General features: G+C 33.2%; 1 protein-coding gene across 1 annotated transcript; it reads left to right on the top strand.

Moving 5' to 3' along the window:
• The first annotated feature begins 42,387 nt into the window (after positions 1-42,387).
• LOC145291792 (ethanolaminephosphotransferase 1-like) lies at positions 42,388-141,069 on the top strand. The gene is made up of 9 exons (XM_080137718.1): positions 42,388-42,528; positions 98,386-98,454; positions 107,598-107,790; positions 115,575-115,837; positions 119,105-119,216; positions 126,834-126,882; positions 128,772-128,952; positions 130,722-130,904; positions 139,784-141,069. Exons 1-9 carry the CDS (start codon positions 42,472-42,474, stop codon positions 139,844-139,846), a joined length of 1,170 nt encoding a protein of 389 aa, XP_079993844.1. The 5' UTR covers positions 42,388-42,471; the 3' UTR covers positions 139,847-141,069.
• Positions 141,070-144,179: the final 3,110 nt, after the last annotated feature.

Here is a 144,179-nt window from a genome sequence, read left to right as displayed (position 1 = left end):
TTAAACTTAACATGTTATATCAGCACGGTCACCAACACCGTATATGGACAACTAGTTAATCATAATTTAACAAGTGCGAGGGTCGTTCCAAAAGTAAAGCCTCCTACTTTGTTAACTCAAAAAGTTGAAGAGCTACAAAGACGGGAGTGGTGCCATTAAAACAGATGACCTTTTGTGTTCCAGAATTTATTTCTCTACATAGTCGCCACCATGCTCAATGAAATTTTCATTTTTTTCAATGACAAATCTCTGCTTCTGGTGCGCGTTCATGATAGCAGTTGCTTTCTTAGAGTCTCACACCGTCAATATCTGCAAGAGAGAGATAAAACTTTTCGAGTCATGAATGCATAAGTTCAGTCATCATAACAATGCAATTTGCAATCCCCTCTGATCCATTCAGCAGAATAAAAAGATAGGAGACATTGCTTTTGTAACGCTCTTGTATTAAACAAATTTCAGATTTCTTATCCTCGAGTGGCCTTTAGGCTTTGATAAGTGATCTCGCAACTCGCAATTAAACAACAAAAAAAAAATGTCCAACATGGACATTATAGAATTCTTAAAAAAATATTAACTTCATACTTTTAAAATTGTTTCTTTTCAGAGCTCAATTTAATGTCCACTGCAAATAATTCTTTAATCGATTATATAATTTGTAGAAGAATACACGTTTTTTATTTTCAATTTAATCGATATTCAAAAAATATTGATTAATTTATTTTAGTATTTGTTAGAATAAAACTTCTATATAGTCTCTTTTACTTTTTTAAAAATTATTTTATTGCGGTGCAATGTCTCAGAAATCAAGGAGCCTCTTCCTCGAGCTAACACTTGCTCTCCCATGAGATACATATGTATATCCGAGTGTTGAACTAAAGCTCTCCTTTATCTCTCAAATGTTGAGTTAGTAAAGAATTGAAAAACAGTCATTTTCTTCTGCCGAATTAACCATTTAAATATGTTATAAGTATATATTTCTTAGGGTCTCTTGTTCTTACTTATTTTCACATTTTTAGTTACCAGAGAAAGAGAACGGTGGAATCAGAGTGGAAAGGGAGATAATAGGGAATATAGGGGAAGAAATATGTAGGAGAGAGAGAGAGAGAGAGAGAGAGAGAGAGAGAGAGAGAATGAGTGAGTGAGTGAGTGAGAGCGTGAAAGAAAGACAAAGAGAGAGAGAGGGAGAGAGAGAGAGAAGTTTCAAAAGAGAAATGTTCCAGGCACTTTTTAACTCTTCTATACTGTTGTCCATACTCCGGGGCAACACCAAGTAACCATGCGAGATCCAACAAGTAACCATGCGAGATCCAACATGGACAGCAAAGAATTCTTACAAAACTATTGATCTAATATAAAATTGTTTCTTGATATAAATCTCAATTTAGTATCAGTTGAGAAAATTTTTTACCTAATTTTATAATGTGATAATCAGTAATGGTGGAAATGGGGCAGAAAGTAACTATTTAAGAACATGGCTCAACAAGAACTTGTTTACGCTGGACTTGAAAACGACCATGTTATAGTCAACTGGAAAGCAGTCCTGCAGTATTGTATTTGACAAGCGAGCAGTTCTAGGGAAGAGACTTTGCTCATTAAATTTTCATTTAATTTTAGGCATAAATCGAGTGATGGAAAATTGTTGACAGTGTTTGTAATTAGACAATTGTTTGTTGTCAATGTTTTACAGGGGAGAGGGATCAGAAATAAAATCTGTATATAGTCTATTTATATAAATAATAATAATAATAATAATAATAATAATAATAATAATAATAATAATAATAATAATAAACAGGCATGACTGTGTTGGAAATATAGTCTACTGGAATCTCTATGGACATCTTCACTTTGAACATGCAGATAAATGGTACAGGTACAAACCGGAGACAGTATTGGAACATGAAATCATAAACTATTCTAAGAGATGAAGAAACAAACAGATAAACTTATCCAATCAAGGAAACTGGATGTGTTAATAATCAATAAGAAGGAAAAAAATGCAAAATTTTAGATTTTAGATCAAGGAAACAGAAAAAAACAAAGCAAATACACAGAACTTGCCAGAGAATTGAAAAGAACAAGAAGAAAATAATCATAAAACTTATAACTGTAAGAGCACTAAGTAGAGTTCCAAAAACACTGAAAAACAACTAGGAAAAATGAAAGAAAAAATTGAGACCATGTTATGAATGGCAATCATAAGACGAAATCTTAAGGGAAATCATTGAACATGAAAAGTAACTAATGAACACGAATCTAACACAAACAATTTTAAATAGAAAAACAACCAAATATGTAAAAAGAACAACACAGAAGCTGACGGGAAATGAAAATTGCTAGAAATCCATCAAAATACCCACCACCTTCCTCAAAGAAAAATTCATAGACACATAAATATGATGACCACACAAAACTATCAAAAAGGGTCAAGGATGATGAAAAGACCAAGGAGGGAGAGAACTTACTATCTCTCCACAGTCATTGCTAGCGAGAAATCAATGGTAAACGGCTATTACAATAAGAAAGTAGAAAGTAGACGCTGGGTTTACTTTCAGCAACCTCGTAACTCTCGCTTCCCTTATTTTGTCCTTTAGTCCTCACATTCAATGAGCGATATTTCTGACAAAGAGGCAAGAATTGCTGTTTTCTGGATTGGAATTTATCCATCTTGCACTTGGCTGTTTTTTAACCTGGAAGTATTTATTTACTTATTTTTTTATCTTCTTACTTCAAGAGGTTTCATGCTTTGTCTGGAGCGATTTCCATGAAAAAAAAATTGCAAATTGGTTTGAGTTGGATGTTCTAAAGAGGCGAAGAGTGCTGGAAATCTGGGTAAATGTGTTGTCACTCAGATTCCAGAGAACACCATTGGTTATTATTAGTGAACAATCACTAATACTGACTTATATGAAAACTCCGTGTGAGTATAATAATAATGATAATAATAATAATAATGATAATAATATATCAAGAAAGATGGAAAGACTGAGGAGAGGGAGCATCAACCAGACTTTGACTGGATGAGTGTGACTACCAGTGTGGACTGACAACTTGGCTTTTTTTTTAATTTATTTTTTTTTATTACATTTTCACCCCAAACAAGGCAAATTGCCACTTTGGTGTAGGGGGCTACTATTAGGGGCAACAACTACTGGGGTACTATGTAGGGATTTGGGCAGCAAGATGTTGGTTCACGTTACACTTAAGCTTCTGCACGTCAGTACTGTTGGGGAAGCAGGGACCTGGAATGGAATTCCAAAGTCTAGCGGTTCTGGGGAAGAAACTATTGGAGTAGAAAGATCTTTTACATCTAGGGATCTCTACAGTGTGGGGGTGGGATTTAGCAGCCTGTCGGGTTTGTCGAGGGTGCTCACGTCGTGGGGGCACAAGTGATTGCAGTTCGTCAGAGCATTCACCACTAAAATACTTGTAGAAAAGGCAGAGGGATGCAACATTTCGTCGATGGGACAGAGGCTGAAGCCTAGATGCCAGTTCAGGGCCTATCAGATTTGCGACTCTCTTTTAAACCTTGTCAAGGAGCGAGAGACTAGTAGCAGATGCACCAGCCCAAATGTGACAGCAATACTCCATACATGGGCGAATGGTGGCCTTATAGAGGTACAGGATACTTTCGGGTGTTAGTACTTGTCTAGCACAGTAGAGAGAGCCCACCTTTCTTGCAGCGGCCCTGGCAATGCTTTCAATGTAATTGTTCCAACTCATGTTTCCTGTGAACGTTAGGCCAAGCAGTTTAAAAGATGTGCTCTCAGATAAAGAGTCGTTGGCCATTGCTATAGATGGTAGAGAAGGTTTCTTGTAATTATTGAATGAAACTAGTTTAGTCTTGGCGGCATTGAACGTGACCAACCATTTTTGTCCCCATTCCACTACAGATTGGAGGTCTTCCTCTAGTGTTTCTGCCATTTCTTTAGAAATGTGTTCATTCGTCTTCCTGTCGTGCCTGTTATAGAGTGTAGTGTCATCAGCATATATACCCATCTCAGAGGCAATTTTGTCGGGGAGGTCATTTATGAATATCAGGAACAATAGAGGTCCAAGGATAGAACCCTGGGGCACTCCCGCATTTATATCATATTGTTTAGATGTACGACTGTCGAGGACAACCTGGATTTTTCTTTTATCTAAGAAGGATTTAATTATGTTAAGTATTCTACCAGTGATACCGTATGATCTAATTTTCCTGAGGAGACCCTCATGCCATACCCTGTCAAAAGCCTTAGATATATCTAGAGCTACCGCTCTGCCCTCCCCTGCTTTGTCCAGTGAATGGTATATACGTTCAGAGATTACAGTGAGGATGTTTGCTGTGAAACGGGCTTGTCTAAATCCATATTGTTGGTCAGTCAGAAGTTTAGCATCTGTAAGGTGATGGACTAGAGCATGGTTAATTAAGGTCTCAAATATTTTGGCAAAAAGTGGGAGGAGGCTAATGGGGCGATAATTTGATGGGTCAGTCCTTTCGCCAGAATTCTTGAATGCTGGTACAACAGAAGCAGTTTTCCAACAGCCCGGGAAGCAAGCTCATTGAGGCATTTGTTGTAGAGTTTGGAGAGAACTGGAGCTACTTCGGCTGAGCATTTTTTTAATAGCACAGCTGGGATGAGATCAGGTCCACATGCTTTTGAAGTGTCAAGGTTTTTTATGATGGCATGCACCTGAGCAGGGGTGATTTTCAGATCGTCTAGCGTGGTGTCTGTCCACATAGGAAAGTCAGGTAGGGGGTGGTTGGAAGGGTCCAGTGTGGAGTTTGAGGCAAACCGACTGGCAAGCATGTTAGCCTTGTCGGTTGCTGAGGAGACAACCTCGTGATTGTTGGTTAGTGGGGGAATTGTTGATTGCCCATTATTTACTACACTGTTGTAGATTTTCCAGAAGTCTCAAGTTCCTAGTTTTTGTGCTTCGATGCGTTTTTTAGTGGTTTCCGTAAATTCTCTCTTAGCTGTCGCTATTTCTTTCTTAACGTTATTTCTAGCTTCTATATACTTCAGTCTGTTTGAACTGGACTTATGTCGGTTAAATCTGCGGTATGCATGTTGCTTTTGAGCAATGGCAGTTGTGCAAGTCGTCGTAACCCATGGGAACATGCGCTTTGATTGCAGTTTTGAACCAGTCAGTGTTCTCGTTTGCACACTGTTCAGCAGGGAGAGAAAAAATATTTCTCAATGGAGCATCTCTGATTTGTTCCCTGATGGCTTCCCAGTCAGCCTTTTTATAATATCTCGTTGTTTTGAGCACTGGCTCTTCAGTTTTGGTTCTAGAGTTTAGGGCGATTTCAACCATTATCACTGCATGATCAGCGTTCCCGAGTGGGCTGTGGGCCTTCGTTATACAGTCATCGGGAACTGTGGTCAAAAACAGATCTAGAAGTGATGCGTGTTGTTCTTCCTGGTCAGGGAAACGGGTTGGAAATGTAACAATTTGTGATAGGGAGTGAGATATAGTGAAGCTATGAGTTGTGCTGCCCGCTGCATCTGTGTAAGTAGAGAATCCAAGCCAGTTTTTGTGGTGGACATTAAAGTCACCAAATACATGTACTTGGGCGCTAGTGTCGAAGGAGAGTGCTGTGTCTATGCTGTCAGAGACTTTGTTCATTATGGTGCAGTCCTGAGTCGAGGGAGACTGGTAGATAAAATAAAAGTAGCTAATATTGTGTTGCATGTTTAGTCTAAAGCACATAAAGGCTTGATCATCTGTTTCTAGGTTTGTTTCTCTAGTCAGGGGGTGGGTATTACGAATGTAAACTCCAAGTCCGTGCATGTGTCTGTCAGAATCCTTACGACAGAGTGGGAGATATCCAGGCATGTTAAAGTGGTTAGAGGGGATGGAGGAGTGTAGGTTAGTCTCACTTAGTGCTAAGATATCTGGGGTATTTGTTAAGAGAAATGCTTCAACATCAGCTAAATTAGTTCTAAGCCCACGGATATTTGTGAATGCAAGCCTCAAGGAAGGAAGCAAGTTGAATTTGTTTGTCCTTAAGCCTGGTTTAAGCTTATTTTTAGATTGTACTGTCATCATATTTTTTAAAGAGTTTCGGTTTAGGTAAGGGGGAGCTAAACAAGAGGTTATGCAAAGCATCAGACATGCATCACAAGTAGACCATCAGCTGACCTTTCTCCAATTAGGATTGAGGCCTCAGGAAAGCCCACCGGGGATGAGTGCAGGCTCCCTTTCCATGCGCGTCATGGCACTACAAACAACCCGATATTATTCAACTGTTGATGGAGCAGCCGCTCTAAGTGCTAACAAAGAGTTAGGGCTCCTGTACTACCAGTCGGGAACAGTAGCCAGGAACTGTCAATCCGGTACCCTCAACCCATTAGAAGAAGGTCAACCCAATCTAATTGCTCAGGCATATATTGCACTCAAGCACTCCCACATGTCCAGTTTTAGGGGTGGGGTGTGCCGGGAATTGGGAGAACGGCGTTCGTTGCCCTAGCCAAGAAACAAGATCTACCGCTGGGTGTTTCTGTCGAATCACTGAGATAGTGTCTCTGCGCTTGACTAATAGGCAAAGAAGGAGTATGGAAGCCGGGCGATAGACAGAGCCTATCTACTCCTTAAGCAGTTTAGGTTTGCAAACCGGTGAATTTGTTTGAGTCACCAGCTCTAGGAAGGTTGTCATCCAAGACTGAAGAGGCCTCCCTCCCCTTTGGTTTAGTTTCAGAGTTTTCCTTCTCCTAGACGGATGATCTGGGAAGACCTACTGAGTCCGTCAGCACTGAGAGGGCTTGCTCCGTGGCTAGGTTCTAATCCAGGTATTTCTGCGACCCCGCGTGGTTAGTTAGTGTTACTGGGTTAGTTTGTGGAGGTTATATCTCTGCTGATTTGTTACACTCCTCAAAGTGATTTAGGGACATGTTATTTAATTGTTAATGGATAAAGGGGGTGAGTGGAGCTCATGCAGTGTAAGCATCTATGATTGTAAGAAGGCTTGTTAGGGAGGAGATAATGTGGTTTGAGTCTTACCCTTTTTATTTATTTTATTTATGTTAGCTAATGTTACAGTATGAGTAGGTATTAAGAATTGAGCTACGAGTTGTGCCCAAGCTATTTTAGATGATAGGAGGGTTAAGATGTAAGTGCAATATAGTATGGATAAAACAGCAAGTTTTGAGTCATGCTTAATTAGGTGAATAGATATATGGGCAGGTTTTCAGTAGGTGCGAATAGAGTTGAATTTGTAGGTATTTTCAAGTAAGAGTCATTGGGACATTTTGTATAACAAGGAGTGTCGGTTCAATTTCGTATTAATCGTTGCAAAACTCTTGAGGAGACAGTTATGTAATGCAGATCGCTTTGCTTCTGAGTACTTTGGCTGTTAAATACCTGCTTCTGAGTGCTTAGGCTGTTAAATACCTTGCTGGATAGGAATGAGCTCTAATGCATGCCTTAGAGGTAGAAATGTATACATGTTTAGTGATAGTTATTAAAACAGTTTGCATGTGAGGGTTAGGGGCTGGAAGTTAGAGATTCCACTACAAATGCGGTGCAATGTGGGAGTTTAGTGGTGGCTTGGTGGGAAGGAGTAGATTGTTAGCGTTCAAGAGAAAAGGGGTTATTTATTTACAGATAGTAGATCTCCATTAGGATTTTTGAGTTACAGGTAAGGTTTAGTTTGAAGAAAGGAAAAAAAAAAAAAATTTTCTTTTTTTTTTTTTTGTTGGCATGCAGGTAAGACAAACGCAGTCGTCTTGGAGGTAAAATGTACATTAGGATTTCGTAACTAGCTGTTATAAGAGGAACAACTAGTTCACTGGGATTCGGAATTGTAGTCATTAAGGTCAGGCACAGAGTCTTGCATCTACTCAGAAAATTAGCCCTAGTATCACAGCTAAGATTATGTATATTGCAGTTACAAATATAGTGATAGTTAAATTATAAGCTAAGTTCAGTGGTTTGGTATGGATATCATGGAGGCCACTTTATTAATACAAGCAAGCCTATGGTAATTGCAGATAATAAGTATACTACTTAAATAAAGTTCTTCTGTCTTCTATAGTAGAAAAAAAAGATAAATCCTCGCTCCTGTTCGGTATTCTTTGACTAGGCTATTCATTTTTCAAGTCGAGTTCTAACTACAGACGGCTCGCATGGAAGCAAGGAGTTAAAGACAATTTATACGCATATAATTAAAATACATTAAATAAATAAATTTAAGAGAGAAGGTATAAACAACAGTTGGTAAAAAGCTCAAAGAAAAACCTATCAGATCCGTGGTATCACTATGTTGACAACCTGACATGCTACTTCAGTGAGTATCTTATTCTATGAGGTGCTTCCAAAAGTAATGCCTCCTATTTTTTTTTATTCCACTGAATGGATCAGAGGCGATCGCAAATTGCATCATTAGGATGACTGAACTTATGCATTCATGACCTGAATTTTTATCTCTCTCTTTCAGATATTCATGGTGTGAGACTCTAAGAGAGCAACCCTTGTCATGGACGTGTGTCAGAAGCAGAGAGGTACCATTCAATTTTTGGCAAAAGTTCATTGAGAATGCTGGTGACTATGTAGAAAAATAAGTTGTGGAGTACAAAAAATCGCTCATTTTAATAGTAGTAATCTCGTCTTCATAGCGCTGTAACTTTTTGAGTTAAAAAATAAGGAGGCTTTACTTTTGGAACAACCCTTGTATGACAAAACGTGCTCTGAACGCCCATGCACAGCCATTGTTCATTGAAAATGGTGGTGACTATGTAGACAAATAGAGTCTGGACACACAAAAAGTTGCCTGTTTTAATGGTACCACTCCTGTGTTTGTAGCTCTTCAACTTTTTTAAAAATAAATAGGAGTCTTTACTTTTGGAATGACCTTCATAAAGAGGAAACAAGATAATAAAAATTTAAAAAAAATAGAAGATGCTGATTTATATGAAAAGAAGAAGGTTGATCTTATTTTCTAATCATTGGTTAAAAGAGGATAATCCGTTTGTATGCAAGAAGTGTAAGACAATAAAGATCAATGATATGACTACAGTGAAAGAATCGGTGAGAGTTCTTGGGTTAGTAAATGTAGAACAGTTGAGGTAGCAAGGTTAGTTCACAGGGGAAGATTAAAGAAACATAAAAAGTGATAAGAATGGACTTGAAATAAAGAGAAATGAATAAAAGCCTGTCCAGTGAAGGTTGAGGACATGCGTTGCATGGAGGGAACTTGTATGGGAATGATATGATGGATGTGTAATGTGAGTCTTAAAGACCTGCTTAGATTTGATGACTTCAGAGCAGTATAGGGAGATGTGTGAAGAACAGGAAACTTTGTTGGTATTGTAATTTGGATGAGAGTTCTTTGGTTAATAGATGCAGAAAAGGAAGGGTCCTAGAAAAACCCGAGAGAAAATGGTATAACTGTATTTGAAAGGATGAAGGCTAAATAAGGACCTGGCCAGAAATAGGTTAGTTTGAAGTCAATTCCTAAATGTAATCCACCGTATTCCAGCATATAAAATGGATGTTAGCATAATGATGATGAGGATGATGACAATGACAGTGATGATGATGATGATGATGATGATGATGATGATGATGATGATTAACTTTTTATATCTACGCAGCCATGGCAGGTAGCCTAAAATGTCCTTGATTTTGGGAATAAAATAGATGTTCACATGCGTTGGAGAGACAAAGCTTTATGGAAACCAGAAATCATCGTAATCTGTGCCACCCCAGCAAACATACATCTGAAAGTCTGTCCCCACCCCCGTCCCACACTCACCTTGATATTATCACATGGTTTTGTGTTGCAGAAACAATATTTTCTATTGATCCTAAAAAAATCAATAGATTTTATTGATCGCCATTTCGAATTGGCGCATCTTTTAGTGTGTGAGTATTCGGTTTCAGTTAAGCAAATGAAATTAGCAATGTCCCCCTTTTTTCTGTAGACGACAGCTTTATATTCAACTAGCTGTATCTACCCGGCGTTACCCAGGAATTTTTTTTTTCTTTCAATTTTGTTTTGCTCTTTAATCACTTCCTTTCTCCTTATTAGTTTTTTTTTTATAAGAAAATATTTGTATATTTGGAAAGATAATTCGATGAGAGAAGAGAAATGGATTAAGAGATGTAGAGATAGGAAATTTAATATAAAGATAATACACACAGTTTTAGCCTATTTTGTTGAAATCTAATTTATTTTTAAACCTATTTTGGTTTAGATTGGGTAGCTCTGCTATTTTTTGATTAATACAAAAATGAAAATGTAATTATATTAGAAACTACATATATAATTTATACATGAATGTGGAATTTTAGTAATTTATCAAAACACTAATAATAATAAGAGTAATAATACACTTGGACATTGCTACAAAAAGGAAACCTAAACAGAGAAACTGGACCCCTAATAACAGCCGTACAAGACAATGCAATTAGAACTAACCACATCAAAGCAAGGATTGGCAAGACACAAGAAAACAGTAAATTCAGATTCTGTAGACAAAGAGATGAAACAATAAACCACATAATAACTGAATGCAGCAAACTAGCCCAAAAAGGTAACAAAAATAAACATGATTAAGTTGGGAAGGTAGTACACTGGGAATTATGCAGAAAACTGCATCTTGAACATCCAGACAAATGGTACAAGCAAAAACCGGCAGCAGTACTTGAAAACAGAAATCACAGAATCCTATGGGACATGGATATACAAACAGACAAACCCATCTATGGAAGAAGGCCGAGTATTATAATAGTTAACAAGAAGGAAAAATCTTAAAGATAAACTCATCTCAAACTTTCGTTTCTTTTCTAACCTTGATATCCGTGACGTCATGCATTATGCTGACTTGCACTTCTTTTATTCTACCTTGACCTAATTGACCTCATCTAACCTTACATAGCATCTCTTCTTGTTATCTTTTCATGGGAACTGGTTTATTTCCCAAACTTTATGTCACTTCGATCTGTACTTAGTTCAACCCTTGTCAACATTAACACTAGCTGGTGTAATCGTTACCTGGCATAAGTCCATCCATTATGTAACAGATTTGTGAAAAATGTGATGTTTTTCTCCATTATTTTTGGCAGAACAGGCACACTAGCATCTAAATAAATAACTGACCTATTTCAACTTAATTCAATAAGAACAACATCTTTTTATGTATATACAATATCAGTCATAAGGCTAACTAATTTGCATATTCGTTTCCAAGAAGAGTAGTTTATTAATTAACTATTATTTGTTTTGTCTTTTAATTTACTAATTGTCTTGGTTTTAATATAACAAATAGTTCTGGTTTTCAATATTGTTTTATTTCTTGAACTAATGTCTTTAACATTTTTTGAGACAATTCCTGCACTTTTTGACAAATTAAAATCTATTTATAAATTGAAAGTGAAAAGGCAAATTTCTTTTTTCTTTTCTTTTCTTTACGGTCGCATTTGAAAGATAAATTTGTATCAAAATTACTAAAATGTTAATGTTTATCTATGCTTATGGATAAATGATTTTGTTTTGGGTTTACAACAAAGTTATTAATAAAATGTTTATTTTTTAAATGAATGTTTCACATATTTTAAATAGCTAAATATATATAGCAAAAGTAGGTTGGCAAAGCAAGTTAGTATATGTATAAAAAAGACTAAATTCTTTATTTGTTTTTACATAAGTAGTAATATGTTTCTACACAGTCATGAGCATGTTTCAGTCAGCTAGTTACCAGTAACTAGTTACCTCTTTCGCATAAGCCGTATTACCTGAAGAGATCTCTAGTTACTGGTAACTAGCTGACTGAAACATGCTCATGACTGTGTAGCAACATATTACTACTTATGCAAAAACAAATAAAGAGTAAACCCTGCTCTACTTCGGTATTGAGCACTCTTGCATTAACCTGGTTAAACTTCATTGGTTACTTAACCTTTGGAAAACAATAACCTTTGATGATATAAAAAAGAGATATCACGATTTTAAAGAAAGAACTTGACAGTTGCTATTGTCATTAGGTTTGTTCATAATGTCCAGCAGACACATAAAAGTTTTGAAGCATGAAAATTGTCAGTTTTTGTTTCGTTTAGTGCTATTTTTTTCCAATGTAATACATTGTAATTAGAAAAAAATAGATATCGATCTGTCTTATCAACTGCAAATCAATATTATTCATTATTAATGGTATACCCATTATCCACATACCTTTTTACTAGATCATTTTTACTAGATCATTTTTTACTAAATCATTTTTTACTAAATCATTTTTATTAAATCATTTTTACTAGATCATTTTTACTAGATCATTTTTACTAGATCATTTTTTACTAAATCTTTCTTTACTAGATCATTTTTACTAGATCATTTTTACTAGATCATTTTTACTAGATCATTTTTACTAGATCATTTTTTACTAAATCATTTTTATTAAATCATTTTTACTGGATCATTTTTACTAGATCATTTTTTACTAAATCATTCTTTACTAGATCATTTTTACTAAATCATTTTTACTAGATCATTTTTACTAGATCATTTTTTACTAAATCATTTTTTACTAGATCATTTTTACTAAATCATTTTTATTAAATCATTTTTACTAAATCATTTTTACTAGATCATTTTTTACTAAATCATTCTTTACTAGATCATTTTTACTAAATCATTTTTACTAGATCATTTTTACTAGATCATTTTTTACTAGATAATTTTTTACTAGATCATTTTTACTAAATCATTTTTACTAAATCATTTTTTACTAAATAATTTTTACTAGATCATTTTAACTAGATCATTTTTACTAGATCATTTTTTACTAAATCATTTTTACTAGATCATTTTTACTAGATCATTTTTATTAAATCATTTTTACTAGATCATTTTTACTAGATCATTTTTACTAGATCATTTTTACTAGATCATTTTTTACTAAATCATTTTTTACTAAATCATTTTTTACTAAATCATTTTTACTAGATCATTTTTACTAGATCATTTTTACTAGATCATTTTTTACTAAACCATTTTTTACTAAATCATTTTTATTAAATCATTTTTACTAAATCATTTTTACTAGATTATTTTTACTAGATATTTTTTACTAGATAATTTTTTACTAAATCATTTTTTACTAAATCATTTTTATTAAATCATTTTTACTAGATCATTTTTACTTGATCATTTTTTACTAAATCATCGTTACTAAATCATTTTTTACTAAATCATTTTTTACTAAATAATTTCTTAATAAATCATTTTTTACTAAATCATTTTTATTAGATCATTTTTACTAGATCATTTTTACTAGATCATTTTTTACTAAACCATTTTTTACTAGATCATTTTTACTAGATCATTTTTACTAGATCATTTTTTACTAAATCATTTTTACTAAATAATTGGTTACTAAATCATTTTTTACTAAATCATTTTTTACTAAATCATTTTTTACTAAACTATTTTTTACAAAATCATTTTTATTAGATCATTTTTACTAGATCATTTTTACTAGATCATTTTTACTAGATCATTTTTTACTAAACCATTTTTTACTAGATCATTTTTACTAGATCATTTTTACTAGATCATTTTTTACTAAATCATTTTTACTAAATCATTTTTTACTAAATCATTTTTTACTAAATCATTTTTACTAAACCAGTTTTTACTAAATCATTTTTACTAAATCATTTTTTACTAAATCATTATTTATAAACCATTTTTTACTAAATCATTTTTTACTAAATCATTTTTTACTAAACCATTTTTTACTAAATCATTTTTTACTAAATAATTTTTTACTAAACCATTTTTTACTAAATCATTTTTTACTAAATCATTTTTTACTAAACCATTTTTTACTAGATCATTTTTACTTGATCATTTTTACTAGATCATTTTTTACTAAATCATTTTTACTAAACCATTTTTTACTAAATCATTTTTTACTAAATCATTTTTTACTAAACCATTTTTTACTAAATCATTTTTTACTAAATCATTTTTTACTAAACCATTTTTTACTAAATCATTTTTACTAGATCATTTTTACTAGATCATTTTTTACTAAATCATTTTTACTAAACCATTTTTTACTAAATCATTTTTTACTAAATCATTTTTTACTAAATCATTTTTTACTAAACCATTTTTTACTAAATCATTTTTTACTAAATCATTTTTTACTAAACCATTTTTTACTAGATCATTTTTACTAGATCATTTTTACTAGATAATTTTTTACTAAATCATTTTTACTAAACCATTTTTTACTAAATCATTTTTTACTAAATCATTTTTTACTAAACAATTTTTTACTAAATCATTTTTACTAAATCATTTTTTACTAAATCATTTTTATTAGATCATTCTTACTGGATCATTTTTATTAGATCATTTTCACTAGATCATTTTATTAGATCATTTTTATTAGATCATTTTTAATAGATCATTTTACTGGATCGTTTTTACTAGATCATTTTTATTAGATAATTTTTACTAGATCATTCTCACTAGATCATTTTTTACTAGATCATTTTTTACTAAATCATTTTTTACTAGATCATTCTTACTGGATCATTTTTATTAGATCATTTTTACTAAATCATTTTTACTGGATCGTTTTTATTAGATCATTTTTTACTAGATCATTTTTACTGGATCGTTTTTACTAAATCATTTTTATTAGATAATTTTTACTAGATCATTCTTACTGGATTATTTTTATTAGATCATTTTTACTAAATCATTTTTACTGGATCGTTTCTATTAGATAATTTTTATTAGATAATTTTTACTAGATCATATTTACTGGATCATTTTTTACTAGATTATTTTTTGCTGAATCATTTTTACTAGATCATTTTTAGTAGATTATTTTTTACTAAATCATTTTTACTAGACCATTTTAACTAGATCATTTTTTACTAAATCATTTTTTACTAAATCATTATTACTAGATAATTTTTTACTAAATCATTTTTAATAGATCATTTTTTACTAGATCATTTTTTGCTAAATCATTTTTTACTAGATCATTTTTTACTTGATAATTTTTACTAGATCATTTTTTAATAGATCATTTTTTAATAGATTATTTTTTAATAGATCATTTTATTACTAAATCATTTTTTACTAGATCATTTTTTACTAGATCATTTTTTACTAGATCATTTTTAATAAAACATTTTTTACTAAATCAATTTTTACTAAATCATTTTTACTGGATCATTTTTACTAGATTATTTTTACTAAATCATTTTTTACTAGAGCATTTTTACTAGATCATTTTTTACTAAATCATTTTTTACCAAATCATTTTTTATTAGATCGTTTTTTACTACATCACTTTTACTAAATCATTTTTTACTAAATTATTTTTTACTAGAGCATTTTTTACTAAATCATTTTTTACTAGATCATTTTTTACTTGATCATTTTTACGAGATCATTTTTACTAGATCATTTTTACTAGATCATTTTTTACTAAATTATTTTTTACTAGATCATTTTTTACTAGATCATTTTTATTAGATCATTTTTTACTAGATTATTTTTTTACTAAATCATTTTTTACTAAATCATTTTAACTAGATCATTCTTACTGGATCATTTTTATTAGATCATTTTCACTAGATCATTTTATTAGATCGTTTTTACTAGATCATTTGTATTAGATAATTTTTACTAGATCATTCTCACTAGATCATTTTTTACTAGATCATTTTTTACTAAATCATTTTTTACTAGATCATTCTTACTGGATCATTTTTATTAGATCATTTTTACTAAATCATTTTTACTGGATCGTTTTTATTAGATCATTTTTTACTAGATCATTTTTACTGGATCGTTTTTATTAGATAATTTTTATTAGATAATTTTTACTAGATCATATTTACTGGATCATTTTTTACTAGATTATTTTTTACTGAATCATTTTTACGAGATCATTTTTAGTAGATTATTTTTTACTAAATCATTTTTACTAGATGATTTTAACTAGATCATTTTTTACTAAATCATTTTTTACTAAATCATTATTACTAGATAATTTTTTACTAAATCATTTTTTAATAGATCATTTTTTACTAGATCATTTTTTGCTAGATCATTTTTTACTAGATCATTTTTTACTTGATCATTTTTACTAGATCATTTTTTAATAGATCATTTTTTAATAGATCATTTTTTTACAAAATCATTTTTTACTAGATCATTTTTTACTAGATCATTTTTAATAAAACATTTTTTACTAAATCATTTTTTACTAAATCATTTTTTACTAAATCATTTTTACTGGATCATTTTTACTAGATTATTTTTACTAAATCATTTTTTACTAGAGCATTTTTACTAAATCATTTTTTACTAAATCATTTTTTACCAAATCATTTTTTATTAGATCGTTTTTTACTACATCACTTTTACTAAATCATTTTTTACTAAATTATTTTTTACTAGAGCATTTTTTACTAAATCATTTTTTACTAGATCATTTTTACTAAATCATTTTTACTAGATCATTTTTACTAAATCATTTTTTACTAGATCATTTTTACTAGATCATTTTTACTAGATTATTTTTTACTAAATCATTTTTAATAGATAATTTATTACTAAATCATTTTTTACTAGATCATTTTTACTAAATCATTTTTTACTAGATCATTTTTACTAAATCATTTTTACTAAATCATTTTTACTAGTTCATTTTTTACTGAATCATTTTTACTAGATCATTCTTACTAGATCATTTTATTAGATCATTTTTACTAGATCAGTTTGACTAGATCATTTGTTACTAAATCATTTGTTACTATTCATTCTTACTAGATTATTTTTACTTGATCATTTTTTACTAAATCATTTTTTACTAGATCATTTTTACTAGATCAATTTTTACTAAATCATTTTTACTTGATCATTTTTTACTAAATCATTTGTTACTATTCATTCTTACTAGATCATTTTTACTAGATCATTTTTACTAGATCATTTTAGGTGTATTTTTACATCAACTGAGCCTACCAAAAGCTTAACCACAAAAATATATATGTTGCAATATTTTTTATATTTTGAATGCAGATATTTTCTTGCTGCTCACCTCAGCATGATATGACACAAGGTAAGAAAGTGGGGATGTACAGCTAGCACCCCTAATGGGGGGACACTCTGGCCTAGCAAAAATTGCCTATGCATTCCCATCGTCATTCCCCAGCAGGGGTGCCTCAGACAACAAGTAATAAACTTGCCTCACCTGAAAATCGGGTAGCAAAGCATAGAATGGTGGACCTTCGAGGTAATACTTTGGTGGGGTACCTCAGTCCGATAGATACTGGGCCAGTTCCTTGCCCAGCACCCGTCGGGCTGATCGTCAAGAACATATTTTTGACTGGTACTTTCTACCCAAGTCTCCAAGCAACCAAAGCAGCAAGGAGACTCATCCTCATTGATATAATTAAAGAGTATGATTATAGAAAATTGGAAGGTTCTACTTATAGACACTGACGATAGGAACTAACCAATCAAATGGAGCCATATTCTGCTAGCAACCAATCAGAAACCGGCATTGCTCCATAAAAAATATTGGATCTTTTAGAATTTCCGCACATAATTTTTGGTTTTTACACAGAGAAAGATCTTTGCTGTTTTTCTGCAAAATTTTAAAGTGTAAAACTTATATAGATCAACAACCCACCAAAAACTCTTTTTCATCTCCAGGATTTATACAGATCAGTTACTCATCAGAAATTCTTCTGAAATTAAACATGGCTTTCAATGCAAAAATATATTTTGGTCACGTTGTATATAACGTTTCCCAATTAGTGTGGACACTGGGCCATTGATAAATGTCAATGAAGCGTATCATTACAACAGTAGCAAACGAAAATTGGAGAATGCATAGCACGCTTATAGTTTTCTGAGATCAGATCACTTTCTGATACAAGCTATACAGCAATAAATCTCCCTATGGGATATGGATATATCAAGGGTAAAATAAATGAGAAAATGTCTCTCTGCGCAGGTGATCAACACATCTCTTGCAGTCTGCTAATAAGCAGTTACAATAAGTTTAAAGAAGTAATGATCTATGTTCTCTCATGAAAAAGGGATTAGCATAAAAATCACAGAGTGGATCCGATTTTCTGTAATAAAAGAAACTTGCTTCAAACGAAATTCAATTCTCTCCAATTTTGACAAAAAAAAAAAAAAGATGACTACCGACATCAAATTACGATAATAGTGACACAACCCTATTTCATTCAACGAACAAGAAGTTTTCTTTCCCTTTGACTTTATTCTCCTACAAGTAGACGATCCCATTCTGCTAGCTTTCCAATCCCTACTTTCCGCCCTTATGTCACATTTTCTGGCAGTGAGAGGGATATAAATAACCACTTATGTTATTGTATATGGAAAAAAATTGAAACAGTACTAACTCTATGTGGGTTTAACCGGCTTCCTCCAAAGTAGGAAGTTCCATGGGAGTATGAAATTCACAAGCGGTCCCCAGTCGCATGTATGTTATTGTATATATATATATATATATGGGAACTCTTGTGGATTTGATATTCCCTAGAAACTTCCTCATTATGAATAAGCCTGTTAATCCTGCTTAGAGAGAATGCTGCTACTTCAAAAAGCCCCAAATAGGCTGACTAAAATTTGCTGACCATATTATAAAACTGCTGTGTTTGTAAGATTCCTTACTGTGAAAACTTGTGAAATCAACGGTCAAGAATGATTTTTTTCTAAGACATGTATAGTCTTTTCAATCACGTACTATCGAATCTGATAAAGTTCAGCATGCTAGCAAGTAACATATTTACATTGTCCATATTTACTTGCCTCCTCACAGAGGTAAAATTTCAATCTAGGCAAAATTCAGTTTCCAAGAAGAAGAACTTTGAATGATAATAAAAGATAAAAGTATCTGTAATCACGTGAATGAGGCTTTAAAATTACAAAATAAAAAAAAGGACTAAAAATTGTAATATAGCTGACTGGGACTCGGAGCAAAAGTACAGAAGAGCTATTATTCATTCCCAGACAAGGTCTGTTGGTACACGATATAATCTGATGGACACATTGGTTCTCATTAAATCAACAAAGTTAAAGAACATTGAGCCTGGTTAGTACCAGATGGCTGACTATTTGAGAATACCAGGCGCTGTATGTGGGATGAGGTCAACAAGAACAACAAAACGTAGTGTCCTTATCTCCCTTAACTGCGATATACATGTGACTGGGGACTGTTTGTGAATTTGATATTCCCTAGACACTTCCTCCTTCGGGGGAAACCGGTTCAACCCGCTTAGGGTAAATGCCACTAGGTAACGTCAGGTAGCCCTTCTGGTTTACAAATAAAATATAATAAACTGTCATCTTTACTGCATATAATTGACAAATAGTACTGTCAAAACTCTTAATATAAGAGAATTAAACCCGAAAGTTCACCTTTTATTAACTGCTACACCAAGGTATAGCAAAGGGTGCCACTACTTTCCAAAGGATTACTCCACTTACCGTTGATCATCACCTTGTGATGCTGAATATTTAACAAGGAGGCATCAAGTACCATTTTTTTGAGTCTTTGGTATTGTAATGTAGTCGTTGTATCAAAGAAACAGAGAACAGGAACAAACTCGACTCACTTTCTTTTTTTAACAAAGCCTTTATACCTGGTATTTCCAACAACACATTTTTTCTAAATATTTAAACAGTTCATTTCCCTTTCTCTAGCTGCGTGTGACTTCTTATCTCTTCTGTGACGTCACCTATATGTCTCGAATATGTGCTTTTCTGAACACTGTCCCCATCTCGAACAGCACTTCTTCAAACACCTGATTAATTGAACATACTTTTCTGAACACATGTGTCCTTTTAGCTCTGCTGTGACGTAACTCCACACAGCCAGCTTGATCATTTGCATATCTTTATGTGGCTATAATTATAGTCAGCTAACATACTTCTTAACTTCCGGCGTGGCTGCTATTGGAAGTGGTGACAAGGTGAATCAGTTCCTTCATTTTTATTGTTGTCCAATATTTCTTATTGTGAAGCAATTTATTGAAAAAAAAATATATACCTTTTTTTTAGTTTAAAAATAAAAGTTTTTATTTCAGTTTATATACAAATAGACATTTTATACTTTCATAAACATATATTTATTAATATATGTTTATGAAAGTGTAAAAATAAAATTATAAAAATCAAAATAACAAATGTAATTAATAAAATCAAAATAAATTTCAAAACATCATAAAAAACGTATCCACGTTTCTGAATTTTTGAGATGAGGATTGATTATTCGTATTATTTGGATTCATCGGACTACTGTTCTCATCTTGAGTGTGATTTTCACAACGTTTCGGTCGATATAACTTCCGACTTTCTTCAGGTGTATCATGTCGAACTTGGGAATGTTTCTGTCGAACTCGGGAATTGTGATGGAATTTCGAGCGGAACTCTTTATTTACTTAACGGGGTAGCATGCTCTTGTTCCATCAGCCATGACTGGATAGAGGTCCTAAGTAATTCGCAAATGTATATTTCGGTCGCCCACACTGAGGATTCAACCTTCAGGCGAATATCACTTTTTACAATCGATTTTTCCCATACTCTAACCACTGCGCCAGTCTGCAAGGACCCGTGGCGCAATGGTTAGTAGTCCGATGAATCAAAATAATACGAAAACGTATCCAGTACACAATATTCCCAAAATGGTTTTAAAAGATTTTAAAAACTGTTTTCAATAATTCTCTTAAAAAACGCAAAAAGTGCTTTCAATAATTCTTTAAAAAAATAAAACTAATTTCAATAATTCTTAATTAAAATAGGACCGAAAAAAACATTTCAAGTGCTATTAAATTTAAAAAAATAAAAACGATTGTAAAAACGTAATAAAAAAGAGTACACATACAAGGGAGATATGGGCATGAGAGATAAGAGTGAAGGAACTGACTTGCCTTGTCACCGCTTCCAGTACCAGCCATGCAGGAAGTTTGGAAGTATGTTAGCTAACTATAACCGGTGGCTACCAGTGTCAGTGGTTTTGTTACAGTATGATGCAATCAACGAGTAGAACCCAGATCTCCTGGCCCATTAATGAACACTTTAATCGCCATGCCAAATAAGCCAATCAAAACACTTAATACAACATTAATACGAGCATTGGATTCATTGTAAAATTTTACTTGGGAAAAATTTTTTGATCTTGGTATTAAACTTTGTTTTGAATAACGTCCATAGAGAGATATAGAATATTCAAGAACATGATGTATACTTCACTTGTCTATATCTTGGGAGTTTTTACACCTAGTAAAGGTCCTGAAATAATTTGTTGAAACGTCCAACGAATCGCTACTATGATCTCAAGATAGATATAATTGCTTTCATTTTTGTCTGAGCAAGCTTGTTATAGTTATTTCTTTGTTTCTTTGGGTTTTTTTTTTTTGTGTCGATAATAAAATTGTCAATATTACTGGCATCACTTCTTGTTAAATACCAGTTCTAGGGTTCCAGAAATATTACCTAGCTGGAAGAAATAACGACATTAAATTGACACAGACACACACCTGGCTAGAAGAAGAAAAAAAAATGGTTGATTGAAACAGAGACACAGCAAACCAGAAAATAAATATTCAGTGATTTGATGCAAAGGTTGCAACAAGCATAAATAAAGACTTATTTTTCTCTTGTGGAGAAATGTCCCTGCCATCTTGCAGGGCGAGTTGTTTTTATCTGTCCTCTCAAAGAACTACTTTATTCCTTTTGAGAATCACGGTCGCCAGCAGAAAGAATTTGGAAAAAAGACATTTTCCCCTTCCCCGCCCTCCTCCTCTCTCTCTGTCTTGTACCTGTTCACTAAACGCTCAAGCATTAAATATTTTCACCTGAAGATAATTGCTCACAGACCTTTGACAACCCAAACAACTATCGATATTTATTTCTTCACTTGGACAGTGCCCAACTTTCTTCCATTGAATAAACCATTTCATTGTTATAAAAATAGTTTTTGTTTTTCTTTTCGTGTGACGGTTTTCGCTACATACTACTAATATATAGAAGGGCATTTAATGGTGACCCCAACGTGATCTGAACACTCAACCTTAGAAGTGCATTTCATTTCAATAAGGTCATCTGCAGCCATTCGCTGCAGAAAGATCTACATAAATAATAAAATAGATGTAAGTTATGCCCCATAGGTGATGCAGCTACATTGCGTGCATAGGTGTTATAATTGTGGATGGATAGGTGTCCAAAAATATTATATAAACTGGACCAAATTGAGATCAAACAGATTCTGCTTGCTAGCAAATTCAAGGGATTAACTTCCACCAATTCCCGTGCTCCGTCTGCCCCCTTTCTCATGTAACTCGTTTGCAGCAATCAAGCAATAAAAATATACCATTATATTTTTTCTACAAGGGAGTCATCACGTATCAAGACCTGAGGGCCACTTGAGAATAAGGTTTAATGAGCCGTTCCCCTTAATTAATCCAATTTACCAAATTTACACTTCTAAAGATTACTATGATAGTCCCTTTGACTACTGTACACTTTTTAACCCTTATCCTCGAGTGGCCTGTGGGCCTTGATAAGTGGTGATTTCTTTGTAAAAGAAAAAGTAAACGGTTGTCATCGGGACAACAGCATAATAATCATTAGTGGTGGAAATTTGTGCATAATTTGATTATTTAAGGGGATGGCTCAACAGAATTTTTTTTTTTTTACATAGGCATCACCACATTATCAAGGCCAAGAGGCCACTCAAGGATAAGGGTTAAAGAGTGTACAGTAGAAATTGGACAATATAGTAATCATTAGTAATGAAAATTTGGTAAATTTGATAACTTATATGGAATGGCTCATCAAGAGCTTATTTACGTTAGATTTGAAGACAACCATATTGTAGTCAGCCGGAAAGCAGGAAAACGGAAGACAATTCCACAGGCGTGCAGTTCTAAGAAAGAAGCTTTGTTCATGGAATCTACGTTTAGGTTTAGGCACAGATAAAGAGTGGGGGGAATTATTGATAGTGTTTTCAGCTAGACGAGTGTTTCTTGTGAAAGTTTGGCGAGGGGGGACCATAGATTGAAGCTCAGTCGAACACTTTCCATGAAAATAACGATACATCAGAGACAAACTCGCAACATCTCTTCTGTGAGATAGAGGTTGCAAGGAAGAGAAAAGGACATCTCCTACAAGGCTACGAAGTCTATTTTGAACTCTATCAAGGCAGGACAAGTCCTTTCTAGCAGCTCCTGCCCAGATGTGGCAACAGTATTCCATCCTTGGACGTACCTGGCTCTTATATAGATAGAGAATAGCATCAGCAGTGAGATATCTACCGGATCGATAGAAAGATCCCACCATTTTTCCAGCGGCCTTGGCAACAAATTTGATTGATGTACATGTTCCATTTAAGATCAGGAGTAAGGGTCAAGCCAAGAAGCTTGTCAAAACTTGAGGCCTCCTGAAGACGAGAGCCATTCATTTCAATTGATGCCAGATGTGGATCAGAATTTTGATGATGTAAAGAGAGAAGCTTGGTTTTAGATGCATTAAAAGTAACCAGCCACTCCTTACTCCATTGTACTACATGCTCAAGATCAGAGGAGAGAGAATTGGAGAGAACTTGGTCGTTTACTGTCTTAGATGTGCTACCATAAATGGTAGTGTCGTCAGCATAAATGTCTACAAATGATGTAAGGATGTGATTTGGAAGATCATTAATGTAGATCAGAAATTTGTTCATATTGAACTTGAAGACAATCATATTGTAGTCAGCTGGAAATCAAGCTAGTGAAACAGAACTCCACAGGCGGACAATTCTAGGAAAGAAGCTTCGTTCATGGAATCTGTGTTTGGATTTGGGCACAGATAGAGAGTAGGGGAAATTATACATAAGTATTCATCATCATTCTTATAAACACAACAATTATATCTATTATGATATTTCAACCTCAAAGGACACACAGGAGGGTTACATGTAATGGCTGACAAGCAAGTGTATATTAATAATGATGCTCACCGCCTGTTCCCGTTGGCTCACAGATTTGGACAGAAATGTTGTTATTTTTGTCAAACTCCAGAAATCTATTTGCCAAAAATCAGTTTATTTTCAGAATTCGATTTTTTTGTCAGTTAACCTTTTCATATTTGTTGCACACATTTTGCTTTTTAAAGAAAATGTTTCCATACACCTCGTGTTCCTTATTCTTATATATATATATATATATATATATATATATATATATATATATATATATATAAAGGAGTTGGAAAATATTATTTTTGGAGTAATATTTAAGCATATTGAAATGTTTTTTTGATAAATAAAAATGTCATTTTCAAGACAAGACTTTCCATATTTTTCCTTTTCTTTCTGCTAATATAAACCCCAGGAGAGATGTCCTTCTCACAGAGACAGCAAAATATATGTCTGACCAGGAAGCATTGTATAGTATAGTATAGTATAGTATATTATAGCATATATATATACAGGGTGACCCCCCCCCAAAAAAAAACAAAAGCTAAAGCCATCTAGAACATATGCTGTAGAACGGAGAAAAAAAAGGCAAAGACCCTAGTGTTTTGATGTGATGTTTTGAATATAATAAACTAGTTATGACCAAAGTTTCATTTCATTCAGACAAATCACTAGGAAACGGGGCCTAATTAGAGTTGGGGCCCGTTCTTTTTGGGTCGCTCGGTATATATATATATATATATATATATATATATATATATATATATATATATATATATATATATATATATATATATTGATGTATGTATTCCATTTTAGATCATGAGTAAAGGTCAAGCCCAGAAGATTTTCAAAACATAAAGCCTCCCCAAGATGATGCCAGATGGGGATCAGAGCATAAAAGCTTGGTTTTAGTTGCATTAAAAGTAACCAGCCACCTCTTTCTTGTTTCATCAGCCATGACTGAATCGAAGACTTAAGTAATTTGTAATATCGCCTGTACTCTATATTGAATCTTCAAAGCCCATAAGACTGGTCACCTAGAACTGATCATTACTTAGCAATTTATTAATTACGCCACATGCCCTTGCAAAATTATTTTGTTTCTCATATTCTCCAGCTGTTTTTTTTTTTTTTTTTTTTTTACATGGGGGTCACCACTTATCAAGGCCCGAAGGCCACTCAGGGATAAGGGTTATTGCGTGTACAGTAATCAATGAGATAGTATTGTAGTAATCATTAGTAGTGGGTTTTTTTGATAGAGTATCTTACTTAAGGGGGCGGTTTGTCAGGAGTTTGTTTATGTTGGACTTGAAGACGTCCAAGTTGTAGTCAGGTGGGAAACAGGCAAGCGGCAGAGAGTTCCACTGGCGTGCGGGTGCTGTATATATTTTTACTCATTATCTTTGAAATAACAGACAATTATCTGTGTGTATGTATGCTGTATGTATATATATCTGGCTAAAGTAAAAAATGGCAAAACAAACACCCACAAAGTTGGTATTTTCTTGATTGGATGAATAATATTTAAAATTTAGAAAAAAGGTATTATCCATTCCTTGACATTTAACTGAAGCAGATTTGGTTAAACAAAAATAATTTGGATTTTTTAAAGAAGTTATTCTCCTTATGGCAACTCATTCTTTGAGGAATTTATAAAGGTGTGTGCATGTGTGTATATCTAGACAAAGAAATTAGCTGGATGATGAAGAGAGCGAAGGTAGAGAGAGAGGAAGAGGAAAATGGAGGAGAGGGAAAGAGAAAAAGGGATAGAAGTTTTAGTTTTAATAGAAATATGTTACACTTTTCTTCCGGGCAACGCCGAGTAACCCTGGTAGTTTAAATACAAACCAAAATATAAACTTATCTGAAAAAATAATATCATTTTGCATTGTTCTTTTGAGCTTAATTAAATATGACGGTTCAAAAAACAATGTCATCAGATTGCAGCGTTGGGAATGGCTGATAAAAATGTTGGATATTTGTCACATGTTTTCTCTTTTCTTTTCTTCTTTCCTCAACCCCATTTTACATTCTGCCTTGGAAACTTATATGCTGTTTTGTTTCCGACTGACATGTCTCTCTACATATCTCTTCATTTACTGTTAACACTTTGACTGCTAAACTTTTTGTTATAAAATCACTCTTTATGTTTCTGAAATTTTTGAGATGAGGATTAATAATTTGTATTTTTGGGATTATTCGAACTATTGTTCTCATCTTGAGTGTTATTTTCACAACATTTTAATTGATTAAACCTCTCTCCTTTTTCAAGTGCATTTTGTCAAAACTGAAAATCTTTAAGATGATTTCCAGAATCGATACGGAACCTCGAACGAAATCTTTTATTTAATCGTTTAAATAGTTTGCTCTTGTTTCATCAGTCATGACCAATTAATTAATTATTTCGTAACTGTATTCTTAGTATCGCCCATACTAAGGACTGAACCTTCAATCTGGATTAAATAGAAGATTCCATTCTAAATTCAGAAGAATACGTTTCTCTTTCCCCATCTCTCTCTCACTCTCCCCCCTCTCTTTCTCTCTCTCTCTCTCTCTTTGAAGTTAAAACAAATTTACTGACAGCAGAAATAACATAAGTTAAAGCCTTTCAGTATTTACAAACATTAACTTCTCTTCAGCAATTACACAGAACCACGTGAAGATTGCCAACGTTCCTAAGTGAAAATGTTTCTGTGGAACAAATTGGGTTCAAAATTGGAACAGCTAGGTTGTCAGCCCACATCGTTAACCACTGAGCCACCATTCCTTCCATGTTTCTGATGCTCACTTTTAGTTCATTGTGGACGTGTATTATACAACTGTCGGCATTGCGCTACAACAGCATGATAGAAATGGTGAAGATCTTATATGTATTAGTAGTATCTAAGAAAAAACATTTTTATAACAATGAAAAAATTTATTTAATTACCGATACCATTCAGTATGAGTTGAAGAAAACTGAACAGTGTCAAAGTGAAGAAAGGAAAAATAGGAAGATCTTTAGAGCCCAGAAAATCTGTCTGCAGTTATTTTCAGGCTATGATAACTAGGGCTATGACAACAGCATATTCTTTTCATTGTTTTGACTCTCGAGTATATATCCGATACAGTTAGACACAGTTAATTAACCGAGAACCACATCACTCTATATAAAAGCATATAAGATATCAACGGATACACATTCGAGAATCAAAACAATGAAAAGAATATGCTGTTGTCATAGTTCTAGTTATAACCAATGCTTGAGTATCCAACGGACAGAAATGAAACAGAAAAGAGGCGTCTTTTTCATTACTTCCAGTGTTCTTTGTGTGCCTGACCGTGATACCTAAATGGGCTGAAGTCGTTCTTAATGTATGAGTGTTGACATGCGTAAGCAAATGTATGCAAAATAGACATCACCGGTAAAGGAAAAGATTATAAAAAGGAGAAAGAGCACTTTAGAGAAGGCGATCACGTGAGAGACATTGATGACGTTCAAAAAGATGAGCACATTTGGAATCACGATTCATTCAGAAAGTACCAGAAATAAATGTCATTGTTAAAGAAACAAGGAGTTGAGTTATTACTTGTCTTCTGTTCCTTGTGACGTAACCTGCATACAATGTGTGGGTCCCATGTGTATACGTGGGTAACATTACATTAAGAGGACAAATTAAATCAATGCACCCTACAAGCTGAATTGTCAGTGGGACCAAATCACCTAACAGGGAGATTTCTCCATATGAGAAAATAAGTTTTTATTTATAACTGCTACAGCATCATAAGCAATTTACACATATGCATAGATGTGATATAGCACTTTTGTTTATGAACTGCTAACTATTTACCTTGCAGTGGAACACTTTTGCCATGCACTTAACAGATGCGAATTTGCAATATATACTGACCATTGTTCCCTTACGTTTGTACAACATGTTAAATTGAAAAAAAAATGTTCCTGTTACAAAGTTCAACATTTGTACTTCATCTCCCAATTTTCCAGCACCATATGACACATAATTGCTGCACAAATTCTACGGTAGGTGCATGATCTCAACTCTTCAACAGTTCTATTTCTACAACTTGAGCTGAGCATATCGATTTTTAACAAATGGAATCAGTCAATTCTGGATTCTTTGAACCTGTCACTATTGAAATTTTCAGCTGGAAAATTTCAATATTTTACCTGTGTCCTCTTTGCAAGATTTTAATGAGTTCACCCCTCTCTCTCTCTCTCTCTCTCTCTCTCTCTCTCATTTTCATTCCTGAAATTCATTTTAGAATTGTCTTCTCTTTGCATGATCTAACACACCGTGGAATTTTTACCAACTTTTGCAACTTATTTCAGCTAAGTTCTTGTGGCTGAATATGAGACATGACATAACTGCCTGGACCGTTCATTTTAATTTGCTAGAAATCAAAAGTGGCCAGGTATATCCAAATTCCTATTAGAACAGTCAGTACTCCTGATGTATAGTTCAATCATGCCCATGTTGATCTAGTTGGACCATAATCGGTCAGCCAAGGTTTCCCCCATCTTTTAACCTGCATTGAATACTTTACACATTGGTTTGAAGCGATTCCTTTAAGCAACATAAAAGAGAGGAAATAAATAAATACAATCTATAAAGCTTTTAATTAGCGATTAAATTCAGAAAGAGACAAATCAGGTTACTATCACACATTTTGTCCCCCCACCCAATTATGCAAGAATTGAACGATTCAGATTTTTCGAAATGAACTCCTTTTAGATTGATACACCTACATAAATCTGAAAAGAACATTTTTCTCTTTTCTGTTAAGTAACAAACCAAAAATTTTATTTACAAAAATTTTATTTACAAAAGTTTGTGAAAAAGTCATAAATAAATTAGGCACAAGGGCATTCAAAAGTGTGGGGAAGGGGGTCTTAGATTATCCTTGTCACTGTACTTTATGACTGTCTAAGCTATTTCTAGCTAGAGTCTTCAATTACCATAATACCACATTCACTCTAGGGGTCGTCCTACATAAGATTCCCAAATCGATTTTTTTTTTCAATAAACATGTACATAACTAAATCTTTTTTATTAAAAAATAATTTTATTGGCATGGGGAGGACAAAAAAAAAAAATGAAAACAGATGTCAGTAAAACCCTCCCAACCCTTTCCGAATGGTAGACTGCCCACTGTTTTTCGGCTTGTTGGGAACCGAAAACAAGCAGGTTGGTCTCTAAGTGGGGTTGAAATCTAGATGAGAACAGAAAAAATAGGGTGGGGGAGTTGGGGCGTATGTGATATCCTTTCAAGATGAATGCAATTTGAGTAGAGGTCACGGGTGAAAAGAAAAAATGGGGAGTGGATGTCTTGAAGGTTTCTATTGGGAGTGGGGAGGCCATTCATCCGATTAGCTAAAGCACTAAAAAGACTACCTTAAAGGATCTGGGGCCCAACAAGACCAGGAACTGTGCACACTACGTTCAAGCAGGGAACATGTACTCAAATTTGACTCTTTTGCATACACATAAGCTTGCTACTTTAATCCATCTTCTTTCAAAAGTCGCAGATGTAATTTCTCCCTATCACATCTGATCTTGACTTTCAATTGGTAGTTGAAGAACATGATCAGATCCTGATCAGTAAAAGATCAACCTCTCAGTTCTCATTCAGATGCAACATTCAGACTATCATTCTTACGAAGGCCAAGATTACGAGAAACATCATCTGTTTCTCCCTGTCCCACAGTGGCTGAATGTTGTGGATGACATAGGATACATTCAGCGGGCAAGAATGCTTGGCATCAATACAAGGCATCAACTTGTTGACATACTTCCACTACTGATGGAGTTTGCTGCATTCGAAGAAAGCGTGTTCTAGCATTTCTTCTGCTGGAGTCCCGCAAGGAGGACACCTGGACGAATCCACTAATCTGGAATCATGTAGTATGACAATGAGAGGTAACATGTTCTGGGTCAATCGCCAGGTCAAAGAAATCTCAGAATTGTTGAGATGACTCGAACCTGGTGCCCAACTCTACTGGAAGTAGATCTCCTCTTCTGACAACTCCAACTGCTCGACAAGCGGATTGTCATCAGCCTCTCAACTCACTAATGGAGGTTTTTCTCAAAGCCAGAGAAAGGTTGCTGAACCTTGGAAGCTTCTTGAGCATGGCTCTGCACTATCTATGTTTAGCAGTTTAGTTGTTTAGTTCTTTCCCACTAGACCTGTCCCTCTTCCTCAGCAATATGATCACTTTCTTGGGGGCTTGACCTGAGATGGAACCGTCTTCAAATCAATGGTTGAACACATTCAGCAGAATCGATATAAACATGTGTGACAGCCTCAAATACAATTCACAAGGAAGACTATAAAGTCCTGGCTATTTGTTGCAGCTGATATACTTCCATGTAGTAAGGACCTCTCACTCTTGGATCCTGCCTTCGAAACCAGCCGCTCTACGCACATCAAAGCAGCGAGAGTAGACCAAATAGTTGCCAAAGTTTTGTATAGAGAGATTGACCTTGAAATGCTCTCAAGATTCATTCATCCAGGTACTCACGATATACTTATCCAAGCCACAGCAAGAAACCTTCCTATGCCCATCCATGTCAGAATTCACTACTTCATTGGACACTTTTTTAGCCTAGCCCTAACTACTTGGCCTTCGTAACGCTCACTAGCCTCACATCAAAAATCCTACTTAGCTAGTTTGTGACTAACAGTATCCCTCTTACTCACCTGCAGAGCTAGTTTTTCTTTTAGCTGCTTCATTGTCTTGGCCCAATCTAGTGCAAGTATCTCCAGCAAGGAAATATTCAACTTCCAGTACCCGGCTACTTTAGGTGAATTAGGGGCATGATAAACAATCCATGTTATCTTTTCTTACTAGCATCTTACCCTGATAATAAGTATTCGGGTAGGAAGGAACGCTATTGGTACATGTTCACATCTCTCACCCAGAGTGTTCGACACACAACCTGTCGATCAAATCGCATCTAGCCATCAGATTAGCGAGGCTGATCTTACATCGCTCCATCCCTCTAGCTCCCTCTTCTATCTTGAGGTAAAGGATGGTGATCCAATCTCCTATTAAACCTATACACTTTGGACACATGAGATCCCAAAAATAAGACACCCTCTCTTGAGCGGTGCTAGGCACATGAACCGCAATGATTTAAAACACATCCTGTTTGATTGCAATTCACACTATTATTCTATGAAATTGTCATGTTAATTCAAATGTACTATTATGCATAAGCATGTTGACACACTGGTTCTTGCCAGATCACCGAAAATAAGCAACGATGAGCCTGACCAATACCAAATGGGTGAATACTAGATGCTATACAGGGTAGCGGGGTGGAAGCACTTCCACCATCAAGAGCAGTAAGGTGCCTTCTTCCTTCTGTTAGCCAGTAAAAATACCTTGGACAAGTTCGAGTACCCACTTAAACTCCCGATCAGGATACATGAAACACAGTAAGCAGGTGATGGATGAACTGTTGAGCATCCTGATACTTGCTACCGGAATTGGTCAACTCTTCATAGTGTTAGGTAAATGATATTGATTGAGGTACATTGGCTAAAACTACCCACTCTGTATAAGCACTGCTCCTATCACAAGTAATTGCAATCTACTATAAGTACTTTACTGTAAAAAATATCATGATGAAACGGTCCGGGTGTGGATGCAACTGATGAGCCATGATCATTAATGTCTGCAAAACAGATCTGATGCATAAAGAAGATTATTATATACTGTTACAACCAATAAGGTTTGTTTTATTAGTTAAAAATCTAAACAGGGATGGGGGTCATATACCAGTTGCATGATAGATCTATTTTGTTTATATGTACATGCAATATTTTGCATTATGTTGAGTTGCGATTAAGCTTGACACATACACATTGTGCAATAATGTATGGAACTATATAACTGTATAGACATAAGAACACTTCTGTGCTATTTATGTGCAGAGATTTGGTGCAAAAGATGATTCATTTCCCAAGTAGATTTTGCCAGGGTACAATGTCCTATTTTGTTCTCGTTCTTTGCCAGAAACAGCTAAAAGAAATGGAACTCCAAAATACCACATTTTGTTTTCGACAAAAGTCAGCTTACAAAATAACTTTCTTTATATTTCAGTGCTCCCTTTGAATAAAGTAGATTTATACTTTAGTGGAGATGTTAGTGTTTTCTATGGAAGGTGGTGACCCTTTTCTCATTCAATATTCTGTTCTAGTCATGAATGTTCTAACATGACTAACCATACCAAGTGGTTGTCTTCATTCTGACTTTCTTCCAGACCAATTAACCAACACCACTAAAAATAAATTCAGCACTGGATAACACCCAAAATGACTGAGATGACGTAAAACAATCAACCACTATAAACGAAAGATTAAAATCCATTTTTAGAAAAGAATCGCAATCATTATTTGATTATTTTCCTCAACTGAAAAATGCAAACAAATTAATCTTCACCATTGCATTAATGATTTCGTTAGAATAACAATGTGCTCTGACGAACTCGTAGCACCTGAATCGGCTTCGACATGAATACCCTGACTAGTCGGACAAGCAGCAAAATCCCACCCTTTCATTGTAAAGATCCCTAGGTGCCGGAAAGCCTTTTACTCTAATAGCTACTTCCCACGAACTGCTATGCTTTGGAATTCCATTTCCTGCTTCCCTAGCTGTACTGACATGCAGAAGTTTAAATATAATGTGAACAAACATCTCGCTGCTCAATTCCTTACATAGTGTCCTTGTAGGTAAGATCCCAAATAGTAGCCCCTTCAAAGTTGCATTGTGCTTTGTTAAGGGTAAGTAAGAGTTAAAAAAAATGTTGCCACATTCTTTACATTTTGAAAAGTGCTTGAAAGTCTTAGCGCAGGGTTGTTAAACAAAAATAAATGTTTGAAGCTAAATTAAAATAAAAAAGGCCAAATTAAAAACAAAAAATGAATTCACACTTTTAAGAAACAAAAGGCCAGAAAAAGACCAACTGGAAAATTTTCTTTGTTAATGCTATATAAAGAAAAAATGGCTGTATTGAAGATATTAACTCTGGGCTATATTGAAAACGTTAGCTCCAAAATATTTGCATCATTTTTTAAAAATAATTTTGTATTATGTCTCCCTCGATACTAGCGCACAAATAAATGTATTTGGTGACTTCAATGTCCACCACAGTAACTGGCTAGGATTCTCTAATCACACAGACGTAGTTGGTAGCGCAACACATAGCTTCTCTATATCCCATTCCCTATCTCAGTTGGTTACATTTCCGACACGTTTCCTAGACGAGCAAGATCAATATGCCTCCCTTCTAGATCTCTTTCTGACAACAGTTCCCAATGACTGTACAACAAATGCCCACAGCCCACTCGGGAATGCTGATCACGCTGTGATAATGGTAGAAATCAGCCTAAATTCTCGCCCTAAAACTGAAGACCCACTACTCAAAACAACGAGGTATTACAAAAAGGCTGATTGGGAAGCCATCAGGGAGCTCATCAGAGATGCCCCATGGCAAAATATCTTTACTCTTCCAGCGGAACAGTGTGCAAATGAGACCACTGAATGGTTCAAAACTGCTATTGAAGCACATGTTCCCGCACGGAAATTCTATAGCAAGCCCCACTCTCCCCAATGGTTTACTTCTGCTTGTGCAGCTGCCATTTGTCAAAGGCAGCATGCGTTCCGCAGATTCAACCGACATAAGTCCAGCTCAAATAAACAGAAGTTTATAGAAGCTAGAAATAATTGTAAGAGGGTGATAGAGACAGCTAAGACAGATTACTCTGAAACCACCAGAAAACGCATCGAAGCACAGAAGTTAGGAACCCGGGATTTTTGGAAAATCTACAACAGCGTAGTAAATAATGGACAGTCAACTATTCCCCCACTATCAAACAATCATGAGGTTGCTTGCACAGCAACTGACAAGGCTACTCTGCTTGCCAGTCGGTTTGCCTCAAACTCCACACTGAACTCGGTACACCACTCACTCCCTGATTTTCCTCTGCGAACAGACGCCACACTAGACGATTTGAAAATCACCCCTTCTCAGGTACATGCTATTATAAAAAACCTAGACACCTCAAAAGCATGTGGACCAGATCTCATCCCGGCTGTGCTATTAAAAAAAATGCTCTGCTGAGGTTGCTCCAGTTCTATCCAAACTTTACAATAAATGCCTTAACGAATCTTGTTTTCCCGACTGCTGAAAAACCGCCTCTGTGGTACCAGTCTTCAAGAATTCTGGTAAAAGAACTGACCCACTAAATTATCGCCCCATTAGCCTCCTCCCGCTTTTCGTGAAAATATTTGAGTCCTTAGTTAATCAAGCCCTAGTCCAGCACCTAACAGCTGCTAAACTCCTGACTGACAAACAATATGCAGCTATCTTAACTGTAGTTTCTGAACATATATACCGTTCATTGGATAAAAAAGGGGAGAGTAGAGCGGTGGCCCTTGATATATCTAAGGCTTTTGACAGGGTATGGCACGATGGTCTTCTAAGGAAAATTAGATCATATGGAATCACTGGAAGAATTCATAATGTAATTAAATCCTTCTTAAATAATAGAAAAATCAAAGTTGTCCTCGACGGTCGTACATCCAAACAATATGACATAAATGCAGGAGTACCTCAGGGGTCTATCCTTGGACCTCTATTATTCCTGATATTCATAAATGACCTCGGAATTGTTTCGGAGATGGGTATATTTGCCGATGACACCACTCTCTATAACAGATATGAGGGGAAAACAAATGAACACATATCCAAGGAAATGGCAGAAACACTAGAGGGTGACTTCCAATCCGTAGTGGAATGGGGACAAAAATGGTTGGTCACATTCAATGCTTCTAAGACTAAGCTTGTTTCCTTTAATAACTACAAGAAACCTTCTCTACCACCAATAGCAATGGCCAAGAACACATTGCCTGAAAGTACTTCTTTTAAACTCCTCGGCCTAACGTTTACAGGGAATATGAACTGGAATAGATACATTGAGAGCATTGCCAAGGTTGCTGCAAGGAAGGTTGGCTCCCTCTACCGTGCTAGAAAACTACTGACGCCTGACAGTATCCTATACCTCTATAAGGCAACCATTCGCCCATGTATGGAGTACTGTTGTCACATCTGGGCTGGTGCATCTGCTGCTTGTCTCTCGCTCCTGGACAGGGTTCAAAAGAGAGTCGTCAACCTTATAGGTCCTGAACTGTCATCTAGGCTTCAGCCTCTGTCCCATTGACGAGATGTTGCATTCCTCTGCCTGTTCTACAAATACTTTAATGGTGAATGCTCTGACGAACTGCAAACACTTGTACCTCCCCGATGTAACTACCCCCGACAAACCCAACAAGCTACTAAGTCTCATCCCTTTACAGTAGAGATCCCTAGGTGCAAGAAAGCCTTTTACTCCAATAGTTTCTTCCCCAGAACTGCGGGTCTTTGGAACTCCCTTCCGGGATTCTGTTTTCCCAACTGCAATGATATGCAGAAGTTCAAGTGTAATGTTAACAAACATCTTTCTATTCATCTCCCTTCATAATGACCCCCGCTAATTAAGTCCCTAATAGTAGCCCCCTGCTTCAAAGTGGCACTGTGCCTTGTTTGGGGTGAAAATTGAATAAAAAAAAAAAAGTGAAGTAAAGATGCTAACTGTGAAATTGAAATCATGGTATATATACGTTTTTGCGAGAAATTTAACTTATTTTAGATAAATACACTCGCACTAAGGAAAGTTAATAATACATTTTACAGTTTTTTTTTTTTTTTTACACAGTGATCACCACTTATCAAGGCCCGGAAGCCACTCAGGGATAAGGGTTATTACAAGTACATTACGTTAGTGTGGAGATTTGATGAAGTGTTTACTTAAGGGGGCGGTTCATTAGGAATTTGTTAACATTGGACTTGAAGACATCCAAGTTGTAGTCCGGTGGGAAGCAGGCAGACGGAACAGAGTTCCACAGGCGTGCAGTTCTAAGAAAGAAGCTTTGTTCATGGAATCCGCGTTTTGATTTAGGCACAGATATAGAGTGGGGGAAATTTTTCACAGTGGATTCAGCTAGACGGGTGTTTTTCGTGAAAGGTTGGCAAGGGGGGACCAGAGATTGGAGTTCAGATGAGCACCTGCGATGGAAATAACGATAAAACAAGTTTACATATATTTTAAAGCGTATTGGAGGACTTAAAAAATATTTGAAAATGTTATATTTAAATTAATGGTTGAAAAATTTGTAGATGAACACCTTCAGCTAGATCCCACTCCTTCGAAACTGAGATGCTTTACCCGCTGCAAAACAAAATTATTTCAGAATTTAAAGTAGGTAATTACTAGGGGTTGGACAACAGCATATTCTTTTCATTGTTTTTACTCTCGAGTATATATACGACACAGTTAAACACAATTAATTAACCGAGGATCACATCACTACATAAAAACATATAAGATATCAATGGATATCAACCTGAGAATTGCGCGAGCCTTTCTTAGTCTCGCACAAAAACACGCGTTCACATCTCAAACCATATTTCTTGTCATATACATACGCGCACACAAACATACGCACACACGTACACACACGTAGATATATTCACGTTCACGTACATACACCCACATTCACGTGCAAACACACACACGTTAACGTACATACATGTACGCACACATACGTGCACACGTACACATACATGGACAACGTCACTTCCCTTTCAAAGGAAATCCACATATGCGCAAAAGACTACCGGAAACAACTATAAAAGCAAGAGCAATAAGCTGCTTCCTCCCTTTTACGACTCACCTTCCGAGCCGAGTGGTCGGCGGACCGGCTGCCTACCTGGCGGTGCACGCACCCGCGCGCCTCATGCCACCTGCTACTATGTGAGGCAAAAGCTACACTTTATACGCTTTCTCTCTCCATGAACTGGATTGACTTTCTCACTCTTTTTTCCCTTTTGCTTTGGTCAATCAACCAGACAAGTCGTGTCCACAGCTAGTGGCCTGAAGACATTTCCACGTGGACGAGTACCACCATGTGCGCGCAGCTTTACTGATGTTAACCCTCTCTCTTTCTCTTTCTACATGCCGGATTGCCATTTCTCGTTTCTCTACTCCATTTCCCATTCTTTCCACGTGCGAACAAACGATGATGACCCAAACGTGAGATGAACACACATTTCCTTTTCTTTCTATACCACCAGTCCCGCAACAATGATGGTGACACCCGAACGCGGACATGAAAATGTGTTACACCTAAAACATTCATTCTTCAACAGAAAATAAACGACACATTTATTTTATTCAGCAATTGAGTTTTTGTTTCCTTCATTCCATTCGTTTCATTATTTTCTTTTGTAGCCAGTTAGGATATTTATATCCTGGTCCACAACAAACGATGGTGACCCTGCTATTTTAAAATGAAATGTATGCATTTGAATGAAACACTTATACACACACTCACACTCTCTCTCTGCAACAATAGGCTTTCCTTCTCACAAGTTAACAGCGAGAGATGCACGCCAAACTAAACATGCACTGTACCCTTTTATTTCATTTGTTTCTTCACAAAATAAATTCCTCTTCGTTTAATTCAATTTAACACATAGTCCGTCTCTTTCTCAATTCAATTAATTATTCCTAATTTGCACCACCTCAACAAATTGGTGACACCCGAACATGAGAGGAACGCGCATTTCCTTCTATAACCACAAGTCCACAACAAACCGGCGACCATGACAAGACGTGAAACGAACAAGCATGGTGACCCTACCTTTTTGAAATTAATTGTTTTGAGTGAGACGTGCGTTTTATTTGATAAAGAAAAAAAACGAACATTTCAACAAAGGAAAACAAGTGAACTACTATCAACAAGAACCTCAACAAACTACAAACAGCAATGACGAAATCCCTCGTTAGACTTGGCAGAAAAATAAACACGGAGCTGTCGACTTCATACCGAAAATAAATAAAAATTCGAGCTCGACAAACATTTTCCACGGTTTCCTGACATTATCCTGCAACAAACGTGAGGAGCAAAATCACATAGGCCTATACACATTCTCTCCTGCACAGCAGATGCAACAACAAAGAAACAATTACAGGACATCCCTATCAACACATAGGAAGAAGTTGAATCAACAATACGAGTTGAGATGCACCACGCACGCTGATAAACTCACAACTGAAAGTTTCGTTGACAGCCGGCAACCGGACACTACCATTCAACACGAACGAATGTGCAACGAGCGCTCGTCGAAACAATGTACACACACTTCCGCAGACTCACTGAGAAGACACCGTCAACTTGACACACGACGTCAACACGAAACAAAAATTGTTCTTCCTAACGAACAATCCACTTCACTGTTCACACAACTCGTTGCACATGTCAGCACACAAAAAACAAACAAAAAAAAATGTCAGCCTAAAAAAAGAGCAAACGTCTTTTCCACGCGTAAGTAAATACTTTTCTTTGTACAAACACACTCCATTTTTGACGTTTTTTCAAACAACCACACCAATAGCAAAAAAACAGGATGAAAAGTCAATTGCCGAAAACATTACAAAAAAAGAAATACAAAAAAAGATAGATATATATATATATATATATATATATATATACACTGCATATTTTTTTATCCTGGGAAGGAGAGTATTGCGCGAGCCTTTTCTAGTCTTGCACAAAAACACGCGTTCACATCTCAAGCCATATTTCTTATCATATTCATACACGCACACAAACATACGTGCACATGTACACACACATAGATATATTCATGTTCACGTACATACACCCACATTCACGTGCAAACACACACACGTTAACGTACACACATGTACGCACACATACATGCACACGGATAATGTCACTTCCCTTTAAAAGGAAATCCACACATGCGCAAAAGACCACTGGAAACAACTATAAAAGCAAGAGCAATAAGCTGCTTCTTACCTTTTTCGACTCGACTTCCGAGCCGAGCAGTCGGCGGACCAGCCGCCTCCCTTGTGTCCCATGCACACTCGCGCGCCTCAAGCCACCTGCTACTATGTGAGGCAAAAGCTAACAGACAGTACATACACTTTATACGCTTTCTCTCTCCATGAACTGGATTGACTTTCTCACTCTTTTTTCCCTTTTGCTTTGGTCCATCAACCAGACAAGTCGCATCCACAGCTAGTGGCCTGAAGACATTTCCACGTGGACGAGTACCACCATGTGCGTGCAGCTTTACTGATGTTAACCCTCTCTCTTTCTCTTTCTACATGCCGGATTGCCATTTCTCGTTTCTCTACTCCATTTCCCATTCTTTCCACGTGCGAACAAACGATGATGACCCAAACATGAGATGAACACACATTTCCTTTTCTTTCTATACCACCAGTCCCGCAACAATGATGGTGACACCCGAACGCGGACATGAACACGTGTTACACCTAAAACATTCATTCTTCAACAGAAAATAAACAACACGTTTATTTTATCCAGCAATTAAGTTTTGTTTCCTTCTTTCCATTCGTTTCATTATTTTCCTTTGTAGCCAGTTAGGATATTTATATCCTGGTCCACAACAGAATCAAAACAACGAAAAGGATATGCTGTTGTCATGTATGTAAATTTAACGTAAATTTATCACACATTTCGGATTGATAGTCTACCTGAATAGCCTTTTAAGACTATATAACCATATTTTTTTTAGCGTTAGTAAGATAAATAGTGTGTAATTTTTTCGAGGGTGGTGAATAAAAAAAAAATAATAACCCAAAAACCCTAGGCCCAGGTGCAACAGCTCTCCCCCTAAAATCCTTCCCATAATCCTACCTATTTAAAGTTCAAATGCATTACCCCCTAAAAATATAAAGAATACTTTACTTTTTAGATTTAACTAGAATGATTAGATGTCATTTAAGTACTATCTGGCCAGAAATTGAGTCGCCATTTTACATTTTTTTTTTTTACATTTTCACCCAAAACAAGGCACATGAACAGTATTTTCCCATCAGAAAGTTAGGTTGATAGGTTAGTTCATAAGTCAATTTCTAAAAGCCATCAAACACATGTCCGCATGTAAAATGGTTGCTGAACTGATGATGATGATGATGATGATGATGATGATGATGATGATGAAGCAATGCTTTATCAAACACAAATTAAAATTTTTTCATTCTTTTAAAACTTGCATTGTAGCATAAATTAAATAATTTAATTTGTAAAGTATTGGGTTAGTGCAAAAATAATGTCGTTTTTTGACATATATCTTATATAAAAACGACATTATTTTTGCATCAACCAAATAATAGCCTGCTTAGGCTTACATTTTGACATGTGCCGTTTGAAGAAATATAGATTTGTTAGTAGTGGCTCTATTCATATGGTAAGCCCAGAACTAATTGCATGATGTATGACAGCAGACAAAATACTCAGCCTCTAATTTGTGTGCATTCTACAAAACCCCAAACAGCCCTTTTCTTTTTCTTTTATCTGTTTCTTTCAAACAACGTACAGCAAAAACAAATACGAATACTCAATTTCTCCTTATGCTGGCAACACCTTTCTTTCACTAGAACATTCTCAGATTCTTTGAATTCTCATTCTTTATGAAGATTTTATTTCACATTATCTTAACAAAGTTATGATAAAGTTATTTATTTTGTATGCATAAACTTTGTCATTCTTCTTTTCATTTGATAAGGTCCTATTTTCCACAATGTTACTGAGCAATGGAGATAATGTTGCAGGTCCAAATACATAGGTATCAATCATTTCAACTTTTAGCTTTGAAATATGGATAAGCATGCAGCGACATGCCAGAGACATTAGGGCAGCTGGAGAAGGAGTGTTCAGTTGCGCGTACATCTGTTATCTACACTGCAGCACATTTTTTTATCACAAAACTTGAACAGCATCCTTTAATTTGAACAAAGCGGATGTTCAAATTATAGGAGTTATACTTGCGCGAGCCCTTTCTAGTCTCGCACAAAAACACGCGTTCACATCTCAAGCCATATTTCTTGTCATATACATATGTGCACACAAACATATGTACGCACATACACACACGTACATATATTCACGTTCGCGTACATACACTCACATTCATGTGCATACACACACACGCTAACGTACACACACATGTACGCACACATGGACAACGTCACTTCCCTTTCAATGGGAATCCACACATGCACAAAAGACCACCGGAAACAACTATAAAAGCAAGAGATAAGCTGTTTCCTACCCTTTTCAACTCGACTTCCGAGCTGAGTGTCGATGAACCATTCGCCTGTTTCGGCGCGCGGACACGTGCGCGCCTCATGCCACCTACTACTATGTGGGACAAAAGCTAACAGTACGTACACTTTATACGCTTTCTCTCTCCATGAACTGGATTGACTTTCTCACTCTTTTTTCCTCTTTTGCTTTGGTCAATCAACCAGACAACTCGTATCTACAACTTGTGCCTCAGAACACCTCCGCGTAGCTGACTGCTAACATGGCACGCAGCTTAACTGATGTCAACCCTCTCTCTCTTTCTCTTTCTACATGCCGGACTGCCATTTCTCGTTTCTCTACTCCATTTCCTTTTCTTGCCACGCGCGAACAAACATTGGTGACCCGAACGTGAGATGAACACGCATTTCCTTTTCTTTCTATACCTCCAGTCCCGCAACAAACGATGGTGACACCCGCGCGGACATGAACACGTATTGTACCTAAAACATTCATTTTTCAACATAAAATAAACAACACGTTTATTTTATCCAGCAATTAAGTTTTTTTTCCTTCTTTCCATTCGTTTCATTATTTTCTTTTGTAGCAAGTTAGGATATTTATATCCTGGTCCGCAACATACTGCATGTAGTAAATGGAGATTTTGTTTAGTGAAGAGTTGTTCAGCAAATATCAAATTTACTGCGTTGTTCTTCTCAACAGATTAAAAATAATTATAACTTTTTCTTTAATATTTACTACAAAATAAAACTTTATGTGAACCGTTGAAAAAAAAGATTAAAACTTAAAAAGAGCAATAACACTTTTGAAGCCCAAGTTGATTCAAGAATATTTATTATTATTATTTGTAACTTTTGCACTAACAATTGCTTTCAAATAGATATATTTATAAAATAGTAAAGAAAAGACCAAAATACAAAAAAGCTTACACAATATTTGAAGACCAAACTGCTTCAACATTTAATTATATCATTTTCTTTAATAATTATTAACAAATAAATATTTTGGTAAAATGATCAGAGAAAAAGCTAAATTTAAAGCCAAAATTTAAAAAAGGCCAACTTTCGCAAAATTGGCCTTTTTTGAAACAGTTTGGCCTTCCAAAAAATGTATTTGGCTTTTGTTTGTTTTTTTTTTTTTTTTTTTTTTTTTCAAAATAAGACAATCTGGCAACCCTGTCTGTCTTAGCGAAGCAAATATGTGACCTGCGACCTTTTTGAACGACAAATGTATGAGAGCTTCTGATTGGTCGATTGAATAACTGTCTTATGAGCATGCGCGCAGCGCGTACAGAGACTGTCTGCTTAAATCAAGATGGCGGGTCTAGTAGGATTGACACCGCGAGTCTTATCCGGCTTTACCAATTATAAGGTATATCGAGAAACATTTATTTAATTTTACCATCCTTTTAAAAAAATATTTATATTTTGATATTTCATAGTACCACACGATAATGAATGTGAGCCATTTTAAACTGTTAATCTACTCGTAACTTAACCGGTCGTCCCAGTACTTGCATTAGATTTCATTCAATCAAAACATTCTTTGTTTCTGAGTTTTGTCAATTTTCTTTTTATTTAAAAAAAAAAAAAAAAAAATCTAATATTGTTAAAATAAAAATAAATATTTGAGAGTTAAGAAACTGTATCTTTAATTCTTTACAACCTCGCTGTGGAAATAAAATCAAGGAAAAAAAGCACTTAATTTAAATAAAAAAAGTGTTAGTGAAAATAATCGCTGTAAATTTTTCTAAATCTGTCCATTTTGATAATAAATAGTTGTTTTATTTAAATTGACATTTTTTTTTATTACGTTTAACGTCGTGTTCATAGAACCATAGGAAGTATCGTCAATATTGTGACATTTTGTGTGTTTTCGGTGTTTCGTGCACGTAGAAGTTCAAACACGACCAGAACGGAGACAACGAAAATAGTATTATTATATAGCAACATTTTAAAATAAAAACTGTTATCGGAATGCATAAGGATTCAAAGTTTATGACAGAATTAGAGTATCTGTGCTTTCAAATTGAATTTATAAAATAAAATGCATTTATTTTCATGGCGGGGTTATCGTAAAGAAGCTTCTATTACAATGTCCCGGTACGGCATGGGTTGGTTTTCATTCATTACATTTTGTATTTTGACTTCAATATTTATTCAATTTCCTACAAATGTCTCTTTTAAAATGTTTTAAATTACGAGATCTTTTTTTTTTCATTTTGAACAAACATAAAGGCTATATATTTTAAGATCAACAACACTTTCAGTTTCAACCTAAAAAAAAATGACATTTTTTGATTAACGCTCCAAGGAAAAATAATTTTAGCATTTAGAATATGGGACCAGTTTCGTGTATAAATTTATTGCAATGATATGTTTCCAGGCCATTTTAACTTTTTAGAGCTGTTAATTAGAATCTTAATTTCATTTTTTTTTTGTGGAGGGGGGGGGTATGTAATTTAGCTGAGGTGTTACTGTTAATCTACAATAATATCCTGTTTTATCTATCGTGAAAATTTTCTTTACGATAATTTTTAAACAACAAACAAAAGGGTGCTGGTGCAGTGTGCATGCAGTGGTGCACTGGTGCACTACTACTGCACTGGTGGTGCAGTTACTGATCCGCGCTATTTTTTACATCGTATTTCCAAGTTTAAAGTTTTTATTTTTTATTCAATTGTAAAGGTTAAAATACCGAATAGGTACAAAATAGTAACACCCTCCCCATGTTAAGAACATTATTGCAGCAGGGATCAACAAACGCACTACTTACTAATTGTGGTGCGAATGCGCCGCACGCCGCAGTGATGTTTACTTTAACTACAACAGAACACCGACCAATAAACTTTGATTCTTTATAGGTTTTCGGGGTCGCTGACAACGAACCTAATATTCAAACCCGTTGCAGATTTACCGTTTGCATGGTATTAACCCCTGAACCCTCGCACAATTTTGCGCCATATCACCGTATTCTTTAACGCTACGCGTGAGTAGTTCTTATCGAAATGTACGTACGTACGACACCACTTGTGCCCCCCCCCCAATGTAAACAGAATTTTTGTTAAAATTTAAACAGGTCGGCGCGCGGGTTTGTTTTACAGTACACATAGATTCGAAAAAGTTGTCACAAAACAAATATATAACAAATAAATGTTATCAAAGGCAAGATAAGTTACTTTTCTAACTAACTGGATATGTTTTTAGTGTTTATATTTAATGTAACATTTATTTGTTCTATATTTGTTTTGTGACTTTTTCGAATCTGTGTGTACAGTAAAACAAACACCGGCGCGCTTTTATTATATTTAATTTTTTTATGTAATATTTTAAAATGGTAAAACTACTTTATTTTACCCCCCCCCCAAAAAAAAATGATGGTCGCCAGAAGTCAGTGAATTTTCTACATTTTATAATTAAATTTAATTTGGGTATTTGTTTACATAAAATAGTATAAACACCCCCAACCTCCCCATGTTAAGAATGGCTTTCGAGGTGGGTGGGTGTTATTCCGAAAGCCGTTCTTAACATGGGGAGGTTGGGGTGTTTATAATACGATGGGGCATCGTTTATAAATCGTTGTTTATAAATATGATAGATATGTTTTCAATCTAGTTTTAATTTCAGCGTTTCACAAGGATATTCACGCGGCGAATAATAATAGAACTCTCCTTACACCTCGAAAAATAACATTCTTAAATCTTTTAATTTTCAGCTTGTACATTCTCCTTCAAAAAATGAAACAAAACTAACCCCCCACAAATGTTGGCACGAATATTCATATAAAATAGCTTCTGAGAAAACTGGAAGATTTTTAAAAAGAAAAACGTATATATCGGGAGAGGAAACAAACAAACAACAAAGACTGGCTTTAACTTATTTTCTATACTTAAATTCGTTCATTTAGTTTGTACTACTGTTAAATTTTTCGTGACGGAACGGATATATATATATATATATATATATATATATATATATATATATATATATATATATATATATACATGTTTTTTAGAGGTATAGGATTTGTAAAGATTTTTGGGGTGCATGAATCGCCCTGCAGCGAGAAGGAAGTAGTAAATGTCATTTGTGAAGCAGAAGCACATGTTAAATTTGATTTAAAAAAAAAGAAAAAAAAAAGAAAGTCAAATGACAATTCAATGAACATTTTATTTCCTATTCTGTCATGCTGACCTGTTTTGGTCCTGTACTTCTTTCTACCCTGCGTTACCCACAAGTTATTATTTTTTTATTATCAAAATATTTCGTTCATACCAAGCAAGGTGTTGTTGCAGTGTTGTTGCACGTTAGGGGCTACTATTGTGTAGTGAGTGGAGAGGAGTTGAGTAGCGAGATATCTGTCCGTTATTTTAAAATTTATGCATATCAGTATAGTCACGGAAGCAGGAAAGAGGGAGGGAACTTCAAAGTCTAACAATCCGATTAAAGAAACTATTAGAGTAGAAGTTTTTCCAGCATCTGAGGACCTAAAAAGTGAACGGGGTGGAATTTTGCTGGTTGTCTGTTTAGTCGTATGTACATCGAAGGGGCACGTGCTATGCAACATTGCGAAGTTGTTTAGGAATAACCTGTTTTACACCCCACTAAATGATTTAGGCGACTAAAATAAAAATTAATCTTGACATTTATTTTTTCCTAACTTTGCTTTGGTAAGTAAATAGACACTTGCTTTGATAGATTAGAGGGTGTCTAAGTTGTAGCTTTATTTTTTAAGCACGTGTTAAGTCTGTCTGGAGATTTTCTTTTGTTTCTATAATTGCGGTCATTATCACATTTGCTGTCAATTGTTCAAAGTTAATATTTCACTTGAGCCCTACATCCATGTTACTACTACTACTACTACTACTACAGAACAACACTTGTCATTTTGAAAGTAGGGTGTGTTGCCGAGTATTCTTTTACTATTTACATCAACAAGGCTGGTATTTTGAATTTAGTTTCAATAATTCTCATGTTTAGGAAGTCGGACGTTGTGTAGTAGAAACCAGTGGTACCTACTATCAGGCGTTGCCCGAGAATCATTATTTTTATTGCTTGTGACACCTCGTCCTTTTCTATTCATTTTAAAGAAAATATATTTTTAGAAAGACAAAAGGGTAAAACTATACAAACACCGTGACAGCGAATTAACCCTACCCCTAACCCTAACCCTAACCCCTAACCCTAACCCTAAACCCTAACCCTAATCCTAACCCTAACCCTAACGCTGTCACGGTGTTTGTATAATAATACCGACAAAAGAATATAGGTCATTTATTAGAATAACCAATAAAACAAAAAAGGATGAACAAAACAAACATAACAAATGTAACCTAAGGCAAGCTAAGTTACTCGTCTACCTACATAGATAAGCTTTTGTATTCTAACTTTAAATTTTTTTTTTTTACTTAAAAACAAATGTAGTATAAAGTCTGAGTTAGAACAAAAAAAATGGCGCACTTACAGCTTCGATAATCACTCAAAAATCGAAAATTAAGCAATACTTTTAATTTTAACTGTAAAGACATTTCACTGCTGAATTCCTCTCGGTTTCATGTTAGATATGATCTTTAATAGTAGCTCCTAAGTGACAATATGCTTTATTTGGGATGAAAATCAGTGGTAGAAACACCTGCAATAGATGTCAACAATCGGGCGAAAATTTACTGTTCTACCTTATTTTTGCTTAATTTTCCATTCTGGAGCGATTATTGATTTTCAATCTGGCTGTAAGGACAGACAGCGCCATTTTTTGTTCAAACTTTAACTTTACAGACTTTATGTTTCTTTTAAAGTAAAATAACATTTTAAAATAGGCCTAAGTTAAAGCACACACATAAAAAAACTTATCTGGGAAGAAAAATAATAGTAACTTGGCTTGCCTTTGGTAGCATTTATTTGTTTTTTATTCTTATATTTATTTTCAACGAAAAATTCTATTGGCTATTTTCATAAATTAAAAATCTGGTTTGCAATAAAATTGATTGGGCGTCTTTAAGTCACATACGTTATATATATATAATGTGTGTGTGTGTGTATGTGTGTGTGTGTGTGTATTAAAAAAAAATGGTGTTTATGCTCTTATATTACCGTGCTATTTTTTAAAATGGTATTTTAAAGTGAAGTTTAAATTTCGTAATATCTTTTTTTTTTTATTATTAAATTGTTAGATGAAAGTACAGAATAGTTACAAAACACCCCCTCCCTCTCCATGGTAAGAATGGCTTTCAAAATAACGTTATTTCAGCACGGTAACATTAGTGCGTAAGTACGAAAATTTTTTAACTAGGATTTTGTAAATTACGTCATCATTTCGTCATTGAATCGTCATAAAACTAAATTCAATATAAGAGCTCGGTTTTCTTGTCTAAAAAGGTGGCGTTCCTATTTACAATGCCTCCCCACAGGACAGTTAGACCCAGGGTCGTTTTTTAACGTGGAGAAAAGGAAGAAAAATTTAAAATTGTCTCAGTCGTGAAGGATTTCTCCTCCACTGAGAGAGAACAAGAAATTGAAGTGCAGCATGTGAAGAACAGATACTGCACTGTGATCTCGGCCCAAAGAGCTTGCAAAGTGAAAACTGTTGTTTACAATATCAGCAGGCTTGTACAGAGAATGTAATTTATGAGTGCAGAGAGAGGGAACTGATGTGCCAGCAAAGAAGAGAATTTAAGAAATCGTAATGCATTCAGGTGGATTTAATTTCATAATTTTTTATTTTACGTTGTTGCATTTTTTTTTTCAATAAATATTGGTAAATAATATCGAAGTTACGGTGACGCAAGACACACGATAAATATTTGTATCTAGTTAAGTTCTTCATTGTAAACTAATGCACCTTTTGTTGATTGAGCTGCTCTTGGGTGATTTTATTACTTTAATCTTGTTGCTAGTGTAAGTAAATGTTACCAGATGTTGCATACACTGGCTTCTAATGGATGTGATGATGATTGCCTTTGCTTTTTAGAATTCAATAACTGATATATCCTCAAATGATTCACAACACATTGAACCTATATTTGTAGACTGTATTGAAATTCAATTGCAATCACGTTGATGCCGGTTGTATTCGGGAATTTCAGTAAAAGATTTATATATTTTTTAAACACTCTTATCAAATCTGATATAGATTAATTAGTTGATGTTAAATGGTGTTTATCTCCTCTCCTCCTACATTCTTTTCCCATATGTACCTATTTACAATGCCTCCCCACGGGACAGAGTTAGACACCAGGGTCGTTTTTTAACGTGGAGAAAAGGTACAAAATAAAAAAATTGTCTCAGTCGTGGAGGACTGTTCCTCCACTGAAAGAGAACAAAAAATGGAAGTGCAACATCTGAAGAACAGATACTACACTTTAATCCATATGTAGCCCAATCCATTTCATTATTAATAGTTTGGTAAGTGCAAAGGAGAGAATAAAATATCAACTCGTGGTTGTTGTTGTCATTTCTATAACATTGACATTTAGGTCACAAACGTGTACACTGTACAAGTTTTATTTTTGTCTTTCCAAAATGACTTTTTTTCTCAACATTACATGTTGGATAATGCCGCTTCAGGGTTTGCAGGTGATATGGGGAAAATGCGGCATTAAAAATGATTCTATCTTAAACGTCATTACATGAAGAGTCATTTCGTGTAAAAAGTTAATTTATTTTACCCATCGAAGCTCGAGAAATTCACAATTAAGTGTGTAAACATTCAATGATTAAAAATCAATATGGCAGTCCAGTTTCCCATACGGAGACTATTAAGCAGCCATGACTTTGCGACCAAAAACTAAAATTGAGTCAAACGGAACGAAGCAACAAGACTTTGGTAAATCTGTTTAGTTTGTATCTTTATGAATTTATGTGGAGAGAGCGAGTGGTATAAATGAATTCGGCGAAATCCTTTGCTCACGTGTATTTCCTGACAATTAAAACAAGGGTTTTTTTTTTTGTTTTTTTTTTTACTTAGGTAGGATAAATTTTTCTTCTATACTTTAGAATGTCAAATTAATCAACTTTTAAACATCTTTTATTTTTAAGTAAAATTCAATTTTAATTTAAAATGAAAAATATTTAAATAGAATATGTGCACCAATGCAGCAAAGTATTTCGACGAATTTATTTGTGCCAGTTGCTCTCCATATAAATTCATAAAAACGCGAACTAAACAGATTCACCAAAGTCCGGTTGATTTCTTCCTTTAGACTCGATCTTATTTTTTTGATCGCAAGGTCAAGGCTGCTTATTGGTCAACGAATAGCAACTGGAAACCATAATTTTTTATTCATTGAATGTTTACACATTTTAATCGTGAATTTCTTTAGTTTTGATGGGTAAAATTAACTTTTTACACGAAATGACTCCTCATGTAATAATGTTTATGATGCCTTGCTTTTTTTATATCACCTGCAAACCCAAGCAGCGACATTACCACATATTGTTTATATTTATTCATTAGGAATAAGTATTTTTGTTTCACTTCAGAGTGTTCTCACTTTTTTTTTTTTAAATTGTGTGTGTGTGTAGGGGGGGGGACTATAATTATACACATTAAAAGTCGAGTTGGTAAAAATTTACCATTGTCCCCTTCTTTCGCTATCAAAAGAAAAACGAGATTGTATTTTCTTTTTCTTGCGTCAACACTAAAAATGATATATTTTTTTAAAATTTAAATTTTTAACTTTTTATTAGTTAAAATAGTTTATCCCTTAAAGTATGCCACTAATTTTCAACACTCATAACAAAAAAATACAAGTAAAAACTAGTAAAATGAAGTTAATACATCATAATTTTTCTTTACATTAAAGAAGGATCAGGGTTAGTGGCGTAGCAACTGTTTTTGCCGCCGGGCAGGGCGGTCGTAAAATTTGCCCCCCCCCCCCCGCTGGCATTTGATAACCTGTTAACCTTAAAAATTTCCAAAAGTCCACAAAATATTTATTTTCATGAAACTAATGTCTAATTTTAAACTGCTAGACTTTCATATTATTACAGTACTCCTATACATATACAGTCATCGTCAAAGAAAACCAAATATTTTTCAAAACAAAAACGTATTCAAATTATTGGAAAAAAAATTAAATTAACTAGCTACGTAAACAAGTAAAAGATTGGATACGCAAAAAAAGGAAACCAAATATTTTTCAAAACAAAAACGTATAATTCAAATTTTAAAAAGGTTGCTAAATTAATTGACGACACAAACAAATATAGAGAAGATTTGAAAACTTAAAAATGTTGTAAAATGATAAAATTGTTTTTATTTACTTTTTTGTTGTTGAAGTCCAAATTTTTGACAAAAACATTGCTTTATCTGGAGAGGGTGCTGTTTGACATCCATATGTGTAATTGCTCAGTTTAAGCGTGAAATTTAAGAAATTGAAAGTTACACATTTTAGAAAACATTTTTTTCTTATAAATTTAAAACCTGAAAATGCTATGAAATGATGAAATCATTTATATTTACTTTGTTGTTAATGTTCCAACCCCTTTCAAAAGTATTTTTTTTTTTAATAAAGTATGAATTGCAAGGCCTCAAATCAGTTGAAAATTTATAAGCAGACTTTTCGGCTTTTTTTTCAGTAAAGTTAACTCTATCAAAATTCACTCCATCGACAAGTTCTCCCTCTAGAGGAGAGGATTGCCAAGTCTGTAAGCCTTGTCTGGCTCATTGTTGATCAAAGGTAGTTTTTTTATGAGCTTTAGTTTTGAGAAAGAGCGCTCACAGTTCGCAACACTAATAGCTCAGGTAAGGGAAATGCGCAGCAAGATCATGATATAGGGATAGAATCTCCAAGGTCATATATCTGTATGAAGTTTAAAAGTTCAATAGATCCATTGATTTTATCTTTTTCTGAAGCTTTCACAAAATACTGTAATCTCTTCCTTTCGGCGAAGAATTTCTCTTTTTCTATATCTTCAACTTCACCAAGCTGACAATCATAGAAAAGCGTATTTACTTGCAAGATTGTGAACTTGTTGAAATCTGCAAGATATTTCTTCGGCATTTCCTGTCTCAACTCTGTATCAAACCTCAGCGATGCACCGGTCAATCTTTCACCATCCATTTGTTTCTATTTGTGGACATGACACTCCATGCTTATCCCCATTTCAGAGCAGGTTTTTTTTTTTTTTTTTTTTTTTTTTTTTTGACTCATCTATTGCAGTATCTACCATCTTTTCTCTATTCTGAAGAAGGCAATCTTTCAATCTAAAATTGTGTGCTCTTTTTGATTATGCAGTCAAATTTGCTGTATCTCTTTACCATAAGCCATGAATTATAAATTCAGATGTATAAATTTCAATTTTTTTAAACTGGCGCATGGTATCATACAGTGGGTGTCTATTCATGAATAAAACTATTATGGTGGTATTTAAATATAGCTTTATTGAGAGCAGGCATTTTCCTGCTTCCTCACCAAAGGAGAGCTTAATCTGGGTGTAGCCATTGAATGCCTAAAAAGTATTCATGGCCGGTATTTACTACTCCCCTCACACAAAATAGACTTTGTGGTTTAGTGGGGCTGCCGTTTTCTCTTCCCTGCAACCTCTCTCCCACAGAAGAGACGTTGCGAGCCTGTCTTTGTTTTATTGTTATTTCCATGGCAGGTGCTCGTCTGAGCTCCAATCCCTCGCCCCCCCCTCGCCAATCTTTCACGAGAAACACCCGTCTGGCTGAAACTACTGTCAATAATTTTCCCCACTCTTTATCTGTGCCTAAATCCAAACGTAGATTCCATGAGCAAAGCTTCTTTCTTAGAACTGCACGCCAGTGGAACGCTCTGCCGCTTGCCTGTTTCTCACCTGACTACAACTTGGATGTCTTCAAGTCCAACATAAACAAACTCCTGACAAATCGCCCCCTTAAGTAAGACACTCTATCAAAACCCTCAATACTAATGATTACTACAATACTATCTCATTGATTACTGTACACGCAATAACCCTTATCCCTGAGTGGCCTTCGGGCCTTGATAAGTGGTGAACCCCCCATGTAAAAAAAAAAAAAAAAAAAAAAAAAAAATTGAGTAGATTTGAATTAATCTCAGAAATAAATCGAAAATTTTTCATATAGATTTTGGATTTCTGTAAAAGATGGAAATTCCCATAGTCGACTAAAACTTATGCATTTTGGGACCAGTCCAATTTTCAATTTTGTAAATCCTCTCTATCTGGCCCAAAATCTACCCCTATTTTCTGAGATGCAACCATAAATCGTACTCTACATGAATCTTTGATGTAGCTTTCACAGTAACAGGATACCAGGAATCCTGATAAGCACCAACTATATATTCACCAGTTGATGGTAATTTTTGTCATTTCTGTTCTGTTGTTTTACTGAAAATTAAATTATGTAAAAACAAAAAAATAAAACGGTAATTTTTTACTTTCTTTCCACCTTAACCATTACAAGGATTACATTTATGTTTTAGGGTATGCTGAAAACGAATATCGCATTTAAATTTTCGGCAAATAAGTAGTTTTCCGGATATTAAGCAATGTAATTTCTTATGTTATCGCTGGTGGCCATCTTGGTACGCATGAGTGCAATTCCAAGAAACTGCACAAACGCATGTACCAAGATGACCACCAGCAATAACATGAGATTACTTAATATCCGGAAAGCTACTTATTTGCAAAAAAATTAAATGCGATATTCGTTTTCAGCATACCCGAAAACATTAAAAGATAATCATTTTAAAGGAACATGTTAAGGTGGAAACAAGGTAAAAATTTACAAAATGCATCACAATGAAATTCTTTATCAAACCGCCTAATTATTAATATTATTTAGCTATCTTCAGTTAAAATAAAAACAAAAACAAAAAAATGGTTTGTTTTACAGATTTGAAAAAATGGTCTTGACAATGAGTTAAAAATAAATTCAAGTGTCACGGTCTATTTTATTTAATTGTTAGGGGAAAGTACAGAATAGATAACAAAACGCCTTTCCTTCCCCATGTTAAGAATGGGTTTCTAAATATTATTTCAGCATGGTAGCATAAGTGCACAAGTATTTTTTATTTGTTATATATTTGTTTTTGTTTGTTACCACTAAAAAACAAACACATGTACTTAGTACATTTTGTTGTTTTAGTATGTGTGTATTAAGTTTAAAAAAACAACAAAATATTGTTTGGAAATCAAATTTGAAAACCTTGATAATTTTTTTTAAATTGACAAACTTTGAATAAAAGTGAAACTTTTTTCTGCTTTCGTTTTGAAAGCGGAAAAAACAGTTTTCTATTTTTAAGAGAATACAAACTCGTTAATACGCTGACTGTAGGCATTAGCATGTAGCGAGCCGTTTTCCCGTTAAATTCTATATTCTGTAATTTCTATAAAAGATAACATTTTAAAGAAATTTCTGCACAATTAATAATTATCAAATATTTACATATTATATACGAAAATAATTCTGAAACTATCATCTATATGAAAATGGATGATATATACCGATTTATTTTATCAATTTTGAAATATTCTTTGTCAACTTTGCTTGGTCGTAACTTTGCTTCCTGTGGGTGTAAAAATAAAAATCAAAAACCAGTAGATGGACTTCTTTGTTTATATAGCCTGTAAAATTTCAGCCATATTCAATCAAATTCAACCCCATGCATATGTATCCAAACGTAATGTATGAAATGTAAACATTGAAAAAAGTTTCCCTTTTTGTTGGCATTTTTTTACCGTTTTTTTTTTTTCATTTTTAACTTAGAGCATGAAAACATTGAACACATAAAAGAAAAATAAATTAACATCATTGGAATGCTTATTCTATTCTCTTTCCATCAATATAATTCTTTTAAAAATTGACCAACAAATAAAAAAGGTGACTTGTTGAAACACATTAGGTATGTAATATTGCCGATGTCCATGAAAATACAGCATATGCTTGTAATGCTACTACTCCATCTTGTTTCTACACCCCGCTTGATATTTAGACCGGTCAATTGAATCAAGACATCCCAGCGATATGTAGATGCAGAAAAGAATGAGAATAACCAGTCTAGTGTGCCAAAAAATGTAACGGTGAACCACTATACAAACCAGATTTCGTTTTGGGTTGATTTTGGAGATGAGTTTCTGCACACCCGATCGATGGCCTGCCATAACAGTGGCATTGTCAAATGCCTGGTCAATAGTCACCAATCTGAATCCAATTGTTCTCTAGTTTTTTCAAAATCAGTTCAGAAATTTGCTTTGTGCTTTTACCCGTTGTCTTGATGAGGTGGAGAAACTACTCCATTTTCTCTTCATTTTTTCAATTTTTACCTAATGCAGCACCACACTTATCTGGTCCTCTTGAGATACACCAGGAGTGCTATCAAGAATTATGCAAAAATACTTGCTTTTCTTGATCTGATCGATGATTTTCTTTCTAGCCTGCTTTGCCAAAATGCTCACAAATTCATTTTGAATTTCTGATAAGAATTTGAGATAAAAAGTAGCGTTTTTTTTTTTTTTTTTTGTTACCTAGATTAATGTTCAGCAAATGTTCACAGAGCACAGGATCATAGTTAGTTAATAAATTTACCTATTTAAAAAAAATTCCTTTTGTTTTCTTGACCTCTTTCATCATCAATGATGTCTTCTCAGTGACCTCGTTGTGCCAGGTTCTGCTTGGCTAGAAACCTGATGATGCCCAACAATCTAGCCAGGATTTCCCGCCACTTAACAAAACAAAATCTTTTTTTTTTTTTTTTTTTTTTTTTTCCCAAACAGGACTGTAGTTTCACATAACAATTTCATAAACAAAAGATAACGTAAAAGTTGTACTTTCTCTGCATAATTACCAAAACAAAACAGATGAAAAATAAAAAAAAAACAATATAATTAAATAACTAAAAACTAATCCAGAATTCCAGAATAGCAAAACAAAGCAATTTTAATGTTTATTGTTTAGTTAAGAATAAAAGTAGTGTAAAAAATGTAAATAAATAAATTAAAACACAAACTTATCTAGTTAGGTAAAAAAAATGTAACTTGCCTTTGGTAACATTTGTTTAATGTTTATTGTTTCACCCATTTTTGAAAAAAAAAAAAATTTCTTAGTTTTTTTTTTTTTTTTCATTCCATTGTTTTGTTTTGGTAATTATGCAGAAAGGACGATGAAATTCAATTTTTGCAGTATCTTTTATTTATTAAAAATGTTATGTGAAACTACAGTCTAATTAAAACAAACAACAAAAAAACATTTCTTAGTTATTTCATTTCATTATTAACATATTCATAACAAGTACAGAGTAGGTAAAAATTAAAACACACTTATTAGTTATTAGCAATCGAGTTTTTTTTTTTTTTCTCGCTAGGCTGTATAGTCGATTCGCTAATTTCATTTAGCTAAAATTTGCATTCTGTTCCATTTTTTTTTTTTTTTTTTTTTTTTACATCTGTTCGCAGCCGGCATCTTGCATACAACTTTAGTCAGAATTGCTCAAGGAATGGATGGCTTAAGATTTCAGAAAAAAATAATTTATATGCTTTTTTAATGACAAACTCTCCCACCCCTCACAAAAGTTGAGGTTCATGTAGAATAAAAAAAAATCGAATGATAAAACTTATATCTAAGTCTAGTACAATTTGTATTTTGGCCATTAAAGTTTTCAGTTTTGAAAATAATTTTAATTTACGGGAGGGGTGGGGGGGGGTTAATAAAATTTCAACTTCCAGAAGAATAACTTTTCCATAGAAAAATCAACAAAAATATTTTAAGAAAATCACTTTTTGCTTAACTGTCCTAAAATGCTAAAATAGCTCGAATATGGAGGTTTATTTTACATTAAATTTACATGGGAAATGAACTCCACTCTAAATTTTTAAATTTATTTTTTTGTTTATTTCTACTCGCCTTGCGGATGATTTTCCAGCAAAAAAGGAAAGAAAAGATAAATACAAAATAAACAAATGCTACCAAAGGCAAAATAAGTAACTCTTCTACCTATTAAAAGAATGTATTTAACTTTTACAAAGGAAACAATTAAACTTTTCGCATTACATTAAAGTAAGTTTAAACATGAAAAAAAAAAATATCAGTAATTTTCAATTCATGAAACACATTTTCAATGTCTTTAAAGTAGGTTTTAAAAAATACATCTTATATTGGCAAATTTTCAATGCCCTTTTTGTATAGTGTATGGGAAACTTGAAAACTAAATTGCCAAACCCAAAATATTATTTACCAAAAACAATTTCTATCTGAGATTTTATTGCTTTATATTACTATCCAAATCAGTCTTGTTGCGGACCAGAATATAATAATACCCTAACTCGCTACAAGAAAATAATGAAACGAATGGAATTGAAGGAAACAAAAACTCAATTGATGGATAAGATAAACGTCGTTTATTTACTGTTGAAGAATGAATGTTTTAGATATAACATGTGTTCATGTCCGCGCGGGTGTAACCATCGTTCGTTGTGGGACTGGTGTTGTAGAAAGAAAAGGGAAATGTGTGTTCATCTCGAGTTTGGGTCACTATTGTTTGTTCGCGCGTGGGAAGAGAAGTGAGTAATGTAATAGAACGAGAAATGGCAGTCCATCGTGTAGACAAAGAAAAGGATAGAGGGTTGACGTCAGTTAGCAGTCAGCTACGCGAAGGTGTTCTTTTTTTCCTCTGTGGACCTGGAGCCAAATGGAACTTCCATAAGAGTTGCTTTTCAACACAATATTGTTGGGTTGCTGTCGTTTTCAAATCCAATATTGACTGTTTGTTATCGAGCCGTCCTTTTAATCAAATTCTGACCAATTTCAGCCATCGTCTGATCAGTTGCACACAAGCAAAAAATAATTTTGAACTTATCAGTATTTAGAATTATTTATCAGTTGGAAGATATAATGTGGAACTGCTTTCTGATCAAAGACATCTTTTTCAATTTGGCAGGTGAAGATTATAGTCGGGTTCCTTATGTCTTGATTAACTTTTGTGAGAATGTTTTTGAAGATTTGCAAAACTATACATTTTTGGAAAGGTTATTGTCTAAGGAATCAGAAAATCAATGTTTGCATTTGCCCGGATGTGTATATGGCGGCCATATTGGAATTTATAAAATGGCAGTTATAAAATGTATGTTTTGTAATATCTCGGCCTCTAAATAAGCTGGGACACTGATTTTAACTGCTAAACTTACATTTTCAGTGTCAAGGAAGCCAATAGTGGTAGTTATAAAGCAACAACATTGTAAACATTAACCCTTACATGCATAACTGGGTCCAAACTGACCCAGTGTGGTTGTTTTATTGCAATATCTTTTGGAATAAAAATATATATCATTTATGAATTCATATTCCAGCTGTTCCTAAAACATCTTGCTTTTATATCACTAATTCAAATTGTTGATTTACCTCTGATATTTTAAGAAATAGTAGTTTTAGGCTGTCTAAGATACAACTCACTGCTGTTTGAAAGCCTTCCCTTGACACAGGTTGGAGCCTTGCCACTACTCCCAAAAGTGGCACATGAGTGATCAACTCTACTGATCATACAAGCAAATCAGCTGAGGAAGTTGGCAGTTAGGAAGATTACCTCACGGTCATTACTTTTGACATGGCTCTATATGAGAAGGTGGTGCAGTTCCTAGATGCCAGACCTGACTTGAAACAAATGGTTGTTCTCAGACTAGATGAGCTGCATATCATCATGGCTGCCCTCAAAGCACTTGATGCTTCCATAGAGAACTCTGGCATAGATGATGCCTGGGTGGAAGCAGGTGTGTATGGTCCTGCCACGACAAAGCAAATCCTGAAATGCACACACTACACGCGAGCTCTCCATGCTCATATCTACTCATACATAGCACTCTATGAAATGGCTCTGGATGAGTTCTTCAAGGACAACCCACAACTGAAAGATATGTGTCTGACTGCAACAGGAGTAGAAGCTGTCTGCTCTGAGAGTAAAGACACAAAGGCTGAATCCATGAAGCCTTGACCACTGCTGAAATCATCATGGCATTCTAAAAATGGAAGGAACAGAAATCCCAGAATGCAATGTTCAAGGCCATGATGAGGAACCTAGATTGGGTGGGAGCGATTCTGTTCTTTGTAGCAGCAACTCGGAATGCTGACCTGGAACTCCATCTGCAAGCTGAAGAAGCAGTGAGCAAGCTGTGCTTTGCCATGGACCGCATCAAGTATAAGTGACTCTAGCCAAGATACATCGCAGATATGCATGACTTGAGGACCAATCACCCTCAGACATGGGAGGAACTATGAGCAGGCAATATATCAGTCATGAAAAGTGTCATTTCCTTTGTATCTGTTGGGGCAGACCATGCATGTGAACACCTGAACAAGCTGATAAAGACTAGCTCTGGTATTATAGGCATCCCCAACAATGCCAGACAGATTTTTCCTGGTCACACCAGAACTTTCACATCTGTCAAGAGTTTAAGAGTCAGTTTGAAGCTGACAGAATCACTGAGCATCATGAGCTTGGACCAAATGCAGGCTCATGAAGGTACACGGTACAGTCAATAAGATCAAGGAAGCCATACTCAGACATGGAAACCCCTTTACCATTAAAAGGGGGAAAAGCTGTACAATGTGATTACTAATGCCTACATCCCGGATGAGTATGTACCACATATCTTAAATGTTGACGTCACTGGACAGAAGTTGTATAAGGATTATTATATATGAGCGGATCAGTGGAGATGTCAGCCTCTGGCCCCTGTGGAGGAGAACAAGATGTTCTTTTCTGGAAACAAGATTACAGTGAAACTCAGACAATATTGTGGATCTGGTGGAGACCAAGGACCTGTTTGCAAGGCTGATGGTACTTGCTAGGTTAAGCTGAGACATCAACCAGAAATAGGCCATAGGAAACCATGAATTCACTCTGACACCAAGGGCACTGTCTGCTCCTGATGGAACAATTCTACCAAGCCACAAGTCCAAGTTAATCCATCTACTTGAGAAGCTGACAAGAGAAGACGTGCCCCATGAAGACCAGTCACCTTAAGCTGGAAGTTCTACCTACCTGGATGCAACAGATGCAGGATTTACGGAGTCCACATCTACTGATCAGCCATGTGCAGAAGTTGAGCAAGAAATCAATGGCTAGTAACGGTCAAGTATCTGAGTGGTTGCTTCAATGACAAACTGATGCAACTAACATGAGATTATGATGAAAACATCCTTGTTTTCGACACATACAGGGCAGATTCTCTGAAGAGTGCAACCAGAGATAAATGAAAACCAGGAAAAGCTTCTATTTATTAAGTCAGAGATGACACTAACATAAATACATCCCAATGAGCAGGTTCCTCTCCCATGACAAGATGTAGATTGATCTGACTATGTTGCTGTCAAAATTAGAGTACAACAGGGGATCATCCAAGCTGATCATCACATCTGCTTCTGGATACACTAGGAGCAACAAAGACCTGGTATTTGAAGTAAATTACCATGAGGAAGCAGACGCTTCTGATCCACCAGGCTGTGTTGGCTTTACAGTGAAACTCATCTGATGCAGTGTTGGTATTTTTCTCCTTAGATACAGACGTTTTAGTACTAGTTGTCGCAAATTATGACCTATTGCTGAAAAACATGTCCATTTCTATGGCTTTTGGTGTTGTGCAAATTGAACCACTGTGGCAAGCTCTAGGCAAAGAAAGAGAAAAGGCTTTGCCAGCCTTCCATGTGTACACTGGGGCCGACAACATAGGAAGGTTCTCTCATATAGACAAGCCAACCTGGCTACAGATCTACCTCAAAGCAGATAAAAATGTTGTCAATTTTCTGCAGATGCTTATGGATGAAGCAGAAGTGATAGAAAGAATGCTGCCAACACTGAAGTCCTTTTTATGTGCAGCTTACTAGCTCAAAGGTATCAACATCAGTACAATACCTGAACTGCAATGGCATAGGGCAGAAAGTGACAGGCTCCTTTCAACACATGGAGCTTTGAAGCAGCATATTTTGAGAGTCCATGTCCAAGCAAGGGCATGAGCACAGCAGTCATTGCTCTGCAGATTCCACAGCTGGAATCCTTGCAAAACGGGTACTTCAAGCAATTGAATGGCATGCTGAAACCAATGACAGAAGTCCTCCAGCCCCTAAGGCCATCCTTGAGATGATCCAATGCAAATGTAAATCTGACTGTTCTTCTGACAGATGTTCCTGCAAGACTAAGGACTTACCCTGTACTGACATGTGTCAGTGCAGCAGCCAGTGCCAGAACGATGAAGATTCACAAGCTGTGATGCACGAAAGTGATGATGCATAGTATGATCAAACGTATCATAATGTTTAAAATGGTTACACAAACATCCAAAGTTTATAGTTAAGACATCTCAATAAAAATAACTCTGATTTAGTATCTGACTGACTGCCTGGGCTGTTAAGATTTTTTACTCGTATGGTGGAGGTTATCCTAAAACCGTAATTCATTTTTCACTGATTATACAAAAAAACAAAAACAAATCATCACAACGATGACTTCATGCTGGCATGTGTTGGACGACTTTTAGAAATTGACTTCCAAACAAACCTCTCTAACCAAGTTTATCTTTATCCTAGCTTCCCATGTTTTCTCTTGTCTTCACCTGCTCAAAAAGTTCATGGCTCAGCTTTTTGTTCAGATTAAATCCATTGAGAATTTGTAAAACAATCTCCCTAGAAAATCATGTAAAAATTTAACAAATACTTGTGTTGCCTGGGATTAAACAAGGAACTCTGACCATTTGTGTCCAGCCCATATAATGTATCACTCTTTTTCTTTTTTTTTAATCTTCAATTTTAAGGATGAAGTCCTAAGTATGTAACTAACATTCATTGTCTGCGAAGGAGGTGTAGATAAAGTAATATTAATTGAAATATATTTTGACAAATTTATAATTTTTAATCCCATTGAGGCACAATATATTTTTTACCTAGAATTAATGAGGACCTCTTGTGCACTCCTGAACCCATTTAACAAGTCTATTTTTTAATTTTTACAATTCTCGAATTATAAATAAAATATTTCCATTTTATGGCTGCTAAGGGCAACTATAGACTTTCAATAATGTACCCATTTGATTAAAGTGCAATATATTTATTGGTTTTCAGAATATATATAATTTAAAAGGTTATCTCCTAAACCCTATGAGTTCTTAAACAGGAATGACAACTTTATATACTGAAAATCTTAATGCACATTTTGGAATAATTAAACTCTGATGTTTTAATAGTTCAGTATATTTTCCAATATTTTGAGATAACTTTTTCAGAGAGAATTGTGGACAGAATCTTTGTTTTCCTTTATTTTTCTGTATCAAATTTACATTATGACGACCTATAAGACTTTATTAATAACCAAATGACCCTGCCCTATGTTGCTCAGGACTCTTGGTTGACTATCAAAATTCTATGGAATAACCCATAAGCAAGTAAATAAACTTGTACCATTTTTAGATTCTCATTTGATTTTTGTTTAATGTCTTGATCGATGTAATCTGTCCTTTTTCAGATGCATCTTTCTGAACTTTAGAATCTGTACAGAATTTTTATTTAATCCAGAGAGGTTTTAGAGGTTGGCATGTTTTTTAAGGTTCTGTGAATTCAACTTTTTTAGATATTTATGAAAAAAAATTAATCTTTTTAAAGTGACACATGATGCAAAATGTGGTTCTGGAGTTGGTAAGTCAAAGACTAGAATGAAATGTTATTAATGAATTTCTACTTCGACTCTACAACCTTGCAATCATGCACTTTCTACAATAAATATTGCATTCATGAAAACAAAAAATACAAATGTCTATTAATAAAAAAACAAAAACAATTTAAACAATTAGTTTTGGGTGGAATTCCTCGTTGAATAGTCAGAAATTCCATTCTGCAATCTACATGTTATTGTATCAAATATCTTGCTAAAGATGAAAAAAAATAAAGCAGAAGGTGACCTCAAAAGCTGTTTTTCCAGGAAGAACTCTGTTCGAATATCAAACACTATTTTAACCACTCTGTTAGATTTTAAAGATGACTGCAAAGATGTAGACAACAGGAGATGGTTTTATAAAATTCCACCCCCCTCGTTTATTTTTATGAAATCAATAATCATTACTATTACAAATTATTTTAAATAGAAATACAGTTAAAATAAGTCAAAAACTTTCTTTTGCTTTTCCTAGTATTTGCATAAGTGATATTTAATAGCAGTTATGAGTAATTACTAGGGCTATGACAACATATTCTTTTCATTGTTTTGATTCAAGTGTGCATCCGTTGATATCTTATATGCTTTTATATAGAGTGATGTAGTTCTCGGTTGATTAAATGTCTAAATGTGGATATATACTCGAGTCAAAACAATGAAAAAAATATGCTGTTGTCATAGCCCTAGTAATTACCGATTCTGAGTAAATCAACCATCTTTAGTTGGTAATGCAAAATAATGCTTGCTTTTTTTTTTATGAGGCATCCTATTACTATCTCAGACATTCAAACAAAAGATCTTTTAAAGTTTCTAACCATCCCTTTAAGTGCAATTGTTTATATTTCTCTTGCACTTTGTTCACCAGTTATATTTGCCACATAGTTTTCAAAATTCTTTTCATTAGTCCGGTTGCTCCTATAATTACTGAAATGGAGATCTTTTTAAGATTTCAGTTTTTTTTCATGTTGTATGTACAACCTTGGTATTTTGTTTTAATTTCTATTAAATGTGTGTGTGTGTGTGTGTATATATTTAGCAAAACAAATAATTAGTAAAAACCTGAAGAAGGTGCTCAATACTATTGCAGAGCAAATATATATTTTTTATTGCCGTTTTATCTATTTTAGTTACACGTTTTTGTTACCGGATCGTATTCACGATCCAGCAACTTTGTCAGACTTGAACAGAACTCTTTTTCTATTCAAGTCTGACAAAGTTGCTGGATCGTGAATACGATTCGGTAACAGAAACGTGTAACTAAAACGGTAAAAAATATATACAGTGTAAAGAAGCTTTGAATATTTTATTTAAAAAAAAATACTAAAATAAAATGTAAAAATACAGTTTTAATTCTTAGAAATGTTAACAAAATCCAACATATTGCAGACTTAGCACTTGCATAAACCAACTTTCTTCTAGAAAATCCACAATTACAAAGAAGTAATTCAACTATATAACAGTGAAAAAACAAAACAAAAAAAACTTAAATTTTTAAATAGAAAACAGAGATTATCAGCTATGTACCATGTAACAGTTTCTGAGATTAAAATACAGGACAGCTGTTATATATGGTTCTTCAGTGGAAAATACCACTTCTCGAATAAACACTGTAGACAAAATCCAGTTACTATTTTACTAATATATATATATATATATATATATATATATATATATATACACTACTAATAAAATATAATACTGTTTAAGAACTATTCTGTGATATGTTAATTAGTATATGAAATGATATAGGAATAAGAATGCATGAAAAAAAACTTAAGGCCATTTGGTACAAGATAGGTAAATGGGTAGGAGGAAGAAAACCTAGCCATCCAAATGTAAAAACCCAATAGTTGAAAGAACTTTGAATATTTTATACTAGCTGTACTTTCCTATCTGGTTAACACAAGTATTAGATTGATTTGTATCATATAGACACGCATGCACACACTTTGTTAATAGTCAGAAATAGACAGCTTTAAGGCTTCAGAATTATACAGAAGGAGACTTTGAAGTCTTGAAACTGACAATTTATTTAGAATAAAAAAAGAAAAATTTTTGGCTTATGAGCATGTGTCCATGTGTTGAAAAACATTTAACAGCTACGATTTATTGATGCAGAAAAGATTTATTTAGCGTAGAAAGAAATAATTTTAGTCAATTGTCCTGTTAAAAAAAGACTTACTTAGCATAAAAAAAAAAGAATTATTGGCTTATAAACATATCGATGTATTGCAAAACATTAGTTAGTAACATCAACAATTTATATAAACAAAGATTAAGCATGGTAGCATAAGTGTATAAGAATAAAATTTATGATATATTAAATGTAAAATTACAAGAATGTTTGGCTTATACACATGGCTTGATATGTCGGAAAACATTTTTTATTAATAAAATCTACGATCTCTGCAATTGATCTGGTCTCCTGTAGAGAGCAACACCATTTTAGAGAATTTTTGAAGTGTTCGTTTATGTAGGTAATGCATTCATTCTAGAATAAAAGAATTTCAGGTCTTGACCAATCAGATTAAGCGGAGTATGGCTGGGGAGACATTATTTATTACTTGGAAAAGAGAAAGCTAATGGTATTCTGTGTTTATGATCAAACTACGAAGGGTGAACCCCCATATCTGTCGAAAGTGCAGAATTCCTCCCCGTGATAACTGGGGGGGGGGCGGTAGAAGAACTTCACATTTAGAGGGAAAAATAGGAACTATTTCGTTTTAAAGATGATTGTGATGGTGTTGCTCCTAGGATGTAATTTAAGATTTTATTATAACCACTATCTAAAATGTCGTTCTAAAGTTACATAAGATAGTGGCTAATAGTCTAGACATAATAAATTTGTATGTGGCATCTGTTGTTGCAAACCTACAGTATTTTGGTTCAGACGGAAATTTCTGTGATCAAAATATTATATAGAAAATAAAAATATATATAAAAAAATGCAGCTTAAATGAACATTAACACAAATAGGTCACAAATGAGTAAGTAAAGCAAAATAGTTTTTGACTAATTGTGCAATGGTATTTTTCTTTTAATATATAATATTAATAGTAATGACTACCATGAAATCTACATTATAGAGCTAGCAATACAAAACCTATAAAGTTTATTAGGTCAGGCTTGTTTTCTGCAATAAGTGAAAAATATTTTACAATATCTAATACACAACTTAATAACTTAAGTTGCTTTGGAAAGAATTGCTGTGGAGAAATCACAAAACATGGAAACTTTCTGTAGTTTTTTGGTGTAGGTGTAGATGGTGATAGATATGCTGTCATTTCTCTGAATGGGGGACCCAATAATGTGGATGATGCTCCCCTACTTGCATGTTAATACCCCCCCCCCCAAAAAAAAGAGCCAAAACACTTGACTACTTACTTTACGATTTCCCCCATTCTCTATCTGTGCCTAAATCTAAATGCAGATTCCATGAACAAAGCTTCTTTCTTAGATCTGCCTGCCTGTGGAACACTGTTCTGCGGACCTGCTTTCTGGTTGACTACAAACATAGTAACTTTCAAATAAAATGTAAACAAGTTCTTGTTAATCAAATTTTACCCAATTTATACCATTAATGATTACTACACTACCACCTTAGATTCATTAATTCTTATCCTTGAGTGGCCTTCGGGCCTTGATAAGTGGTGACACTAGTAACCCCCCCCCCAAAAAAAAAAAAAAACAAAAAAAACTAAGGTAAATGGAATAACTAGGTGGATGGTTAGAAATATTATTTCAATGGAGCAAATCTGTTTTTTAAGATATACTAGCAAGCCATCAGCATTGCTCTGTTGTAAAATAAACTTAAATATATTTTAATTTATGGAGATTTTGTATTGTTATACTAGCAGTTCAACCCGGCTTTGCTCGGGTCTTATGTGTTGTTCATAACTTTATCTGCATATGTATATATTAAAAAGCGTGAATACGTACGGTAATGCCTTTCTATATAATAGGCTTCTTTAACTACCATATAGAAAAGTTGGTAGAGACCGCATAGACTCCTTAACATTTATTGTTTTGGGCTCAAATTGAATTAAAATGTTTGATCAGTGTCCAAGTAACCTACATCTAAAATTTCAAGTATTTAGACCCCAAATTGGCAGAGGAGTTTGGTACAGTCTGCGAAGGTCAACTCTGTCAACTTTGACCTCTTGGCAGCCAAATTTTTGCCCAAAGACTGATTTAAAACAAGAAATTATTTTCTCACACAGAAATTTTCTTTGAATTACACATGTTCAAATGAACAGATGCAATAAAGAGAATTTCTATGTAAGAAAATACAATAAAGTAAAGAATATATGTATCTTTTAAAAATTTATTAAAATTTAATAAAGCTAAAACAATACATTTTTTTGTTTTTTAAATTAATATTTGTTTACATTTAAAAGATAAATATGTATGTACTTTGGAAAAAAAATCTTTAGATTAGTTTTTTTAATTATTTTGTCTTTTAACTGTAATTTGTAACACTGCATGGGAATATATTCAAACCATTTTTTAGTTAGAAAAAAATCTTGTGGACATACACATGAAAAGCATGTATAAATGAAAGCTATGTCAGAAAAATAAAGTAGCTAGCTATAAAAACAAATTCTGGCTCAAGTTCATAAAGATGGGAACTGTTTTTTAGCAGTTTTCATTTCGTTGTTTTACGTGTACGATGTAACGTCTTTCGGTACTATGCTGAAATATTATTTAGAAACCTATTAACATGGAGAGGGGAGGGTGTTTTGTAACTAGTATGTATTTTCACCTAACAATTTAATATACAAAATATGCTGTAAAACTTGACTTTACCTAAAAATGCTATAAAAAGTAGCACAGTACCTTCTCTGCATAAGCACCATCATTTATTTTAAAGACCTGGTTTTACTAAAGTTTAGGAACAATGTCGAAACTCATTTCACTAAATAATTTACATGACTGAAAAAGGAATTTCGTTTATTTATTTCGTGTAAATTAGCTTTATTGAAAAGAAACTGATATTGTATCTCTGTTCTTCCAATTTGCTGGAGATCTCTTTCCATGTTTTAACCCCCCCCCCACATATATGTAAGATATATAAACTGAATACTCTAGAGGTGTGCAATAGTATAAAATATACATTTATCACAAGTATTTCATTTTATCGAAGAAATTCGTCAAACAAATAGTTAGTTGGTGAATTCTTTTAGTAGAAAGAAACGTTTGTGTAGTTCATTTGTTATAAGTATATATTTTGACACTATTACATATATACACAAAAATGCTTATATATTTACAGAATATTATGATTTGTTCTTTAAAATAAAAATGGTATTTTATGTAAAAAAAAAAATTGAATGGGTATTTTATTATTAAAAAGCATAAACATGCTTTATTAGTTTGTTTTAACCCAAAAGTTGAAGGGAATGCAGAAATGGAATGCATTTTTTTAAATTATATTTAGAAAAATAATTTATGTAATTTAAGGAAAGACCAGCTTTTCTAAAAATAGATGTAATCGTGTTATTAGCTAAAAATCTGTTAATAATTTCTAAAAATCGTATCGACAGTCACTCAGACAGATCTTGCTTGCTAAGACTTTGGACATGACGTAATTTTTCAGTGCACAAGCCTGTAACTATACCTCGACGGTCACAAAAAGACGCACCATTTTTATATACTGCTTATGTATATGCAATACAAGCTTAACTTTTTTGCATATTGGTTTAAAAAAATAGCATTTTATTTAATTCAATGATTGTTTTAACTTTTACAAATGGTTCTGTTTTCAATATTGTTTTATTTCCTAGACAAATGTTTAGCAGTTGTGTTGGCATGTTCTTTTCTTTAGAGACCCAAACTCGATTCTTCAATAAATTGTAATCGAAAAGGCAAATGTTCATTTTCTTTGTGGTCACATTTAAAAGATAAATTTGTTTTGAAATTGTCAAAATGTTAACGCTTATCAATATGAATTCATGAAAGATTTTCTGTTTATCACAAAAGTTATGAATGAAAGCTTTATTATTTAAATTAATCTTTAATATGTTCTAAGTAGCAAGCGATAGCAAACCAACAAACCCAGCTAGTAATATTCATAAATTCACTAAAATTAGATATTTATATTATGCTAGCAGGGAAACTCAACGTTGCTCAGGATTGAATGATGATCGAATGTTGCACACTCCCATATTTTTATTGTCATCGAAATCTATGAAATCGCCCATTTTTCAATCAAATAGATTGATTGCCTGTTCTAGTTGGGGGACCCATCGTGGTGCACTGGGAGGAAGCTTCACATGCCTCTCCACAATGACTTAGTCCACAATAAATTGCACTGTAGAGAACTTAATGGTTTGAATTCAATTTTAAAATGAAAAAGTAAAGTATCATGGTGCAATTGTGCTTCAAACAGAAACATTTATATCGAATTCACCCTGTCATATCAAAGAACCTACTGTTGATTTTATGTCTGTTTTTTTGGCTTGTGTGGTAATAAAACTTCTCAAATGCGTTTGTGATCTTAGGCTGTGTAAGGCGTTAACTTTCGTCAAAATTGCTTGTTCCTTCTTTCATCAGATTATTTTGATTATCGATACTTATCGGAAACATTGATACAAAACCTATCTAACAACACTGCCAGGAACATAAAGTACCTTTGTAATTTCATAAAAATTGGCCCAGCCGTTTTCGAGTGTGTAAGGAATGAACTCAGGCACACACATACATGCACACAAAGTTCCTTTTATAAAGAAGAGATTACTTAACATTGCAGCAGATTGTAATTATACTCATATATGAGAAAGTAGTTATTTACAAGTTCTATTTTTGTTCTCATTTTCATCATATTTATAAGTGAGTTGGATTTCAGCATTAAATAATGCATATGCGACTGATGTGCCTTTCTTTTTTAAAAAAAGAAAGTTTAATTTTGTCTCTAATAGCCTTAGGTGTCCGTATGTAATCAGCACTTTGCTCTCTTGAGGCTTATCATTAAGCAACCTAATTTAATGAACTCATGCGATTAAGTGTATTTTGTGCGAAAACGGATTTACATCTGGGAAATCTAATTTAATAAAAATGAATCAATGGTTTCAGTTTACATTTTGTTAAGTTTAAAGTAACTATTTGGTGACTTGATATTATTGTTTGGTTGTCCAAATACATACTTATAGTAAAATAATTTCTCAGCTTAAAAATTCTTGCTGATATTCTGTCCTTTCACAAGAACACAAGAGAGTTGTGAGACTGCATATCTTTGCATAACAACATAAAGATAAACCAACATTTTACCTGGATCTTACTTCTCCATATTGTATGAAGTTATGTCATTGGAAATGTTGAAACTCCAAAATTATTTAACTGATCAGTCTGAAGTTTTGCATTGTGGTTACTGTTATCAAAGAGCATCCCCTTCATACATGAGATAAGGAAAAATCTAAAATTGAAATTCTGTCAAAATTTGACTACAAATAGTAAGTCTCTATGAACAGAACCAAAGTTATCGCCAATAGTGTGGCTTTCACCTTTGGTGTGAAGGGTGATAAAATATGTACGAATGGTAGTAGGCATGTCAATCCCTTGACCTAGAAATCCCCAAATTAAATCAGTTTTAACTTGGATCATGGCTGATATTTTGAACAAGTTTTATGACTATTGATCAAGTTTTTGAACAAGTTTTATGACAGTTGATCAAGCAATGTTGTTGCTAGGCTTTACACGCACATAAATGACAAATAAACTCCACCAAAAACCTCACCTATGTTGGGAACAAAATTGCAAATCTTATTAGTCCCCCCCCCCCGATTTATTGCAGAGGGACCTATGTTTTCAGTAGCGTGCGTCTGTCTGTGCGTCCAATAGTTCAGACAATTTTCCAGATAACCATCCATTAGTTTTTCTTACAATTTTGCTACAAATGATATTTCATTAAATAGATGTGCAAAGTAAAAAAATTTATTTTGTGAAAATTCCCGTTGCGTCCCCAGGTGCTCAAGAGGTAAAAAATGCCCCCCCCCCCAAATAGTCAAAAATGATGCGTTTTACCCCATAACTTTTGAGCCATCCATTAAATTTTTCTGAAACTTGGCCAAAATATAGAGGTCATTGTTCTTAATATAAATTCAGTATGGGTGACCCTTGCAAAATTCTGGTTTGCATCTCCGGGGACTTTCAGTGCTAAAAGCACCTTTTTTTTTTTTTTTGTGGCTCTTTTCATATTTTTCAACAAAAACTTGTCTGACTATATAGTGTTTTTTTTTTTTTTTTTTTTTTTACAGTGGTTAACTCAAATATACATGTGTTAAGGCCTGAAACTGCACCGTTATCCATTTACTCTGGGATTCCGTGCCCCCAGGGGCTCAAAAGAGGTAAAAAATGCCCCCCAAATGGCCACAAATGACACTTTTTGCCCCATAGTGTTTGATCCATCATTAGATTTTCCTGAAACTTGGCCAAAATGTGAAGGGCATTGTTCCTAATATAAATTCAGTATGGATGACCCTGGCAAAATTCTGGTTTGCATCCCTCTGGGACTTATAGGGCTAAAAAAAACATGCGTTTTTTTTTTTTTTTTCTTTTTGAGCTCTTTTTTTCATATTATTCAAAAACTTGATATGTATGTCTATATAGTGGTTTTCCATGGTGCTGAATTCAAATATACATGTCTTAAGGCGTGAAACTACATCATTTGTTTATTTTCATTGGGATTTGGTGTTCTTAGGAACTCACAAGGAGTCATAAAATTGAACAAATGACACTTTTTACCCTATAACTTTTACCCCATCTATTAGATTGTTCTGAAAATTGGCACTATTTTTTGTGGCGTCATCTCACATGCAGCACCAGAGGGGACCACACACGCATGGCTTGTTTAATCTTCATAGAAAGATTAAATTTTGAGTAGGATCTACGTTTAAAAACAAAAAAAATTTTTAGCTGTCCATACATCTTTATAAGTTCTCTGTCAGACTGTCGCACTCATTTTTGAAATGACATCTATTAATATGAAAGCGAAAATGTATGTATGTATGTATGTATGTATGTGTGTTCACTTTTTCTGTATGTCTACAAAAGGCTTCTTTCAGAGAAGCGGTTGGTCGGTTCACAACTTTTTAAAACTTTTTATATCACATATAAATCGTCATATCTCACAGTTAACAATGAAGCTTGCCTGTTTATTTAATTTGCTCTATTTCGGGAAGATAAATATTCAACATTTGTCGCTCGCCGCATGTGGGTTAGTCTTTTTCTTATAACATCTTGGGGGGGAAAAAAAAGCGTTCAGCAGTAAATACTATCCCGCAGTCAAACTTGACCTCATTAACTCATTAAAACGGGCACCTGCCAAATCGAAGTAATTAAATAAATTCAAACGTCTTTCCGTTAGCATCTTGTGGTGGGGCAATCGTTAACGTTGCACTTTTTTTTTTTTCACACTTTAATTTACAACTTTGCCTCAAGGGTTTGGGTTCGATCCTCATGCTTACTTTTTTTTTTTTTTTTAACCCTCCCCCCCACCTCCAAACACCCGGGCAACGCCGGGTACCCCTCACTAGTTTTCATTATAAAACTTGCAGATTGAATTAAATTAGTTAAGTCGTTTATTAGTGGTGTCCATTATTTTTAAATGCTCCACAATAACAAAACATGTAGCATCTATTGTGTTTATTCAACCAATAAAATTTTTCCAATCTTTTTTTTCTTTTAAGAAATATTTGGATGATTCCAGAAACAATATTAAGCCAAATATCTTCTAAAAAATCATATTTGTTCCTTGTAACTCCTTATTTAAGACATTGATTTCTTTTAATATATCTGCTAAATAACTAACAAATAGTTTACCATCAACTGCCAATCGGTCATACAAGGCTTGTCATCGAAGAACTTGCTAAGAATAGCAATCTTTTCTGGCAATTCTCCCTTTGATACAAGGGGGCGTTCAATAAGTAATGTCCCTCACCCACTTCTCATAGGAATAGAGCATGGAAACTTGGCATAGTTATTAGTCTTTCTCTACATTGGAACCGTCTAGAGTTATACATTTCTCCCATCGTTTAATGCAACTCTGGAGACCCATTTTGTATAACACCGCTGGTTGGTTCTCCAACCAGGACATGACTTCAGAAATCAAGACCCTATCATCTATGAAACGATTTTCTTTCAAAAGCAACTTCATGAAAACGTGAAAGTCGGAGAGTAGGGGGATATGAAGGAGGATTTTATAGCCATATGTATGTGCTTCTGATCTGGCAACACTGCATGACAGTCAGCAAGCTCCGTTACACACCTTACTCAATTTAAACACCTGTAAATCAGAAATCACAAGTAGTTCAGAGGTGTAATTTGTTATATGACCTATAAAAATATAAATCATTGAACATGCAAAATTTCAGCTAAATCAGACAACTGGAAGTGGGTCAGGGATATTACTTATTGAACATCTCTTTTAACCAACTTACATCATTATAAAGTAATAATCTTACATAGTCTGCATTTTGACCCTTGCAAAATGGTTTGAAAAGATGCTCACATTTGACATTAGCTTTTATAGTGTTGATAGTAATGGTAATATTTAATGCTACTAAGACTAAACTTCTTTCTTTTTAACAATTACAAGAAGACTTCTCAACCACCAACACCCTACCAGAGAACTCTACTTTCAAACTCCTTAACTTAATATTCATAGAAGCTGGAACAAATACATAAAAAATATTGCAAAGAAGGTCCGCTCCCTCTACCATGCTAGAAAATTACTCTCACTTGAGAGGATACTGTATCTCTACAAAGCGATCATTTGCCTATGCAAGGGGTATTGTTACCACATCTGTGCTGGTGCATCTACCAGTAGGCCCTTTCCCTTAAAAAGGGTCCAAAAAAAGTCTCTTCAATCTAATAACTCCTGCACTGTTAACTGAGCTCCAACCCCTGTCCCATTGCACCAATGTTGCATCCTCTTGTCTGTTTTTACAAATATTTTAATGGAATGTGCTCTGAACTCCTCACTTGTTTCCCCTTGACATATATGTATCCCCCGACAAAAAACCCATTTAGCAACAAAATCCCACCTCTTCACTGTCGAGGTCCCTAGATGCCAGAAAGCCTTCTAGTCTAATAATACCTTCACTAATACCTTCTAGTCTAATAGCACAATATCAATAAACAATTACCATTTCAATTAAATATTGAGCATTATATCCAATTTTAATGTCACTGTGACGGGATCGATGAATACTTGGACTGTTAGAATTTGGAATTCCCTCCTAGTCATCTGCGTCCCTGACCACTGACATGCAGGAGTTTAAATGTAATGTGAACTGACATCTTGCTCAACTCCTCTAAACATGGTTCCAAATGGTAGCCACTTACATCTGTGTTGCTATGCCTTGTTTGGGATGAACATGAATAAAAAAAATGTTCATTCATCCAACTGTATTGAAAAAACTGTATATTTCAACTTTTCAACAAGTTGTACTTCTACATCACAACTCATTTCATTAATCTTGCTACTAGCAGTCTTATTACTGTGTAACATGCTCATCTTTTTCAAGAACTACTTTCAGAAAAGCTGATGTTGCAAACTTAAATTTTATGATTTTTGCCACTTTTTACTCTGAAAAGAAACATTTCCTAACTAGCCTCAAAATTACAATCCTTGCACTTCTTACAGAGAACAATGAATTCATTTTTTTTTTTTAATTTTAACTTCTGTAGGGATTTAAAACCTTCCAGTTTTTAACATGAATACTCTGTATTTCTTCGAATGACTTTTAGAGACAACAATCTCTCTTGAATGACCAGTCCAACTTTGATGCCACAACAAAAGCAACCTTTCATGTTACTGGTATTAACCCAAACAGCAAGTGCAAGTGCTCATATGAATATTGGCAAACTTTTTTTTTTCATGCACACTTCATTTTATTTATCATGGGGGTAATTAAGTGAAAATAAAATATTTGTATACTTATTAAAAAAATTAATATCTAACAAAGCACAATATCAATAAACAGTTGCCATTTCAATTAAATATTGAACTTTATATTCAGTTTTAATGTTGCTGTGACAAGATCAATGAATGGTTATTTTTATACATTATTTTAAGAAAATAAGATCAATAATCTTAATGAAAAACACTTTAACCATATCTCGGTGAAGCTAAAAAAAACAAAACAACTATATCAACATGAAACTTGTATTTGTGTTTAATTCAATGCTGTGCCCGTGTTTTATTGTGACCATTTAATTTGGTTATAATTTCCTGTTTTTTAGCTTTGTTGGAAGTGTTGAGCAGCTGACTAACCTTCATGGACAGCAGATGAAAAACTGCAAAGTTAAACAAGTCGAAAGCCACACATACAGCTGATGCTAGATGCACGATAACATTGAGTGTATATTTAACTAGATTGCACAAGCTGTTCTGCTGAACTCTGTTGTAATTACAATTTTACCATATAAATTTATAATTTTTATTAATATAAAAACAATCAATCAAATGCTAGTCTTACTATATATTTCATATATTCCTCACCCGCATTATTATTGAATTTCCCAATGTTGGGAATCTTTGCCCTAAGGTGAACAATTCAGATTTTAATGAATTGTTCCAAAATCAAATGATATAGCAGGGCTCTATGGACAAATTTATCTTTAGTTGACCTTTGACAACTAAATATTTTCGTTTACTAGCCAAATAGAAAAGTTACTAGTCAAACCCATATGATTTTTAGAATATGACATCTTTGTTCTGTGACAAGTATGCACATCATAAAAATTTTTCTGTGTGTTATTTTTAATAAGTGTAATTCTAAATATACAACACATTTTATGTTGATACTTGAAGGTATAAACATTCTAATTTCTTCAGATATTTTTTAAACAGCCTTCGTTAAAAAAAAAAGTATATTGTTCTATTAAACTTTTATTGTTTAAATGATTTAACTTTGTTCGTTTTATTAAAAAATTAAAGTTGAAAAGATATTTTTCACTCAGTAATGAGCTTTGGAAGATTGTCAGTGAAAGAAATACAATCACCAAAAGATAAGCGTTTTATTATTTCTAGTCACCATTTTGAAAAATTACTCGCAAATGCGACTGTTGCACTTGCAATGTAGAGCCCTGTGTAGTCCCGATGACTAAATCAATGCAGTTTTAAATCAGTACATTTCAAAAATGAACATTTTATTTTATTGATTTGAATATGTGGTTAATAATTATTTTTTTAGTAAGACATATTGTTAAAGAAAATAATTGTTACAGTAATAAATAATAGACCTATGTTTTATTTAAAGAACTAGAAAGAAGACCCAATGTTACCCGGGATTGAATGATGATCAATGAATGTTTCACACTCCCATATTTTGATTGTTATCAAAATTGGTGCAATTCTCCGTTTTTAAATCAAATCAATCAATTGTCTGCTCTTGTTGGCAACCCATCGTTGTGCACCAGTAAGAAGCTTCATATACCGCCTGAGTTAGTCCAAAATACATTGTAATTTACATTGCATTTTAGAGAACCCACTGTTGATTTTATAAAATTATTTTTATATAATGGCTTGAATTAAGTTTAAAATGCAAAAGTCAAGTATCATGGTTCAATGTTGCTCTAAACAGAAACCTATTGAATGCGCCCCTATCATATCAAAGAATGCCGCAGAGTCTTGTTGCAACACCCAGGATCTGCCAGCAGCCACCTAATTGCACTGGGGCATCACTATGCTTTTCGGCACAGTCAGGCACATTTTGGTATTGACTTTCAAACAGACTTCGAAGATGTGAGGTGGCATGATGTGATCTTCATTTAAACCACACCAAAGATCATAACTATGGGTCGTTCAATATGTTGAGCTGTGCTTTCAAGTGTTGAACTGTCCAGATTTGCATTTTGAGGGTGCTGGCAATGATTCTATTGTCATAACTTGGATCAGTAGAGTATGAGTTGTACAGTGGTGCATCTCCAATCTCGCTTGTTGAACATTTTTTCACTTTCAGACATGATAGAAGGTTCCTATCACTCTTGAGATTTGTACACAACTGGCCAACTGGTAGGTAGTGGTTTGCAACAAAAAAAGAAAACCGGTTTTCATCAAATGGAATCATGTCTCTTCATTTTTTTTTTATCGTTCCATTCTGTATTTTTTAGTCACCCACACTGAAAATTGAATCTTCAACAAAATATTACTTTTCCATCAACCGAAACATTGTGAAAATATCACTCAAGATGAAAACAGTAGTCAGATGAATACAAATAATACAAATAACCAATCCTCATCTCAAAAATTAAGAAAAGTGAACTAAGATTGATGTAGAATGCACCATGGCATTTCTACAAGTTTCCACTAATCAAATATATTTTATTCAAGAATACATCTTTATTTTATTTTTTTAAAGATTCCTAATAATTAATATTAAACTAGAAACCTTAGTTAGCCATCTCTTCCCCCCAGTTCACATGTAGGAAACCCGGCTCTACTAAAGTAGGCAAAGTCCACTTACAAAATGAGTTCACATGAAGTTAAATTGATTTTTAAGTGATGACTCATGAAGGCATATTTTGAATGTTTGCCAGATATTAGCCATTGTGTTTGCATTGAATACATGCAAAACCCTCTTATGACTGCTGATATTTGCGGTGCTGTTGGAATTTACATGACTAACCGCACCTAGCCTTTCTTAAAGCCTATTTTAGTAAATAAAAGAAATCCTATCCATAAATCAATCCTTCAATCTTCCAATGTTGAGATTTTTTACTTATATAATTTATCACTAGCTCTACTTCTGGTCATTTTTAACAATTTTTTTTTTTATTGAAGTTTGAAAGTAATTCCATTATTACAGTATTATTTGATCTGAAAAAATGTGGAAATTCATATCACATTTTTTGTTAAAACTTGGAAATTAAGAAACTAAAAGGCAAGTGTATGATGGTCGATCTTTTTTTTTTTTTTTTTTTTTTCCAAAATTATTTTCTGTAGGATTTGAAAACTAATTTATTACATTTTTTTCGTACATATGCAGAATAGACTGTACTAGTGATGGGATTCAAATTTTTTAAGAACAGGTTCTAAGAAAATGTTAATAAGAATAAAGAATCTAGTATAATGTAGTTATGAATAGAGGTTTACGTAATTTTAACCGGTTTGCCGAACTCATAATATTTTAAGCACCAGTTCGCGCAAACCGGTTGAATCCCATCACTGGACTGTACTATTTTTAAAATAGAATTTTCAAGTTCACATTTTACAACATCCTTTGATAAATTGTAGGCGAAAGTAAAAAATAATTTAAAAAAAAAAAAAAGAAGAAAACAAAGAATAAAGCCTTCCCCTTCCCATGTTAAGAATGGATTTCTAAATCTTATTTCAGTATGGGCCGTATACTTCATATGTACCCATTTTTCTTTTTAATGAACTTAGTTAAAAATAAAATAATTATCATTTCCGGCCCATTCTAACTTTTTTATTTTGTCGAATTGTTAAAAAAGTTAAAATATTGGTAGAACATAACATTCTTGCTAAGTTGTTAACAATTATTTGATGTGTTTCTACCAGTGTTTTAATTTTCGATTTTTGGTGGTTTTTAAGCATTCGTGTGAAGAGCTTATGAACCGTGATTTTTTTTTTTTTTTTTTTTTCATTCTAATAGAGTGAACACTAAGTTTGTTTTGAACTAAAAGCCTGCTTTATAAGTTTAAAGACAAATTGATCTAGGTAGGTAGAAAAATTTTGCCTTTGGTAACATTTATTTGTAGCATATTTGTTTTTCATCTCTTTTTTTTCACATTGTCTCCCTTTTCCTTCCCATTTTCCTTTTCTCTATCTTCCCCACTTCCAGACTGGTTTCCTAACTTAAAATGTACCAAACATTAATACTGTAACCCTTTTCCCTCTCCTATAGCAAAACTGTGTTCTGCAGGGCAGGGAAGGAAAACAATAAAATCCACTATAAAACAACCAAACCAAACCAAACACTACAAACTAGCGATTGAAGATACAAAGAGCTTGAAGAATAAAACCTACAAAATAACTCGATGCAACATGAATACTATTTCCAAAATAATTGGATTCAGCATTAAATAATCTGAAAAGGGTTGCTATATATAATACATGTAAAAAGGTTTACAAAAGGGTGTTTACAGTAATGTACCAAATAAAAGAAATAAATTAGACTCTGAGAATCAATCTTTAATCTGGAAGTGAGGTTTAAACCCCATTCCTGGTCCTTAGTCTGAACAACTTCTAATAAATCATTTTTTGTTCATTTCATGAAAAGATTAAAATAATTGTTTTGGAATCAGAAATTAAGCTCAAATTTTTCCAATTTTTTGTCCCACATACCTTACCTGAGAGTTCTTCCTTCAAACTCCTCGGCTTAACATTCACAGGAAATGTCAACTGGAACAAATACATTGAGGATATTGTAAAGGCTGCTGCAAAGAAGGTCGAATCCCTCTATTGAGCTAGATTACTCACACCCGAGAGTATTCTGTACGTCTACAAAGCCACCATTCACCCATGAATGGAGTATTGTTGCCACATTTGGGCTGTGCATCTACCGCTTGTCTCTCCCTCTTGGACAGGGCTCAGAGAAAAATCTCCAATCTTATACATCCCACACTGTCAACTAAGCTCTAACCACTGTCCCATTGCTGCAATGTTGCATCCCTGTGTCTGTTTTACAAGTATTTTAATGCAACGTGTTCTGATGAACACATTGCACTTGTGTCCCCTCAACGTACATAACCATGACAAAATCATACTCCTTTACGGTAGAGGTCTCTAAATGCCGAAAAGCCTTCTTTAATAGTTTCTTTCTTTAGACGGATAGACTTTGGAATTCCTCTCCTGTTAACTGCTTCTCTGACTGTACTTACTCGTCTCCCCTAAAGATAGTAGTGATATGCCTTGTTTGGGGTGAACGTGAGTTAAAAAAAAAAAATAAAAAGATAAAATAAATGACTTTAACAAGGATTGGTAACCAATGTATAATTGTAAAACCTAACATTAACAAGCAACCAATTCAGTTGAATCTTTTGCTGAGGTTTCTTAATTATAGTTACTGACTTTTATACACGACAGCCATTTATTTATTTTTTTTTATTGAATCCAAGTAGAGATTCCCCCCCCCCTCCTTCTAACCTTTTCAGAAAGATTTCTCATCTGTACACATTGCCAACCTTCTCACTTAAAGGTTATCACCTTCACATTACTGTTTCATTTTCTAGACAAGATATTGGAAGATTCCATTTCATCTATCAAGATGGTAAATATGTGCCTGGGGGGTGGGGGTGTTATGTAATGGATACAGTCCAAGGATGTCATAGTCCTGTAAAATGTCTTATGATGACAGGACATTTTTATATTAATTTTGAATCACTCTTGTTTTTCTATAAAATTTGTATGCATACACTAAATTATACAAAGCAAGATTTTATATAAAGGAATTTAAAAAAATATTTCTGGATATAACCAAGAAAATTTTTTTTATCTATATTGAGATTGGATTCCAAAAGTGTCACTTTTACTCTATAAATTCTTAGTTTGGCTTGTCTGAAGTAATGTATATTTCAACAGATTTACAATAAAAACTGTTCCAATGTTATACCAATGTGCAACACAGATCACCCATGCACATTTCAACTTGTCATTGTTTACCACCCAAATTTATTGTTCTAGAATTTTATATTTATTTTTTATTTTTTATTTCAACATTTAGATCAGCCAAAATGCTTACCGCTTTTTATTTTTTTTAAAAAAATCTATCATTGATAATCATGTGTATTTCTTGCGTTCCTCCTCCCCCTACAAAGCAACAATCTCATAAAAGAACCTGACTACATGTATGTAAAGAAAAAGAATGTTTGATTTACCTTAAAAAAAAAAGTTGTCAGTTCACCTGCAACAATTATTAGTAGCAGCTTTTGAATTATACGTACTAACACTTACACTTTTCTGAAAACTTTTTTATTATACAAAGAAAAGCTTTCATTAAACTTTTCGCATATTAATTCTAGAACTATTAAAAAAACCATAAACCTACTGAGGATATGTTGAACTTTTTCGCTTTTATTGCTTGTACTGACTATTTGGCAAATTACACTGTAAACACAAATCTTTTGCTTAGTTTTGTTTAAAAAAAAATTGCTATTTATTTTGATCTCTTAAAATAATATCCATTTTATGGAAATTTATGAACTTTTCTTTTAGCTTCCAATTCAACCAACTTCCGGTGATTTTTCAAATCTAAGATATGGAATTGTCTTTGTCAATCAATGTGATCTGTACAAGATGATGGGTATAGATTTGTAGTCAAAAAATCTGCTTCGTCAGCAATTGAAGCTAATTATTCGTATGCGTTTTTAGAATCAATATTAAGTTTCATTCCAGCTCATTGTTTATATTTAGTCTAATCAATAATTTTCTCTTTTATAGCTTATTGAAAAATTTGATTACATGGTAAAGATAAACGATTTATAAATTAAATAATTTATAAAGTTGTGCATTGTGTATGATGCTTAGCACTACCTACAATGCACAACAAAGAGAACCATCTTATATAGGCACCGCCAAAACTGGGGGGGGGGGAGCAGGTAAGTACTTTTTGATGGACCGTCTTTTTAAAAATCTACCAAAAATCAGGTAATTATCTGATCAATACGAAATTTTCAGCGATTATTAAGAGAAGAATGAACTTTATAACAGTGTACTTATTTTTCATAAACGTTATTTTTATATATATTTTTTTTTTGCTTACAAAACCCCCCTTGTTTTGAGGGGGTACAAATAGGCTTAAAATAATCATCTGAAACTGAACAAAACATTGTGTTGTTGTAAGGGACAGGATTATAGATTAAAAAAAAAAAAAAAAAAATTGTTTGCATACCTTATTTTGACGTCTGAATATCAGAACTTCGATTGTGTTTAATTATCCCGCTTTTGAGTTTTGAAGTGTGAAATTCGGTGAATATGTTAAGTAAAATAATTAATTTAAGCAAAACAAAAAAAAAAATTTTTTTTAATATTTATACGAAAAAAGCCATTTTTTTTTTTTTTTTTTTTTTTTTAGCGAGCCGAATAATCCATGACCATTATTAAACAGGGCATGCTTTGAAGAATCGATACAAAAAAAAAAAAATTCGATAAATATTGTGCCCTTTGTGTTAAAAATAGCATAATTTTTTCGATCTCGTTTGAAAACGTTTGCCGCCTTTCGACTACGGTGGACCAAACGCGCTGAAATAATTTTTTTTTATTCTGCTTTAAATTGCCCCCCCCCCATTTTGGGGAGCCTGGCCCCCACACACATACACATTAAAAACCAAACTCATACAAATAGTCACCCATCTGGTACTGGCCAGCCTCAGCGTTAATAATACATTGAAATTTTCGTCACTGAAAAATAAGTTTTTTTTGGCCTGTTTGGTCTTCCATAGTTTGCTTTTTATTAAACACAAACGTAAACATTATCGATCTAGACTCTAGATCGACGCGAAGTAACTGGTTGCCTATATGAATAAGTGGAATTATTTGAAATCCAGGTACTTATATTATAATATTTTTTCATATTCTCATAGAAAATCATCCTAAATCTTAGACAACAAATAAATAAATTAGTTCAAAAACCTTTTTTTTTTTTTTTTAAATATTTATGTACGTTTTTTGTGCAAGACAAAAAATGTCAATTGTTAACTTTTTGCGAAAATTTAACATTTAAAATTTAATTAAAAATAGTAGAAAGAGTTTTACATTATTCTGTTTTCTATATGATAAAATTCAGGGTTTTATCTTTCTGGAAAAAAAAAAGTTACTCAAAAATAATGGATTTTAATAAATGTAATTTCGTTTTAAAAAACAACTTGATTTTTCGGCCATTTTTGGCGGTACGTAATCTTATAGTATTATTGGAAGTATGTATATGTGGACAAGTGCTTGAGAGAAATGTACCAGAAAGTCAATAATCCATGCAGAAAAATAATGAAAGAAAGCATGTTATTTTAATGATTTTAAAACCTTTTTTATAATGTTATTAAAAGTTCAAAAGAAAATGAACTTAAAAAAAAAATAGATTTATGTTTGCATAATTTTGCAACCACACATAACTGTGCAATGCCTTCAAGCCCCTCCTCCTCTATAATATTGGCAAAGCAGTACTGCTAAAAATGTTGTGGGCATAAAACAATCAATAATGAATCATAATACATTTGTTAATGCAAATCCTATATCTATTAAAACAGTCATCTTGCCTTCTCATCATTACGCACAATTCCTATGTATATGAATGCTTTAGATGGGAAGAAAAGCATATAACATAAAGGGTGAATGAGAAAGCTGGTGACGTTACCACTACCAACATGACACGCATATGAACCGATTAAAAAATAAACCAAGATAAGTGTAAAAAATGTAAAGCGATTGTTTTTAATTTTGACCCATTTTTGGACTTAAAAACTATTTTAATCGGCTTAAGACCCATAAAAGAACAGTCCAAAGAAATCCAATCATTTGAGGCCTCTAGCGCGGCTCTGCAACTTTTGGTTTCAGAAGAGATAGTTTGAAAATATGGAGACAGACATATAGCCTTTTATATATTAGATTTTTATATAGACATTTGGGACATTGTTTTTGTTATAGGTATGTCTCATCATCGTAATAATTTTGACCTTTTTATTATCTCTTGCAAATTATTATTTTTTTATTTTATTTTTATTTTTTTTAGAGGGGCTCAAATTTTATACAGTCATCATAAAACAGATTCTGACATTAGAAATGTAACATTTTGATCTGTTTTATGGCATATCCATCCAGTTTGTGTTTATTGGAAACTGTTCCAGATTCTATTTTACATGTGTGAGGGGGTTTCATACTTTTCCCAACAGTATTAGTGTGTAATCAAATAGAATAGACGAGCATGTATGAACTTGGCATAGCATAAAACATTGTGGTATCCATTACCCTCACCTCTTCTGTAACAGGTTGAAAATAACTCTTTGCAGCATTTAAAAATTACTGGCAGGACTCTTTGGTATTGGCCGGGCGCCTGAATGAGAAAATTGAGTTAAAAAGTTGCATTTAAACCATCTTTGTCTTTACACATCTTCAATCACTTTGTTTTGACCCTTCCCCCACCTACTGACCATTCTCCATCTTTCTCACAAATGGTTCCGCAGCTGGCTAGTTAACTGACCTAGCTAGTTGTTTTTTGATTTTTAGAAACGACTACCTGTGAGAATGAGAAAAGGTGACCCCCCCACACCCCCACCACTAGCACTAATTTGGTCCCAGATTATCCTAAGGAAATCAACATTGCAGCAATTTTTATTTTTTAAAACTATAAGTTTGTAATTGTGTCTTGTGTAGTTTTTAACTTTTAGTTGAAGGCTCACACTTATGCCTTCCCTTAAGAAAAGATTAGTTGAATCATGATGTTTGTGTCCGTCTTAGAATAAAGAACTGCTACATCCTCCTATCCACTTCTAAAAATAAAATAAAAATTTTAATTTATTTTGCTTTTTGATATTCGTGTTCAAAAAAATGTTTAATCAATAATGATGTGAATTGGTTTTGTCCAAAATCAATACAATCTCTATTCTGTAAGTCTATCAGAGGGACAGGGGCAAATCAATAATAATAAAAAAAAAAAAAAAATAGAAAGAAATTTTTATGAAAACGTTTTTGGTATGCAAATCGAAAATCTTATTTTATGAAATCCTATCTATGTAGAAAATATATATTACAAGTCGATAAATATAACTTCTGCATTGTCTAAAGTAATAACCCTATTTACATAAGATGAGGATTTTGAAAATGTGAATTGTGACATAGTTTTGATTAGACATATTAGATTTTCATTATATAACATACATCACTACAAGTAAGTTTATCTTTACTCTTTACTAGACACCGCCAAAAATGGCCGAAAAATCAAGTTGTTTTTTAAAACGAAATTACATTTATTAAAATCCATTATTTCTGAGTAACTTTTTTTTTCCAGAAAGATAAAACCTTAAATTTTATCATATAGAAAACAGAATAATGTAAAACTTTTTCTACTATTTTTAATTAAATTTTAAATGTTAAATTTTCCCAAAAAGTTAACACTTGACATTTTTTGTCTTGCACAAAAAACGTACATAAATATTAAAAAAAAAAAGGTTTTTGAAATAATTAATTTATTTATTTGTTGTCTAACTAAGATTTTAGGGTGATTTTCTATGAGAATATGCAAAAATATTATATAAGTACCTGGATTTCAAATAATTCCACTTATTCATATAGGCAACCAGTTACTTCGCGTCGATCTAAACAATGTTTACGTTTGTGCTTGATAAAAAGCAAACTATGGAAGACCAAACAGGCCAAAAAAACTTAATTTTTAGTGACGAAAATTTCAATGTATTATTAACGCTGAGGCTGGCCAGTACCAGATGGGTGACTATTTGTATGAGTTTGGTTTTTAATGTGTATGTGTGTGGGGGCCAGGCTCCCCAAAATGGGGGTGGGGGGGCAATTTAAAGCAGAATAAAAAAAAAAAATTATTTCAGCGTGTTTGGTCCACCGTAGTCGAAAGGCGGCAAAAGTTTTCAAACGGGATTGAAAAAATGTTATTTTTAACACAAAGGGCACAATATTTATCAAATTTTTTTTTTTTTTTGTATCGATTCTTCAAAGCATGCCCTGTTTAATGGTCATGGATTATTCGGCTCGCTAAAAAAAAAATTGTTTATTTATCAAAGATTTTAAAATGGCTTTTTTCGTATAAATAGTAAAGATTTTTTTTTTTTTTTTGTTTTGCTTAACTTAAATTAATTGTTTTACTTAACATATTCGCCGAATTTCACACTTCAAAACTCAAAAGCGGGATAATTAAACACAATTGAAGTTCTGATATTCAGACATCAAAATAAGGTATGCAAACAATTTTTTTTTTTTTTAAATCTATAATCCTGTCCCTTACAACAACACAATATGTTTTGTTCAGTTTCAGATGATTATTTTAAGCATATTTGGAACCCCCTCAAAACAAGGGGGGGTTTTGTAAGCAAAAAAAATATATATATAAATCTCGTTTATGAAAAATAAGTACACTGTTATAAAGTTCATTCTTCTTTTAATAATCGCTGAAAATTTCGTATTGATTGGATAATCACTTGATTTTTGGTAGATTTTTAAAAAGACGGTCCATCAAAAAGTACTTACCTGCCCCCCCCCCCTCAGTTTTGGCGGTACCTACTCTTTACTTTTTTATTTGGTTTATTTTACAATCATATAATCCCCTCTACTCTTTTTTATTTTAAGTTATTTAATTGACCTGAATGTGTTTTCTTAATCATGATAAATGATAATTACTCAGGTTGAATGAAACTCCCTATTCATTTGATAAATTGTATAATATGTAAGGAATGAAGGCTTTCACATTTTAACCTTTAAACAAATAGAAGCTTGACAGAATTTAAGTTTTAGCCAGATACGTGTACACTCCGCAAGAATGTTTTTAAATATTTTAATGAAAAATACATTTTTACCAAAGTAAATCCAAAGCTTTCAGACCATACTTTTGATGGAATTGATACTTGTGTGTATGACACTCTGGGTTGAGCTCTCTAGTAAGGGACTAAACAATTGTAGTGTGAGGGATAATGCAAATGTAAGCCTATATAATCATTATAATTTCCTGAAGGGTATTAACGTTGGGGGTAACTGTCTCGACTACTGACAAAGCAGTTGAGTCTCGAATCGCAGCTTGAAGCATTTGTCTAGTTGCTGTGATAGGGCAAAATAATACTCGCATATATAAAATATACTAACTGATAAATGTCTTTGGGAAACAAACGTTGATTAACTCGGCTTTATTACAATAATAAGCGATGGAAACTATCATCTGTTAGTGCAAATGCACTTATGCTGCCGTAATGTGCAATGTTGATTTTGGTAAAGTGATTGATTGCTTTACCAAAATCGACATTACACACGCTGTAATAAAGTGGAAGTTGTTTTGTGTGCAACTCTATTTATTTGAATCCTTGTTCATGTAAATAATCCCTCAATGTTCATACGCACCTTTCTCTCTAAATTTGGGGATTCATTATGTTTTTATTAAGTCATGGCTATTTTATTAATATCAATATCTGAATATTTTTTTTTCTGACTAAATTTGATTTTAAACAATTATGAAAGAAGTTTGTGCTTTGTATTAAAAATAATTGAAGTTTAAAATTTTTTTTTTTATTTACTTAATCTTTTGTCAGTTTTCCAATTTATTCCTTTTCGAATATATTAAATATTATTTGGAGTAGTGTAATATATCAGGGCTCTACATTGCTAGTGAAACAATCACATTTGCGAGTGATTTATCAAACTGATGACTAGAAATAATAAAACGCTTATGTTTTGGCGATTGTTTCTTTCACTGACAATCTTCCAAAGCTCACTACCGAGTGAAAATATATTTCAACTTTGTTCATTTTGTTAAAAAAAAAAAACAAAAAAAACGAACAAAGTTAAATCATTTAAACAATAAAAATTTAGTAGAACAATATACTCATTTTTTTTTTAATCAAGCCTGTTTACAAAAAACATCTGAAGAAATTAGAATGTTTATACCTTCAAATATCAACATAAAATGTGTTGTATATTTAGAATTACATTTATTAAAAAACACAAAATCTTTATGATGTACATACTCGTCACAGAACGAAGATGTCATATTCTAAAAATCATGTGGGTTTGACTAGTAACTTTTCTATTTGGCTAGTAAACGAAAATATTTAGTTGTCAAAGGTCAACTAAAGATACATTTGTCTATAGAGCCCTGTATATTGGATAGGCTAGAATTCATTGAAAGGAAAATTGAAGAATACATGGGCATAGAAATTTGGGTATAACTGAAGGTCTATAGACAGGGTTTGACAGGAGTTCACTAATAAATATACATCTGGAGTGTGAATGATGAGCATGTGTCGATGCAATCTTGTATTCGGATTCATTGCTGCTAATATGAATCAAGATAAATGCAGATGCCGTACCATTGTGGCTAGACATGTGACAATAGCTCTCTACTAAAGCCAATAAAGCTGTCAACTATAACTCGCACCATCCTGTATAATATTGTCTAGAAAACCCTTTCCGATAAACCACTCATAAATTGAGAAACAACACCTTACTTCGGGACTAAAAAGCTGTATCTATTTTATAAAGTTTTGTTAAATAAGTTTGTTCCTGCTGACAAACTGACGATATAACAATGTTGATTTTTGCATTAACGAATTATGTATCTAGTGTTGTACTTGTATGTTGGCCAATCATGCCTATCTGTAAGTGCTTTGCCATTTGATATCCAAGTTTTTCATTGAAATAAAAGGAAAAGGAGACATTTCCAAAGTCATCTGTACAGTGGCAAAACCATTTCAAATGAACTAGTGACACTTTAGTTTCTCAAAGTACCTTCATGCCAGAACACAGAGAATCGAAGGAAATGATTCACCAATGTGCATAAAGGTGATCAGAAGTAAGATGAGTTGTCAGCTGGGAGTGGCCAAGAGGATGAGTGCGGAAGTAGTTATTGAACATAAGATTTCCGGTTGTAAGTTAACATATATTAATGTCTGCAGTTCGTGGGTGTATTCCTCCTTGAGCTGATATTTGTTTCTTTACTGTAGCTGGTATCTGATTGCTGGATCACATCCATGATGTAATTAAATGTTTTGCATGGAAACTTAGGCTTGCTGATTGTGATGACTGCACAATGCTTCGTTATTTGAAACATCACATTACCAGTGCTGGTCACAGGTACTATGTTCGGTCTTGATCATGTCTAGCTCAACAGCTGAACCCCTAGTACATTCTGTTGACAGACAAAACTCAGACTTACATTTTGTGCCACTCGCTCTCTCCAATCTGAAAACCTGCACATAAGTAACTGTAAACCAGGACCACATTCTTCATTTTATTGATTTTCACATTAAATGCAGACAGTGGCTCATTCACAGGGGTTTGGTGTGGAGATTGGTACCAAAATCTTGTTCCATGACTCATTTCTTGGAGAGTTTTAAGATAGATCACCCTACTTTCTACATTAGTAACATTATAAGATATCTTTGACACTTAAGAATTTCATCCATTGGTTTTTTCCATACATTGCGAGCCATATGGTTAGCGCTGTCATGCATGAAAGATTTTGTTTATACATCAACCTGCTCTTTTCTTCGGTCACTGTTGTACAGCTGCTGTAGCTTGTTCCATATCTGTGGAGTAGTCTTAAATATCAATCACACCTGTTAGATATCCATGTCTATTCTGGAGGATGCTTTGAATTTTTTTTTCTGTTTGTCTACTGACAAAAATACATTAAGCTCTGCTCTGCCATACCACCAAACAAAATGAAGTACCCCCCCCCCAAAAAAAAAAGATTACAACTGATTCTTCTGGATGTAAGCAGCACACCACAAATTTCTACATGTTTTAAAAACTATATGTGTGTGTGTGTGTTATCCTCTCTTATTCACTCGGTTGTTAATAGACTTAATGTGCCACCCATTAGGGATCATGGTCTAGATGCAGCTTCACTCTGCTAAACCAAAATATCAACTCTTTCCCCTCTAGTTATTCAACAACTGATTGTCGAGAATCATTTCTGTCAAGCAGCAGTATTTTTTTGGATCCAAAACTATGGTGCTGGAATAGCTTGTAGAAAAAAATATGGGGCCAACTTTCATTTAGTAGGATCATCAAACCAAAGCTTCAGTAAACTGGCAAGAATTTTCAGACAGTAAATGGCAACTTCAATTACTGTATTAGGAAACTACTTAATGTAAACTGCTTAAAAGCAAGACGTCTGCTTTAAGACAACTTGCATAAGCACACCTGCAAAACTAGCTGAATCAATCTCCATGAGCATGCGGCGTTTTTACTGCACCTTAACACATGTGCAATAGCATCTGCACACAGGACACTTTGTTCTTGCTTGATTTGTGATTTTTTTTCTTTTGTATTTCTCTAAAACATTGACTAGAAATAATACTTTGATGTAATATCATAGTTGAAAATGTGTGCACAAGTGGTGTAGCTGACTGAGTGATTAGAATTTAATCCGGTTCTATGCTGTTTGTGGCACCTTTTGACATATATGTATTGAGTAATCCTAAACCTTGAGTGAAATTGAGTATGAAGAAACTACATTTTTTATTTTCTATTTTTTTTTTAATATGAAATAAAACACTTTGTTTCATTACTTACAATTTAATTTATTTAAAGAAATATTTATTTCCTATTTAAAGATTTTCAGTATGATTTATTTAACTGAAGAAATATTTATTGTTCATACATATATTTTTTCGATTATTTTTATTACATTGTTAGGTGAAGTTTCAGAATAGTTAACCCCCCTCCCCATATTAAGAATGGCTTTCGGCATGATTCTTACAATAGCAGTATCAAAGATTTTTATTTTTTATTTTAAAACAAATTATTAAAAAAAAGATACAAGACCATTAAATTTTTTTTTTATTAAATCGCTATTTAAGTGAAGGTTCAAAATAGTTAACCCTTCTCTCCATAACCGTTTTTTTATGCAGTAAAATACTGTTTCAATAATTATGGTTTAAATAAATATTTATTCCTTATTTAAAGATTTACAGTATAATTTATTTAACTGAAGAAATATTTATTGTTCATACATATATTTTCCCTTATTTTTTTTTTACATTGTTAGTTAAAGTTTCAGAATAGTTAACCCCCCTCTCCATATTAAGAATGGTTTTCAGCATGATTCTTACAATAGTGTTATCAAAGTTTATTGATTTTTCTTATTTAACAAAAATTAAGAACATTTTAAACATTTTTTTCATTAAATGGTTATTTAGGTGAAGGTTTAGAATAGTCAAACCCTCTCCCCTTATTAAGAATGGCATTTTTATTATTTCAGCGTGATGCTTACATTTTTCTTAATATAAAAAAAAAGATACAAGAAAATGTTAAGCTTTTTTTTTTTATTATTAAAATGTTAGATCAAAGTTCGGAATAACTTACTTTATAGCCAATTAGCCAGCTGTATTAAAATGTTTTAGCATTTAATACCTAATAAGGTTTTCGCTTCAGTTGTCACAAGCAGACAATATCGATTCAAAGGAGGTAATTCGTCAACAATTGTTTTAGCCGAATTTTACGGTAAAGTGTAGTGGACTGGTGGATATATTATACATATCTCCCAGTTTGTATTTATTTGCTTCCCCACTGAGCAAATAAAGCACAAGGCCGTTTTTTAATGTGGAGAGAGAGAGGGGGGAATGGGGACCAGCTCCCGATGAGTGGGAAATGGGAGTTTGATAGGAACTGTTGGTATGAAGGGTTGCCCCTACATTGACCAAGGTAGATATGTGGGGTTACCCCCACATATGGTCTTTGCTTGCAGTATCTGTTGGAACAGATACTACACTTTGATCTTGTCGCCCGGGCCGCAAAGGGCGGGGGCCAGTGTATATACATATCCCCCAGTTATTCATTTGATAAAAGCAATATTTAATGAGCATGGTTCTTCTTGCCAGGCAATGGGTTTACCTGAACCAACAGGTGATCCTCCAATAGATAAGGACTCGAAATACAAACGGGCCTAATGTTGAATTGTTAAACAATGAACAATTAGAGGTCTTTAATACTATAATCAAGGCTGTGATGGCAACTGAAAAAGTAGCCCCACACAACAATTGCTTCTATTTAGATGCCCCAACCGGATCAGGAAAAACCTTTTTATTCAACATGTTATATGATTACTTCACCTCTAGCAGTACTGTAACCGCCACTGCGGCATTGCTGCAATGCTACTAACTTCAGGGAAAACACTCCACAGTATATTCAAACTACCTGTACGTCTGACAGAAACCAGTGTCTGTAACGTTTCTCCTGTATCAGAGCATGTTTCTTTTTTGAGAAAGATAATGGTATTCGTCATAGACGAAGCCTCTGATACCTAATCATGCACTGCTTGCTATAGATAGATGTTTACAAGATATAATGGGTAACGATAAAATATTTGGTGACTTCAGGCAAATTTTGCCAGTAGTGCCACATGGATCGCCTACATCTATTAAAGACACCTTTCTTAAAAGATGCCCATTGTGGCATCATTTCAGTCAATTACAACTAACATAACTGAACAGGAGTTTTGTAGATGGCTCCTTCATCTTGGTAATGGTACACTAACGAGCAGTCTTAATGACGTTCCTGTAGATGCCATAGATGTTCTTGATGATTCGGTATGTAATGGTTCTCTAATCTCAGAAATATTTGATTGCAGCCCTCAAGAAATGGAAAATAGAATCATCATGACTCCAAAAAATACAGAATGTTTAACAGTAAATGTAGAAATTCTAAATAATCTTCCCGGAGGCATAAATACATATTGAAGTACAGATTACATCTCCGATGATGATGCTGAACTTCAAAATTATCCTATCGAGTTCATAAATTCATTAACTCCATCTGGAATGTCATCTCACCGACTTAATGTGAAAATAGGGGCAATAGTAATGCGACTGCGAAATTTATCCATAAATCAAGGACTTTGTAATGGAACTAGGATGAAAATAAAAGAATGTCATCAAAACAGCATCATTGCTATTTTAATTAATGGATCTAATAGAGGTTCCACAGTTATCATTTCAAGAATTAAGTTAAAGCCAAGTGATACAAATGTTCCGTTTGCATTTCATCGGATACAGTTTGCAATACGATTAGCATATTCACTGACCATCAATAAAGCACAAGGCCAAACTTTGGATAAGGTTGGTATATATCTTCAACAACCTGTATTTTCTCATGGTCAGCTGTATGTGGCATGTTCAAGAGCTCGATCTAAGCACAGTGTGAAATTTAAGGTAATACAACTGCACAGAGATGATAATCAGGGAAGAAAGCGTGGTGTAACATATACTAAGAATATTGTTTAACGTGAAGTGTTATGAAAACAATCAGGAACAGCTATGGAATCTAAAAATTAACTTGGATGTAAATATGATTTTGGAAAAAAAAAAATTTTTAATTGCTTTCCTTATATTTAAAATTCATAATTTGATGAAAAAATAGTGTACAGTTTGTTTAACTTTACTTAATTATATAACATTGACATAAATTTGATAGGTACAACCTACCTCACATCATTTTGATTATCGAAAAATCAAAATTTAACTGTACTTCGTAAGATTTACAGAAACACTTCATTTTATATGCATGTAATACACAAGAATCTGAATATTATAACAGATTACAATGTTTTTATGGAAAAAAACGTTTGTACAGAAAATTCAAAGTGTTCTATTTATATTATCAGGAAGTTGTGATGCATTAATTGAAATCTATATCAATAATTCGACTTAAAAAATATTTGAATTTCCAAATCTTCATTAAATAAAATTCAAAATAAATAGAAAAGTCTATTACATATGTAAAAGTTGACGGTTGCTTATTTAACTTCATTAAAAGCTATCAAAGTCAACCAAGAGCTGCTCAATATTCTGGCTTAATGGATCATTTAGCAAGGAATGAAGATGGTGATTTTGGTGTACCCGTTATTCTACCATCTTCATTTACAGGAAGTCCTAGGAATCTTTAACAATTGTATCAAGATGCAATGGCAGTTTTCTGTAAATATGGAAAGCCAGACCTATTCCTTACCTATACATGTAATCCAAGATGTCCTGAAATATTAAACAACTTGGTCATCGGAACTTGCACAAAATCGATGTCAACAATGTCACACAGTTTTTTTTAAATTCACAGTCTGACTCCCAAGAACCTGCCGACTGACCACTATTCTCACTCCAAACAGCTGATCGACGTCCCTGTCACTGCCTCAATCATCACCAGCACTTCCTGACAATATCAACAGCATCAGTACCGATCGCATTGACCTTCAATAAAAGTTTAAACTAAAGTTCTTTGTTCTACTTGCTTCCATACGATCATTTTTGTAATATAACAATAAGGAATTTTTTACTGATGTGTTTTAAAAGATTTTAACTACCGTGGAATTTCCACGGGTCCTGCTAGTTTGTATTATTTGAATTCTTTAAACTTCTGTTCTCATCTTTTCTGTTGGTTTCGGTCGATGTAACCTCAAACTTCATGTGTATCCTGTTGAATTTGGGAATGTTTCTGTGAAAATGACACTACAGATGAGAACAGTAGTCTGAAGAATCCCCCCAAAAAATATGTGTGGAGAAATTGTTCAAAATTTATGGGACAACATTGCATGGAAACGGATGGTTAGTAGCTGACTTTACTAGATAAAGTTGTGTTGCATTCGAAATGTTCAACATGCATGTAACCTGACACTAAAAAGGTAGGCCGAAATATGCCTATATAAGCTTAACGTATAAGTTAACGTTTAAGTATATATATATATATATATATATATATACTCGGGTTTTTTTATATTCAAAAGTAATGGACTAATGAATTCAACGAGGTTGTTAGATAGTGCTCAATAAAAAGAGCTGATAATACTTGTTTATTGTTATATAAACATGCTCACATCCCGCTGCTACAAATAGCCACTTGTTTCAATCAAACAGATATCATCAGGCAGTGACTTGACTATTCAAAAGTTCAATGAATAAAGTTTATTCATTGAACTTTTGAATAGTCAAGTCGCTGCCTGATGATATCTGTTGTTTGATTGAAACAAGTGGCTATTTGTAGCAGCGGGATGTGAGCATGTTTATATAACAATAAACAAGTGTGTGTGTGTGTATATATATATATATATATATATATATATATATATATGCATGTATAAGTTTAGCAAGATGGTAATTTTTTGCTCAGCAAGATGAAAAGCAGGAACATCAAAAAGTGGATGAACCTTCCTTAGGTTAACGACCAAATGCCGTGTGTGTGTGTGTAAGCACACATGTGCATGCTGAGATAGAAATGCACTGATCGGTGTCAGGGAATGCAATAAAATTAGTGGAAGAGTTGTTTTCTCTTAGCTGTTATTTAGGTAGACATCAAGAAGTAAAACCTCATATGACATCTATAGCTGCTGCTGCTGCTTCTAATAATGTAGACTTGATATTTTTATGCCAGGATTATAAGCATTCATAGTGGAAATGGTTCTGTGCCAAGTCTTTCCTTGGTTTAAAAAAAAGAGTCACACAGGTTGTTTTAAGAACCTCAGTCAAAGCATTACAGAGCATCTTGTCAAAGGTGTTCATGTCTTTTAATACCTGTGCTTGAGAATGTAAGTTTCTATCGAGCCTCAAAAGCCACATTAGATCAGATCATCAATCAGCTGTTGGACTGACAACGTTTGAACATGTGGATATTGTTTATTTAAGAATTTTATGTTGGGTACTTAACAAACTTCCTGTTTTTACTGCATTTAACTTTTTTTTAAAATTTAAATGATTTTGTTCATTTGAAAATAGTTATTTGCTTTTAAATATTAGTATTTATTTTTTATTTTTTTTACATAGGCGTCACCACTTATCAAGGCCGATAGGCCACTCAAGGATAATAGTTTTTTTTAAATATTGTTTTTAAACTACAGAGTTTTAGTTGTGTCAACTTATTTTTAAGTTTCTTTTCATACCAAGATACTCATACGATTATGAACCTTTTCTGGGTTATATTAAAGATTTTGTTACATTTTTAATCTTTTTTTTAAGTAGGCAATCATCATAACATAATGCTGATCATTGACCTCAATTGAACTGTTTTTTTGTTTTTTTTAAAAACATTTTTCTTGTTTACTTGTAACATGAACCTGACTGCTAGAACTTCAGCTTCATAGACTTTATCTCCCTCCCCAGCATTTAATTTTTTGCCCATATTTACTTGCTAATATACTTTGATTTGTATTACTGAACATTTTTCATTGTCTTTTGACTCATAATTTATTGTAAAACTAGGTTTTATAATCTAAACAATAACAACAAAAAAATATACATTAAATATGGCGAGATGAACTGTAAATGGCTTTGCTAAAATTTATTGGCTAAGAAATTCAATTTCTAATCGGTTTTAGTATTCAAAATTTAGTTTATATTAGTAAACTTACCTGACATGTTCTGCCTTTCAAATATGTTGAACATAAGTTTATTTGCCTTTTCAGCTCTTGGGTTAGGAAAATCAATGAATTTTGTCAACATGTGAAATATTTTATTCTTCCATTAAATTATCTTTAAAATATGTAAGCAGCAATAGTATGCAACCATTTACTTTAAAAACGCAGAAGAAATTTATAAAAGAGTTTGAGGTCAATCCCTCTGCTTCTACATTAAAAACTGTCATTCATTAAAACTAGGCCTAAAAAGTGTTGCATTAAAAATCAACCTAGTATCTAATTTTTCCCCCCCATTAGGAGGCAAGTAAATAGGGAGTTTACACTGTTCATTGCTTTCTTCAAATGTCCATGAAGAATCATGGAAGCTCATACAGCTAACTTTGTTCCTTCTGCCAAACCCTGTATTTCTTGCCTTCCTCTCTTGATTACATTAATGGGGATAGTGTTCTTATTGTTTTGGGGATCTTCTATGTCTTGATACACAGAACTAGCAATTTAAATGTGATCATCAGGAATATAAGTGTAAAAAAACAAAACTGCTGATTGGTCGCATCATACTTAACATTGAAATGAAATAAAAAAAAAAAAAACGTTTGAAAATCTAACACTGTAAGTTACTTGAAGTCTAATCAAAGCTACTATGTCTTTGTAAAATATATGATGAAATACCAGTTTGTGGCCCACGTAAATTCTTGCATTACTACTTAATTTTGAAATGTCAAGTACCTGAAAGATTCCCCTCCCCCCAAAAAAACGAAAAAAAAAAAAATCCTAAGGGTTGATGTGGGGCCATAGTGCCACTCTCTTCCACCCATCAATCATGATTATAGGAGAACTAAAGTGTAACACTATCTGAGATGAAATAGCATGGAGACAATCAAAAACGACATATCTATTACAAATGGAGATTTCAGGATCTATTTGTCTGAAGTCAATACTATTACAATCTTTCAATGCTCAGTTCAGGGAGGGTTGTAGTGTAGTATCTGTCCTTTTGTCATGAAACCATCCTGCCAGGCATTATCTCCTTTTAAGGAGGATAATGTAGAATGCATTTGTTCTTCATGATACTATCCTCCCTGGCATTACCTCTTCTTTGGGAGGGGAGCAGTGAAGTATATCTTCATTCATCTTAGCAAAAATATGCGATTAGATTCAGCATAGTTTTGCTAGTGTAAATAAATGTAAAAAAAAATCCCTCAACAGATTTATTTTTATCGAACCCAAGTGTTGTATAATCGAGTGTGTAAGCAATATACAGATATAAAATATAGAATGGATTTATGATGTTAGGTACAATAATAGAAGTCCGTGTTGGATAGCAACAACTGGTGAGTGAGTTAACAAGTAAACCATTAAATGTTTTTGTTTCAACTCTGTTTCAACTGACTCCAACCAGTTTATATTTCTTTAAAATATGCATAAATTTGTGTATTCGAACCACATCACAGCACCAAATCAATCCTCTTTCCTTGTTTAAGAATTCTTAAAACTAGATTAACTGTTCATAAAACTTGTTGATATATAGTCTTATAGTAATGGTAATAAATCGTTTTTAATATTTTTCCAAGCACAAAAACTATAAAAATGTCAGCGAGAGAGAGGATTTACCTATAAGGTACTCGTCCACCCAACACTATGGTAGTTTTTCGATCTTCAGCATCTGCATCAGAATCCTTACTACAATGAGCATTTATTTATCCATGAAAATGTAAGTTTTATATTTATGTTGGGTTCAAATATTATTCAAACTGTTCTGTCACGCACTAATACTTTTGAGAAATGTATGAACCAACAATTCCCCATGGGGAATTGTTGGTTCATACATTTCTCATGACTACAATTTTGGAATTTGATCACTACATGCTAGGCTCATTGTTTTTAGTGGTAACATACCTGTGCTTATTTCTTAAGAGTAACTAATTATTTTAAATGGGGTGAGTTTTGTTGGACACAGATGTAGACTATGGAATTGGATCACCAAAGTTTAAAAGCTAATTGGTTCAATTTCAATCATTTAGATTATTTGCTAATGGACAGTTGATTTCTTTATTTGGATATAGATTTTGCTAATAACTAGGTTGTTACTCTGAATTCCCATCCCTGTAGTGTGTCTGTCTATAAGAGAATGAATCTATAAATATAAAAGCGAAAATGTATGTATGTATGTGTGTTCGCTTTTTCTGTATGTCTACAAAAGGCTTCTTTCAGAGAAGCGGTCGGTCGGTTCACAACTTTTAAAAACTTCTTATATCACATATAAATCGTAATATCTCAGTTAACAACGAAGCTCACCTGTCTATTTAATTTGCTCGATTTCAGGAAGATAAATATTCAACATTTGTTGCTAGCAGCATGTGGGTTAGTCTTTTTCCTATAACATCTTGGAGGGGGGGAAAGCGTTCAGCAGTAAATGAAAGTACTATCCCCGCAGGCAAACTTGACCTCATTAACTCATTAAAACGGGCACCTGCCAAATCCATTAGCATCTCGCGGTGGGGCAATCGTTAACGTCGCACATTTTTTTTTCACACTTTAATTTACAACTTTGCCTCAAGGGTTTGGGTTTGATCCTCATACTTACTTTTTTTTTTTTTTTAACCCCTCCCTCCCACCTCAAACACCCGGGCAACGCCGGGTACCCCTGCTAGTTCATAATAAAAGTAAAAGCTTTAATTTTTAAGGATAGCAGTTAGTGGAAACATCTTGACCAACTTAAGAATCAGGTGCATATAAACTCAGAACCAAAAACCGGAAATAGTTGATAGTAAGTGAATAAAAATGGAAAATCTATCTATGAATAGACAAAACTTAAAACTGCAAAGAAAAAAAATTGAAGCAAATATCGATATCTCGGACAGATTTCTATTTGGGCGTGATTTTGAAAAGCAGACAAGATAGCTTCATACGTTGTGTGTGACAGTAATGGATGTAATTCACAATATAATCAAAAACAAAAATTCAGTAGTTGACTCATAGAAATGCTAAACAAGATAACTGTTTTTCTTGGTTAAATTAGTTGTATTTAGGAACCAACATTTGCAGAGAAAAATTGTCAAAAACAATATCCGTCTGCCTTAGTTAGTGGTATGATTCTATAATACTTGATTTTGTTTCACAATGTTTGCAAAAGATGTTCTCATGTAATTTGAGTAAATTATCAATTAACATGTGTTTTTTTTAATTCGTCAAATCTGTTTTAATTTCATGCACATTTTATATTTGAAAATTACTTGTTCCAAAATGTGTATTTACTCTATAAAAAACTATACTTTTAACTTGCTAAAAACTGGCAAAAATTATAGCACTTTAACTTAGAATGTAGGCTCTATGGTTGTTGAACATGGTTAAATTTGTGCTCTATTTTGTATTGAATACTAATTACTAACTACATCAAATGGATACCATAATACTTAGTTTGCTGCACCTTATCCTAGCAATGGTCTATACAATATTTTATATTTGTCCCAGTATTTTCCGAGCAAAATAAAAAGTAAAAATATTTCAATCTAATCTAAAATCTTAAATATTTTGTTTTAATGAATTTAATGATTCTTTATTTTTATTTTTCAGTACAGTGCTGTAGACACGAGTCCCATTGGAAAATATATAACACATCCATTTTGGAATTGGGTAGTGGAAGTAAGTTAATTTTTATTAAATCTTTGAATATTTTGAAATAAAACTAATATTAAAAACTGAACAGACTAATAAGAAAATGTTTATTTTATTTAATTGCACAGAAATGTGCATTATGTAATTAATAATTACATACACAAAAACGTGTTGCATTCTGAATGTAGCAGAAGCAACATATTGTGAACACAACTTCCCAACAGTGTGAACTGAGAAAAGAATCAACACATGTGTTGATAGACTGCCTCTGCATTTACGCAAACTCTTAACCACCAGATGTCTTTAATCCTACCAGATCAAGTTACCAATATAAAGGTAATTTCCGAAAATGCTATATACGGAGTTACCACTAAACTGGTATTTTTCTAACCATGTATTTTTGTGTTGTCAAGGAGCTTAAAATAATTACCCAATCACTGCTTAGCTCTGATATAGTGCAAACCTAACGTTCTGCAAATGACTTCCTTTGTTTTGGCGAAGTTGTGAATTGTTTTGTTAACTAAAGTAGCCATGAAGCGAGCTAGTGACGAACCAAGCATTTCAGCAGGTAAAAGAGCGAGATCAAGGAATTTCACGGTGCAACAAGTGTTGGATAAAGGGACAAATTCTGATTCAGACAAAAAGGCGAATTTGATCAGAAGTATGTTTCTGAATCAAGGAATGCTAGTGATGATGAATATATTGATGAAGGAGAAAGTGATGATAATTCTGATGATGCAAGTGAGCCTAGATCAAAATTGAGTGTTCAAAGTATGGGGCCTGTCATTCAACCAGGTGATAGGGGAAATTTTGGTGTGGTTGATGAGGGATGGAGTTGCAATTTTGTAGTTCCAGATCTGGATTTCACAATTTTGCCCAGGAGGCCAGGCACAGGGGCAAATTAGATTCAGTAGCTCAGGTCTGGTGGGGTTAAACTGGTCTGACATTACTTAATCCAGAACATCCAGAATTAATCCAACCATGATATCTGTGCGCAATATCAACAGCAACAGCCACCCATCTGCCTGTGGACAACTGCAGTCAGTGTATTATTATACACTGCAAAAGGGATGCATAGAGATTGGTTAGAGATGGGGGAATTCACACACACACACACACATGGAAATGGCAATCATTATCTTATTGTAGAAACATCTTGACCAGTTTTGTTCCAGAAGAAAAAACAAAACTCTTTAAAAACCTGATTGTGAATAATCCTTTTTTGTATTACTGTTCATAGCTGTCTAAGTTCAACTTATGTAGATGTATAATTAGCTATATATATATATATATATATATATATATATATATATATTTTTTTTTTTTCATTATGAAACAGTTATGATGGTATGTTACCTGAAAGCTTGCTGTAGTTTTTAGCATTCTGCTGTGTTGAATGTGTTTTATAAACTGATTTTGTTTAGCATCTGTCAACACTCTGGTGTTGGTAGAATTAAAAAAAAAAACTTCCTCTTTGTCAGCAATCTTTGCTTTATATAAATTCTTGATTTCAAACTCATTTTGACAAATTGTGCTGAAAGCGTTAATGATAAATTTCAATTTTTTTAAATTAATCTGCAAAACCATACCAGATTAAGTTGTAAACAATGTGTTTGACTACAGTATCTCCCATTCCACTTTCCTGTGAGTTAAGGAAAGAGTAAACCTAAATAAATAGAAGACAAAAAGGCAGTAGCTTAACTTGTCAGTTAACATCTTAGTGTTCCTTGCCTTTTCAAGTATACTACAATCTATCCTAGTCTTTTTTATGCCTTTATTTTTGCACTCTTTTTCGTTTTTATCTTTTTGCTGGCTTTTTCTTGAATCTCTGCCTCCTCCTTCATTTTTTGTTAATCCATCTTCTCACTTATTTATATCTATTTTTCCCATTTTTATATAACAATTTTAACTTGCAACTTATTTTTTTTAGTATCAGACAATTTGAAAAAAATTAAACGTAGAAACAATGAAAATATATAAAATGTAACTATTATTTCAGGTGCTTATAAGACCTTAATGTGAAGATATTGTATGAAATAATTAGACAGATGTGTTGAGCATTAATATTTGAAGAACATGAAGCATGAAATCTATTATCGAAATGAATTAAGCATTCAATAAATAACAAAATGGTTGCGATGTTAAAAACAAAAATAATCAAAAAAAGTCTGTTTGATAATCAAATAGGTAGTTGTTTATACTCGGAGTTATTAGGAAGCTTTTCTACTTGATTTTTTTTGTTTCCTTTTTTTAAACTATGCCTTTAATAAAAATGACCAAATTATTTTAATTTAAATAGGATTTTGAAAGCTAAATTTAATGGTATCATTTGGTCAAATTATTATAAAATTAAATATTTTTTATGGTAATATTGCTTTAATCTGTAGAATAAGAAAGACAAGAGTCTCATTCTAATATTTATAAAACAACTTTCTTGATCATCTTCGTTATTATCTGAGAAAGTTTGTGTATGGATGGAGAGAGAAAATTAGAAACAATCTTGTAGGAAGATGTACGGTATTAAAGTCTGTGTGCAGCAGTGACCATGTTGACTTGTCTTCTCTCCAGACTGGGGCCAAAAGCGAACTTGCGTCCCAGCAGAGGATTGCCTTAGGTTTAACCTTTTATACATTCAATCACGTGGTCAACTCGCCTGAGAGATGGTCTCTGATTGGGCAAACCAGGAAGTTGACTGTATAACAAATCGACGATGTTATAAATCAGATATTCAAAATCTTATGCTGTGAGTATTCACTTTTGCTGGTACAAATCTCTAAAATTATTGACTGTAAATAAGTTACGAAAATTTAAGTATTTAAAGTTTGAAATAATTCTTTAATGCTTTTCAAATTTTGGACAAAGATTATTGATTTCTTTTAAATGCTTAACAGAAGATTGTAATGGCCAACATGTTTATGAAAAACAAAAACATTTTGGTGGATTTAATTTTTTAAAAATAGGATTATTAATTTCATTCTCTGTTACATTATGGTATTTTGGATTTCAATAAATATTCATTTAATCATGAAAAAAAAAAAAAATTTATAGAATTATCAAAGTAACGTTGACTCAAGAAACACTGAAATAAACACAAAGTTGTCTCAATTTATTAATATATATAAATGCCTATAACCTTATTAACATTGTTGTCTAGCGTTATCAAACTGGGGAAAAAAAGAAAAAAAAAAAAAAATTATTTCATCTAATCTTTGAGTTTGCTTTTCATATGTAAACGCCTCCAAAGATTGAACAGTAGTGGGCATATGTGTAATCGGAATGTGTGGAAAATTTGCTCTTTAACTTTTAGATTTTCAGGCTAATCATTTCATCCTGAAAATCCTTCTTTGGTTGTTGGGTGCATAAATATATGTGGTAATTAGCCAATTTCCTTTGTAATTTGTCAATTCCTTTCTTCCTTAATCAATGTACATCTCTGAAATAAACAGGAAACAGGATAGTAAATTTGATTTGTGGTTCAAAAACATATACATAATTTTATTTTCCTTTTGCACTTAAAAATTTGTATGCTTTTATTTATTATTTTATATCATTTGAGAAATTTTTATTTTTATTTTATACTAACTTTTACTTAGTTTTGCTTGGAGAAGGTATGAATCGCCCCATCATGCCCATGTTTATGGGTTAAATAGTTGAACTACTAATTTTTCATTTACAAGTGTTGCCAGACATTAAATAATTATAAAAATGAATATGGCTCAAAAACAAAATAACTCAACTTTTTTTTATCTCTATATAAATAAAATGAACTCATTTTTCCCCGTCTGATTTTGACCTTAATAGGACTAAAAATCAAGATATTTCATGCAAATATAATATGCACAAACAGCAGAACAATATCTGAGGTGTGTTATAGGCTTATTATTTCTCAAATTCCTCGATAATCTTAGATTTCTATACTTTTTCTGCTGAGAAGTCACGGCCAAAATCGGTTAAGATCAATGGAAGTGGTAAATTTATTTTCTCTCTAATAAATTCCTCCTCACCCCTGCCACCACTTAACACCGTTTGGGGATCGTTCACAAGGAACAGTTGAGAAGAGAACACCGGTTTGGCTTCGTAGTTCTTTCATGTGAAGTTATTTAAAATCACTAAACTAAGCTGCAGTGCTCTGTGGCGTAGTGGTTAGTGTGCTGGACAATTCACATTATATTTTCACGTTCGCGCCGACCTACCGTAGTCGTTTTTTTTTTTTCCTAAACAACTGGAATGGACTTTTCTTGGTGGCCGAACTGTTAACGTTGCAGATGTTTTTTTTTTTTTTTTTTTTTTTTTTTTTTTTTTTCCACAGTTTATTTTCCTACTTTTACGACTCCGGGTTTGATCCTTCCTACTTACCTACCATAACATTTTTAACCCCCCCCCCCCCCCCGTCCCGGAAACAAACACTCGGGCAACGCCGGGTACCCCCGCTAGTATGCTAATAAGATACTCTCATTTGATAGATAGTTAAAGTGTAAACATCCATTTAAAAATTTTTTTTATTTATTTTTAACCCTTTTTCTCTCTTCATATTCTCAGTTGCATTATTTTTTGAACACCCCTGTTCCTTAACTACAAAGAATAAAGTTATTAGCAAGTGATTGACTTAATATTAGTGTTTAGGGAACAATTAAGAATGATAGTATATTTTTTTTTTTTTTTTTTTTTTGAAATGCACTTTGTTCCCTGGTGACTCAAAGATTATGAGCATTATTTTATTTATTAAACCATAATTAAGTTGGAGCCATACAAAATTTAATGACTTAAAGTTTGTTATAGTTTTATAGTTTCCCATTTTAACCAGGCATACATATAAAGGGAAATATAATCTTTATATGAAATATTATTTATTATAGTGACATTGTGCACACAAGAGCTTGTCATCATAGTAAAGAGGTTCAGTTTTGTATACAAGCTAAAACAAATCTTTTTAAATTGATTATCCTTTTGTGTGAACACTTGCAAACTGTTGGAATCACATTTCAATAACAAACAAATATGCTTGATTTTCAAACTTTCATTGTTTCAGAATACAATTATTCATTCCATCTAAATTATTGCAGCAGAAAACACTATTTAACGTTTGTGTGCAGAAATCGTTGAAATAAAGTTTAAGACGAACCTAAACATCAAATAATGGAAGTTTTATACTACCAGAGTCTGATACAACAACAAACTTGGCAACACCTATGATTTTATCATGTAATACACAAAAACTTTTGAAGAAACACAAAAGTTTATCAAGATGCACCGAGATTCTAAAAGTCTATGACTATAGCAGTACTCTCTCAAAACATTAGTTGATTATAAAATAAATAGCCGTTTTTTTTCAAGATGGTTTAATTATAAAGAAGTACCCAGTTTTTGAAATAGAAGTCTACATAGTTAATTCCAGCAAAAAGAAATAATACTAATTAATGCAATCAAAAATGTCTGCCATGATTATCTTAGCAGAAAATTAAAATTTCTTTAAAGTTCGGAAAATGGTAAATCCAAACGTAGCACAAGCAAAAGACTGGATAAACTTCCCATTGCTTTCAATGAGGCCATTGTCATCATCATTAAAAAAAGACAATGTCATGTATGCTGCATAGGTGGTGGAGCAGATCTGCCACAAAGACAGAAATACGTGGTCAAAAGGAGTTAATGGAGTTAAGGAAGCAGTTACACAAATCATTCCTTTCTGAACTGAGTATGAAGATGCACAGTTTTTTTGCTTTTACTGAACTTTTAATCATGTATTTTATTTAACTAATAAAATTATCATCCCCAAAACTTCAGAAGCATTAAAAAAATGTTTCTATTTGTTTTTCATTAAATAAAATTGTATCCTTTTTCTGCTCTCAGTCAGTGGAGGAGAAATCCATCTGGATCGAGACAATTTTTGTTCTTATCCAGTGTACCCCTTTTTGGGGAGTTGAATCTCCCCCACATTAAAAACCGACTGTGTGTCTAACTCTGCCCTCGTGGGGAGGCAAGTAAATAGGAATAACAGAAAACAATAGAAGGTGCAGTAGATTACAATTAAAACTTTATCAAATGACCAATCTGCTGTATGTGTTGGAGGATCAGACTGAACATCTCATCTTTTCTACCCCCCTCCCCCACCACCATCATCCAACACATTCCAGCGTGTGAAGCAGACGTTAAATTTATTTTTAAATCCATTGCTTAATATATTTAATCATGGGCAATGTCGCATAGGGACAGCTAATTATTTATAAATTTAAAAGTTAAACAAATAAAATAATAATAAAAAAAAAGTCTATAGTATTTGAGGTTTAAAATGAAAAATAAATGAATGGAAAATGAAAGTATAAAGACCCCCAAGGAAATTCTAGGTAAATACAGTTATGAACCTCTGATTTTGGCATGCTTCATCGTCTTGCAAATTAACTAAATTTAATACTAAGCTAGCAATAACAATGACATAATGCTCTATCCTAGTCTTTTTCACTGGTTCATTTTCATGTTTTTTTTCTTTGTTCCTTCTGCTTATTTCTTAATATTCTATTAAAAAAAATATTTACTGACATCAGCGTTACTTTTTTTAAAATTTAATTGATATAACTTTGTCTCAAGCTAATGTTCAAGAGAGATTGAGAGAAATTATAGGTTGAGTCATAGGTAAAAATTGGTTTTCAAAAATATAAGCTTATCAGGGGAAACTGCTGTAAGATTAAAAAGATTAAATTTCAGCATGACTGACGTTTGGCTTATTATAATAATAAAAAAAAAATAATCCTATAATTCAAGTTGGTACATGTGTACTAATATTAAATATTTAATGTAAATTTGCAATCATTTATGCTAAACTGGTTGTATTTATTTGGTAATAGCCGACTGAAGACCTATTGCCGTTAGGTTGAAGCCTTAAAGATGGAGGAGATAATAAAAAATAGTCATGTATGCGATTTATTTTTAAATAGGATAAATTTTTTTTTTTTTTTTTTTTTTTTTTAAGGTTTCCCTTACTGTTTTTAATTTCAGTAAATATTTTGATTTAATAATAAAATAAAATTGAATATATATTTATCTAAGTTATGTATAGGCCAGTAATGCACAAACATTTTGTCTGCTTTTTACATTAATTTATCATTTTTATCAGCCAATAGAAACTGACTTTGATGTTTCATTAATAATTTGAGATTTTTCAAAAGTACATACAAATTGTGAAGTTTAATGAATTACAATTTTTTTATTTTGTAATTTACATAAAGTAAATTACAAAAGATAATGAACATATTTAAATTAGAAGACACCGGTTTAATTCTATGTAGCAAAAAAAAAAAAAAAAAATTGAAGAATCTGAATATTAAACTCCTTATGAAATACCCTGGTGATGAACAATAGTGATAATAATCTAAGCCCTAAATCTATTGAGTATTGATGTAGAAAAAAATGTATCCTAACAATGCTATGGATTTGTTTTAATTGTCATGCTAGACATTAACTATTTTTCTGTCTGCTTTTGATATTTACATATTTTGACTCTTCTCATCTTGGTTGCTGCTATTTTCACGTTTCAACCATTATACTTTCCAGCTAGTTTTATTCAAGTGTGTTTTTTGTCATCATTAACAATTTGTAATTACTAAATGAACCTCTTATTCAGTCCCTGAAGTAGAAATAATTAGCAGGGTTACCTGGCATTGTGTATTCCTGCTTCCTAACTCCCTCTTTTACCATTCATATTTCTATTTTTAATTTTCTATAATCTTCAATTTTAATTTCTTTAGAAAAATAACTTTACAACTATGCAATTTTTGAGATGAGATGTGAATGCTTGTGTTATGTTGATTAATTGGACTATTATTCTTATCTTGGGTGTTATTAGCACAATGTTTCGGTTGCTGCAACCTGCGACCTTCTTCAGGTATTGAGAACATGCTTCTTTTCCTACTAAGGAAAAAGAGGGTTGGCTCTGCATTACAAGAATTCAAACCGTTTGTTTGAGGGTGGGTCCGTAGATCATAAAGGTTTAATCATCAGGGGGTCACTAGGATATTTGTTAGAGTTTTTTTTGTCTATACTAATTATTAATATTAGTGAAAAACAAAGTGTTTTACTAAATAGGATCAATACCTATGTGTATTTTTTTTTTAAACATGTAAGGGGGGAAACTCTAAGAATAAAGGATTTTTTTATTGTGAACTTACCTCCCCTGGGATGGGCATATATCATGTTTTTTTTTTTTCTGTGATTTTGTAAGAGGCGTCCAAATGCGGCTTAGATCTATGCTGGCGTGACTAATGATGTTATTATCTATCATATGTGCTGCCTCTTTAAGTTTTCTGATCCGCCATCTTCTGTATCGAGTATTTTGGCATCATCCCACATTGGGGAATGGTTACTCCCTTTCTTCCACACATGTTCAACTAGGGCTGATTTTTCGATTTCTCAGCTCTTCAGTGTTTTTCTAGTCTCACTTTGAGGTGGTGCCATGTTTCACCTTTGTAAAATTTCCCATATTTACACGAAATCTCATAAACACAGTATTTTGCCATGAGTTTTTCAGTCAGAGGTTTTACATGCATCAGGTATTTTTGGAGTGTTGAGTTGCTCTTAAACACTCTCCTAATATCGTATTGACTGCATATTTAAAAAAAAATTTTTCGGGAAGGCCCTCCGAGTATGGTCTGCACACTGTGGTGGGTTTTTGGGTGGTGTCTCTTGGTGTTTGATCTGGATTTTCAACTCCAGGAGGACACATAAGATCAGAAGTCGAGTGGCACACAAACTTGTATGAGACAGAATCAACAACTACTGGTGGAACAGTTGCAAGCAAAAATTTCAGAGTTTGTGGTCGGTGGATTATTTATAGTGGCCCGTAGTTTGTGGTCGGTGGATGATTGACAGTGGCCCGTAGTTTGCAGTCGATGGATGATTTACAGTGGCCAAAAGATGTTTCTTTTTCAAATGAATCTTAGTGTATTTTTATTATTTTGGAATTCATATAGTAAAGGTTTTTTTTTTTTCTTTTTGTGATTACAATTCACTATCGACCAATATTACCAAATAGAAGTTAATATAAATTTTGACTAATACATTGCTTTCTACATTTTAATTGTGGTTTTTACATAATTAGTTAATTTTGAACTTATCACAGTAAAATATGAAATTATTTTGTAAATACCAAAGTTATTTTACTTTTTAAAACTTATTTTCAGTTTGTTCCATTATGGTTGGCTCCCAATGTACTCACATTTGTCGGATTTCTTTTGTTGCTATGCAACTATATGATTATGACATATTATGATCTGGAGTTTTATGCTTCAAGTAATGACCACCCACAATACTCTTCTATACCAAACTGGGTATGGCTTATTTGTGCCTTTAACAATTTCCTCTCTCATACTCTAGGTAAGTCAATCCATTTTTATCTCATAAATTTTATTTTTGTACAAAAAAATTGATTGCTTTTTTTTTTCCCTCCAGTGATTGCTGCTCAAATGTTGATTTGTACAACATTGTGATAGACTAGCAGATAAATGCCACCCTGTTTATGTTTCCCCAGCTACTAACCAGCTAATTTGTTTATAGCATTCGTTTCTGTACTTTTCCTTATGCTGTATCCCCCTTTTTGCAACTTTGTTAGTGACTCCTTCTCCTCCTCTTAGCTTGAATCTTTCATTTATGAGACTTTTTCCCTCATATCATTTTTTCCGTTTGAAACTTTCCTATTGCAAGCACCTTTTTTTCGTCATGAGACAACAAACTTCTTTAATAATGACTAGCATGGCTACTTTGCATTGCCCTGTATCCCCCCCCCTCCCGATTTTAATTTCTATAATTTTCAATTTTAATTTGTTCAAGAGAAATAACTTTAAAACTAGTTTTATTGATTTGTTGAATGAAAGAACATTTTTTTCTGACTCCAGTCACTAATTTGTTCTTTGGTGACCAAATGAATATTATGTGTTAGATTGTTAAAAACTGGTAAAAGTTATAGCCAATTGACTTGGAATGAATGCTTTGTCAAATTGATAGTTGAATATTGTTCAAATTATGCTCATTTTGGCATTAAATATTAATCCCTAACTGTGCATCAAATTGATACCATAATACTTAGTTTTCTGCACCTTATTATAACAAAGGTCTATACAAAATTTCTGTCAGTTTGACCTAGTAGTTTCCAAGAAAATAGAATGGACAAAGAAATATATCATAGTTTTTTTTTTAACATAACCTGCTTGGGGTTGTTCTAAATCAGGATATTTAAGCATATATTTGGTTATTTATGAGTTTTAATCAGACAGACTTTTTTTTAAATAGATGGACTCTTCATATAGCTTAAATACATAACATTGCATAAGGTGAAACTGATTTGAGGTTTGTCTCACTTTTTCTCACTCTTCAATGGTCAAAAAGTGAAAGAAAAACCAAGTTTTTTGGATGTTTTTTAAAACGAATTCAAATCTCTTAAAATCCATTATTAGTAATTTATCGATGTGTTTTTTAGACACCGCCAAAAATGGCCGAAAAATTAAGATTTATTAAAATCCATTATTTCTGAGTAACTTTTTTTTTCCAGAAAGATAAAACCCTGAATTTTATCATATAGAAAGCAGAATAATGTAAAACTTTTTCTATTTTTAATTAAATTTGAAATGTTAAATTTTCCCCCAAAGTTAACAATTGGCGTTTTTTGTTTTGCACAAAAGCCGTATATAAATAGTTAAAAAAAAGAAAAAACAAAAAGGTTTTTGAAAGAATTAATTTGTTTACTTGTCTAAGTTTTGTTTAGGGTGATTTTCTATGAGAATATGCAAAAATATTATAAGTACCTGGATTTCAAATAATTCCACTTATTCATATAGGCAACCAGTTACTTCGTGTCGATTTGATTACTCTGTTTACATTTTTAAAAAGCAAACTGCGGAAGACCAAAAAGGCCCCAAAAAACTTATTTTTCAGTGCCGAAAATTTCAACGTATTATTAACGCTGAAGCTGGCCAGTACCAGATGGGTGACCATTTGTATGAGTTTGATTTTTAATGTGTATATGGGCCAGGCTCTCCAAAATGGGGAGGGGGGGGGCAGTTTAAAGCAGAATAAAAAAAATTATATCAGCGCGTTTGGTCCATCGTAGTCGAAAGGCGGCAAACGTTTTCAAACTGGATCGAAAAAATATTTTTAACACAAAGGGCACAATATTTATCAAATTTTTTTTTTTTTTGTATCGATTCTTCAAAGCATGCCCTGTTTAATAATGGTCATGCATTATTCGGCTCACTAAAAAGAAATTGTTAATTTATTTATCAAAGATTTTAAAATGGCTTTTTTCGTATAAATATTAAAAAATTTATTTTTGTTTTGCTTAACTTAATTATCTTAACATATTCACCGAATTTCACACTTCAAAACTCAAAAGCAGGATAATTAAACACAATTGAAATTTTGATATTCAGACATCAAAATAAGGTATGCAAACAAGTTTTTTTTTTTTTTAATCTATAATCCTGTCCCTTACAACAACACTGTTTTGTTCAGTTTCAGATGATTATTTTAAGCATATTTGGAACCTCCTCAAAATAAGGGGGGGTTTTGTAAGCAAAAAAAAAAATAGATATGTAAATATTGTTTATGAAAAATACGTATAAAGTTCATTCTTCTCTTAATAATCACTGAAAATTTTGTATTGATTGGATAATTACCTGATTTTTGGTAGATTTTTAAAAAGACGGTCCGTCAAAAAGTACTTACCTGCCCCGAGTTTTGGCGGTGCCTAATATTTTTTCTTTTTTGATATCGTTTCTTTAAAGCATTTCATATTTAATAGTATATTAGCAATATTGGGCTCACTAAATGAAAATTATTAATTTATTTTTCAAAGATATAAAAAGTGTTTTTCGCAAAACTAATGAAAATATATAATTTTTTTTTTTTTTTTTTTTTTTTGCTAATCTGACAGATAATGATTAACATATTCAACAAATTTCACACTTCAAAACACACAAGATGAAAAATAAAACATTAAAAATTCAGATTTTCAACCTTAAAATCTGATACATGCACAGATTTTTTTGTTTTATTTACAATCCTCATCTTCCCCACAATACAATATATTTTGCTCAGTTTTGGCTAATTATTTTAAGCATATTTGTACCCACAAATAGTTTTTTTTTCTTAAGCAAAATTATATATATGTATATATATATATATATATAAATATCGATTTTGAAAAAGAAAAGTACACCATTATAAAGTTTATTCTTCACTTAATAATCAGTGAAAATTTTGTATTGATTGGATAATTACTTGATTTTTGGTAGATTTTTAAAGAGAGCCTCTGTCAAAAAATACTTACTCCCTCCTTTCGTTTAAGCATTGCCTCTTTATCACTGAGCAAAACCAACAACATATTTGGAATCAGTAGGTTTTTGCGGATGTTTTGTTTTTCTATTAGAATTTAAACAAAAACCAGATATTTTTTAAGTAGTTTTTACAAAGCAGAAACTGTTAACCACATGTTAACATAAGTTTTTATCTGAAACCATAAATGAGTCGTAACTAATTGGCAAAGTTCTGACTGTTTTTATTGATTGATAAATGTGCAAATTGCCTATTTTTGTCATAAAAATTAACTAAATTGATTTTTCTCTGGCAATAAATAAGATTATTGGTACTGAATCATCTGAATAAGTTATTTATTCAAAATTTTGTATTTGAAATTTTTTTTTTAATTCATGGTTACTTTTTTTTTTTTTTTTTTTTTTTTTGCGGTGGGTAAAGCAGGGACATACTGCCTCTTCAGTCTCTGTAATCAAACATAACTCATTAAATTCCTATTTTAAAATCTCATAAAACTCACCGCAGTTTATTTTTGTGTTCGCTGTTCAAAATTTTGTAAAAAATCTCTCCATTACGCCCCCCCCCCTCAATAGATTTACAAACATCTCTACTATATAGATATTGTAATAGTGGTATTTTATGTGCTTTTTTTATTATCTTACGACACATAATTGAGTGCTTCAGGCCAAATTTGATACAATTCTGCTGTTGGAGAACCTATAAGTGACTATTAGACAGACAAAAATGCTAAATATTGTTTGGTGCATTTTAAGCAAATTTTATAAGAGTTTAAGGTAATAATCTCTAATTTAATATTTATTAAATTGATGTTTAACCTTTTCAGGTTGTTTATTAACATCAAAGCCAATAATCTAACACATTTCTTGAGTGTCGTTTCGACATTTCAGCCAATCTAACCTCGAACCTTCCTCAGGTGTATCTTGTTGAACTTTTAAATCTGAAGAGAATTCGAATGGAACCCTTTATTTAATCCATGTGGGTAACATGGTCTAGTTCTGTCAGCCATGTCCACAAAGACCTATGGTGTTAATGGATAAAGTACTAGGTAAAATTCAATTCTAAGTGAAACTGTTCTGGAGGTTGAAAGTCCAATCCTCAGTGCAGGCATACTAAGATAACCAAAAGCATGAAAATATTAGTGATTAAATCAATACAGTTAGAGGGATAGATAGCTAAGTGTGAAATGGATGACTTCTTTAATTACAAATTATTGTTAATTATATTTTTTTCCCAGACCTAAGAATATTTTAGTATCTGTTTTTGTATCATTAAATAGAAAAAGGATTTAGAAAACTGATCCTTATTCAGCTTTAGTATAATAATTTCTTTGAATACCAATTTTGGCTAACTACTACCCAATACTTTGTGTCTATAATAAACAAATTAAGCACTTCATTTTATTTATATAGAATAAACAGTGAAATTAACACGAGTATACATATGTCTATGTTCTAAATGCATACATGTATGCAAAAACATCCGATCATGTAAGATATTTAATCTCCTTCCCAACAAAAACCAAATAAGACACCTGGTTAAGTAGTCATTGCATATGTGTATGCAAGTAGTGATCAATTGTTGAGTTTCTTTGCATGTTTTTCCCTATAGGTCATCTCTTGTGTTAATAAATACCCTGCAACCTCTCTCCCACAGAAGAGACGTTGCGAGCCTATCCTTGTTTTATCGTTATTTCCATGGCAGGTGCTCGTCTGAACTGCAATCTCTGGTCCCCCCTCGCCAATCTTTCACGAAAAACACCCGTCTAGCTGAATCCACTGTCAAAAGTTTCCCCTGCTCTTTATCTGTGCCTAGATCAAAACGCGGATTCCATGAACAAAGCTTCTTTCTTAGAACTGCACGCCTGTAGAACTCTGTTCCGTCTGCCTACTTCCCACCGGACTACAACGTGGATGTGTTCAAGTCCAACGTTAACAAATTCCTAATGAACCGCTCCCTTAAGTAAACACTTCATCAAATCTCCACACTAACGTAATGTACTTGCAATAACCCTTATCCCTGAGTGGCTTCCGGGCCTTGATAAGTGGTGATCACTGTGTAAAAAAAAAAAAAATAAATAAATAAATAATAATAAATTGATCCAGGGATCAACTTTTTTTGAGTAGTGATAATTTATAAACTTATCTTAGAAGAAAAGAAAATTTCATTGTCTTTGTGTTGAGGCTAAAATAACTCAATACTGATGTTCCTTAAAGTATTAAATGTATTAATTATCTTGAAAAATAATACCTTCATGTAGTCGGAAGATTTTGTGCTGCAATTATCTTTGGATTGTTTGCCAGCAACTCTCCTCTCCTCTCCTTCTGTCTCTACATCTGTGTCTGTTTTCCTCTTATAGTCACAGATGCACAGAGATGTGAACCATGAATGAGAATAATCTTTTCTATATCTCATATGTAAGTGAAGATTAGATGATCTTTAGATGATATGAATACTGTGAGAACTCTGACTGTAACTTGATCAAAACATAAAATATTTCACTTGTGCTTAATTAAGAAAAGTGAAAAGAGTCTTAAATGCAAAGAAAAGGTAGATTCGACTATAATAAACAAAGTGAGTAAAAACAGTGAAACAGCGAGGTGACACAAATATAGAATCTCAAACAATTTATTCAACAGAAAATTTTAATGAATTATATTTAAAACTGAATTGCTCAAAGGAAATCAACTTCAAGAAATACACAAAAAAATCTTGCATTTTACATTTTCTTGAGTTTCTAGTCTTTTTCTTAAGACTCTGCAACGGACAAAAACTTCTTTTTTAGTATTTACAAAGTGTTTTTCTCTGGCATTCATTCATTTTTTAATAGGAGGACCCATTTCTTGGTGTCTGAGATGATCTAAGAAATATTAAGTAAGAAAAATATTAACATTCTTATTGAATTGTTTAGTACCCATATACCAGCTTTGCTTGCTGAAAGTATGGCACAAAGCCAGAATAGATTAGTTAAGAGGACCTCCCCCCCAAAAAAACCCCAAATCAAATTAAACTATGATTATCTGGTGCATCGTCATATGCAACACATAAAATAGTGACTACAAATAAATAGAAATATATTAAGAAGTTAAATGTGGAAAGAAATAACTGTTCGGTAAATTTTAGAAAAATAAATGAAAATAAGTTAGCACTGGAATTTGTACCATAACACCTGAAAATATGATTATCCAGCATGAACAGACATCTATTTCCAAAATACCTGTGAAAATGATTTTTAGTTTAGTTAATTGAAGTAGGGTTTTTTTTTTTTTTTAACTGCCTTTTAATTATCAGTATTGAATTTGAATAGTCATGGTTGTATGAAGTAAATGTGATATTAGAATTAATAGCAGTTATTTATGAATATCTTCTAAAATAGTGGATTTGATCAATGTTGTTGGATAAAGGATGTTGGCTGTTCATGACTGGCAGTTGTTTGATGCAAGTTGTCAGTAACCTATGTATGAACATCGTATATGAAACTGCTCATGGGTAAAGTAAGATGAAGTTAAGCTTAGACCAACCACTGCCAAGTATAGTACTTTGGAATTTTGTATTGTAATGGCAAAAAATAATTTAATTCATTACTGAAGTCTTTTAAATTGAATTGCAGAATCTGATATTCATCAGTGAGAGAAAAAAAATATGAATTTTTAGGAGCTTCAATTGCTGTCTCACTTAGCCTCGCAGGAAGCAACCTTGCTACTAAGTTTTGTGAGTGAACGTGTTTCTATACGATGGTAGTATTTCATCCTGATCAGTAAAGTGCAGAAGATTGTGTAGGAAGCTATTGTTGACGTTGTGAGTTGACTAATTGTTAACTATTCTAAATTATTTTTAATGCTTATGCATGTATGTTTGCATGTAATTAATTTTTTGATAGTATTTTCAACTCTTATGCCAAAACATTACAGCATTAACAATATTTAAGATCTCTTTGAAAATATAAATGAAAAGAAAATTTTTAAATTACTTGAAAGAAGTAAATCTTTTCTCCAAAATATAAATCTACTTTTCAAAAAGAAAAAAAAAAAATTTTTTTTTTTAATCCCAATCCTTTACAAAACTCCTTCCAAATTCACCTTGACATACTGAAAAGCAAAGAATACCTATTCTATTAGAACTGACCCCCCCAAAAAAAAACACTACTTTGGCCTTAAATGACCATGCAGCTGTTGATAAGCCAATAAATCGAACAATCAATCAATCCAAACAATGCAGAATATATCTTTATGAAAAATAGTATTTTGTGAAAAAGAAATTTGTTTAATCAGAGATGCAAGCAAACAGCCAATGGGATTGGAGGAAGAGTTCATTATTTCACAAATTAAAAATGAAGACTCTAATGTCAAATGTATCTGTAGATGATGCGAATATGGACGGGGAAGTAGTAAAATTTAAACTTAAAACTTACCATTTATGAATGGAGGAGTGTGTGAAAAAATAATTAGGGAGAAAAATTTGTGCTACCTCTAGTAATTAAGACGTAATTTGGAAGATAATGCTTCTAGGAAATATAAGATTTTATTATAATGGATGAATGCGACTACAAATATGTGCCAAACCTACATAAGTATCCAGCAGTCTGATCATAATGAATTTATATGTGGCATCTGCATTTGCCAAGCTATGTTTTTTTTTTCCTTAGGGGAGTAATTGTTACTATTTTATTAATATAGGAAAAGCTAGATACATAGAAGAGAAGATAAAAAAATTATAATTTTCTGTTTCTAAATTCTGCTTTTAAAATTATAAAAAAAAAATTATTTTGGTTGCAAAGGCAAGATTTAAACTAGATAAGATTTCTTAAAAACATTTGGTTTTGTTTGTTCTTTCAGATGGCATAGATGGTAAACAAGCTCGAAGGACACAATCGAGTAACCCATTGGGGGAGTTGTTTGACCATGGTCTCGACAGCTGGGCGACTCTCTTTTTGCCCATTGCCCTTTACTCTGTCTTTGGTCGTGGAGACTACAGTGTAGGGGTCTTCCACATTTATTCTATCCTTTTGGGAACAATGTTGAGTTTCATCAGCTCTCACTGGGAGAAATATAACACAGGTGTCCTCTATCTGCCTTGGGGATATGATGCCAGCCAGTTGGTAAGTACTTGAAAAACTTTTTTTTTTTTTTGATTCTGTATAGAATTCTTATGTTAAAAACAAATCCATATGATGTACATAACCATGACAAAATATTGATAGTTTTATTTTTATAAAGAAAATTATTTTAAAGCAATTAATGGAAATTCATAGGCATTACAATAGAGATCTAGTATAGATTCTTGTTGAGTGTATAAGGCCCGTTCTGATCAATTTTGTGTTTCCATAAATAGCACCACACTATGTACTAATTTGTGACAACCCATCTACTCTTATTTAAAATCGTCACATCAAACTACTTAGATTGGATTTCTGCTCTCTCACTGGTGTATCTGCCCCTATCTTCCTCATAGGTGTTCTTCCCCATTCTTCACTCTCATGTATCTGTTTCCCAACTCTTCCATAAGTGTTTTATACTATTGATAACAAATTTACTAGTATATACTTTGTTAGTATTCATAATTTTTAAAAAGCTTACTTAATATTTAGTATAAAATAGTTGAGCTTTCCAGTGTGTATATTCGCCAAATTCAGTTTTAATACTGAAAAATATTTGGTTTGTGTAATTATTGTATAAAATATAGCACAAGTCACTTAACCTTTTAAAACTGTTTTTTATGAACTAAAGTCAGAGATAAATGGTTTGATTTTGATTCTGAGAATTCCAAAATATGTAACCCTGACTCCTAGCATTCTGCTGAGTCCACCTCCAACTTTGCTGTCTAAAAGCTGTCTAGTTTCATCATCTGGACATCCTATGTAGTCCGTACATATGCAAGCAGAATCTGATCTAAAAAATAATTCAAAGCAATGAAAAACTTATTCTGTAGTGAATAACAACAAAATAGTTTATAAGACTGAAATTACTGGTTTTGGAACAATTTCAATTTTGTTGAATTATATCTTCATTAAGTGGGTTTTAAAATTATTGACTTTTTTTTTTTTCAAATTTAAAAATCTGTATCATTAAGTGTTTACCATTAAATTAAAACGTTAAAATCAGATGAATATTTTTAGTGGTAGTTTGACCTTTTCCACATTATTGAGGCAGATATATTTATCTAATATTAGGATAATTTCTATAGGTAGATTATTATTGTTTAATAGCCTGTAAACACACTTCTCCTGTTTTGCATTTTTTTTCTAATATCTAATAAAGTTTTAGGTTTTTGAGGGTTAAAATATAATTAAAGGGAAATGTATTTAGGTTTTAGTTTTTAAATATTCTGGTTTCACAACTATTTTTTTCTCTGTAATGATTGTGACAAATGTATTGACGAAACTTTACACTCGCTAAATAAAAGGTTTAAACATATAGGAAGAAATGATAAAATTGTTGTCCTAAAGAAATCAACACTACAATTTTATTTTCAAACTTTTATTGAAAAAATTAATTTCGGTAACTTGATTATGTAGTAGAGCTAACATCTATTCAATATATTTAATCAACCTCAATCACTGCCTCGATACAGGTCCAAAACTGGGAGCATACCCAGGCTGGCTTTGGTGTTGTCGGAGGTCATGTTGGTGATGTTTTTGACATCTAAGCAAACAAAGTAGTCCAACAGGTTCAGGTTGGCGGAGAAGGAGGTGGCCAGTGAGAAAGGGTACAAAGTCATAGCACTCCTTCTGAAGCCAAACCTGGGTTTCTTTGGGCCAGTGCTAAGTCCTGCTGCCACACCCAGGGTCTGCCAGTGGCCACGTGATTGCACCAAGGGATCATTACACTCTTCAGCACATCCAGGTATGCTTTGGTATTGACTTTCAAGCCAACTTTGAAGATGTAAGATGGATGATGTGGCCTTCACTTGCAACCACACCAACAACTATAACCATGGTTGGAAACTTCAAGCTGTGCACTCAAACATTGAACTGTCTGGGCTTGTATTTTGAGGGTGTTGGCAATGGTCCTGTTATTACTTGGATTGGTAGAGAGCATGAGTTGTACAGTGTTGCATCTTCGATCTCGCTCATTCAAAATTGTATCATTTTCAGACATGATAGAAGGCTCCTATCGCTGTTGGGATTTGTACACGACTGGCCAACTCGTAGATAGTCTGCAACAAAAAAAAAAGAAAACTGGTTTTTATCAAACGGAAATGGAATCATATCATCTTTTCTAGGGCGACAATTGTATCGTTACACTCTGTAATAGAAACATTAAACTTAGTGATATTAAAAATGATCTCGATTTGTATATATGCTTAATTATTATAATTTCAACTTTGCTAAGACCACTATCAAATACACAAACTCTACATTCAAGAAGACATACAGAAGCAGCTTTAATTGCACACTCTAGTAATAATATCAAGCTATTGGATTTTTTTCAAATTTGCACTACGCTTGCCAAGAACATAATTGTGTAAAATGCTATTCTTATCAATAATGGTTAAAGGTTAAGATTTCCTTCTAGTTACAATCAAATTATACCTATCTTTCCATCTACGCATACTTCATGTTCAATATAGCTTTCTATTTTTCAGACTATATCCATCCTATGATCCCCCCCCCCACCTATTATTTTAGCTTTTTTAAAATTTGCTTTACATCTTACTCCTCCCATTGTATTATCTCTTGTTTTCCTCTTACTGTCTGTAGATCATCTCCTACTGCACATATTCTTTCTTGCTGAAGGTATATGGTTCTCTCCCACTGCAATAATTCTGACACCAGGGTTGGAGAGTGGAATTGAGAAGTCAACGCCCCCGATGAGGGGCAGCACTGACCTGCAAAAGGTCCCTGGGCAGCCCCATTGGTATTCCCAGGTGAGGCGCCTCTGGCGATTAGCTATAAAGTAACTCCTTTTCAAAAAGAGAAGGTAAAGCCCGGGAGGGTGGACCTCCTTAAACTGTGCAGAACTAAACTCCCACCACAAAATCAACAGGGACCGGATCATTAAAGGAATGGTCTAATCTCTGTTGATTTTGGAGTTTGAGGATAAAAATCCCTACTTGCTGAATTAAAAAAAAAAAAATGAAAAGCTTGCTGATTGAGGGGAAAATATTTAAAAAGGATTTTTAATACTAAGAAAGTTACACTTGCTTTATCATCTTAAAATACTAGAAACAATTTACAATATATATATATATATATATATATATATATATATATATATATATATATTAGTGAAAATATTATTTTTATTTTACAAGTTTAGTGTTGATGTGTTTATTACATGGATGAATTTAAAGTTTGGTTTTTATTAAGACATTCTGAAAAATATATTGTCACCTGAAAATTGATTTCTTCATTTTTTCCTTTTAGGCAATGACGTTGTTTTATTTGATAACCTTTTTTGGTGGTTATGAAATGTGGAAGTTCACAGTACCAATTATAAACCAACCAGCATCAGTGATGATAGAAATAATTGTTCATAGTAAGTAACAATTTTTTTTCCTTCACTTCCCTCAAACATAAAAGTTGTGTGTGTAAGGGGACTAGTCTTTTTTTCTTTATTTTTCATTTCAATTTCCCCCATGTTTAAAAAAAAAATTTTTTTTTTTTATTAGAAAGATTTTGAACAAAACAAAAACAAAAAAACATCCGAGTCTAAATTAAAATCTATTGCTTATTCATACTTTTTATTTTTTTTTTATTTAGCGACAACCATGTATTTAACTAGAATTCTTATAATTTTAATATCTGGAAGTACTTTTTTAACCGATTCTTTTGACGTTACTAAATTACAGAAGTTACAAGGCAATGAAAACATGTGCTGATCTATCGTTTTGCAGCCGGATAGATATTTGTAGTTAAGTTTAATGTCTTCACATGTCCTCAAAAAGTGAAGTCGAAGCAAGTATGTATTTCATCTGCTGGTGTTGATTGAGGAATTACAGGTAATTTTTGCCTAAAATCTTCTACAAGCATTCCCAAATGGTATATCATTTTCATGCAAATCTTCCAATAATCAATCAAGAACCTTGAGTGGTTTTTTGTACATTCATCCCAAACAATAAGTTTGTATTTCTGCAATATTTTTTCCATACTCGATGGTTTGGAAATGTTGCGCATGGGAGTTTCAATAAATTTCATGTTTAATGGTAATTTCAATGCAGAATAAGCAGTTCTTCCACCTGATAGTAATGTCAACGCTATTTCAGATGATGCAAGCGCTAAGGCTATGTCATTTTGTGATCAAATGGCTGCTAAAATCAATTTAATTTGGAAAAGTTTTACCAACTCCTCCTGTTCCATTTAAGATTTCTACAACCCTGTTATTGACAGTCTGCATTATTTGGTTGTAAATCTCTCTTTGCTCCAATGTTAGTTTATTCATGTGATTGCACGTACAGCAACAGATCACCCATTTTCTAATTTTTATCAAAATGCAATTCAACATCAAACATGTTAGCAGAAAAGTGATTTCGTGATTTCATTCCCAATTGATTGAGAACTTTGAGTTCTAATCACCAATTTTCTATAATTATTAATGTTTAGTTATAGATTTCTGCTGTAAAATTTAGGTAGATATTTCCATCTTCATTGCATCTTTAATGAAAAATATCTTCAGTCCTGTCTGATTTATATTTCTTTCTATAACTCTGTTGGAGATGGAGAGCAAGTAGTTACTGATTGCAAAACAATGCACAAATTTGAATAGAATGTGATATTGATTGATTGAGATTGTCGGACTGACTTCCTCATCTTGGTTGTTATTGTCACAACGTTTCGGCCGTTTTGCCCTCCGGCCTTCGTCAGGTGAACGGTTTGTTAGGAGTCTCGAACCCAACCCTTTATTATTATTACGGGGGTACCGTGTTCTGACTCCAGCTAGGCTTTGGGACATAGTTGCTGATTCTCTGTTTTTCAGTGTTACTTTTTCACTGCCTTCGTTCAGGATTGAACTCAGCATCTTTGGGTAACTGTAAACTTTGATACAACGTCTAGGACCACTCGGCCCTATGTCACTAGGACAATTCTTAGTTGGTTTTTGTTAATATTAAACCTATGTTGTTATTCAAGGTTTTCTCTATCAGAGGTGTCCAAATTGCATTCAGCTCTATGCTTGGTTTGCTCAGTAGGTTGTTATGTCCGAGCATGTGGGCTGTTTCTTTAAGTTTTCTCACTTTCCAGTGGGTCTCTGTTATTTTTACTTCATCCCATAGGGGGCGATGATCCCCCCTCTCCATCCAGACATGGTTGGCTATACCCGATTTTTCCGTCTCCCCTTTAGTTACCGCTTTTCGGTGTTCTTCCACCCTTACTTTAAGGGGGCGGCATGTTTCACCCTTGTAAACCTTTCTGCAACTGCATGGGATGGAGTATATGCAGTTTTTGGTCATGTTTTCATCCATGCGGGGCTTCACTCATACCAGGTGTCGTCTGAGTGTTGACTCGCTTTTGAATACCGTCCTGATGTTGTAGGGGGCACATATTCTCTGAATCTTTTCGGAGATGCCTCGTATGTATGGTAGGCAGACCGTTGGAGGTTTTTGGGTTTCATTCTCCTCTCTTATACTATTAACACGTCTGGTGGATAGTATGCTATCGGGGTAGTTGTTACGACGGAGGATATTCTTCAACCTGACCATTTCTTGGTGGTATGTAATGGTGTCGCTACTTATTGTCTCTGCTCGATGTTGTAAGCAGCGTGCGATTCCATGTTTGATACTGTATGGGTGATGGGAGTTGAAGTTTAGGTATTGTCCGGTGAAGGTAGGCTTGCGATATACGGATGTCTTAAACCCATGCTCTGTGCGTGATATGAGTATATCAAGGAAGGCCAGTTGGTTATCTTTTTCTTTCTCCATTGTGAACTGTATCGATGGTCTTATTGAGTTCACATGGTCTAGGAGAGCCTGGATGTCTTCCTGATGGGGCCAGAGTATGAAGGTGTCATCAACGTATCTTAGCCACATGGTGGGCTTTAAGGGAGCTGAACCTAAGGCCATGTCTTCGAAGTATTCCATGTATATGTTCGCCATCACTGGTGATAATGGCGAGCCCATAGCTAGTCCCTCCTCTTGTCGATATAGGTCAGTACCCATTCTGAAGTAGGTTGTTTCTATGCAGAATGTCAGCATTTCCATTAAGTTTGGCAATGGTACACATGTGCGCTCTTCTATGGAGAGGTCCGCAGCTAGTTTGTCTTGAATTACTGCTAGTGCCTCACTAGTTGGGACTTTAGTGAACAGGCTAACCACATCTAGGCTTACCATTTGGTTTGTACTGATGGGTGCTCCCTTGGGCAGTTCCGTGAAGTGGGCAGAATTCTTTACATGTGTTGCTGACTTGCCTGCTAATGGGTTTATTATATCCACAAGGTACCTGCTCAGTGGGTGGCATGCTGAGCCTCGGCAGCTCACTATGGGTCTGAGTGGAATACCGTCTTTGTGTATCTTGGGGAGACCGTACATATGTGGTAGCTTACTGTAATGCTGGACCAGCTGTCTATATCTCATCGGAGCGATGTGTTCCTTGTTTTTCGTAAGGATTTGTAACAGCTTTCTTTCGGTTTTCAAAGTTGGGTCCTTCTTTATTTTACCGTAGCTACCATCTGCGATTAGGCCTGCCATTTTTTCAGAGTATTCCGACATGTTCATCACCACAGTAGCATTGCCTTTGTCTGCTGGCAGAATTATTATACTGCTGTCACCCTGTAGGTTTCTTATAGCCAGCCTATCTTCCCAAGAGATGTTTGATTTAGGAGGCTTGGCTTTCTCGAGTACTTGTCTCACTTTCCATCTTATTTCATCACCTTCGGTTGATGGGATTCTCAAGGCTATATCTTCCATGTGTGTTATGATATCTAAGAATGGAACGCGTTTGGTTGTTGTTGCGAAGTTGAGACCTTTATTTAGTACTGCTTCCTCTGAGTGACTCAGTTGGCGGCTGCTGAGGTTGATGACCGCTTTCAAAGGTGAGCGGTGTTTTGATGTTACATTCCTCTGGTCTTTGAGCTTTGTGAGCTTCTTGATTTGGCGTCCTTTGACCTTCTCATATTCTTGTCTGTACGATTTATCCAGATCTGATTGGATTTTCACCCTGTCTTCCTCTTGGGTCACTTTGGAGATTTCGTTCCTTAGTTTTTGTTTATTCCAGCGGGTGTGTTGGATCCTTTCTCGAACGAGGGCATGCCCTGCCCTTTCTGCGACTCTACGTGCCTTCCTGGAATCCACTGCTGTTTATAATGTCAACCCTGCTGGTATGAGTTTTAAGTCTCTACATCTGTACAGAAAGGTTAGATGGTTAGCGAGTCTTGCCAGTTTCATGACGCTTTTCTAGGTGTCGCCATTCAATCCTAATGTCGGGTCCGTACCGATTGGATAGTAATTGTCTGTATTTTTGAGATGAGTTCTTTTCATTGAATGTGATATGTTACACACATGAATGCATTGATCCCAGTGTCCTACATTTCCAATGAATTCAGAGCCTGACATGCACTGTGAAAAGTATCATGTATAACACTATTGACAAATTTCAATTGCTGAAAAGACGTTGGACTAGGGATATTTACCTACAGCATTCAAAGGAAGAAACATTTTTACCGATTGGGATGAATATTGTACAGTTTGCTCATTGTGGTTTCGTTGAATATGCTATGTTGCCCTTTGAGTTGTTTTCATTTGCATCGTTGAAATGATTTTCTACTCGCATTCCATAGACACTTCCGAATAAAGCAGTATTTTTGCAAATGCATCAATTTGATATAAGATGAAAAAAGCCATTACTGTTGTAGCCAGTGGATTCACAGCAATTTGTTGTACATTTGAAGCTGTAAAGTAAACACGTCAATTTGTCTAGCTATACTGCTAAGTAAACAATAGCTGGACTTTGTTTATGTATGGGAAATGAAAGAATTCGCCATACAGCTTCATTGTTGCTTATGTATCTTCCACTTTGATAGTATGCAATTTCATTATGTGTGACTGCATTCATATAATTTCCTTGTCTTTGCAAGTCAAAAACTGCCATATCGCTGCCCTTATTCACATATTTGCAAATGTATTTGATTAACTGAGTTACAGTATTCCACATTATGTACGATTTGTAGGTTTTTGATAGCAAAGGCAAATAGAGTACAGCTCACCGTTTATCGACTTCGACATCACCATTTTGCATTTGTATAGCTGCTAATTTATTGCCATCTTCTACTGACCTTCTATATAAAGGATATCCATTAGTTCCTGTAACTGTATTTGATAGTAATTCTCGAGGATGTCGTTAGAGAATTTTCCATCCTACATGCATTCTTATTCAATATGTGGGAATGGAAATTCCCAGCCAACTGACACACACACAAAACCGTACTCCCAGGATAAACTCTATTATTGCCCCTTAACTCTGGCGACACATGCTTGCCCACCAGAAGGCAAGATATACATCACTTCCTGTTTCTTATATTTCTCTCTTTCGCGCTGGACCCTCAGTCAACATGTAATCAAGAACCACTCTGGTAGCATCAGCCACCAACCAGCTTACCTGCGAACCTGTCAGCCTCTCATCAATCGCAAGTAATGTTACTCATCTCTCAACGAACTGTTATTCTATCTCTTTCTTAATATTTCTTATGTATATTTATGTAAATAAATTGCATTCCTTCGCTGATATATACCGTTTATATATGTTTTCGTCATCATTATGTGACCTTTTGCTTTTTAATCCTTCTACCATCCAATACACCCACCATACACATGGGGACGGGATCGTCTATCACACAAGCAGACCATCCTGTTCCCATAACAAATGTACCACAAAGTCCATGTATCATGTTTTGTCACAACTTCATACAAATCCTTATCAATGTTAGCATCAGGTATTTCAGCACATATTACATTTGTCGATTTCATTTGGACTGATTTTGTTATAGAGCATCAGATTAGTATGTGTGAGTTTGATAATTCTCTTTTACCATTCTACTGAATACATCCAGCAGCACACTGACCCAAGCACTTTGTTTTCTAATGGAATCTATTAACAATTTCATCTTCTGTCTGAAAGCATGTGTTGTGATATTGTATCTATCCACCAATGATTGCCCAGGAAGTAAGTTATTGTATATCATCCCAAGCAAGGTTGCATGTGAATGTAATGAATAGGTTAGGGCGACCATTGTGGCAAACATGCAAATGTATCTTGAGCATACTCCTGAATATGACATGGACTGCCTAAATATGAAGATGGAAAAATCATAAGTCTTCCAATGTTGGTTGTATTACCATTATTTACAACTGCATCTTGAAAATGAATCATTAATCAGTGTGAAGAATATTTCATTGCACTGCATTTCCTATTTGAATCTTCACCACTTACAGAATTTATCATGTGAATATTAAGTGATATCATCTATAAATATAAAAGTGAAAATGTATGTATGTACACTTTTTCTGTATGTCTGCAAAAGGCTTTTTTCCGGGGGCTGCTCACTTGGCTCGCTCCTTAAGACTTTTTATATGACCTCTAAATTGTAATATCTACGACTTAACAACGGGGTCGCCTGGCTATTTAATTTGCCCGACTTTGAAACGTTAAATATTCCACATTTTTGGATTGCCGCGTGTTGCTTTCGTTTTTCGGTATAATAATTTAAAAAAAAAAAAGAAAAAAAAAAGCGAAACTTGATACGAATATCCAGCTAAACGTTTGGTCAATGTTGGCTTCGCCATCATATCAGACAATTGCTTTATTGCTCCTCCCCTAATAATAAGCGGGGGAGCCCCCCCCCAACAATCATTAAAAACTGTCCCGCACTAAAAATATTCACTGCTGAATAGCCATTGCTTATGTTGTCGTAACGCCCCCCTGATAACCTCATTAAGCGGCCACCTGTCAATCAAACCTCTTTCACTTACTCTTTTTTGACTTTACTCACTTTTTAATCGCTCTTACATTGCCAATGTCGCCGTAGCGCAGGTGTTCAGGTTCAGCCTATTGGCCTCAAGGCTCCGGGTTCGAGCCTACCTGCCACCAACCCACCCCCTCTTTTTTTTTATTTTTTAACATTTTTAAAATCGCTATTAAGTTTCCTTTTTGTTCTGATTCACCCCCCCCCCCCAACACACAAACCTACAAACACCCGGTACCCCCGCTAGTCTAATATATATAAAAGGGAAAATGTGTGTTAGTTTGTATGTTTGCCAAAATCTTTTGACGGACACATCGGACCGTGACAAAATTGGTATCGTTAGAAAGATCAATCTCTCGGACGAAAAATATCTAAAAATTGGCTAAGATTAATTCTGTGCTGGTCAACTGGGCTGTTTCTTGCGTTGACATTTTTGCAAGTCATATGCCTCAATGTACGTTTAAAAAACATTATTTCAAGTCTCAATGTACGTTTAAAAAACATTATTTCAACCTGTCGTAGTCATGACGTCAAAAGTTGTTGTCTGATGGGCAAAATCATTTGCAGTAACTGGTTTTTTCACCTCTTTTCCCTTTTTTGCATTTCAGGTTTGAGCCTGCTTACCGCAGCTAATTTTTTATTTATTTTTAAAAATTTTATTTTGCAGTCGTACGGGCACTTGCTGTTATTTTGATTGAAAGAAAAGTTGTTTTGATTCATTTTTTTTTTTTGGGGGGGGGGGGGGGGTCCAGCGCATGGGTAACAAAAAGTGCTTCTCTTCATATTCCTTCTGCCAAACTATCTGAAGAAGTCACCTACTTTCTTTTTGGGCAATTCCATTTCTTTTATTTTTAAAATTGTGGGGGGTCTCTGAACGTGCTCAATATCCTTAGTATAGCAGCTGTGTCCAAATTGAACTTTATGTCTATCCGGGCAACGCCTGGTATCATGCTAGCAGTAAATATAGGTCACTATCATAGTGATCTATATTTTTACTACTTGCATGGATACCTGTACATTCCACCTACCTGTACATGCTAAAAATAGTTCCTTTAGATATTCTTGCGTCCTTTTTCAGTGAGATTGGGTTATGAGTAGTGTAAGTTATTTAAAATGAATCCAAAACAGATAAAAACAATTGTTTGGGTATATTTTCAATTCAGTGTTTTTACTTTGTTTTTTAACTCTTTTATTTACATTTTTCAGTGGGATTTCTCGGCCTGACAATTCCAACCACACTTTATAATATATACAAGTAAGTAATCTTCTTTTCAAACAAATAAAATTAGAGATGATCATTTAATGTAAAATTGTTAATATAAACTATCAAACTACTCTTGCTAGAATAGATTTATATTTTTCTGTTAAAATTGTTCAACTATTTCTTGTGTTTCTTATTATTAGCAAACTTGCACATTATTTGCCTCTTAACGAAGATCAAAGTGTAGTATCTATTTTGATATTACACTTCATTTTTTCTGTCCTTTGTCAATGAAAGATTTTAATTATTTCCCTAATTCATAGTATCCTTTTGTGGGTTGAGTGGGGGAACTGAATTTTCTCCACGTTAAAAACTTATTTTGTATCTAAGTCTTCCCTTGTGGAGAAGCAAGTAAATAGGAACTTGCACATTATTTGTATTTACTATTTATTTAAAATGCAATAGAACAAACGTTACTTCTGTAACGCTAAGAGGAAAAGTAAGTGGAAAAAAAAGCAATTCTTTAGTCATCTCGCCCGCGTGACTTGTGACGTCATGGGACCTTTGAAATAACGTCTTTTATATGTATATCAAGATCCAAGGCATGAATGACTTTGCAAAGATGTTGACACAAAAACTGACCACTTCTTGGAAAAAATGGCCCAGTTGACGGATAAAGAATTTGATTTTTGGCCAATTTTTGGATATTTATCATCCAAGAGATGGATCTAACGATACCAATCTTGTCAGTGTTCGCTGCATGTGTCAAAAGTGTTTGGGAGACCTACAAACACACATTTTGCCTTTATATATTAGACTAACGGGAGTATCCGGCGTTGTCTGGGTGGAAGATATTGGCACAAGGACAAAGCAATGTTAAGAATGGCTTCCATGTAGTTAAAATAAAAAAAGATAGAGAGCGGTGGGTAATTAGTTTTTCACGCTAACCATTAGGCTAAAGAGGACAGTTAATTCAATGAGTTGGTAATTAACTTAAGAATCATAGGAGTTGCCACGCATGTGCAGAAATGAACATTGTTTTTAAACCTGGCCAGTGGCTAGGTAAGCTTCCCGCTTTATTAAATGCTACTTTTAAACCTGGTCGGGGGTCAAATAAACTTCCCTTTTCTGTCCTTTGCGTTCAAATAGTTTTGCTTTACTATACAAAACAGACAAACACTCGAGACGACGGCACAGTGGGAATTTTTTAACTTCATCAAAAACAAAAGAAAGGGGGGAAAAAACTGTATCCGTTTGCGAATCTGAGATATTATGATCTCTGAAGTATAGGAAAACTACTTTTGGAATTTAACCGACTGCAGAACCCCGAATGCTCGTGATTATTTTGCCTTTTATATACATAGATGAAAGTACAGAATAATTAACAAAGCCCTCTCTCCCATGTAAAGAATGTTTCTAAATGTTACTTCAGCATTGTTTGTAAATTGCAGAAGTACTAAACAAGCATTTAAATTTTCTTTTTAGTGAAATAAGGTAAAATGTTAACTATTACAGAAGAGCAAGAAAACCAAATGAATATTTAATTAGTACTCATTCTTGTTCATCTTCATGCACTCCAGGGAATAAGTATGGAGGCTGTTTCCTCTTCCCTGCATTATTTAAAATTAGAGGTATTAAAAAGAATGCCAAAAGTCTGTTTTTAAAACTTTAAGTCAGCGCAACAGAATTTTGTTCATGAGGTTTATTTGATTATTGCAAAAAAATGTTTGATAACTGGCGACATTAGATAATCACCGATTACATTGGATGATATTTGTTCAAATATATGTGCAAGGTGATATGTCAACACGAGGTATAAGCATACAAATATTATAAAAAAATATTTCTGCGTAAGTTTCTAGGAACTTACAGAATTTAATACATTTTTTTTAATAAAATAGTCACCTTCCTTTTTAATATCTTTTACTTTTTTATCCTTTCAGATCCTACAGAGACAAAACAGGCAAAATGCGTTGTTTTAAAGAAGCAATGCGGCCATTAGTTTCCTCCTTATCTTTATTCATTTTACTTATCCTTTGGGCCACCTTTTCCAAATATCAAATCATGGAGAAACATCCTCGTCTATTCATGTGGACAACAGGGACAGCCTTTTCCAATATTGCTGTAAGTATCTTCTAATAATTGCTCTTCTATCTTATACAAGTGAAAAATGCCTGACAAAAAACTGCTTACCTACACGATCACAATACATCTGCATACTTCAAGAGCTTTAACCACATACTCTGGAACAAAACTCTTACACAGGGGGTAATTGTTCCGGTGTGTTATTACGTGTGATTTTAACAGGTCATACTAAGATGTTTACTAAAAGCATCTTCAGCACTGAATTTCTTTTTTCATTTTTTTTTTTTTAAGGGAGGTATCACCATTCTTCAAAATGAAGTACCTAGTATTTTCAAATGGTCATTCATCTGTCTGGTGCTGACCAAGCTTGACATTGCTTAACTTGGACTATTTGACAATAACTGGTGTGTCAACATCATTGTTGTATCTTCCAAAGTATTGATTTTCAAAATAACAAAAGACTCTTGTTGTTTACTGCTGTTCCTAAAGTTATAATCTCTCTTATTTTTTTATCTGAAGTGATGTCTTATTTGAACTTGAGCCAAATAAATTTTTATTTCGTTTTCAATCACAAAATGTTAAAATAATTGATCAACTTACCATATATGTTTACTTCTATGAAAGCAGTATATTAACTGCTGTAGCTGTCAATCATTCTCATTTGCTTCTGGTGCATATCCCCGTAATGGCTGTGAGGTAGAAAAACACTTCAATGTAAAATCTAAAGAAATGATTGATTTCAAGTAAACTGAGGTTGTCTTTCACTTTTCTCACTATGCTCCAATAAATGACAAAATGATGAATAAAAGAAAAGTCAATATCATTTGTCTCTGTTAGTTAATTAGCAGCAACTGGATAAGTTAAATTTCAGCAAACAAGAAGTCACTTTTTCTACAGAATCTATAGTGAAGAAATCTCCACAGCATCAAGAGTTAGTTATTAGACGATCAGATCATAAGCCATGTCATGATCACAAAAAAAAAAAACTGTTCCTTTGAAAGGAGGAGGTGATATCTGAAAGAATGACTTTAAAATTGAAGAGATATTATACTCTGATCCTTATAGATCATGACTCGAAGACAAAAGTAAAATGGCCCCAGTTAAAAATTAAGAAAAATAGGAACAAGGGGAATAACTCTTTAAAGTCTTACATCATTTTGTTGTAATAATTGATTTTTTTAAAAGATTTTTAAAATGTCTCGGTTCAAGACAACCTGCTTAAATAGACCACAAAGCAGAGAACAAATTATTAAAAATAACATTTTATTTAATAATTCCTAAATATCTTGTAAATATGAAATAAGTAGAATTTTTACTAATATACACTGTGAACTCTTGTATTTGTTGTTTCTGAATATCCAGCTTAAATTAGTAATACCACCATTGTGTTTCCTTGTAATATTTGAAAGAACAGTTGTATTTGATCTTGATGTAGGGCTTTGTTTTCAATTGTACATATTTTTAGATTGTTTAATAGATTTTTTTCTTCACTACGTCTTAGTTTGAATGAAGATTATTAACAATTTAAAAAAAAAAAGATTTTTGAAATTGACAGTGTTTTTAATTTTGGTCTAGAAAATATTTTCAAAAAGAATATCTTAAAAAAAAAACGAAAATATTTATCCTTTTTTAATTAGAAAATTTCTGTATTTTGGATTTAATATACTGAAAGAAGTGTTTTTTTTTTTTTTTTTTTTTTTTTTTTTTTTAAATAAGCTTGATTCTTTCCTGTTTTTATATATCTGATATGATTCTAACTAGATTTTTCAAATATGCTTTATTTAAAAAAAATCTTTTTTACTTTTCAGTGTCGCCTGATTGTGGCCCAAATGAGTAACACTCGTTGTGAATTGTTTAACCCACTACTTGCTCCATTGAGTGCTATTGTAGGTTATGTTATCTTCTTACGACCGGGATATATGGAAATGTGGTTACTCTGGATGTATTGTACCCTGGCAACGACTGTCCATCTTTTTTATGGCATTTTTGTGGTAGGCCTATTTTTATTTCTTGTTCTGAATTGTCATATAAAGTTAATGATTCATATGAAATTTTTATGTAACTTGCTCAATTTTATTAACGATAATAATTATTAAATATCTACAGACATTAGTGTTTCATCCTTTCGGAAATCATCAGTGCAGGGTGTCACGATTAACACCAGTCGATAGATTTGAACCCGATGACAAAAGCCATCCCTGGCTTCATTAGCAAGGACCTAATCCATTCAGTTACCGTTAACCGTGAGAAATGCAACAGCATTTAAACATTTTTTTTTTACTGAACTGCTTTTTAACGTCTGTCACAGTATATATCTAAGGACATTTTTATAGGTTGTGTTCCCAGCCATGAATACTTATGAAGCATTCCTTTTTGGTCAATCCATTCATAAGTTCATACCTTTCCCGACAGTATTAGTGTATAAACCTGATTTTGTATTACAACTTACTTTCATGGGAGAGAGTAAATTTAAAACTAACACACTAAAAAAAAGCAAAAACAAAATAGTCATCTTGTTCCTTTTGCCAAGGGAGATAACTCTGGCACTTGTTTTTTGTGTTGATTCAGTTTTATGCAAGTTTTCCATTTTTAATTTTAATCTTTAAAGCAATCAGTTGATATGATTATTAGATTTATAATTTTTTCATTTTACTTGGTTAAATTTTCATAAGTTTATCAGCTCTTAAATTAGTTCAAATGAACATAAGTTTTCATCGATTTTTAAGTATTTAATTTTTTAAATTAAATTGAACAATTTTTACTAGTACTATAAGAGGGTAATATCAACATAAGACAAATGGCATGTGCAAGTTACTGATGGCGTATTACTGTTGACTTTTAAAACAGAGTTATGTGTACCTCAGCTCGGAACTGACCATGAAACACAGGGACAGTCACAAGTTGGTCTGTAGAGGATGTCCACCTGGGCTGACTGCATCTTTGTTGTGGAGGTGGTCTCCAACAAGACAATTGAGCTGGAAATCATAACCAATCTGTTCAACAGCAGCCTGCTACTGGTTTTGCTACTGCAACTGTCACCTAGCACACAATCAGTTGACTTTCAGCAACAGGCAACTGTAAGTAGTAACCCGGGTAGCAGATACAGTCAAAGAAAAGACAAACTTTGTTCAGAGGATGGATCACCAATTGACATGGACTGTAACTGCTGATCAATGTCAAGTGTCTACTCTGCTAACTTGTGACAAGTTAGTATGATTTACTGTGATGAAATCTGGAATTTAATTGGATGGCACTGTGCACCAATCACAGTGGCAGATAGAATAAAGAATATAAAAACAAAATATATATAAATTAGAGAGTAATACTGAATTTGTTTTGTGATATGTACACATGCCGAACTGCTGTGAAACTCCTGAAAGCCATTGTGTTGCTTTCGAAAATTATCAAAACCCCTTCAAAAAGCTATCATGTTTAACATAGCTCTTGCATTGCTCAGTCTGTATGTGTGTCCGAAGTGCAGGAATAATATATGGGGGGGGGCTTGTATCATTCGATCAGTTGGCTGCATTTTGATCACTTTTCCTCTTCTTTTACATAAGTTTTACTATTTGAAAGAAAAAATCTTTCCCGCATTTAATTTCTAGGTTAATTATGTTGGCTTTATTTGATAAAATGCTCTTATGCACATCCTACAACAAAGTTTGATTGTTTAAACAGTAATGTTTCCTTTTCTTTAACATTTTCTAAAAAATTTATTAGCTTTGTTTTTATTTAAAACTAGCAGGACCGATCTGGCATAGCCTGAGGAAGTATCAAGGATTTTCATTATTTTCCTACACTGAAACTTTTTGTATTTAAATCATTTGCATATTGTTTATTTTGGATAATACAAAACATATATTAATCTATATAAAATTTACACTGTAACATATGGGAGGGTGGAATTATATTATGAAGTACGTAGTGGTCAGTAATTTAGAAAATTAGTCTCCTACTATCCATAAAATAAATTATGAAAAATCTAATATGGAGTAGTATCGCCCCTCCCCCTCCCATGTGTAATAAAACAATTTCAAAAAATAAAATGCACAAATTTTCCGATCAGCTCTGACCACTCCCATACCATCACCACCACCATACACAAGAAATATGAAATGTTGAAGAAGCAGCATTGGAAAATGCTGAAACTAATTTTTTTTTTTTTCTGTACTCTTTCGATGAAGGAGAAATTGTTCTAGACTGTTCTGATGCTGCACTTAGTCTATTTTGTTCTCAGTCAGTAAAGTAGAAAGCCTTATAGACTTAAGCCATGTTTATTTTTGTTCCAATCTAGAATGCTCCCCACTTTTTGAGGGGGGGGGAGCTGGGTGTTCCCACATTAATAATCAACATTGTGTGAATTTTCCCATGTGGGAAAGAAAGTAAGTAGGAACAATAAAATCCAAATTATATTGGAAAAACCAAAGGTACTCATGCAGAATACGGACCATGTTGAAATAACATTATTTAGAAACCCATTCTTAACAAGGAGATGGAGGGCATAAATATTCTGTACTCTCACCTAACAATGTGATAAACACAAGATACCCTTAAAATTTAATTAAATCGGAAAATCCTCTCCAAAACAAAAGTAATACAGTCCATATTCTGCATACATACCAAACAAAATAAAAATGAATGTCAAGAAAAGGAAGACACATAAGGAGAAAACAGTAAAATTAAATCGGTTAGTTGTAAGGAATCCTATATTAGCCGCGTAAATTGGTAAAATTGCATTCCATGTTTTTTGTAAAAAAAAAAATCATTCTTCTAATCAATAACTCACTTTGTGGACTAGTTTATTTAAAATGAATGAAGTAATATTTTTTCCTCCTACCCAATAAAATAAAGGATAACTGACAGTATCGAAAAAGGATAAGATGGAATGATATTAATTATTAAAAGAAAGTCCATTCTGCTAACATAGCCGGCAAGCAAGTTGCAGATTGTTATGGTTGTCTGTAGGCACCTAAAGCATATGCAAGCAAATAAATCTGATAGTTTTTTTTAGTTTGATTTGTTTGGGCTACTATACCAGTCACTGTTTAATATTTGGGTTTTGTTGAGAACTGCACAAATGAAATCTGTAACAGGTGAATATGTAAATGTGAGAACTTATTAGTTTTATTTTATGCGTATTGGCAATGGTTTGTGTAAAGTTTCTTAATTATATTTTGTCATTAAACTAAAAGTAAGTTTGATATGTAAAAATAACTTTCTTTTTATGTATACGCAAATCAGACTTGTTAGTGCTAGCTGAGTTATTCATTTGATACGATCTTCTATTCTAAAAAGCAAATGCATGCAATCTTAATATGTATATGTATAATATGTATTGTTAACTGGTAGTTTTGGTGTAATCTATTATTCCATTAAACCAATAAGAATAAGGGAATGGTTGTTAAATAAATCTGGAAGTTAAATGCATGTAGTCGGTATTAATATGCAGCAAGTTAATAAGTCTGTATAATGCAAAGAAATCAACCTATAAATAAAAGTAGGTGGTGACGCAGGCTATGTAAGAGGACTGTATTGCATTAAGGTAAAAAGCCTTTGTTACTCTCTCAATAGGATTATATATTTGAAAGAGTACATCTAAGATAATATATAGCAATTATTAAACAGGGACGAAATGTATGTATTTTTAGTAGTAAATGTAGAAATTGTACATGGAAATGTTTTCTTTTTTTTCAATAATGTCAATTTTTATGGAAAAAATAGTCTATTTTGTTAATATACTAATGTAATTATTGTTAGGATTATTTGAAAAATTCTGATTTTGATATAGAAAGAAATATTTGTTCATGACTAGAATTTGTTTTATAACTGCTCATCTACGGAACATATTATCATGGGACTATTACCCTGAAGACTATTTATAAATTCAGTATAAACACATACTTGTCATTACCTGTCCCCTAAATCAAACTTTGTTTCATTCCGATCATCATTTTCAATACACTCTTCATTCAAATTACAATCACTATCTTAACATTATTATTATTCTTGGGTGGCTTTTGACCTTAATAGTAGTAACACCGTAGTTTAAAAAAAAAAAAAAAAATGTACTGGTTACCCAGCTTTGAAACCAGACAAAATCGACTTTTAGGTAAGCTGAATAAAAATCAACCAACATTTTAACAATAAAAAAAAAAACTAATAAAACAATTTTTAAAGCAAGAAAAATATTTACCATATTTTATTTTTCGGTGCAGAAAATTAATGGAACAACTTTTTTTTTTTTCACAAGAAAGTTGAATTAAAAACTTTTAAAACTAATTTTAAAACTATCATTTTGAAATAAAGGGTTTTTTGGCAGAAGTACACAAATACTACCCCTTTAGCGAAGTATGCATCAGCTCCGATGTTGTACGCAGTTTGATTTAGGGAGCGCCTAGTTTTTTTTATTTATTATGGCTTTTTTATTTTGGCTTATTCGGATGGTTTTTTGATGAATATTTTTTATTTTGGCTTGAACTTTGCAAATTATTGTGATTATTATGATTTTTTTTTAAATACATATCGGGATCAGTAGGAGAAATGAAATGGTCTCATAGTGATGAGGCCATGTATAGAGAGGCTTATAACATTAAACGTGAAAAAATATAAGATAATTTTGAACCATTTTTAGAGCATGTGCATGAAAAATATGGTAATTAAAAAAAAAAAATCCCCAATAAGCTTTGGGAAAAAAACATGTTTTGAACAACTGAAATTTTTATTTTTGAATAAAAAATAATTATTAAAACAAACAGTAGTGTTCTCGTCATAGTTTTTATTTTATTCAAGAAAATAAAATGTACACATGCACTTATTGAACCATGCTGAAATAATGACATTATTTAGAAAGCCATTCTTAACATGGATACGAGAGGGTGTTGTGTACCTATTCTGTACTTTCACCTAACAATTTAATAAAAATAGGTATCGTAAAACTTTAATTAAACTTGAAAATACTATTTAAAAATAGCGTGGATCAATAAGTGCCCTAGTACCAAATAACATTTCACTGTTTCGATCAGCAACATTCCATGGGAGGTAGGTACACGCTAAAGTTTTTGTTTATAGCCACAAGTGCTAATTTGGACTTGCACTAATTTTCCTGTTAATAATTACCTATAACTATAATCTCTGACCAAAAAAAATATCCATCCCAAAAAAAGAAAAACAGAAAAAATCATAACAGAATAGTTCGCAAAGCCAAAATAAAATAATAAATAAATAAAACTAGGCCACACATGCAAAGATTCTTTCCTTGTAAAATTATAATTGCTTCCTAAGTTGAACTGCATACAACATCGGAGATGATACGTATTTCGCTAGAGGAGTAGCATTCATGTACGTCAGCCGTTTTTTTTTTTTTTTTTTTTTTTTTTTATAGAGGCAACAAACTTTAAATTAAAATAAATTGCAGAATAATATTTTAATTATATAAATATGTAGTTTATTTCAAAAATTAATTTTTGGCATTTATAATTTCAATAGAGTTTTGGGCATATGCCCCCCCCCCCCAGCTCACACACATATGGTGTAATCTAGGAATCCAGTTTTCACAATTTTATGCATTAAATTAGGCTGTATTTTAGCAATTATGTATCAAATGTTGTCTTCCAAGTGGTTTATTGTGTCTGGTTTATCAATATAGACATAGGACTTGACATATCCATAAAGTAAATAATCTAATGGATTAAATTGCATGAATGAGGTGACCAGTTGACAAATCTATTTCATTAAATTAAATTTTCATCAAATGTTTCTCTTAGTAAATTGATCATATCACGCACTGTGTGGCATATGACCTGTCTTGCTGAAACTACATGTTGAATTGGCAAACCAAGCTGAAATTAAAATAACTGATAGTTGCCAAATCTGTAATTATATTTTCTCTATCGTTCTCCCTCAAGTCAAGATTGTACCCTAATTGATCATATCTCTGATAGTATAGATGCAGCACTCTAAGATACTAATGTCCACTATAAAAATTGGCTTGTTTCTTGGGTTACGCAGATGCAGCTGGACGCTCTACTTATAGTTTCTCTATAGCCCATTCCTTCACACAGACAGTAATGTTCCCAACCCACCTACCAGGTCATGAACTCCAGCAGGCTTCACTTCTAGATCTATTCCTCACTACAGTACCCGAGGATTGTGTGACTAATTCTCACAGTCCACTTGGAAACAAAGACCACCTTGTGGTATCAGTTGACGTCCCACTTAAATTTCAACCCCAAAGTGAGAAGCCATTGCTCAAAACAATAAGGTACTATAAAAAGGCTGACTGGGAAACCATTAGAGAACACATCCGAGATGCCCCATGGACCGATATCTTCTCTCTTCCTGCTGAACAGTATGCCAATGAGAAAACTGAATGGTGCAAAGAGGACATTGAAACACATGTTCCCACACGGATGTTTTATAGCAAACTCCATTCACCCCCGTGGTTCACTGCAGATTGTGCAGATGCCATTGCACAAAGATAGCATGCATTCCGCTGGTTTGTATGTTATAAGTCAAATAAAAATTTGTAGATGCTAGAAATCATTGTAACAGAAATAGTGACAGTCAAAAGAAGGCATGCTGAAATAATCAGGGAATGCATAGAATTGTAAAAGATAGGAACTCGTGATTTCTGGAAAAGCTATAATAGTGTAATGAATAAAGAACAATCTAATTCCTCCACTATCCGACAATCAGAAGGTCCCATGCACGGCAACCGAGAAAGTGGAACTGCTTACCTGGCGATTCGTCTCCATCTCCAATCTAGAGGCAACAAACAACTCCCTTCCAAATTTTCCTATGTGGCCTGAAGCCATACTAGATGATGTAAAAATCACTCCTTCTCATGTCCATGATATCATAAAAAAAAATTAGACATCTCCAAAGCATATGGGGCTGATCTCATCCCTGCTATACTAATTAAGAAATGTTCAGCTGAGCTAGCTCCTGTACTTTCAAAGTTTGACAATAAAATCTTGCTTCCCTAATAGCTAGAAGATGGTCTCTGTGGAACCAGTGTATAAGAATTCTGGTGAAAGGACTGACCCTCTCAATTATTGTCCTTTTAGTCTCCTCCCCCTCTTTAGCTAAAATCTTTGAGACCTTAATTAATCAAGTACTAGTTCGCCATCTTGCAGAAGCAAATCTTCTCTCTGACAAGCAGTATGGATTTAGGCAATGTCATTCTATTGCAGATATTTTAAGGCATCTCCGAATGCATATACCATGTACTGGATAAGGCAGGCGACGCCAGGATTGTAGCCCTTGATAAATCCAAGGCCTTTGACAAAGTCTGGTACAAAGGGTTGTTAATGAAAATTAAATGCTACGGTATAATTGGACGTATACTAAATATGAGATCCTTCTTAGACAATAAGACCATCCAGGTTGTCATTGATGGATGTACATCCAAGCAGCATAACATTAATGCGGGAGTGCCTCCGAGGTCGATCCTTAGACCCGTATTATTCCCGATATTCATAAACACCCTCCCTGATAATATTGTGTCCGAGATGAGTATATTTGCTGATGATACAATGCTCTATAACATGCACGAAGGAAGAACAGATGTACACAAATCTAAAACAATGGAAGAATCGTTAGAAAATGACTCCCAGACTGTAGTGGAATGGGGCCACAAATGGATGGTAACATTTAATGCTAGTAAGACTAAGCTGCTCTCCTTTAACAGTTAGAAGATGCCTCTCCAACCACCTATATCCATGACAGATAACACCCTGCATGAGAATTCTGCCTTCAAACTCCTCAGCCTAACATTTGCGGATAATATGAACTGGAACAAATACATTGAGGACATTGTAAAGGTTGCTGCAAGGAAGGTTGGTTCCCTTTATCGAGCTAGAAATCTATTCAGACCTGAAAGTATCCTGTATCTCTACAAAGCCATCATTCGCCCATGCCTGGAGTATTGTTGCCACATCTGGGCTGGTGCATCTACCACTAGCCTTTTCAATCTAATATATCCCACTTTGTCAACTAAGCTCTAACCCTGTCCCATTACAATATTGCATTTCTGTGCCTGTTTTACAAATATTTTAATGGAATGTGCTCTGATGAACTCATTACACTTGTGCCTCCTCAACGTACTTAGCCCTGACAAACCTGCTTAGCAATAAAATCTCGCCCCTTCACCATTGTCCCTAAATTCCAGAAAGATTTCTATTCTAATAGTTTCTTCCCTCGAACAGCTAAACATTGAAATTCTCTTCCTGCTACCTGTTTCCCTGACTGTACTGATATGTAGAAGTTTAACTGACATTAATCAACATCTTATTAATCTTTCCTAGACGTGGTCAAAAATATTGACACCTTACATCCAAGTGGCAATATGCCTTGTTAGGAGTGAATGTGAGTAAAAAAAAAATTGTTAATTTAAACTTTGCCGCTTTATCCTTTATATGAATAAAAAGATTTTAACAATGAAACATTTTTTTTTTTTTTCTCAAATAATGGATGTCCACACTGCATTTTGCACTGGGCAAAGAGTATTAGTCAGTGATATTATTTCCTTTTGCAAACTTGTAAATATGTTTGGATATTGTACAAGTTTTTTTTTGTTTTTTTTTCTTCATTTCTAAAAGTTTTCTTTCCTGGCAAAGATCAGTCCTTTGGTAGAATCAATTGGCTATCCAAACATGAAAAAATTATCACTTTAATCAATTGCCTTAACTTTTGTCTGCCAGGAAATTGGATAAGCATTTCTGCATCTTATTGCTATTTTATTTAAACAGTCTGAAGAAGCTGAAAAATATCTATTTTATCTGGTTCCAAAACTGGACCAGTGCCAAAACTATATGTTCGTTTCCATTGCTTACCATTTTGGATTTTAATTTCCTTTTTTTTCTTTTTGCAGGTTCGAAAATTAGCAGAGTTTTTCCGGATAAATGTTTTCTCTTTAAAGAAGCTTTCCAAATAAGCTTCCTCCCATCCCCCACATACAAAGACCCCCCCTCCCTCCTTCTCCAGACTTTAATAATTTATTATTTTTAATGACAATTTCACCTCAATTTTTTTTCCTTCATATAAATCAAAAATGTTTCTGAACTAAAAAATAATTCAACAAATTGAAAAAAAAAAATTTACATAAATTCAAAGAAATACAAATTGAAAAATAACACGCGTGGCTTTACCTCTTAACCAAAACATTTGAGACCTTCTTTGTTTTTTTTAACAAAAAACAAAAATGTAGAGGTTCTGCATTTTTAAAACCATTAAAACAAAAGAAAAAAAATACCTTCACCAATCATTAGTGATGAACAATCAATCCTTTTTTTTTTTGTTTTGTTTTATTTAAAAAAAAAATTATCAATTTATTTGTTTCTCTTTATCTGAGCCCCTCTCCCCCTTTTAACTAAAGGGAAAGAATTATCTGATGATACCATAAACTTGTCTCCTGTCTTTCTTCCACCATTTTTTATATATATAAACTCATGAACTTAGTAAATATGACTTATATTTCTATACATTTAAAATTAAATTTAAAAGGAAAATTTTATCTTTAAGCTCCTTTCAAATTAAATTTTTTTTTTAAACAAAATTGCTTATGTCAATTACTTTTTTTTTATTAATTAATTTAATATGAAAGTTTTGATTTACATTTTTTAAAAAAATTATTTTTTTGTATTTCAAAATTATTTTATTTAAAACATACCAAACTTATATATGGTAATTTGGCTTTGCTAACATGAGGTGCAAATGTGTAACACTATCAACTAATCCTTGATCTTCTACAACAAACCAAATTGGTTAATTAGGGACCACTAAATTATCCTTATTCCTTTTCTCTTTCCTTCAAAATTGTTGTCCATTCATTAAGTTGATTGTTGTTGTAAGCACTTGTAGATAAGAGAATGATTTCATGACAGGAGACTGGACAAAATCATCTTTCCTATTTCTCTCCCTTTTTCTTCTAAGATGGCAGCAGTAGTGGAAATGAATCAACTGACATTTTTGTGTAAAATAAAGATGCAATCTCATCTTTTCTTATTACATTTTTCATCTTTTTGTTTATCTTTTCTTTCGTAAAGCACAAACTTGTTGCTGCTGCTCTGACATAAAATCATCTCGTGTACAAAACAATTCTATATAAAAATAAAAATAACATGCTATTTATGTGTATGTTTCTACATATATATTCAACTGTCGTTCGCCTTTTTTTTTTTTCACTTTTTTAACATTCTAATAAAAAATAAATAAAACTAAAATTGTCCTTTTCTGCTTTTTAACATATGTAATGCTTCTTTAAATATTAATACATGCCAACCAAAACTCCCAAAACAGCTCCTTTATGATAAGCTAACAAAAGTCTAAAGAACTGCAGGACGTCTAATACGATTCAAAGGCAGCTTAAAGGTGTTCTTTGGTTTATATTTCAATTCATAGGAAAATCTAGCTCAAAACAGATGTTCCTGGTGTACTGCAGGTCATAAAGAGGCCACATTTACATATATTGAGGAACAAGAAAGAAAGCGTGCTATTCGAAATGATAGCAGTTCACACTTCTGCTATATAATCTTCTCACAGGTACCCTACATGCAGATTTTTTTTCAGAGCTCTGATCAGACTGACAAGCCATCTCAAGATTCACAAAACAATTACATGCAATGGATGAACATCGTTATATGTATTAATGCTGGATGGATAACATCTTTTTTTTTTTTTACTGTTATAAATCATTCAATCCAAATTTGATCACAAATGCTCCATTTTTTTTTCTTTTTTTTTTTTGTTAGTAAATATAGCACTTTACCAGAGATGTTGTGTTGTTTAGACAAATTTTATATTTAAATGGGAAATGATTGTCTATGGGGATAAAAATAAGTCTACATGTAACATTGTGACAGGATTTGAACTTGTGCCTATGAATACGAACGACTTTCGTTTTTCTTTATAGAACTTTTCTGTTTCATCTCCATAAATAATAATTTATATAGTATAGAATTTCTTTATGCAAGACATGGCTAGCTTTTAACATATAGTAATATTTCTAATACATAATTATATCCAGACAAGTTTTGTTTCCATTAAGACTCCTCAGTGTGACTGCATATATCTGACTCACTGACTGCATCTCTGTAACGGAATAAGTTTCAACTTAAAATCAGCAAAAAAAAAACAGTGTTAGACCAAAATAGATTCCAGATATAAAATACTTCCTATTACTTCTGATTTGAGTAAAAAAAAAAAAAAAAAGAAGCTTATGAAAGAAAAGTATTCAAACAGGTTCTACAATTTTTTATTTATTTTTTTATTTTGGAAAAATTGGTATTTTAAATGCTTTCTTTTTTACATAATACAATTTTGTTTTTCATTATAAAAACATTTAATGGAATTATTTTGAGGTCTCTGATATTTCAAAAATATCATGTAGAGTTTTTTTTTTTTAATAATTAAAATATTTAATGAAAAAAAAATTATTTAGGAAATAGAAGACTTTTTCTGAAAATAATTGAATTTCTTTAACAATAATACTGGCATATCATGCATATATGATGGGTTGATTTCAATATTTCTTCTGATTGCAATACAATTACTGATTCCAATTTCTTTAAAACCTCTGAATATTTAGCTATGAAGTTGTGCTTTCTTTTTTATTATCAGATTACTGTAAAAACTCATGTAAATATGTGCATATATTGTCATAAACGTAAAAAAAAATGCACTTGTAAAGGTTGTTTTATAAATTTTAATTTTGCTAATTAAAGATTGATAAATATTTATGAATTTATCATTAGTACCAGCAATGAAAAATTAAAGTTTAAAATGTTTATATATATATATATATATATATATATATATATATATATATATATATATAAAGAGCAAACAGTTAATAAAACATGTTAAAAACATTTAATCTGAAAAGGAAACACTTGATAAGTTGATAGTCCTTAATCCACAGAGTTTCAAAGAAATACTTTCCTTCTCATCAGAGAGTAGGAATTAGCAAAATCTGGGATCGGATTTTGCATACATTTTGTATGTGAAATCTGATCCAACATTTTGCTAATTCCTACTCTCTGATGAGAAGGAAAGTATTTCTTCGAAACTGTGGATTAAGGACTATCCACTTATCAAGTGTTTCCTTTTCAGATTAAATATGTTTTTAACTCTTTTTCAAAGTGTTTTTTAACATGTTTTATTAACTGTTTGCTCTTATTATAAGCTCTATCTCCTATTTGGTTTTATCGAGCTTTTACATCTGGTTGAGATTACTTTATAAATATTAATTCTTTAATATTTATAATATACTTTAGTTTTCCATCTTGGATCATTTTGGTAAATTTAATTGTAATTTTTATTTTATTTATAAGAATACTTTTTGCCATTGGAAAATAGGCACAAATTTTTCCGATATCCCAAAAGATTCTTTTTTATTCAATCAATCATCTTAACACTGCTGTTAATGTGTAAGTTACGTTGCTTTTGTTTGTGAGAAAAACACGCCACATACATACAATGTCTTTATTTCATAATTTCATTCATATAAAAATATTTTTTACTAGCAATATAAAGTATGAAGTTGTTTTTTAATTAAAAGATAAACAGCAATATAAAATATTAGTGTTGGAATGATTAATTGGAATCCAGAATCGGAAACATCTGAACTTTTTGGTGTGTCAGAATAAAAAAAAACTTTACTCTAATTTCCAATTCTCAAAAACAATTCCTTAAAAAACATGTTCAACTTAATTTTACATTGTTGGTATTAAATATAAAATGATGAATATTTATTGGTATTAAGCTACCAGTGATATTAAAACCTATACACCATAATAACATAAAAATAAAGAAAACGATGTAAATTTATTTTACTGGTGTCCAAAAAAAAAAAAGCTTTTGCCCAGTCCATCAGCATTGGCAAACCTGAAAAAACAAATTCAATGAATTAGTGGACTTCGATTTTTCACACTATGTTAGACACATTTTAGCGCCTGCGTTTTTTTTACTTGTCATAAAAAACAAGTTCTTAATATGCTGATGAAGCAATTTTGTCAGTTAAGTTTATATTTTTTTCACTAATAAGACTCAAATACAAAGATGAAGACTGAAAATTTGTCTGTCAACAAAATGGAAGGAAATGATTTTGTTACGGGGGGGGGGGTATTCATCATGTGTCATTCTATTTACTTATCTTCACAATGAGGCAGATTTAGAAACAAGGTTGGTTTATAATTTACAGAATCCAGCTCTCCAAGAAGGAGCCTTCTAAAGTTGGATAAAAATAAATTGTCTCAGTCTAGAAGGAT

Source organism: Euprymna scolopes, chromosome 2, assembly GCF_053919585.1.
Source record: "Euprymna scolopes isolate OS-2025 chromosome 2, ASM5391958v1, whole genome shotgun sequence".
NCBI classification, from domain to species: domain Eukaryota; kingdom Metazoa; phylum Mollusca; class Cephalopoda; order Sepiida; family Sepiolidae; genus Euprymna; species Euprymna scolopes.
Note: the sequence above shows the minus strand (reverse complement) of the source record. Positions and strands in the feature narration are given on the sequence as shown.

What these genes read in the sequence shown, in the direction of transcription:
- LOC145291792 (XM_080137718.1), top strand. Translation starts at nt 42,472, where the DNA reads ATGGCGGGTCTAGTAGGATTGACACCGCGAGTCTTATCCGGCTTTACC. An exon ending in ACACTTTATAATATATACAA is followed by an intron (nt 126,883 to 128,771) that starts GTAAGTAATCTT and finishes TTATCCTTTCAG; the next exon opens with ATCCTACAGAGACAAAACAG. An exon ending in CAGCCTTTTCCAATATTGCT is followed by an intron (nt 128,953 to 130,721) that starts GTAAGTATCTTC and finishes TTTACTTTTCAG; the next exon opens with TGTCGCCTGATTGTGGCCCA.